Source organism: Podarcis filfolensis (genome assembly GCF_964270895.1).
Source record: "Podarcis filfolensis genome assembly, chromosome: 2".
Taxonomy (NCBI): Eukaryota; Metazoa; Chordata; class Lepidosauria; order Squamata; family Lacertidae; genus Podarcis; species Podarcis filfolensis.
Window position 1 is genome coordinate 117,438,140 of NC_139605.1, and position 143,216 is coordinate 117,581,355.

The following is a 143,216-nucleotide window of genomic DNA, read 5'->3' on the forward strand; positions in this document are numbered from 1 at the left end:
AAATTATCGAGAAGCTGGATGGCTTTCCATATGAGAACCAAAGTACTGGTGGATTTTTAGCTTTAAAGAAACGTAACTGGATGGGACAGGCATGATAGAGGTTTGCAAAACCATGAATGGTGCACAGAGAGTTGGTACATAACACCCCCCGCCCTATATCTCATAATGGTAGATGACTGGCAGTAAGCCCAGGACAGATAAAAAAAGAAAGTACATTTTCACACAATACATAATTAACTGATGGAATTCACCACCACAAGAAGTGGCGATGGCTCCTAGCTTAAAAAATAAGAATTATCACAGAACATAATCTGCAAGTTGTTATGAACTGCGTTTGTACAAGGAGGTTACACTTAGCTAACTCAGTACACCTCTGAATTCCAGACCCTGGAAAAAAGCAATAGGTTAAGGCTATTACTTGTGAACTTCCCAGAGGCACCTAGCTTGCTGCATTTATTTTAAATAATAAGAATAAGAATAGTGTTACGTGTTTCCTGAAAGAATTCTGTAAGACTATCAGTGTGGGTATATCTGTACAGGCTTATGGGATGCCCTATACAGTGTTAAGTACTTAATTTGTTCCGGAGGTCCGTTCTTAACCTGAAACTGTTCTTAACCTGAAGCACCACTTTAGCTAATGGGGCCTCTCGCTGCCGCAGCACCGCCGGAGCACAATTTCTGTTCTCATCCTGAAGCAAAGTTCTTAACCTGAAGCACTTAATCTTAGCAGTCTGTAACCTGAAGTGTATGTAACCTGAGGTACCACTGTACACTCAAAGCACATCTTCCCCCGCTCCCCAAATCCTAGGACTGTTGTTTACTCCACAGAGAGCCAGAATTCCCATGACCCTTAACATACTACAGTTCCTGGGATTTTTTGAGAGAATTCGTGTTCTTTAAATGCGTGGTGGGTACACGGCTCAAATGCATATTGTGACAATCTGCCGGTGCATTTCCAGCTGTTCTTCAACCTATGTTTACTTATGCTTATATTATATTGCTAACTCTTTTAAATTGTACTATTACACTGCTTAGGGATTCTTTCATTTAAGTGGCTAGTAAATGATTCTAAATAAACACACACACACCACAGAACAACAATAAGCTTCCAGTGACCTCCTGGCAGAGGAACACAAACTTGGGGGTAAGCACTACGACCCTAGAACTTTTCACTGCTCGGAGATGTGTTGCGAGTGTAATAATACTGTAAACAGCGCAAGACATCTCTCCCTCTCTCTCTCTTCCACTCCCCTGGGATCAACTTTTGAATTAGGCTTGGAATGGCAGCAAGCGCTGGAGAGGCAAAGAACAGCCCCTTTTCTGATAGTTGATGGAGGAGGGAATTGCAGAAATGAATACAATGCAGAGGCCCCTCTCCTCCCTTCCCCCACCCACCCTCTCTTATTTCGCCTTTCCCGCCTTGCTCCCGTTTGCTTTGCTTTCCTCTCTTTCTGAATGAATCTCTCCCTCCTTTCCGCCCCCTCATCAGGCCCCAATGCTGGTGCCTCTTTCTTGAAACTCTTGCTGCATGCCAGTTGGAGGCCAGAGTGGGGATGAGAAGCTGGGAGGGGGCAGAGGGAGCTTTCCTGAAAATCACATGATTACCCAGCTTATATAAATCACAGCTTGTTTTTCTCAATTTGCAAGGGATTTAAAGGTACAGAGTTCCTTTAAAGAAACACCCAAAAAAACTAGGAATACGTTCCTTGGGCCTTTTCAAACTAGAGACCTGATTTGATGTACCCTAAAGGTGCCAATTCCTGATATATTTTTTAACAAAAATCAATTGAAAACACTTGATGACGCTTTCATTTACCAAGCAGGGATATAGCAATCACATTGTATCAGCATTTTACTATCCTTTTCATTCTGTGATGCATTAGAATGTCTACCAGAGTACTTGCAAAGGTGGCTACATCTGCTGTTCTTGGTTTATAAAGTGAGGTACACACTACACAGAAAGCTTAGCAGTATGTCTACACTGTCCTCTAAATATGGGTGAACAAAGGGATGTTCTCCTGTAGCAAGCATTTTGTGTGGCTATGCCCATGGGCAAATTATTTACTGCTCTTAGCCATAAATACAAAAACTTCCGTCCAAAGATAAGGAGGAAAATCTTGTAATTATTCTCTGGAAGTTGTTTCTTACATTCTGTAAGGAAACTGAGCCGTTTTGTGATACCATTTCCACCATCCTATTAACACTGGCCACATTCCCTTATTTCCCTCTTTCATGATGGGAAACACTGCCATGAGAATTGAAACCATTTTGAGTTGCCAGGCTTTTTCTTTTCTTTTTAAACCAACCTCTGTTCCTGTGATTTTAAAAGTAGCTTGATCTGCCATTGGTAGGGGTGTTTTTCATCATGCTTGGAAAGCATCACCTGTTGATTTCAGTAGATTAAATTGCAGTTATGGCTACAGGAACAGAGCAAACCAGTTTTTACTGGTCAGCTTGCAACCCAAACAAATACCACTTATTGCAAAGTATATTGAGTAGATATGCTTTGGTTTTCCCAGTAGTGATGTATGGAAGTGAGAGCTGGACCATAAAGAAGGCTGATCACCAAAGAATTGATGCTTTTGAATTATGGTGCTGGAGGAGACTCTTGAGAGTCCCATGGACTGCAAGAAGATCAAACCTCTCCATTCTGAAGGAAATCAGCCCTGAGTGCTCACTGGAAGGACAGATCGTGAAGCTGAGGCTCCAATACTTTGGCCACCTCATGAGAAGAGAAGACTCCCTGGAAAAGACCCTGATGTTGGGAAAGATGGAGGGCACAAGGAGAAGGGGACGACAGAGGACGAGATGGTTGGATGGTGTTCTTGAAGCTACCAGCATGAGTTTGATCAAACTGCGGGAGGCAGTGGAGGACAGAAGTGCCTGGCCTGCTCTGGTCCATGGGGTCACGAAGAGTCGGACACGACTAAACAACAACAACAACATATCGAGTAGAACCTGTCAGGGAACTGCCATCAGAACAGGGGCGGGAAACAGAGGGGCAGTTGTGTTACAGGGAGCCTCTGAAAATCCTGTGAAGCAGTTCCTCTTCCGGTGATGAGGCAAACTCCACCTCCAGTGGGAAAGAGGTGAAAGGACCAGAGGATGCTGGTAGGAGCCTCAGCACCACTTCTGGCAAAGCCAGCCAGGAGGGAAGCACGCCCCATCCGTCGCCCACCCTGCACAGAAGTCTAAAGCGCAAAAAGGGAAGGAAAAGGCTGGGCGTGTCAGGGAACTGCCATAGGAACTAGAGGAGGAGGCGAGGCCCCACAATGATGCTGGAGAGGGGCCAAGCAGGGAGAGAGGCAAGTCTCCTTTTGGGGAAGAAAATCAGCGCTACACCAGGGATAGAGGGGGGCCAATGGGGGAAGCAGAGAGCAGGCTCCGGGACTCTTCACTGGACACCAGCGGGGAGAGCACAGGTCCTCCGCTACCCACGCCCTCCCTGCGCAGAAGACTTCCGCGCAGGGAGAGTAGGAGGAGACTGGGCGTCAAACAACTTTTATGTTGGAAAAGGTTTAAGAAACGCCCACTGATGGATTCTGCCAGCGACTGAACAGCCACGGAGTGGATGGCTGTCCAGCGAGAAATGGTTTAACCAGCCAACCTAGCCCAGAGCGGCGGCTATTTACGCACAAGCAACCCCTAAAGCCATTACAGGGCGTAACGAGGCTTTTATGCTAGAGGAGGTCCAGGAAACAGGCACTCCCAGATTCTGCTAGCGATTGAGGCAGACATGAACTTTGGGGTTCTGCACTGTAAATAGTTTGCACCTAAATAAAACCTGTAAAAGACAGGTCGGAGTCCTGCCTGGTTACTCGTGAGCAGCCACCCTTGCCATCTGACAAGAACCCATACCGGTAAATGTTTTATGGAAACAGGGAAGCATGAAGAAACAATGTAACTCTTCCAGAGGAGACTTGGGACTGGATCATACATTCATTTTCATCACTTGATGTCTTGCAGGGAAAAGTGATGAATCCAAAGGCCACAGCCTCATCTAACATTTAAAGCACTATTATGAGGGGATTAGGGGTTTCCTAACAGCAGAATGTTTCATATTAAACACAATTGCCTTTGAAGTCAGGTAACATGCAATTACAGTTATTCTGCCTGTAGTGTTGTATTTTTGATAGTCCATTCACTCTTTGGCCATATTCACACCATCTACAGTGGTACCTTGGGTTAAGTACTTAATTCGTTCCGGAGGTCCGTACTTAACCTGAAACTGTTCTTAACCTGAAGCACCACTTTAGCTAATAGGGCCTCCTGCTGCTGCCACGCCGCCGGAGCACGATTTCTGTTCTCATCCTGAAGCAAAGTTCTTAACCTGAAGCACTATTTCTGGGTTAGCGGAGTCTGTAACCTGAAGTGTATGTAACCTGAAGCGTATGTAACCCGAGGTACCACAATTACAATACTTTAATAGTCATGGCTTCCTCCAGAGCATCCTAGGAACTGCAGTTTGTTTAGGGTTCTGAGAGCTGGTAAGAGACCCCTGTTTCGCTCAAAGAGTTACAATTCCCAGAGTTCTCGGGGAAGAGGGATGGACTATTAAACCATCTGAAAATTATAGTTCTGTGAAGGGAACAGGGGTCTCCTAACAACTCTCAGCATTCTGAACCAACTGCAGTTTCCATGATGCTTTGGTGGAAGCAATGACTGTTTAAGAGTGCTTTAAATGTCTAGTGCTGATGTGGTCAATGAGTGGGCTATCAAAGATACAACACCAGAGAACTGTAATTTCATCTCACCTCACTTCAAATGCAATGGCTTAAATAATAAACATTCTACACATTCCAGTGCCACTCTTAAAGTACAGAAAAATCTTGGTTTATACAAGCATATGTGAACTACCCCCTGGAAGTTTGTGTGCACTGCTTTGCAGGACGTGCAAGCGACATCACCTTTCATATTTGACAGTCTACTTTCAAAGCAGTTTCCAAATTACAGAGACCCCATGTTTATGTAGCAATGGGCTAAACCTGCACTATAATAGCTGGCTCTGTTGGTGTGGTTTTCTTTCCCAATGCTGCTGGCAAAGATTTTGTTTTATCTGCCACCCCCTCAAATGGAAAATGGTCAAGATTTGTACATTATCCTCTTCTGGGCCAACAGGAATAGGGGGGAACTAAGAGGAACCAAAAGGACAGACCAACTTTATGAAAACATACCAACAACAAGGGCAGAGACCATTTGTCTGTCTGGAAAAATGGACCTTAAGTAGTACATCTTGGCTTGGACAATGACAACATACAGTGGTGCCCACATAAATTTTCTTATGTTTCTAGCAAAGCCACAGCTTGTAATATCAACTTCAGTCCAACACTGACCTTTCACAACTGAGACAAGCTCTAAGTATTAATCCAGAACCAGCTCAGATCTTCTAAACCATTTACTTGGTAAAGTAATGGCCACCTGTCATCTCAGAACCTGAGCAAAAATTAAAGCATGTGTCAACTAGAAAACCAAATAGTTATGCCATGGGAAGGGTTGGCATGATAAAAACAACTTTTTATAGATGTGGAAATATATACAGGTGTCCCCCCACTTATGTGACGGTTATGCTCTGGACCCCTGCGCACGTAAAGAGGGGAACACCCTCTAAAAGCCTATTTCCCCCTGCTCTCCAGCACGCTCTCGCACTCTCTCCCCAATCCAGACCAAAATAACTAGAGTTGAAGCTCTGGAAGCAGCTGGAGGTTGGAGGACATGTGGCAAAGTGGCTGAGCTACCCTGCATATCAGCTGTTTGGTGGGGAGGTTGAGCAGCCTAAACAAAGCCCTGCTGCGCCTCAGATCTCTTTGGGATTTCCACTGCCCATATGTCCTCTTTGGGCTCCGAGGAGGGTTTCCTTGTGAGCCACAAGGACTCTCCATCTCTCTCTCGCCATTTCCTGATATGATAGATAATTTATTGATCTATTTCCCGGTGCTGTGCATACACACAGTCACACATGAGTAGCATGTGCATAAAGTGGAAGGATGCCTATATGAGAAATATATGTAAAGGGACCCCTGACCATTAGGTCCAGTCATGACTGACTCTGGGGTTGCAGCGCTCATCTCGCTTTATTGGCCGAGGGAGCCGGCGTACAGCTTCCGGGTCATGTGGCCAGCATGACTAAGCCGCTTCTGGCGAACCAGAGCAGCGCATGGAAACACCGTTTACCTTCCCGCCGGAGCGGTACCTATTTATCTGCTTGCACTTTGACGTGCTTTTGAACTGCTAGGTGGGCAGGAGCAGGGACTGAGCAACGCGGGGATTCGAACCGCTGACCTTCTGATTGGCAAGTCCTAGGCTCTGTGGTTTAACCCACAGCGCCACCCGTGATGTGGAATGTAGTCACCCTCTAAATTACAACAGCAGCTTTAACTGTGATAGTATATCCCCCTAAATAATCTGTCACTGTCCCATAGTTGATATTCTTATACTCCAAAGAACCACCTGTTCCTATAATTTGAAATCAGTATAACAGCTAGCATCAGCTTAATGGAAGTTGTAGCCATGCATGCTTCCAGGGGGAGAGTTCAGCATCTGGGACATCACTACCAAGGAAGTGCTACCAGAGCAAGCAACACCCACCAGCAGCTCCCTCCCCACTGCCAATCTCAGGGTCAGTTGATAAAGGAAATGTGCTCTGACAAATACTTGGATTCCAGGTCCTGTGCAGTTTTAAATAACATATCCAAAGACTTTTTTAGGTGTTGCTGTCTGCAGAATCTAGCCAGATGACAAATGGAGACAGGGTATTTTCTGTGGAACCATCCCCTGCAATAGATATTCTTCTTGTACCTATTCTATTAAATGTTCAAAGGTGGGTTAAAATGGTTTAATATGCTTGGGCTTTTAATAAATAAACTGCAATGTTAATTTAACTGCTTCTTTTACAACTGGATTGCTATTTGCTGCTGTTTCTTCTGCCATTTTAATGATTGTGTAACAATTCAGTGATGTTTTATCATTTTTTATTTTTTACTGGAAGCAGTCTTGTAAATTTCTCAAATTTAAAACACCCACTTTAAAGTAAGTAATTAAATAATCCAAAACCTGTATTTATGTTTCCAGTCTTTGCTCATACATACTGCTTTGGGTTCTGGTGGTGTGGGAGCACCTGCACTCTGGATCTCCCTCCCTCTTGAGATCAAGCTTTCACTGTACAGTGGTACCTCGAGTTAAGAACTTAATTCGTTCTGGAGGTGTGTTCTTAACGTGAAACTGTTAACCTGAAGCACCACTTTAGCTAATGGGGCCTCCTGCTGCTGCCGCGCCGCTGGAGCACGATTTCTGTTCTCATCCTGAAGCAAAGTTCTTAATCCAAGGTAATATTTCTGGGTTAGCGGAGTCTGTAATCTGAAGCGTATGTAACCCGAGGTACCACTGTACTCTTTCTGGCACCTGCTAAAAACATTCTTGTTTAGACAAGCCTACCCAGATGCTTAGAAAGTTGAGGAAATTTTACTTTGTTTTAGAATTTTATCTTTAAAACATACAATAGTTTATATGTTTGTGATTTTTTCCTCAATTTTATTGTTTAATCTTTTTGTAACCTGCTTTGAGGGTGTATTTTTTTACAATCAAGTAGGGTATGAATTTAATGAAACAAACAAACAAACAAACAAACGAAACAAATATGGTATGTGAATGAGTGTTTGACATGCACAGAATATGGCATGTGGTAACAAGAGTATAGTGACATTCTTTCTCTGTAGATGTGCCCCTTTCATAAGGCAGTAAAGCATAGAAAGTCTTGGCAAAATCAGTCCCAAGACTTGACACAGGCCTTCTTGCACAATCAGGTCCAGGAGGACCCAAATGTAGGATAACAACTAACATGTGTGCCCAGCTCATGCCAAAACCAAGTCAGGCCAGAGAAACGAAGTCAATGCTGGCAGTGAGCAAAGGTACAAAATTGGAAGTCTGAGTGGAGTCCACTAGGCTTAAAGATCACCAGCAAAGGATGGTGGATCTGGAATGAAAGACGCTGAGCGGGTATAAAATCAACAACACGGGTAGTTGTCGAAGACAAGGCCTGGGGATCTTAGAATAACAACAACAACAATAACAACGTTTTTATTTATACCCCGCCCATCCGGCTGGGTTGCCCCAGAAATAAGAGACAAGATGCAGAACATGCAAAACAAATGTAGAATTCAGTGTTCAAGTTCTATAGCAGTACAGAGCAACAACTGGACTCCTAGGGTGTTGGTCTAACCATATACAACAATGGCTTGCTCTTAGTGCAGCCCACACATTACACTGCTCTAGTGTAGGTTATGTGGCCACTTATACATTGCCAAAAAAGAGAAATTGCATCAAAAAGGAAGACAAGGGGGGTACTGGTTTGCATTTGCTAATTATTATTATTATTATTAATAATAATAATCCCTGCCCTCCTGGCTGGGTTTCCCCAGCCACTTTACATGTATAGATACAAATTTGGGGGAAATATATATAATTTGAATATATCTATATGAGTGGCCAGCACTGTGTGTGATAGTGCTGCTGCTCACCTGGCTGATGCAAGCGGTGGGGTGAGGTTGGAGCTCTGTGGCAAGAGCACCAGATCAGTCATGTAGTCCTGACCTCATGCTGCTTTATTGATTACACCCGTCAACAAAAGGATTAAAGTCATCTAGCAACCGTAACAACTTTAAACAAGAGTAAAGCATTAAACTGATCAAATCACACAAACAAAATAGCAAGGAAGCCTTAACACCAATAAGACCAGCCAGTCAAATGCTTTCCTAAATGAAGATGCTATCTGCTTTCTAAATAAACACAAGAAAGCTGGTCATTCAGTATAAATGTCTTTAGACAATGAATTCCAGAGAGGATGCCTCCCCACAACCCCCTTGAACTTTAGGTTCACTTTAGGTGACAGATTTTTTTAGTATCATTGAATAGCAATGAATTGGTAATTGCCTAGTTTATGGTAATCTTACCACCCTGGGAGCACTATATGAATTTTCTCCCTCAGACACCAAAACACTTGACTATCTCTAGCACCATCACAAAAAAAGGCTCTGCTTCTCACATTTGTAAGCCCTTAACTCTAAAGGTAAAATTATCTCTATCTAACATTTTTTTATTTTCCATTTAATGCTTCTCTTCACAGGTTGTTAGGGCTAGGGAAGATTTCTGGACTCCACTGCAATATTATTATCTACATATAGGTGTTTTTTCATTGTCACATTTCTAAGCCCATTTTATATTTTATTCCAATCATGCTATGCACGTTTTCTCTCTCTCATAATAAAGCAGCAAATAGTATGTAATTAAGTATGACAGCAAGGTTTACAACCTTTTCTCAAACCTTCCCAGCTCCATTTAATCTACTTTTAAAAAACTGTTTTAATTTCAGAGATCTGGGAACAATAGGCTTGTCAGTGAATTGTGAACAGCCAGAAAGCAATGTAATTTAGGATGCTTTGCCTCCATTTCTTTCCTTGTGACATTTCCATTCTTCCCAAACTGGATCTCAAGCATGAAGACGCTGCCAGCTTTAGCAAATTAATTGTTAATGTTCCAAGAGAAATAAGAGCTCAAAGGGTCACCATTTGGAACCTATTATGTTTTCAGTTCCAATGATTTTGACCACTGGACCTGGTGTGGAACAGTCCCATTGCACAACTTCATGTGGGTCAAGGGCATCCACACAAATGCCCAGTTCCTCTGCTCACACAATTTATCTCTCTTTCTTTTAAAGTAGAGAATTCAGATGAACAGAGCTTCTAGACAATCAGGCTTTGGTATTAACATGGTTTCCCACATAGCTGTGGTGATGGTGTCACTCTATGGCCATGTTTGCTTGTAACAGTAAGGCAAGAACCATGGTTTAATAAACTGTAATGTGCATGAGTGGCCATTTTGCTTCTTCCCCAGTGGGGGAAGTAAACAAACCAGGAAGGAAAGAGCTTAGCATTACATCCAAACTGTGGGTCGTGGTTTGTTGTTGACTTCCTGCACGATCCTAAGCATGATTTCAGTGGGATGTACTCCCTCAGTAAAGAATGCCAGCACCAGATCAGAAGATCTCAAATGCACTCTCTCTCCTTCAGCAGGGGAACAGCTCTTTCCCCACCAAAAGCACACCAGTCGCTCACTTCTGTAAATCATAATTGAGATCTGTTCCCCTGCTGTTCTCCAAGGCAATGGAAGAGCAACAAGGAGGGCAGATTAGAAATCAGGTTGGGTATGGTTTCACAGTCCAAGCACTTGCCTCACTTTACTGGATTGTGGTACCAGTCGTGCTAGTAAATCTGTGCCCTATTTCTTTCAGCAGCAACTTGAAGATGAAAAACTACCATCTTTTTATTGTATAGTTAATTAGGCCACAAAGAGAATTACATAAAGTATCTAACAGATAAGTGTATTTGTAGAAATACTTCTGATGATCAATAATGTCACTTCTGAGAGGATAGTGACATCTGCTGGATGAAAGTGCACATTGTTATAAAATTATCTCCATCCAATAATCAACCCTCCCTTGTGGTCATACCCCACTAAGAGCAGCTTCACAACATAAGATAAACAAAGCAAATATAAAAAAACAAGCACATTAAAACATAATTTTAATTTGTGTCACACTATTTACTGAATACAGTGATGAGGAGCATTGGATGCGACTGCTGGTGGTCTCTGTAGATTCACCATAGAATCATAGAATTGTAGAGTTGGAAGACCCTGAGGGTCATCTAGTCCAACCCCTTACAATGCAGGAATCTCAACTAAAACATCCATGACAGATGGCCATCCAGCCTCTGCTTAGAAGCACCCAATGAAGGAGAGTCATATTCCTTTTTACTCTCTGCTGTGGCAGCTTCTGCTGGAATGGCTAATAAATGTAGTTGTAAACCAAGAGGAGGAGCTACTGTAACAGATTATATTGGAGATACATTTCAAGAGAAGAACAGGGAACAAGTGGTACCACCAGGCAGGCATAGCTGGAAATACCAGCTGCTTGTGGTATTATTCCGGCTGCTTGTGATATTATTCCGAGTCTAACATTTCTAAAGCGGCATCTGAAAAGGAGATGTGTTGCTGCTAGGCATGAGGTAAGGTAAAGGTAAAGGGGACCCCTGACCATTAGGTCCAGTCGTAACCGACTCTGGGGTTGAGGCGCTCATCTCGCTTTATTGGCCGAGGGAGCCGGCATACAGCTTCCAGGTCATGTGGCCAGCATTATTAAGCTGCTTCTGGGGAACCAGAGCAGCGCACAGAAACGCCGTTTGCCTTCCTGCCGGAGCGGTACCTATTTATCTACTTGCACTTTGACGTGCTTTCGAACTGCTAGGTTGGCAGGAGCAGGGACCGAGCAACGGGAGCTCACCCCGTCACAGGGATTCGAACCGCTGACCTTCTGATCGGCAAGCCCTAGGCTCTGTGGCTTAACCCACAGTGCCACCAGCGTCCCCAAGCACAAGATAGTAAGCCGCAATAAGCTCTGTGACCATGCCTTTTATTTGGAAATGTCAGTGTGCCCCCAATGTGCTCACAAAGGCTTTCCTGGTGACTACGGGGTACCCTTCATCGGAAATTAGGCATTAAAAATATTCTGTTGTAGCCAATAAATTTGAAGGGTGTGTGGTTTGAGGGGTGTGTGTTTCTCTAGTTTGCAGTGATGGCCATTGGCCCAAAAAGGCTGGGGATCCCTAAGAGCCAGACCACAGGAGCCACCACAAGATCACTAAATGTTTTAATTGAATTGAATTGAATCGTTCTGCCCGGACACTGAGGTCCAGCGCCGAGGGCCTTCTGGCGGTTCCCTCGCTGCGAGAAGTCAAGTTACAGGGAACCAGGCCTTCTCAGTAGTGGCACCTGCCCTGTGGAACGCCCTCCCACCAGATGTCAAAGAAAAAATAACTACCAAACTTTTAGAAGACATCTGAAGGCAGCCCTGTTTAGGGAAGCTTTTAATGTTTTAATAGGTTATTGTATTTTAGTGTTTTGTTGGAGGCCGCCCAGAGTGGCTGGGGAGACCCAGCCAGATGGGTGGGGTATAAATAATAAATTATTATTATTATTATTACTTAAAAGCTTCTGTGTGGCAGCACCATGGCCCAAATTTGGTTGGAGTTGCGGCATTATGGGAAGGGTTTAAACCCCTCCAGCCAATTCCCCTGATCTAAATTATCCTCCCTGGCTGCTGTACACACGTCAGAGAGAAATCCAACAAGGACTCGCATCCTCTCCACCTGCTGAATTTCTGCCTGTCAGAAAAATGAGGAATGCAGAAACCTTTGCCTCCAGCAGCCTAACAGGGTTCCCATGTTTTGACGTTGTTCTTTGTTTACAAATATACTTATATACCTCGTTCTAGCATGCCCCTTCATGGATCACTGCCTTGCCGTGGCGAAGGGGCTTGAAGAACTCAAAGAAGCTATGAACTATGCCAAGCAGGGCACCCAAGATGAACAGGTCATAGTGGAGAGTTTTGACCAAACGTGATCCACCTGGAGGAGGAACCGGCAAGCCACTCCAGTATCCCTGCCAAGAAAACTCCATGGACAAAGACAACAGGCATATAAAAGTTATGACGCTGGAAGATGAGCCCCTCAGGTCGGAAGGCGTCCAACATGCTACTGGGGAAGAGCGGAGGACAAGTACAAGTAGATCCAGAGCTGATGAAGCGGCTGGGCTAAAGCCGAAAGGACGTTCAGTTGCGGATATGCCTGGAAGCGAAAGGAAAGTCCAATGCTGTAAAGAAAAATATTGCATAGGAACCTGGAATGTAAGAACCATGAACCTGGGTAAGTTGGATGTGGTCAAAAATGAGATGGCAAGAATAAATATTGACATCCTGGGCATCAGTGAACTAAAATGGACGGGAATGGGCGAATTCAGTTCGAATGACCATCATATCTACTACTGTGGGCAAGAAACCCGCAAAAGAAATGGAGTGGCCCTCATAGTCAACAAAAGAGTGGCGAAAGCAGTACTGGGATGCAATCTCAAAAATGATAGAATGATCTCGATACGAATCCAAGGCAGACCTTTTAACATAACAGTAATCCAAGTTTATGCACCAACTACTGGTGCTGAAGAAACTGAAATTGACCAATTCTATGAGGACTTACAAGACCTTATAGAAGTGACACCAAAGAAGGATGTTCTTCTCATTATAGGGGATTGGAATGCTAAAGTAGGGAGTCAAGAGATAAAAGGAACAACTGGCAAGTTTGGCCTTGGAGAGCAAAATGAAGCAGGGCAAAGGCTAATAGAGTTCTGTCAAGAGAACAAGCTGGTCATCACAAACACGCTTTTCCAACAACACAAGAGACGACTCTACACGTGGACATCACCAGATGGGCAGCATCGAAATCAGATTGATTATATTCTCTGCAGCCAAAGATGGAGAAGCTCAATACAGTCAGCAAAAACAAGACCTGGAGCTGACTGTGGCTCAGATCATCAGCTTCTTATAGCAAAATTCAAGCTTAAACTGAAGAAAGTAGGAAAAACCATTGGGCCGGTAAGATACAATCTAAATCAAATCCCTTATGAATACACAGTGGAAGTGAGGAACAGGTTTAAGGATTTAGATTTGCTAGACAGAATGCCTGAAGAACTATGGATGGAGGCTCGCAACATTATACAGCAGGCAGCAACGAAAACCATCCCAATGAAAAGGAAATGCAAGAAAGCAAAGTGGCTGTCCAATGAGGCCTTACAAATAGCGGGGGAGAGAAGGCAAGCAAAGTTCGAGGGAGATAGAGAAAGATACAGGAAATTGAATGCAGATTTCCAAAAAATAGCAAGGAGAGACAAGAAGGCCTACTTAAACGAGCAATGCAAAGAAATAAAGGAAAACAACAGAATGGGAAGAACCAGAGATCTGTTCAAGAAAATTGGAGATATGAAAGGAACATTTCGTTCAAAGATTGCCATAATAAAGGACAAAAGTGGTAAGGACCTAACAGAAGCAGAAGACATCAAGAAGAGGTGGCAAGAATACACAGAGGAATTATACCAGAAAGATATGGATGTCTCGTACACCCCAGGTAGTGGGGTTGCTGAGCTTGAGCCAGACATCCTGGAGAGTGAAGTCAAATGGGCCTTAGAAAGCACTGCAAATAACAAGGCCAGTGGAAGTGATGGTATTCCAGCTGAACTATTTAAAATTTTAAAAGATGATGCTGTTAAGGTGCTACACTCAATATGCCAGCAAGTTTGGAAAACTCAGCAGTGGCCAGAGGATTGGAGAAGATCAGTCTACATCCCAATCCCAAAGAAGGGCAGTGCTAAAGAATGCTCCAACTACCGCACAATTGCACTCATTTCACACGCTAGCAAGGTTATGCTTAAAATTCTACAAGGAAGGCTCAAGCAGTATGTGGACCGAGAACTCCCAGAAGTGCAAGCTGGATTTAGAAGAGGCAGAGGAACCAGAGACCAAATTGCAAACATGCGCTGGATTATGGAGAAAGCTAGAGAGTTCCAGAAAGACATCTACTTCTGCTTCATTGACTATGCAAAAGCCTTTGACTGTGTCGACCACAGCAAACTATGGCAAGTTCTTAAAGAAATGGGAGTGCCTGATCACCTCATCTGTCTCCTGAGAAATCTCTATGTGGGACAAGAAGCTACAGTTAGAACTGGATATGGAACAACTGATTGGTTCAAAATTGGGAAAGGAGTACGACAAGGCTGTATACTGTCTCCCTGGTTATTTAACTTATATGCAGAATTCATCATGCGAAAGGCTGGGCTGGATGAATCCCTAGCCGGAATTAAGATTGCTGGAAGAAATATCAACAACCTCAGATATGCAGATGACACAACCTTGATGGCAGAAAGTGAGGAGGAATTAAAGAACCTCTTAATGAGGGTGAAAAAGGAGAGCGCAAAATATGGTCTGAAGCTCAACATCAAAAAAACGAAGATCATGACCACTGGTCCCATCACCTCCTGGCAAATAGAAGGAGAAGAAATGGAGGCAGTGAGAGATTTTACTTTCTTGGGCTCCATGATCACTGCAGATGGTGACAGCAGCCACAAAATTAAGAGACGCCTGCTCCTTGGGAGAAAGGCGATGGCAAACCTAGACAGCATCTTAAAAAGCAGAGACATCACCTTGCCAACAAAGGTCCGTATAGTAAAAGCTATGGTTTTCCCAGTAGTGATGTATGGAAGTGAGAGCTGGACCATAAAGAAGGCTGATCGCCGAAGAATTGATGCTTTTGAATTCTGGTGCTGGAGGAGACTCTTGAGAGTCCCATGGACTGCAAGAAGATCAGACCTATCCATTCTGAAGGAAATCAGCCCTGAGTGCTCACTGGAAGGACAGATCCTGAAGCTGAGGCTCCAATACTTTGGCCACCTCATGAGAAGAGAAGACTCCCTGGAAAAGACCCTGATGTTGGGAAAGATGGAGGGCACAAGGAGAAGGGGATGACAGAGGATGAGATGGTTGGACAGTGTTCTCGAAGCTACCAGCATGAGTTTGACCAAACTGCGGGAGGCAGTGGAGGACAGAAGTGCCTGGCGTGCTCTGGTCCAGGGGGTCACGAAGAGTCGGACACGACTAAACGACTAAACAACAACAACAACAGCATGCCAAGTCGCAGCCGCCACCCCAGGCACCTCTACGAGGCAGCAAAACCCCAACCTAGATCACCTCAACGATTCAGTCCTGAGGGAGCACGTTTCAGACGGACGCCTTTCCCGCCTTTGACGGGCGGTAGGCGGGGCTTGAGCCCTCACACAAGAACATCCGGGCCTTTCCGCTCCCGGCGTTAACCGCCGCTCGAAGCCACCCACGCAGCAAACCCCCTTTCCCGATTGGTGGCTTGGGCGTGGCGTCACGAGCGGGGGGGGGTGCGGGAGAGAGGGAGCAGGTTCGTAACGCCCGCGACTCCATCGCGGCCCTGCACTCTGCTCCGTCCCAGCGCAACTTGGTTTCTCCTCTCGGCAGGTCGGCCTAAGCTGCAGGGGATGATGGGAAACCGAGGGGTGTGCCAGGCCCTCGTACTCTCGCGCTCTCCCTCACACGCACGCGCAGACCTAGGCGGAGAATTGGGCGGGATTTGTTTTCTGCTTTCTGAGGAGAGAAGATGTGAGGGGAGGAGGACGAGGACGAAAGAAGGATGACGAACTCAGATTATTATTATCATCATCATTATTATTTTGTATTATTTCCCCAGGTTGCTAGGAAATAATTATATAATAATGATGTGTGGTAACAATTATATCAGCATCATTAAAAAACATTTAAGAAAACAAGCAACAAACACGCCATTGCTGAGGGCAACTTCTATCTAGGACTTCCCAGCTACGACTCAAATATGCCCAGTATCCAATTCCCGTTGCAATACCATCATTAGCTCACTTGATGCTTTTAAGTTGAAAAAATAGCTCTTTTAAGCATTTAGCCCCAGAAATCGTTTACACTGTCAGGGCTCTGAGGCAATTGATTTGAACATGCAGAGACACTCTCCTCCTGCTCCTCCAATGTATATTATGTGGATAGAACTACCAGGTTACATGACAAGTGCAACTAAGCAATCTTCCATTTTATAATAAATAATAAAATAAAAACACGAGATAGTGTATTGGGCAGTATGCCCCCATAGGGCTTAGAAATCTGCTTTATATAAAAGTCAGACCATGAATGGGGGTGTGTGGTTCAGATAGGAGATGATGAGGGCTGAAGGATGGGCTTTTTGCATGCAAAGTATGCACTCTGCCATTATTATTATTGTTATTTTATTTCTAACTGCCCTTCATCCAAAGATCACAGGGCGGTTTACAATATAAAAACACAGAAATACGTAACATAGTAACCAACAAAAACAGCACCCTTCCTGAGTATTTAAAAGGCCTTAGGTAGTTTAATTAGCCAAAGACCTGGGAGAAGAGGAATGTTTTTGCCTGATACTAACCATACGGAAACTGTTGTAAAACGAATGTAACACACCTGATTCCTGAAAGCCAGAGAGCCCTCTTGTATCCCTCAAATGCTGGTGCAATCCAGTTGCAGTTGTGGGCAGGGTTCAGTGTCTTTTAACAGTTGGACTCAGGAAATTTCAGCACCTGCCAAAATACTGTCTTCTACAGGATGTCTGTTCTATACTACATCATTATGCAAGGGGGTGATGCTCTGGTTGTTCTTGCCACCCATGCCACAGTGCATCAGGTTTTCTGGTAGGCAGAAGTTGCTATATGGAGATGCTGAGATGTGGATTCAAGAATACACTACTCATTTGTGCATAAATAAGCTAAAGAAGAAATTACTTGTAGGACCTGGTGTCAAAAATGGGAGCTACTGTATTTATATTTGACATATTGATAAAACAAAGAATTGGTGGAACTTGTTCTTCATTCTAATTACAGTGGTACCTCAGGTTACGGACGCTTCAGGTCCAGAAATATTACCTCAGGTTAGGAACTTTGCTTCAGGATGAGAACAGAAATTGTGCAGCGGCAGCAGGAGTGGTGCTAAAGTGGTGCTTCAGGTTAAGAACAGTTTCAGGTTAAGAACGGACCTCCCAAACGAATTACGTTCTTAACCCGAGGTACCACTGTACTGTGTGGACACCTACACCAGGCAGAAATGGAGTGTAAACACAGGCTTTCTCTCTCAGCTGAGACAGGCAGATCCTATGCATGTTCACTCAAAAGGAATAAAAGTGATATTTGAGCAAGTGGATGTTCTGAGATTAATATTGTTATGTTTGCATAATCATTTACCCAAAGTACTCTACTGATTCAGCATGTCTGTTCCTCAATAATCACAAGCTTGTCCTATGTGAATATTAACTAGATATGCTGGTTTTACAATACAGAAGACAGTAACTGTAAAGCACTCACATACACTGGATCTTATTTGCTGATCTGATTGTCGGATCTATAAAAGTAACAGCATGCTGTACAGTCAACAAAGTAAGAAAGAAGGTGGCATTTTATAATTGTAATCTTTACAGGCAGACTGTTAAGCATGTGAAATTAGAGGAAATTGGTAATTTTCGTAGTATGCAATAAAAGTTGATAAAACACATCACTACCCCAATTCCAGGTGTTTCGACAGTTGTTTTTAAAATTACAAATATCATTGATTTAGCAAAGAACTGTTCACTTGGGGAATAATAAAAAGACTAGTCTTTAAAAGCTTCCATGTTGCTTCATTTGGAAACAGTTCCAATATAATGCAGGCTCTTGGAAATCTGAGAAACTTCTGATGTTTTTCCCCATAGTAGAATTATACCCATAAATGATTTGATGAAATGTTATGGCCTACTTCATGCATAAAGAGAACTTCTGCTCATTAAACCAACGACAGTAGATATTTTCTGCCCTTGTGCCTGCTTCCAGGAACAATTATGAAACTAACAAAGCTTACAGAACCTGGGAGAAGAACCGTATTAGAACAGAGTTTTACCAGATGTTGCCTTCAAACGATCTATAATTGTATTTGTCTCTCATTACCGACAGCAGCCTCAGCCTGCCATAGAAAGATCCTATTTCTCTCTTTTTGAGATCACAGAGTAGATGGACAGTTAATGCATCAGCAGCAAAGGTAACTCAACAACTTGAATTCTTGTTTATTTTCTGTATTTCTAACAAAAATCAAGATAGATGGCTGTATCTCAGGTAAAACTATTGGCATTAGTTAAAAATATGGGAAGTCCTCATAGAGCACCCAGTTTAACTGGATCCTATTTGAACAATGGATTCATTTTTAAAATGATATGGATGAAGGCTTCACTACTGAAGTATTTTATCTTCATGTAGGTATGAAATACATTTTATATATACTCTTTCCAGCTTTTGGATGAGACCGAAAGACTGCAAACAACTTCAGAGAAGGGCAATAGGACAGGATTTAATTTGGAAAAAGGAAACAAATTTTTAAGGAACTCTGTGTGCTCTGTTTAGATTATGGAAGCTAAAAGATCGTGGGATTTTAGTAGGCAGGAAAAGGTTTCTGAGATTCAGTTGCTCTTGAACCTTGCAGAAAAGGTATAGAAGCTGGCAAAGAACTAAAGTTATATGAATTCACTCTTGAGAACCAAGGATAATAGTAAGGGTTGATAAATTAGCAAAGCTGCTATTTGTAGATCAATTATGTTGGGTAGCCTTTACACTGAGATTAAGCGTCTACCTGAAATGAAAAATGTATTCTATACCTTTGTATGGTTATGCAGAGTGTTGCATATAACACTATACCATGTATATGAAACTATTAGCTAGTGGATTAAGAAAGTCAGAGGAGTGTTGTGTTCAGAGACTAAGAGCAGATTCAAATCCCTGCTGAGTGATAAGGCTAATTGGGTGACCATTGTCCAGGAACTCTCTCTTAGCCTGATCTACTTCATAGGATGATTTTGAGAATAATGTAGGTGGGGGAGCTACCCTGAGCTCCTTGGGGGAAGCATAGCATAAACATGTAATAAAAAGAACAGCTAAACTACAGTCACTGTTTATGACACTGCTAAAATATTATGCATTGTGCTATGGATCAACTGGCTTTCATTTTTAAGAAAAATAAGAGCCAGTTTGGAGATAGGAAAAGTGGCTGCTGATGGAAAAAACATATACTGCTTTTTTGTTTTGTTTTTTAATAATATTTATTAGGTTAAATTACACACATATACACAAAATTTTACAAAGAATTTACACCCATATTGCAGAAAGAAATTTTTTTCTCCCTTTTCCTTTCCTTTTCCCCCTTTTCCCCCCTTTCTCTTTAAAACATACTGCTGTTGATGAGAATTTTTTTCCTACAACACTCCAAATGTTCCACAAAATGGTACCAATATTTAACCATCAGTGTTGTACAGGTTGCAGAGTTATTCTGCAGAAACATACATCCAATAAGACCTACATAAAAAAGTAACTGACAGGTTATTTAGTTCACCCATATAAGAGAGGCACAGAAGAAAAGAGGAAAGGGGGGAAAATAATAAAAGGGTTTATTATCAGATTATTACTAAAAGAACACGTGGCTAACTTTCATCCTGTACCTTATCATTCTAGTACTGGATGTACAAGCTCAATTTCTGCATGAATAAATCATTTTATTGTTGAACCTCTTTAGTTCTTACAATATTGGTGGGTTTGACTATATAAGCCAGGTCCCCGAATCATTAAGATTCAACAGATAGCATGAATGAATGGGCCATATGACCTCATGTGACCTCCTAAGGCCTCATCCTGCATGGTAACTCAAAAACACACCGCTCACATATAGGTTCATTGTCTAAGAACCGTTCAGTAATAAGATAGCACCAGGAAGCCAGCACAGGTCAGGGAGCATGGAGAGAAGGAGCTTGGTTGGCCTACGGAATGAAATACTACTAGAGTATAAAAAAAGTTTTATTTGAAATAAAATGCACCACAGCCAGTCCTTCAGTGTGCTTCCTTTCAGCTGCCATAACCAGAACATCTCTAATCAGTAATGCTTTCCCAAGAAATGTTCTATTTCCCTGCACTTATTTTTGTATTCAGACGTGAGAAATGTCTCCTGATGAGTCCTGGTCGCCAGCTGAAGATGACAGCCAAGCATCAAAACTAGCAAGGAAATCCAGAGATGCCCCCTTTGTTCCCATAGGTGAGTTGAACCCTTCAGCACTTTCTAGTCCATGTGGTACAGTGGGTAGAGTGTTTGGACTTGCTGCGGAGAGACCAGTCAGAGTTTGAGTCTCCCTGGGTGATCACACAAATTCAGCCTAATTTACCTTGCAGCCTTGTTGTGAGGGTAAAGGTAAAGGTAAAGGTAAAGGGACCCCTGACCATTAGGTCCAGTCGTGGCAGACTCTGGGGTTGCGGCGCTCATCTCGCTTTATTGGCTGAGGGAGCCGGCGTACAGCTGCCGGGTCATGTGGCCAGCATGACTAAGCTGCTTCTGGCGAACCAGAGCAGTGCACGGAAATGCCGTTTACCTTCCCGCCGGAGAGGTACCAATTTATCTACTTGCACTTTGACGTGCTTTCGAACTGCTAGGTTGGCAAGAGCAGGGACTGAGCAACGGGAGCTCACCCCGTTGCGGGGATTTGAACCACCGACCTTCTGATCAGCAAGCCCTAGGCTCTGAGGGTATATACACCCTAATATATGCCATCTGCAGCTCTGTAGAATAAGGGTGGGATATAACCGCTCCGGTGGGAAGGTAAATAGCGTTTCCGTACGCTGCTCTGGTTTGCCGGAAGCAGCTTAGTCATGCTGGCCACATGACCCGGAAGCTGTCTGCGGACAAATGCCGGCTCCCTCGGCCAGTAAAGAGAGATGAGCGCCGCAACCCCAGAGTTGTCCACGACTGGACTTAATGGTCAAGGGTCCCCTTACCTTTACCTTTTATAACTCTGAGAACTCAATAAATTGGTGGTGGTGGTCAGTCTCTGGGTTATGGCTTCAGATGCCAATAATAACGATATAGCTAAGAGGGAAATGGAGATAGTCACTCCAGTCAGTGACTAAATTCCATCTGCTATATCTGTTTCCTATATCAGTTGAGTTGCTAACTCTTGCTCTGTTTTACTGCATTGTTTTTTATTATATTACTGCTTTTTGCAGTTTCTTTTTTTTTTTTTGTATTTTAACCTGTTTTTATTGTAGCTTATGATGTTCTGATTGCAAATTCTTATTTTTTTTTTTTTTAAATATTTTTATTTTTCCATATAAACACAATACAACAAACATAAACATACAAAAACAAAAACAAAACAAGAAACATGTATCATTTCATGTCCTAATTTCATATCCTATCTTCCCCGACTTCCTCATGCTTCCCCTTTCTGTATTCCAAATTCTTATCGATTGTTCAGCAAATCTTCCCTTATTTTAATTTAAATTTAGACTATTCTTCCTTGTTTTCCTTGTCTTAACCATTGCTAATAGTAACCATTTACTTTCCAGTCCAACATCATTCTAACTTTCATTAACTTTATGATATTTCTTTAAATAGTCCTTGAATTTTTTCCATTCTTCTTGCGCTGCTTCTCTTCCCTGGTTTCGGATTCTGCTCGTCATTTCTGCCAAGCCCATATAGTCTATCACCTTCATCTGCCATTCTTCCAGTGTGGGTAGTTCTTGCGTCTTCCAGTACTTCGCAATGAGTATTCTAGCTGCTGTTGTAGCATACATAAAGAAAGTTATATCCGTCTTTAACACCCCTTGGCCGACAATACCCAAGAGAAAGGCCTCTGGTTTCTTGGGGAAAGTATATTTAAATACCTTTTTAAGTTCATTATAGATCATTTCCCAGAATGCCTTAATCTTCGGGCAGGTCCACCAAAGATGAAAAAATGTACCTTCAGTTTCTTTACATTTCCAACATTTGTTGTCAGGCACATGGTAAATCTTTGCAAGCTTGACTGGGGTTATGTACCACCTATATATCATTTTCATAATGTTTTCTCTTAAGGCATTACATGCCGTAAATTTTATCCCGGTGGTCCACAACTTTTCCCAATCAGCAAACAAAATATTATGACCAATGTCCTGAGCCCATTTAATCATGACCGATTTAACCGTTTCATCTTGTGTATTCCATTTCAGCAGCAAATTGTACATTTTGGACAAATTCTTAGTACTGGGTTCTAACAGTTCTGTCTCCAATTTTGATTTTTCCACCTGGAAGCCAATTTTACTGTCCAGTTTAAACGCTTCATTAATTTGATGGTAGTGAAACCAATCTCTCACCTTCCCTTTTAATTTCTCAAAACTGCTTTTTGCAGTTTCATGGAAATGTGGGATACCCCGCTCTGTGTTTGCATAAATGGTTTTCTTCCAGTTTTGCTGTATCTTATGTACAGATTAGTCTGTTTTGCTGGAGCAGAAGTTCATGTTCAAGAACAGAGTGGTGTAGGTAGAATGCCATAGGAATGTCCAGGCTTGTGTGTGAGGCAGTGTGTGTTCAGAGTCACATGCATATAGCTCTCTGCTGCCTTGGTGACCATCCATAAGGTGGCACAGCTCAGATTGGAAACTGGAGAACTGAGTGGTCTTCAAGAATATAGAAGTTGGATGCTCCTGGTATAAGAAACAGGCAGGAAACACATCGTGGCTCCATATTCCGTGCCATAGACTTAATACCATCCTTTTTAAAAAGTCTGTATTTTAAACAGACAAGTGAATGACATTTCTTTTTTTGCTAGTAGGATTTCCTTTAAAAAATGCGCCCACATTGAGAGAGGTAAGCATAAGCCTTGCAAACTGTCACAGTTTCACCCATCAACCTTCATTAGTCTTCCTTCCCATTTATCAGCTCCAGCTGAACTGCATCAGACCAGGTGCCTTTCTAGAATTTAAAGTGATTTGTACATGCAATGCCCACGAACACAGGCTAATTTGTATGCACTGTTGCCAATTAAGCTGGCTGCAAGGACAGTGCTTGCCTCCCGCAGACCAGGTTTGCAGTTAAAAGATAAAAAAGAAATGCCATTATATTGGATTTACGCATCAAACACTAAGAAACAAAAAGAAAAATTACATCACCTGACAAAACCAAACTGTTCAGGAGATCAAGCTTAACACATCTGGATGTCGCTTCAGAGCAATATTTTTAATTGTTATTTTTGATTCAGGGAGAGTTGTTATGGTTACAGTGAATGGACCTGGGAATCGAAATCCTAGCTTTCACCCCAGAAAATGAAACATCCTGTTGGAACAAAATGAGCTGCCACTTACCAATCATTGCTTTAAACAACATTTTGATTCAGAAGGGGGTCTGTTTTTAAAATGTGTACACAACATGGTTTGTTTACCACATCTGCACCCAATTCTTGATCCAAGGAGCTGAGGGTGGCATACATGGGCTTCATATTCACAACCTTTCAAGCTGGGTAGGATGAGAACTAGTGACTAACTCACTTAGCTTATAGGGACATGAACCCAGCAGCCCACAGTCTGGGTTGAGCACTCCACCAGTTCATCAGGGAGGAACCCAGGAAAGCGAACGGGCCATGCAAAATGACTATGCGTGTGTGATTTCAACTGACAAAGTAGGAAGGGTATACCTCCTCTTTTGGTTCCTTGAGATGGTCCATTGCATCATCATCATTTTTTTTTAAAAAAAGTATTAAAACCCAATATGGTGACAACCATTGCTTTAGATGCCTTTAAGGGAGAGATTCCTGCATGAATAGGAATTGTTGAGACAATGGGCGGGGCTGTTGGCTTCATGTTCTGCTTGTATCCTCCCCAAATCATCTGGCTGGTCTCTGTTAGGAAGAGAATATTGAATTACATGGAGCCTTAACCTGATCCAGCAAGGCAATGTTGGTGCTCAGTGCTGAACTACACCCCTCTCTTTAATATCCAGGTCTGGCAGGCTGCTTTGCTGTAGTAGGCTATGGGCTTTACAAGCTGAAACACAGAGGAAGCCAAAAAATGTCAGTCCACCTCATCCACATGAGAGTTGCAGCCCAAAGCTTTGTTGTAGGTGCAATAACAGTAGGTAAGAGAACATGTTGTTGTGATCAGTGCCGTTTTGTTAAGTAATCTCCCCGCTGTCCAGTTTAGCTTCTGAGGCCATCTCTCTCTCCTCCCCCCCAAAAAAACCCCACACCAAGCCAAGAGTCAGAGGTTCCCCACCACACCCACCTGTCAATCAGCTGGTAGGTGAGGTTCAATCCTGCTGGGTGCTGCTTTTCTAGTGTTTCCTGCAGGGAATGTGCTAGGAAAGCAGAACTCTTCCCCCTTGCTCCTGTTGGGCACAGCCACCCATCTATTAATCACCTAATTGCCATCATGGTGTCAGATGATTGACAGATGGGTCGGCCCACTCGCCTGTCAACATTGGCCGATGGGGTGAGTAAAGATCTGGCTCATGGGGCCGAAAACGTTCCCCAGCAGGCTGTAGTGAGTAAACAGGCAGCCCTGTAGTTTTTGATTCAAAGCCCAAAGCTTTTGTTCTTGAGTCATCACCAGGCAACAGATCCATTTACCTGTGCTAAGATGGCAAACGTGACCTTATTTCTGTTCAATGCAACAGTTGCTGGATGATATTGAAGCAGCCATTGCTAACTAATATATCTGTTTTCTTTTGTTAGGAGTTTTATATTCCATGTACACAGATTACATGAAACGTTCGGGCACCAGTGGACCGAACAAATGATCATCATCATCAAAGCAAAGAGGAAGACCAAAGCATTTGATTCAGTATTATTTTATAAAAACTTTTATGTATAAGTGTTTTTAGAATGTATTCCAAGTATGCCGCCAGGATTCCCACCGCCACCCTCCCCATTTATTAAAGCAGCTTCTATATGCTGAAGACAAGCTCTGCATTGGGCATCCAGATCTTTAGTCAACTTTGCAGCTTTTTCCTGGTTTGAGTTGAACATTCTTTCTCAAGGTTCAGAGTTGTGTCCAGTTTTTAGAAACACCAGCAGCTAAGCCCCCTAGGGGAGTCTTAATGTGGCTAATGTCTGGGCATAGGAAGCTGCGTGATACAGAGTCAGACCGCTGGTTTGTCTTCCCAGCCTCTACTCTGGCAGCTGCTCTCTAAGGCATCGGCCAGTGGGCTCCCTCCTACCTGAGTTCTTTTTGATAATGTCTGGAACTGAGCTTGCAATTTCACTTTCACCATGCATGCGGCTTTGCCATTGAGTTGAGAGGCCTTCCAACATCCATGCCAGTGCACCCACCAAAACAACACCAGAATAAAGCCTGCCACACATTTTTAGGATATACACATGAACACGTGAAGCATAAATGAGGCAAATATTTGTTGGCAAACGTTATCACACACATACACATTTCAGGTAGCTGGGATCATCCATAGCTTCTTGTCAAATGCACATGTAATGGCAAACCCAGACAACCTCAGTGCAGTTAAATGCAAGCTGGGCTCATTCAGACCACCCCAATTACCCTGGGATGAGTTCTTTCACTCGGTTTGATCATCTGAATCATCTTGCCAAGTGATAAGAGGGATTCTACTGCTCATCAGGTGATAAGGTGTGGCAAAATGTGTAGCAGGAAGTGTGATAAAATGGTCACCTATTTGAGCTCACTGGTTTTTCCATATTGCCTACGATAGCATTTTGTATAAATTAGGCCTTGCTCGTTTTTTTTTCCTTCCAAAGTAGCAACATTCCTTAAGCAGCCTCAACAGAATTATTTTACTTCTACTTCCCCCCACTGTAATTATTCCTCCAGCAGTGTCTCCTTGTGTTCTAAGTCAGAAGACAAAGAAAGGCTGATGAAATCAGGTAACAAGATTAGAAACCAGAAAGGTAGTGTAGAGTTGACATATTTATTTGAAAACCTGGACCTCTGTTGAAACAAATAATGATCAGTACATTTAATATAAATTAGTGCCAAATATAAAACATGAATACCAAATATACTTCTGAATTCCTCTTGCTTAGGAAGCACAAGTAGTGAAAGTACTGTTGTACTCAAGTCCTACTTGTGGCTTCCCATAGGCACCTGGCTGAGAATAGGATGCTGAACTAGATGGGCCTTTGACCTGAGCCAGCAGGGCTAGTCTTGAAACCTGAATGGGTTTTGTAACAGAGCACAGATTGCATATATACCATTCAGCAGAAACCGGCCTTGTCTTGTAACACAACTGCAGATATTTAGTGCATCCTGAGTGGAAGATACATGTGACGTTTTTAGAAAAGAGCGGCTGCCCTGGAAGCCTTCTCACTATGTTTGGTTCAAACATATCTATTTTGGCCAAGTTCAGCGGGACACACTTCTTGTGCCCAAGTTTGTGCGTGTGAATGTGGCATGTTTTTTGATGCACACAAATCATCCAATTTAAGGTAGGAAGCAAAGCAACACCTGATTCTATGCATGCTTACTCAGAATCAAGCCCCACTGAGTTGAATGCGGCTTACTAGCAAGTTGATTATGAACAGAACTCAAGCCTTAGGCTGTCCGCAATAAGTTACAGAATGGGTGACTCTCCTTATGCAATGAAGAAATGCAATTTGTAGAGCAAAGGAGCTATTAGTATGATGGTGTCTATACTGTTTCAAGTGCAATGGCAGTACCAAGTTGTCTCGCATCACAGAGAACATTCAGACAACTCTAATATATGTGGCCAACTTTGCAAACTAGAACAGCTGCAAACTTGATTAAATACTGGCATTTTCTGCAGATACTGCATGTACACGGCCATATGTGTCTGTTTCTGTGAGCACGAGGGCTAGAAACTTGGGGAAAGTTTCAGGGATAAAACTTAAGCAACAGGTAGGTACCATCTTCTGTTCATACAATGAACAACTCTACTCAAATATCGAGGATTGGCTGAAACCTTGACAGAGCACCGCAAGGCCTAAACTAAATTTGCATCACTTCTATATTGGCTTTGGATTACAATGTAAGCTGCGATTGAATGTGTTGTTAAATTAACCGGGTAAAATGTCACACTAACACAGGAAAAAAGGACCCTTACTTTGCTGTAAATTGAAAACACACATTTACCAGCAGCAGAGTAAATGACGCAAGCTGCAACTCTTTATGAAACTGTTATTTCAAGTTTTACCTAATAAATCAGATGTGACATATTAAGCACAAAGTATGTGCAGTGTGAGCTAAAGGAGTCAGCTGATGTGAGATTTTGCCAGCCATGTCATTTTAACAACTCTGTACCAAATTGAGCAGTAGTCAAAAGGAAATAAAGGGGCTCTTGTTACGCTTTATGGCACCCTGTACGATGATGGTGCTGTAAAAAATATATAAAAATATTAATAGGGTCAGTAGAAGAAGCAGGAGTTGCAGGCTAGAGTTCTTTTGCTTCTCGAAAAAAAGAAAAGCTGTAATCTCATGGACTTAGTCTTGCAATCGCAGCTCTGCACATAGAACAAGTTTCCTCAGCCACGAGGAAAATTCAATTATGTTAGTTTCCTAATCTGAAGGACCACGGGGATAGCCAGGCTGGGTGCACTCTGTGTCAAACAAAAACCCAAATTCTCCATCTGGAATAGTGAACCTGCTGGATTCCATCTGGAATAGTAACCCTGCTGGACTCCTTGATAACAGGATAGTATTGAGGATAAAATGCCAAGAAGGATATTTCTCAACTTTCAGAAAAGACGCTTGTCAGTTTTCCAGAAATTGAGGGGTGTGTGATCATTTCTCCCTTAGACAGGAAAGACAGTGATCTGCATCAAGAGGAAATCAAATCACCAGTACCTTCACTATAGTTATGTGTGTCAAGTATGGGTCAGTGTCAAATACCTGTAAAGCGAGTAAAGGGCTTTCAAAAGTGAAAATGACAGACAAAACAGGGGTATGGAACTCTCCGTCTGCTATTGCTAGACCCTGCCTCCAAATAAACAAGTTTGCCCCTGGCACGTTTCTCCCAATTTGAGGCCAGAAATGAGATCCAACTAGCAGTAAAACGCTGGGGGTACGGGGAGAGGTAGCTGGGTAGAGAGGGAGGCCAGCGGTTGAATGAAGAGTTCAGCACCCACCTCCCGCTAATTGCTTTTCAAATTTTAGTACCCACACCTCCAGTATTTTGAAGATGTTTGGTGGCAGCCCAAATTTCAAGATATGTGCCTGTCCATCACTATTACATACAATCTCAGCTTCACAATGATTTAACCCAGGCTCTCTGTCAGTCCTTTTGTAACTTTTCTAGGTGACCTTAGGCACAGCTTCTAAAGAAGTCTATTTTCCAGTGTACCAGACGATCCTTAATAGCATACAGTAATTCCTTTCCCCTTGTGCTTCTCTCTCTCTCGAAGTTGCAAATTATTGGATGTTTGCAGTAACATATCAGAACCAATCAAACTTGGCTTAGGGCAGCATAGGAGGGCTCTATGTTCTTTGTCTTTAAAGTCACACCCTTACTAGTTCGGAGGGGATTCATCTAATTGAGGCTTGGTCGGCGTCAATGTTGTTGAGGAGGAAGAGTTCTGGATGACCAGTGAGTCCCAGGTGATACTAGAGAAGGAAGAAAAGGAGGTGGCAGTTAGGAATGCTGTCTAGGAGAAATGAAAACGTAGTTGAAATCAGGTACGATCAGATCTCCCAAGGTTTTCTAAGTGGGAGACCAAACTCTAAAGAGCGGCAGCCATTGTTAGGAAAGCTGTTGGCTTGTGGGTGGGGAACCTTGCTAGCAGTCAAAACATCTGGATGCACCCAGTTCCCCTACCCCATGGTAGCTCCTTTCCCCACACTTCATTATTTCAGGAGGCCAGCTCACCAGCGAAGCCTTTCCCAGGAGCCCTTCTTTAGATAAATTAAACCAAAATTCCAGAAGTGTAGCCATGACTGAGAGAACCACCACCACCATTAGCACTCTCAAGGCTTGTTAAAAGCTAACAGATCTATTGTGTTGCAAGTAGGTCACAGCTCACGTCACCAGATGTGCAAGCGCCCGAGTGGGTAGGTATATATATATATATATTCCCTGAATACAGAAGGGAGTGGGGAAGTGGTTTACTAAGTGAAGCCAAAAAGTCAAGCAAAGCAAGAGGCAGCAGTTGGGTATGTCACACAACTGTGCAGATCACAAAGGAATAGTGCATGAAGTTAATTCAAGATCCAGTCAAATGAACAAAAGACCCGATCACAGCACTCTGGATCAGTGACCCCAGGCGAAGATCAGGGATGGCAAGATTTAACGTGTAAATGCACACTTAAAGAGTTCCAATCTCTATTACAATTTATTTAGGCAGAGGGCCTTCTCGGTAGTGGCACCCCCCCTGTGGAACGACCTCCCATCAGATGTCAAAGAAATGAACAACTATCTGACTTTCAGAAGATATCTGAAGGCAACCCTGTTCAGGGAAGTTTTTGATGTTTGACGTTTTATCGTGGTTTTCATATTCTGTTGGGAGCCGCCCAGAATGGGGCATATCTGGAGTATGACAACCTTTCCGATCTGCTACAGAACGCCCTGGGGGATAAGACTGACACCGCCACACCTCCATATTGGTTTCAGAGTCTGATTAGCATCCATTTATTTCTCTTGAGCAGAAACTGACTTGTTGGCCTATATTTATGGCAGGTGATGCCATTAGTTCACCTTAGAAGATATGTCGATGAATGGACCCTTGATAACAGAGCTGATGTTGTTTGATTGCAAAACAGACTTGCTCCAGGACATATGGAGACTGTTGGGTTTGTTGCAGGGTTTGTATCTCTGTTTCGTGGCTCATGATTGTTAGTAAGCGGCTTCCATAAGTTGTGGGGTTGTTTCTAAGCAGGGGCAAGTCTTCAGCCCAAGGCCAATGAGTAGGGAGGATAATTATCTGTGTTGATGAGATTATAGCTGAGAACTGAAGATAACAAGAGAAGTTCTACTGCTGTGTCTGATGGGCCTGTTCTGTAGCAAGTGACTCATTGGGAACCTACCCAACTTTACAGAGTGGTTTCCTCACTTTGCTAAACAAATATTGTAGTCTTTCAAAGGATGCCTGATGCAACTGTTTGGGGCAATTGTTTGTCTTTGCCCAAAAGATTGGGAGCAGATGTGACTATACCATAATCTTAGGTAAAGATAAAGGGACCCCTGACCGTTAAGTCCAGTTGTGGATGACTCTGGGGTTGCGGCGCTCATCTCGCTTTACTGGCCGAGGGAGCCACTGTTTGTCTGCAGACAGCTTCCGCGTCATGTGGTCAGCGTGACTAAGCCGCTTCTGGCAAACCAGAGCAGCACATGGAAATGCCATTTACCTTCCCACTGGAGTGGTACCTATTTATCTACTTGCACTCCGAACTGCTAGGTTGGCAGGAGCTGGGACCAAGCAATGGGAACTCAACCCGTCGCGGGGATTTGAACCACCGACCTTCCGATCGGCAAGCCCTAGGCTCTGTAGTTTAGACCACAGTTCCACCCATGTCCCACCATAATCTTAGCTGTATGCAATTGTGTGGGGGATGCACTCTGGATAGTAGCTGCAGGTAGGTGTGGTTTTCAGTTGCTTTATGGGATATGGTGCAGTTTATATGGATGAAATCACGTTACATGGAGTGACTCAAATTTAGATTAATAGGATGTTGTTACTGATAAAAGATCTGGTTGGATTTCTCAAGAGCTCTCCGTCTCACGAGTCTCAATGCTGAAGACGTCATTAAAGTACCACCACTTAAGAGGCGTGTAGTGATTGGAGAAAGCAATGTTCAAAGCCAGCCATTGTGTTTCTTCATACCACTGATGCATATCCCATTACAGTAGTACCTCGGGTTGCAGACGCTTCAGGTTACAGACTCCGCCAACCCAGAAATAGTACCTCGGGTTAAGAACTTTGCTCAGGATGAGAACAGAAATTGCATGGCAGCGGCGCAGCGGGAGGCCCCATTAGCTAAAGCGGTGCTTCAGGTTAAGAACAGTTTCAGGTTAAGAACGGACCTCCGGAACGAATTAAGTACTTAACCTGAGGTACCACTGTACCAGGGACTGTTAGCTGGGCATCATTATACCCATACTACCTGGATCTTTGAGCATCTGAATGTATGTTGTGCAAGTGAGGGATCTGCGTGTGGCAATCCTACTGCTCTCTCTTCCATCGCTTGGCCTTCTGGCATCACTTTGTATTAAAAGAACTGCTCAGCTCCTTCTCTTTGTCCTTGGAGTATACTTATCCTCTTTGCTAATCTCACAGAGTAGGGATTGGCTCATGAAAGCTCATACTGCACTACAATTCTTTAGGACTTCTTTAAGGTAACTCCAAACCCTTTGTTGTTTAATGTCATTGAGCCTTCTGTGCCCCCATGTCAGCACCAGAATGGTGGTCCCCGTTTTCCCTTCGCTAAGTTACACTCAGAGACCCTTTCTTTTCAGTTTATTCAGAGAGGGTGTGTTTAAGGACGACGACAATTTGGGGGAGTGACCAGTTGGTGCTTATACTTTGCTTCTCTTTGCTTTTCCTTTCCCTGGGTGATGATTACACTAATTCAGCGAGTGATATGGGAAGAGTTGTGTTTCCCCCATTAATTTCAATGGAAGATCTGTGGGGTGCATTTTCTTTGGGGCACGTGTCTCTACTCTCTCCAGTGAAGAACTAGGAGGTTCTTTTGGGGGCAGGCTGGCTAGGTCAGGACAGAGCATGTTTCATGGGGTTTTTAGACTCATGGAACTGAACTGGGGTCTCGAGATGTAATATTCCAGCCAGTTACAGATCCAATAGTGCCACAAAAAGCCAAACAACCCCCTCCCCCACAATCTTACTAATTTCTTACATGGCATCACCTGTGTTCTGGAGAAATATAGGGCTGTATTTTGAGCGTGCATGGGGTAAGTTCCATTGCATGGATAGAATGGAAACACTGGATACAACCATAGGTTTCTGAAGGTAGATGCTGTAGTGTAGGGAGTCAAAAGGGGCCTACATGCGGCAGAACAGTCGTGCACTTCTAAGGCGACTACGTTCATATGTGGTACATGTAACTGCCTAGACAGAAGCAGTATCGCTAGGAATTCCATGTGGCATCAGGTGGTTCCTGCCAACTGGAAGTTGTGCAGTTTCAGTGAAAGTTGACATTGCGATTTGCTGTTGGAGCCACAACAATAATGACTGAAACCTTGTCAGCATTTCTTCTAGAAAACACGTTTGGATCTTGGTGGTTCTATGTTGTGTCTTGAGGTGTGTGAATTTCCTGGTTCAGCTGATCACATCTCGGCTTAGTAAGCTCAGTTATGAATGAACCTCTTGCATTCATATGAACATGCAGCCTCTTCTGGCTAGCCACTATTAGACCAGCAAGTCCAATATACTATTATTTCCCATTTTAATCAAACTGGGAAAGTATCATTGCCAGCTTCATAAGCAGTCAGGGAATTAAAGCAACTTCAAACACTGGCTGAAAATGCTGGCTTGCTCCAGAGCTAGTAATCACAGTTTCTCAGGCTGGATGAAATGGGAAACTCTAGCTGATTAGAAATTTCATGGATCACACAAAGGGGCTTTGTGAACAGGCAAAAGGCTTGGCCATATCTCAGCCTATTAAGCAGAGATGTGATTGTCCAAAGATTGCCTTTGGGTTCATTTTGGCTTCCTGACTTTAATGATACTGAAAAAGATGCATGTGCATTATTTACATGTCTTAAATACATGTATTGTATTTTTATGTTGTGAACCACCCTGAGACCTAAGGATGAAGGACAATGTACAAATTTAATAAATAAACAAAAATTAAAAAGTAACACTTCATGGAGGGCAACTGGTATCTTCTGTAACAGGCATCCCCAAACTCAGCCCTCTAGATGTTTTGGGACTACAATTCCCATCATCCCTGACCACTGGTCCTGTTAGCTAGGGATGATGGGAGTTGTAGTCCCAAAACATCTGGAGGGCCGAGTTTGGGGATGCCTGGTCTGCAAGTGGCACAAAAAACAATCCAGGCAATTGTTCTGGTTTTTACTAATGATGTTTTGTATCTAACTTGCCAAAACTACACAAGACTGATAAAGTGTCACTAATTTGATTTTGAAGCCCACTGACTTTTAAAAGCCATTTCACGCGAATACACACTGTAAAAATCTCTACATGCGAATTCTGCTACTCCCATTAAGACTTTGAGAATAGTTTAAACTGTTTATATAGAGGTATGAATCAAAAGGATAGGATGACCAACACTTTCCAACAGACTGAAACCTACCGTATAGCGTCTCAAGAGTTTACATAAAAATATATTGCTTGTTTTAAACATTGTAGGACATTTAAACTGCAAGTTTCTTAGCAAAGTAAAATTACTTACACCTTCCACTTCCCTTAAAGCTGGTAAGGAGAGCTTGTAATAAAAGGGGGAAAGATAACATTTCTATAGCGTGTCAGAATTGAATCTGTTTTATCCAAAAGCTTTAATCTGCAGGTAATGTTGGCCCACAGAGCACCTGAAAGGATTTTGCCAACTCAGCAGTACTCATTTGAAGGCAGCTCCACTGACCATGGATCAGTTGACATTTGATTTGTTGTGTTAAAAGGAAACTGCTACTAGATATATTTTTAATAGCTAATTTGCACTGTGGATTGTGACATACACAGATGATGCAGGAAACACCAACAGAAATAAATGATCTAAAATATAAAAATTGTGAGCAGAGGACTCAACCAGGCCTTAATCTGACCCAGAATTCCCCCTCTCCTTTGTTAATAAGCTGCTTTCGACTCATAAATATGAAACCTGAGCAAATGACTCATGTTTTATGAACTGCAGAAGTCTCTGCAGAGCAGTTCTTGGCGTTTTGGGGGGGGGGGCGGGTGTCACAGAACCCTTTGAGAACAGACCCCATAACTTTCCCTATAACATAACAGCTCAGCTGTTTTTCAAAAATGTATTTGACCTATCCTTCCCAAACTTGCCGACAACAGCTATTAGCCAGGAAAGCTACATGGAACTTAAAACCTGACCTGGTTAGGAAATAGTTATGCTATTCAGGTTTAATTATATCCATCATTCCTGGCCACTGCCATTATTTCTTGCAGCCAGCCAACAGGAGTGTTCCTACCATCAGCTCCTCAATGGCTTGCCACTTTGAATCTTTACCTCTCCCAAAGCGGCAAACTGAACATTGCCTTGTGCCAGAATCACCGATTGCAGCCTATAATGTCAATGCAAAGCTTCACAAAGGTTTTGATGTCTGAATGGATCTCTATGCAAGACAGCTGGGTATTCCATTCAACGGCAAGGTGTGCTTTGCAGATGTGGGTGCAGAATCCGTCAAAGCTCAAATGAACTGGGGGACAGGGGCAGGAAGAGAGAACAGTGCCCACATTCCACATCTGGGCGCATTTTACAAATAATAATAATCATTGTGTGCTTGATATATCAAATAATACCCGAATAAGACAACCTTCGTGAGGTTAATTTAAGCAGAAAATAAAGACACCCAAGTTGGAAAATGTTCCATTCTTTTAATTTAAATTATCATTTATACAGACTGATTTATACTAGAAAAAATAGACATTTGTTTCATAGATTTTACAACCCAAACTGTGTAGCACGGATGCTTTACGACTGCTACATAGCTACGATTTTCAGAATCTTGTACCATGTTCAAAACAGTGTCAGACAGAAACTGACATCCCAAGAGGCAGGCTTGTCTATCTTCTGAGAATTTACAATGTTAAAGTGCACCGAAGAAAAAATTATAGATGCGGAAGGCCGCCGGCCATTTATTAACCATGCAACTCCCCAATAGTGTAAACTAGTCTGCTACTGAAAAACCTGGAAAGCAATTTGCCCATGGCAACGCATTTCAAGTAATTATGCAAAGTCCACATAGAAAATGCCAGACGCACTCTCCGAGTTTGCAAAAAAGAACTGTTAAAATAATGCCTGCTTCTGAGCTGGGGAAATGTTCACCAAGTTTATTGAAATACAGCAAAAACGAGCAAGTCAGATAGGACAAGCTAGTACAAATAAAACCGGGAGACTTGAGATGGTCAGATAAAATAGCAATTCAAAATTTAGCAGCTTTGTTGCAGCAAAAAGGAATGATCAGAGCCCCTCTGTAGTGAATGAAGATATAACAGCAGCACGGCCCAACAGGAACCACACCTCTCAAGTGTATGGCCAACTTGAACCCTGTATTTCAGAGGGTTCAGAGGTCCTTCTCTACTGCAGGTAAGGATGTCTTTTCTTAAGGAAAACTACACATACCAAACACCAACTGGCCTTGAGTGCAGCCTTTCCCCATCCCATGCTGGTTGAGGATCCTGGGTGTTGTAGTTCAAAAGTATTGCAGTGTATCAGGCTATGTTAGTGTTGAGTGGGGGAAAGCTAGGTACCCTCTTGGCATCACGCCATGCCTATGATGCAATGTCTTTTTGTCACCTTTATGGCACTACATACAGTTGTAGGCAGAAGGAAAGATTCTAGCCAACTTGAAAGTCTCAAAACACATGCAATGTCACCTTCTCTTAAGGAAAAGATCCTCACAGCTGCCATTAATTTTTTCCCACATGTGCACATGAGACAAAAATGTACTGTCTAGTTCTTGAGCAGAACTGGCTGCTCCCACACTAACTGAAAATAGTTTAATTGTATTTTTCTCTGCATTTGAAATTTAGGTGCACCTTGAAGCAGCAATAGAAAGTCCGTCCGTCCATACCCCATCGTATGTGGGCCAGTAGGCTATTATAGCCTTGGATTAATGCTCCAACACAGACCCAAGCGTCTGTTAGGCTGACCAGTTTTAAAAGGATTTGAGCATGTTTAACTACGCCCTGGAATGCAACCTTTGACATTTGTCAAAAACAGGGCATAGGTTAACGCTGATATAAAGTTATTATTCAACCCGTTAAATCTTATCAATACCCAGGGAGCAAAACGATAATGATCACGTTAAAAATGGTACGGGAAAAATTGGAGGATGAATCCTGAAGACAGACAGTCTGGCTTTTGGTGACGATTGGAAAAATTAGGGCATTTCAAGTCAAGATGTACCGTTAGTGTTTTTAAAAGAGAAACGCACATGAAGGAATGTGTGAGAATGTCAAATGTCTTTGTGGGGTGGGGACATTGGTCAAGTTATGACCAGTTCTGATTCCTACCTTCTAGTGATTTTGGGTACCCCTCTTCAAGCCAAGTGGGTGGTTAGCCTCACAATACGTGCAAGAAAAGTATTAAAATTGGAATCCATCCAAAGCTGTTTTGGTTTTGGACCTGAAACACAGCTGATGAAGTAGATGCAACAAAGCCCGAATTCTAGTCCAGCGAAATCAGTATTCTTATCAGTTTCACAAGATAAGGGTAACATTTGAGACCAGTGACAATATTTGCGAGCAAGTCTTGCTTGAGGCAAATCTCAAGGACTCCCTCAGGTTCTTCTTTTAAGAACAGAAATATATTTGGGAATCTAAATGTTTACCATTTCCCAAATGAAACAGAATATGGAGGTAGTGGAATTGTCTCTGTGCAGCTTGTTTCACAATGTGCTACTATGTTCCGTATTGGGCCTTTTCAGACCACGCTGCAACCTTAGGAAGTCCCTCTGAATTCTATTTAACAGATGACAGACACATGCATCTCTGAACGATATTCCAGGAGGAATATATGAAACATATTCCATGAGGTAAAAACCATTCATCATTATACCCAGTACCCTACACATAGCTCAGTGATGTAATTATTAACGTTATTAATACTATAGTTAGTCCTTTCTTAGTATCTATCTCAATGTTGTAATGCCAAAAGGGGAGGATTTTGCAATGCTACCCTGAAGACTGTTAAAAGGAAATGAAGCAACAAAAAGAAATACAGAAAAACCATTTAAGATGACGGAAGGAGTAACTGGAATAATTACACCAGCTTAACTATGTTTTGTTTTTTAAAATATGTTTGTGATAGTATGTGTAGTAGGAGACTCCTGGCTAGAAAGAGGATTCAAGTATTCATACTTAAGTATTTTCCTCCAACGGATGCCGAAACCTTCATTTTAACCCTAACATTCCCGACACAAAGAGTTACAGGAAATATGGACATCACTTCACTGTATTAATAACAATTAGTCACAAAACAAACAGTAAAAACTTGTAAACATTGAATGCAAAATTATTTCCCCATTGCTGACCACCAGAATTGCACACCAAGCAAGTCAATTAACACTTTTTAACGTATGGGCCCAGTTTTAATTTTTAGCAGTTGTTCTTTTGGTTCAGAATTGACAGTTCTCTAATGGAGAACTCCAGTGGAGACAGGAAAAGGAGAAATCTATACAAAAATTGTGGATTTCCTCTTTTTAACTGTGATCTTGCTTTTACACTGAAGAGTACAGTTGCTTAAGAGAAATAAAGCTCCAGAGCACATGATACATGTGCCCATCTCTTGAGGGGGATAGCAAGCCATTCCTCTAGTGAAGACCAACAATTAAATGACCAAGCAAAGCACTCTTTCTACCTGCTTCTCAGCCAAAATGTGCAGCCACAACCATTTGTGTAATTTTTTGGACAGTAGTCCTGCAGAAGATGATTCTCTGGCCATGTGGCAGGCACCAGTACTCTCACTAATATTGAAACTAGCAATTGTACTTTCAGAAGTGGCTTGTACTCCTCCCAAAATAAGTTCTCAGCTTGGCAAGGCTCTCTTTGATAAAGGATTCAGAAACAGCCTCAGCACCACTAACTTACGCCTGCCTTTAATCGTTATCAGAAGGAGTGGTCAGCCGACATTAATCAACTGGACAGGAGACTGACTCGCTTGCCAGCTTCTACATTTAGCAGAATTCATGGACAATACTTTAATCAAACTGCATTATTTTGGGTTCCAAATGGAGGGCCTGAATGCTCAGCTGTGGGGACGCTGCGTGCCTGCAAAAAGCCAGCTTCACAGGAAACAAGATTCAGCATAACGCTTCTTATGCTATTTCCCAACATGCAGGGAGATTCTCTCCTGCTTCCTGCCCATGGGGATTTACCTGCATCCTCAAGAATACAGCCCAGAATAATGATGCATTCCTTAGCACTGAATAATGTTAGCCTTTACCTTGCGTTCCAGCTGCCGACACTAGCAAGACTCATTAGGGTCTATTCTATTCAAGTGCAATCACGTCATTTAATTTTATGCCTTTAAAACACGGGTTTTTTAAAGACACGATTGCGATTAATTGAACGAATCCCAGTTAGAATATAGTATTAGTCCCTTGGTTAAAGTCGAAAGCATTTTAGTGTTTGCATTCTCACACTGAGAATCTAATGCTACAAACGGAAGCAACGAGAATTTTTGTTCGTTTGTTCTTTAGAGTGTGATTGTAGGGGGACAGCAAGGAAAAGAACCGGAGTATTTATCAATATGTACAACCACAATTATTGTTTTTTAACACCATTACCACAATCTTAACTTTGTGCAAAAGCGCACATACATTTGGATATGTTCACAGAGTAAACCATAGAAACACACTGGCCCTGATGGCTCCCTGTTGCGTACAGACAGACCCAGTATTTAATTAATTGGAGACGAAGCCGGCTCTTCAATAAGCAACGTTCTCGTGACTCTTACCGTGCGACCACAGGCCAGGAAGGAGGCTCCGAGAGCTATTAGGCACAGCCAAGTCTGGAGGAAGGGGGAGAGAAGCAGAATCCCAAATCAATTGTAGGTTTACTTAAAAAGACAGTCCCACCACAAAGTATTTTAGCCACTACAAAGAAAACAGTGCACTGTTCCCGTGAGATCAGAGGTCTCAGGTCTATTAATTTCACTGGGAGAGGAGGCCCATTGAAATAAATGGACCTGAATTATATCTATTAATCTGAAATGGTCTGCTCTGAGTAGGACCAGTGTTGGATATAACCCAGAGTGGGTCATTTCATTTATTGAATTTATATACCGCCCTATACCCGGAAAGGGACATGGGTGGCGCTGTGGGTAAACCACAAAGCCAAGAACTTGCCGATCAGAAGGTCGGCGGTTCGAATCCCCGCGACGGGGTGAGCTCCCGTTGCTCGGTCCCAGCTCCTGCCAACCTAGCAGTTCGAAAGCACGTCAAAGTGCAAGTAGATAAATAGGTACCACTCTGGCGGGAAGGTAAACGGCGTTTCCGTGCGCTGCTCTGGTTTGCCAGAAGCAGCTTAGTCATGCTGGCCACGTGACCCGGAAGCTGTAAGCCGGCTCCCTCAGCCAATAAAGCGAGAGGAGCGCTGCAACCCCAGAGTCGGCCACGACTGGACCTAATGGTCAGGGGTCCCTTTACCTATACCCGGAGGTCTCAGGATGGTTCACAAACAAAAATCACAATATATAAAATAAAATAAAAATAATCCAACACGCCCCCCCCCCCAAAAGTGTCACATTTTAAAGGGTATAGGATCTTGATTATGTCAGCCAAAGGCCTGGTTAAAGAGGAAGGTTTTTGCCTGGCACTGAAAGGTGTATAATGAAGGCGCCAGGCAAACTTCCCTGGGGAGAGCATTCCACAGACAGGGAGCCACTGCAGAGAAGGCCCTGTTCTCATGTTGCCACCCTTCAGACCTCTCGGGGAGGAGGTACACAAAGGAGGGCCTCAGAAGATGATCTCAGGGTCCAGCCTAGCTGAGTCACTACTCTGAGTAAACTTTAGTTGAAAACCACCTAGGGTCACACCCCTGCCCCAACTTCCCAATGCCTCAGCAAAACAACAGCATTGTACCAGGTTTCAAAATGTGAAGGGGGCTGTGCAATTCCACCCTAAGAAACACATTGTGAGGGGAGCCAAGAGAAAAAAGTGTCACACAGCAGTTGCTGCCATTGCATGCCAAGAGGCAGATCTAGTTAACCCGACTAAAGAAATCTTAGCTGAGTGATTGTAGGAGTTTTAATCCAATTAAATGTGCATCACTGCAAGTCAGAAGAATACTTCAGAAGAACAACAAACAATTCCTTTTAACATGATGCACATATGCGCCAGGGCCGGCAGCTCCTTAAAAGAGGTCGTGCCCTCTCTTATAAGCAAGATGAAATGCTTTTGCTAAAATGGTGCCTATGTTCAGAGCCACTAAGAAGGAGTTATGGCTGAACTAGGCTCAGAGAGCAACAACTGTAAGCTTTCATATATATATTTTTTGTTTTAAGTCTCTAGCCCCTTTAGAGTGAAAGTTGTGAAGCAAAATGTGCAGGCAATATGCTATGGAGAAATTCAGAGTTTCATTCTGGAGAAGGCATTTCAAAGACATAGCTTCAAAATGACATAAAGGGCAGATTTATGTTGTTTAAAAGGGGCCAAATTTCCCCTGCCATCTGGTACGTGAGAGGAGACTGTGTAGGGCGACATTCAAAAGATATGGGTATGCACCCACGCTTGCTTTAAATATGTAAAATAAGAGTGAGGAGAGATTGCTCTCAGTCAGCCCATAACATTTGCAAAAGGACACAGAGAAAAGTAGACCATCCCCGAGCCCAAGTATTTTAGGCTGCTGACTCAGGGGGAAACTGAGTAGGAAAAGGTGCAAGTGCAAGGAGGAATTGTATTTACAAGGGTAGTAGTAGTAGTAATAGTAGTAATACTACTACTACTGGTTTCCTCAGCCAATCTGGGCAGCTCCCAACAGAATAACAAAACATCAAACATTTAAAACTTCCCTAAACAGAGCTGCCTTCAGATGTCTTCTAAAAGTCAGATAGTTGTTTATTTCCTTGACATCTGAAGTGAGGGCGTTCCACAGGGCGGGCGCCACTACCGAGAAGGCCCTCTGCCTGGTTCCCTGCAACTTCCCTTCTCGCAGTGAGGGAACCGCCAGAAGGCCCTCAGACTGGACCTCAGTGTCCAGGCTGAACGATGGAGGTGGAGATGCTCCTTCAGGTCTACTGGGCTGAGTCCGTTTAGGGCTTTAAAGGTCAGCACCAACACTTTGAATTGTGTATCTTCTAGGGATGCAGCGAAACCTGTGCACAGACACACACTTGGTGCATGCCAGGATCACCATCAAGGAGGGTCAGGCTAGCCTGCAACACAGTTTTAATGCCTCAGGATCCAATCACATATATGGGAGAAAGTTAAAGTGTAGATTCTGAAATGCCATGTTGGGAGCTAAACCAGCTCCTTGTCACCCGTGACCCCAGTGTCTGAGGCAGGAGACAAATCTCTTCCCTCCTTGATAAACTGCAGCCAGTGTCAATCTTTTCTATAAACCTTGTGGGAGCCATTTAGAACTGGGTTTAGTGCTATCTGCATAGGCCCTCCCCTTCATTTGCATAGTCACATCCTGGGATTCAATGATGGGAGCTGGTTTTTAAAGAGATAAATTTTGGGACACACACACACAAGGTTGTTGTTTTGTTCTGGGAAGAACAACCATTTCTGAAAATACACCCGCTGTTTTCGAAGTAAGTCAGTGAGAACACTATCATGTAGCCTCAGGTACAAACTTCTAATTTACTGGGCAATCCATCTCATTTTCCCTAGATAAGGTTATTTTTAAGTGGGAAATGATGCAGATACAGAAACTGCTATGTGCTGGGATGGCTGAGGGAAGAACTCTGCATTAAGACACCTACAGTGAGGGGGGGAAAGTATTCTGGCAGTTTCCCAATGTGCTGGAATAGTATTGCCTGGCAAACGCCATAGATTTTTAAAAAAAACATCTCTGGACCAGGTGGGGGAAGAAAGTCATGCTTCCTAGTAAGGTGTTGTTGTTTTCCTTTTTGAAGACTTACAACAACAACAAACAACACTACAAACCCACCATTAACTTACCAAATATGCCACGAAGGCTAGGTAGACAATGCTGAGAAGTGAAGCAATCACATAATAGAGGGTTTGTCCCAGGCCAGTTACATACGACACCACAAAGTACATGTTGATGGCGCAGATGATAAGAATGAGAATTCCCCCAGCGATCTTCCAGGCCCTAAAAGTCAAATTAAGAAACGATTATTATAGCGGGAGGAGATTAATTGGGAATGACTTGCAGCTATGCGGAATGGTTGAGAAGTGCAACAGAATAGGCTTAATACTCAACCCCTCCCCCACCCAAAAAACAGCTCCCAAAAATAAAGTCATGTGACCACATTTACAGAAACCACCTAATACCCTAGAAGCCTACAGGATGGGACTCTGCAGTGTGGGGGCAGGGGAAACTGATGTGGAAGAGCAACCAAAAGTGTGTTCATGTGTACTGTAAATACATACAGGGTGAGTCTTTTAAAAGAGGCCCCGTGGAACATGTGTACTCTGTATCCACGGAACCTCTTTTAAAGGACTCACCCTGTGTGTGTGTGTGTGTGTGTGTGTGTGTGAGAGAGAGAGAGAGAGAGAGAGAGAGAGAGGTGTGTGTGTGTGTGTGTGTGTGTGTGTGTGTGTATGTAAATATATATATGTTGTTATTGTTGTTTAGTCGTGTCTGCCTCTTCGTGACCCCATGGACCAGAGCACGTCAGGCACTCCTGTCTTCCACTGCCTCCCGCAGTTTGATCAAACTCATGTTTGTAGCTTCGAGAACACTGTCCTCTGTCGTCCCCTTCTCCTTGTGCCCTCCATCTTTCCCAACATCAGGGTCTTTTCCAGGGAGTCTTCTCTTCTCATGAGGTGGCCAAAGTATTGGAGCCTCAGCTTCAGGATCTGTCCTTCCAGTGAGCACTCAGGGCTGATTTCCTTAAGAATGGATACGTTTGATCTTCTTGCAGTCCATGGGACTCTCAAGAGTCTCCTCCAGCACCATAACTCAAAAGCATCAATTCTTCGGCGATCAGCCTTCTTTATGGTCCAGCTCTCACTTCCATACATCACTACTGGGAAAACCATGGCTTTAACTATATGGACCTTCGTTGGCAAGGTGATGTCTCTACTTTTTAAGATGCTGTCTAGGTTTGTCATTTTCTCCCAAGAAGCAGCTGTCTTTTAATTTCGTGGCTGCTGTCACCATCTGCAGTGATGAGGTAGGGTGTGTGTGTATATATAAAAGTGTGTGTGTGTATATATGTGTGTGTGTGTGTGTGTGTGTACACACAAACACGCACGCACGAGTGGTATTCTACTAAGTTTTACGGCAGGGTAAAAGGTTCGGCAGCTGGCAAGTCACTCCATGTATTGCTTTTCAAGTATTTATGCAACATGCTGGAAGTTGATTTTTTTTGTTACCCGTGGCAGCAGTGGTTGCACACAGCAGCCTGGCGAAACACATCGAGAAAGATGTTGCCCAGGAGTACGGCAAACTAAAATGGACACGTGGTCCTGGCATCCCACAGAAAAGCTGCAAAGCTATAGGTTCCACTGGTCATACTGACTATAAAACACATCCCACACATTTTGGGGGGGGGGTCCCCTGTCCTTTCTTTATTTAAAAGGTGGGGAGAGAAATACTGTGTGCATGCATGCACACGCACACAGTCCTATGCTCTTGTGAAGAGTGTCCCTTCAAAGTAATAAAGTGAAGCCTCAACTTGCTGCGGAATTACATACAGGTGCAGAGATTTAAAGTGGCTTGCTCAAGTGACAATAGTTCCCAGATACAGTGGCACCTTGGTTTAAGAACAGCTTAGTTTTTGAACAGCTTGGATTAAGAACGCTGGTTTGTGAACTTTGCCTTGGAAGCAGAAAATGTTCTGCTTCCTGTTGAGTGTGTTCCATTTGTAAATTGAGTCCCCCGCTGCTATGGGAAAGCACGCTTTGGTTTAAGAATGGACTTCTGGAATGGATTAAATTCGTAAACCAAGGTACCACTGTACAGTCATACCTCGGGTTACAGACGCTTCAGGTTGCGGCTGTGCCGAAACCTGCAAGTACCGGAATGGGTTACTTCAGTGTTTCGGCGGTCGCACATGCACAGAAGCGCTAAATCACGCTTTGTGCATGCACAGAAGCACCAAATTGCAACCCGCGCGTGCGCGGACATTATGCATCTCAGTTTTTACCCTTCTCAGGTCCCTCAAGGATGTGCTACGCATGCAATCCTTCATACTTACAGGCCATTGGCGAAGTCATTCATCACAGGACGCAAACTGGTGAATGTGAGGACTGGAATTAATGCAAAAGGAAGCTGGAAAGGAAGAAAAAAAGGGGAGAGGGAGATATTGCTCAAGAAGGTATCCTAAACTTGGGCTTCCAGCTCTGGATTTCCTCCTAGCTGGCCTTACAAAACTAACCCTCAAGTCTATGATATTTCCCTGGAGGGTGATGGCTTGTCCCCTTTAGCATACGAAATAACCTGCATTGCACAGGTCTGACTTTCCACGTAGAAAACAAATGGGCCCTAGACTGCTAAACCAACTCAGTATGTGCTGAGTTTCCTTTCATTGGACTGCTAGGTTTTATTATTTCAAATCCCTGCTTTTGAAAACCAGTGCGTTGAACCTGGATTCCGTCATCCCTCCCAAGCCTTTCCGAGGGCAAATTTCGCTGCGGCCAGTAAATGTTCCCCCACAACTATTCTTCAGGACTCTCACCTGCAGGCTCATAAGAACATTGAGGAAGTCGTTCATGCCAGTCAGGCGTTCCACATCTTGGAAAATGGCAACCAGGAGGGTGGGCGTGATGGCAATGGAGCGAGTCAAAACCACTCGAGCAAAGCGCGACCACTTCAGATTGAGGAACCCCTGAAACAAGCAAAGGGGAGGCAAATGACCCGAATAGCCAGCAGAGCTCAAATGTCATCAAACAACAGTTTGTAGGGTGGGATACGGGTACAAGGAAGACATTCTCAGGTTAACTAGCTAGTTTTCAGCTTAATGCTCAGAACCTTCACAAAGATACGCTTGCAACCTTCCAGTATTCTCTCACTTGATCATCGTTTACCTTTGTGTGTCTTTCATTTTCATAAACATCACTCCATGGTGATTTTTTTAAATAAAAAAATAATCATTTTTATTTATATAATCATAAATGGAAAACCATGGGACGTGGGTGGCACTGTGGGTTAAACAACTGAGCCTCTTGGGCTTGCCGACGAGAAGGTCAGTGGTTCAAATCCCTGCAATGGGGTGAGCTTCCGTTGCTCGGTCCCAGCTCCTGCCAACCTAACAGTTCGAAAGCACGTCAAAGTGCAAGTAGATAAATAGGTACCACTCCGGCAGGAAGGTAAACGGCATTTCCATGCGCTGCTCTGGTTTGCCAGAAGCGACTTAGTCATGTTGGCCACATGACCCGGAATCTGTATGTATGACCCGGAATCTGTATGTAAGTTATACACCGGCTCCCTCGGCCAATAAAGCGAGATGAGCGCCGCAACCCCAGAGTCGTCCACGACTGGACCTAATGGTCAGGGGTCCCTTTACCTTTAAATGGAAAGCCATGCAAAGTCTGATTTTTTAAAAAAGGTATTAAAAAATGCCATTAAGACAAGTTTTGTTGTTTGTTTTCTTAGTCCCAGCATCTGCTCTGAAGATGCTACACGGCAGCCTAAGTTATTGCACACTGCTTTTCTTGCATACACCAGAAAGCATACACCCACAGGTAACTGAACTGTTTAGACCAGGTTGCGACATCTCCATCATCTCATCCTCACTCAAGTAAGGAAAAAGGTTCCTGGTTGACAAACATAAGCCAACGTGGCCGAAGAGAGATGAAATACCTCCATTACAAATTGTCCAGAGTATGTTCCCGTCATTGTCGAACTCTGACCTGCAGCAAGAATCCCGATAGCCCAGATGTAGAGAGCAGCCGGGCCAAAAGAACAACCCAGAACAACACCCTAGAACACAGAAGGATTCTTGTCAGTGATGTGTAAACGTAAAATTCTGAGGGGGGAGGGCAAATAAAGACTTACAATTTAGAGCTGCCAAGGCAGCGATCTAATGCAAGGGGGCCATTTTATTAAAATCACTATTTAGATGAGGTTGGCCAATTTACTCAAACAGAACATGAACTTAAAGGTCAGGGCTACTGCACACATACATTAATTTTCATAAATACACCAGTGCCAAATGACAGTTACGTTGTCAACTTTCCATTTTCCCAAGAGCAATGAGCTTGCACTGTTCCTCTGGATGGTAGCAGAAATTAAAAAAAACCTCCATGAAGTTGTTTGCAGAACACTAGACCCAACAGCATTCTAAATCCGGCCCGCAGACAGTCCGGGATTCAATGTGTTTTTACATGAGTAGAATGTGTCCTCCTATTTAAAATGCATCTCTGGGTTATTTGTGGGGCATAGGAATTCGTTCATTTCCCCCCCTCCAAAATATAGTCCGGCCCCCCCCAAGGTCTGAGGGACAGTGGACCGGCCCCTTGCTGAAAAAGTTTGCTGGCCCCTGCACTAGAGCAATGAAGGGGAGACCCAAACTTGTCTAATATTTGCACCTCCTCTCTTGTCCTTCCCTGCTAAGTCCAGAGAAAAAACAACGGCTGAAACATTGAAATCAAAACTTTTGCAGGGTGGTTTTTTGTTTTTTGTTTACAGACGACATATGGACTGTTGCCCTAATGCCCGATAAAGCATTGTCTCCAGTTTGAAGTGGGGTAAGTCAGCATGTACTCCACCAAGTTCCCCAAGATCTTTGATAGCTCCTCTTTAACTTCCTTCTGGAAGCTTGTTAAACCTTCCTTTTTAAGGCAAATATGTTCACTGTCCTCAAAACAGAACATTTTACAACTTTGCATATTAGTGTTTTTCAGAGGTAGGTTATGATGGTTTTTAATTTGGACTATGATGGTTTTTAATTTGATGCGGGTGGCGCTGTGGTCTAAACCACTGAGCCTAGGGCTTGCTGATCGGAAGGTCGGCGGTTCGAATCCCTGCAACAGGGCGAGCTCCCGTTGCTCAGTCCCTGCTCCTGCCCACCTAGCAGTTCAAAAGCACATCAAAGTGCAAGTAGATAAATAGATACCACTCTGGCAGGAAGGCAAACGGCGTTTCTGTGTGCTGCTCTGGTTTCGCCAGAAGTGGCTTAGTCATGCTGATCACATGACCCAGAAGCTGTCTGCGGACAAACGCCGGCTCCCTCGGCCAGTAAAGCGAGATGAGCGCTGCAACCCCAGAGCCATCAGCGACTGGACCCAATGGTCAGGGGTACTTTACCTCTTTAATTTGGACTTTTAGGCAGCATTCTTATAGAGCTGTGTTTATCATTGCTCTTTTAAAAAGTGGTATTAAAAGGAGATAAAAGAGAATCTAGACATTATACAAGCTAAATGTTAAGAGTGTTCTGCTATTCCAATGGGACCTCCCGCACCCCCCAAAATCTGCTCCAGGGGGTCTCTCTGGAAGATTTGAAATGTGTGCTTTGGGGCAGCAAGGGGGAAGAGGAGGGAAAGTCCCAATGTACCAGTGGAAGTCTGCTTGCATAACATTAAATTCAACCTTTCCTTGGCTACACAAAGGTTCTTCATGAATTTTAAATGCAGTCAACTTTGTTTGAGGGAGCAAGGGCTGAAACGATCAAAGACGGTTCTGAGCCAAGTCCAATCTTCCTTTGCTGCCTCAAAAAAAATGCATATTGCCATTCAAATACCTACTCACCCCTTTATAGATATCGACATCCAGGGTCCCATTTGATTGAAACAATGAAGGTGGAGCAAAGGTTTTATTTGCACACATTTCTTGCTGCAAAGACAAATGTTGACATGTTTCAAAAACTACGTTTTCACAAGGTCGATCCAAGTATGAGGAAAGGAACATATTGCTATAATATAATATAATTAATATAATATAATATAATATAATATAATATAATATAATTAAATATAATAGCTGGGAGATTCCATCAAGATGCAGCAGGAGAAATGGGATGTAAAATAATAATAATAATAATAATAATAATAATAATAATAATAATAATAATAATAATTATTTATTTATACCCTGCCCTCCCTGGCCAATATACACCAAATATATAATACATTAAAAACACAAAATCAAACAATTGATTAAAACACAGCTCAAAAGCAGAATAAAATCAGAATCGAATTAAAGTGGCCAACCCACGAATCACAGCCATGAAGGTAGGAATATTAAATATTTGCCAGGCTCGGTCACCTGTGCTGGTCCCATATGTACGGTAGCTCTATTGATGATTTTGAGATCCAAGCAACTCCCCTTTTCCTTGAACTGTTTCCAACAGGTCTTATAGGTATTTTGTAATCAAGAATCAGTGCCTGGGCTTGGCTTCCCGCCTTCCTTCCCCTCCAATCGCATTTGCTTTTGTGTGATCCTCTTTCGGGCTGCAAATGTGTGGGCGGGGCCTGCCTTATTACTGATCTTCACATCCACTCAAAGGACGCTTTTTGACAGACGAGTACGACATAAATGCTTCAAATATTGGTTTGGTTTGGATCACGCCAAGTTACTGGCATGTTCATCCTGTTCCCTTCTGGGAATGCCTTAAAATTATGGAAGTGTACCAGAATACAAATAAGAGAATAGGGACTCACCAAGTCTTTGTTTGTTTTTCCAAAGAAGGCTTGGGCAAAGACCGAAACGACAAAGACGTTTATAATAAAGGAGATGAAGAGGGCAATGCAGGATTCTATGAAGAAATATTTGTTGGCCTCACTGACCTCCTTCTTGTTGGCCCGATTCACCTGTCGAGACTGGACGGAAAGAGAACAGGTTAGCACAGCCTGTAAGAAGAGGTTTATTCAAGGCTGTGTCCAAGCCAACAGGTGGCATTGTCTGCAAATTCTGAATATTCACCCATCTTCTGAAGGTCAATAGTTAGGTGGGCTAGGCTGTGTACACAGGGTCTCAGATACATACAGTATGATAATGCAACTGTGACGACACCAGCCTTTCGGAACAGAAAGTTCATGTACGGGAATTTGCACCTTGGCCTACCCAACATACTGTATTTTTCGCTCCTTAAGATGCAATTTTTCCCTCCTAAAAAGTAAGGGGAAACGTGTGTGCGTCTTATGGAGCGAATGCAGGGGGGAGGCAGGCAGGAAAAGCCCCCAAGAGCACACAAGCTCCGCGTGGCTCTTGCGGGCTTTTCCCCAGGAGGGAGAAGGGACTGACGCGGCCAGTCAGTCCCTTCTCCTTCCTCATAGAAAAGCCCACAGGAGCCGCGCGCTCCTTAAAGGGTGCACGGCTCCTGTGGGTTTTTGCAGGAGGTGGGGGAATTGCCATAGCCGCACGCAGCCTCTCCTGGCTGGAGAGGCTGCGCAGGGCTAAAGAGGAAGCCAAGAAAGCGAGTGGGATGGATGCCACTCACTGTCTTGGCTTCTTTGCTCTTTGGGGCTGGGAGGGAAATAATATTTTTTTCCTTGATTTCCCCCTCTAAAAACTAGGTGCGCCTTATGGTCAGGTGCGCCTTATGGAGCGAAAAATACAGTAATACTAGAACCTGGGTTCGTCTAAGAAAGCTGAATCCTGGAAGATTCGGAACAGGGGAAAAAGAAAGCGCTTCTTAATGCAGCCCATATGCATCTGCTTGGCCACCATGAGAACAAGGACGCTGGACTACTGATGTGGTCCTTTTTTAGTTCAAGATGGGAACCACAACACATTTTATACAGGAACGTGAATTTAAAGGGAAAACACACACCACTGAAAATTATAAAGGTTATAAAGCTGTAAAATATCCCAAAGAGGGATGTTAACTCTGTTCACTCTTCTCAAAAGAGTGACTGGATTTTAGAAACCTATCATGGGCTGCAACAATCCCTGTGGTGTCCTGCCAACATAACAGGCAACCAAGACTAGGGTTAAGGTAAGGTAAAAGGTAAAGGACCCCTGGACGGTTAAGTCCAGTCAAAGGCGACCCTGAGGGTGCGGCACTCATCTCCCTTTTTAGGCCGAGGGAGCAGGCATTTGTCCACAGACAGCTTTCCGGGTCATGTGGCCAGCATGACTAAACCGCTTCTGGCGCAACAGGACACCATGATGGAAGCCGGGGCGCATGGAAACGCTGTTTACCTTCCCGCTGTAGCGGTACCTATTTATCTACTTGCACTGGTGTGCTTTTGAACTGCTAGGTTGGCAGGAGCTGGGACAGAGCAACGGGAGCTCACCGCGTCGTGGAGATTCGAACCGCCGACCTTCTGATCGGCAAGCCCAAGAGGCTCGGTGGTTTAGACCACAGCGCCACCCACGTCCCTCTAACTAGGGTTACGGTAACAAGCCACAACTGCTGTCTTCCTGGCCGCTGAGCTAGGGGGGCCTGTGCCATGAGAGAAGCTGTGGCTTCTTCCCAACAGCCTGCACGGTTGTTGTGGTGCATGGATGAATGCCTTTCATGGAATGCTGATTTGAAGGCATCAGTGGTAGGCACAATTTGACTGCTGGGTGGCGAGAGTATCTTTGGCCTCTTCTCCGCTCCCCCAGCATTATTACCGTATTTTTCGCCCCATAGGACGCACCAGCCCATAGGACGCACCTAGTTTTTTGGGGGGGAAATAAAGAAAAAAAAATTATTTCCCCCCCAGGTGCGGGGCTGGGGCGGGGGAAGCCTGAGCTTCCCCCGACCCCAGCCCCCAGAACAGGCTGTTATCCGCAAGCCGTGGGAGAGCTGCACGACTTCGCGCTGAGCTCAGCGCGCCCCAAGCTTCTGGGTGCAGGCAAGGACTTCGCTAGCCGTGGGAGAGCTGCGTCTCCCACGGCTAGTGGATAGCTTCCTGAAGCCTGGAGAGCGAGAGGGGTCGGTGCGCACCGACCCCCCTCGCTCTCCAGGCTTCAGCGAAAGCCTGCATTCGCCCCATAGGACACACATTTCCCCTTCATTTTTGCAGGGGAAAAAGTGCGTCCTATAGGGCGAAAAATACGGTATTTTAACACAGCGAGCAGTATAGCAAAGGCAGCCATTTTAACTAGGATTGATTTCCCAGTGTGTGTGTGTGTACACAGACATGTGAGACAGAAGCAACAGTGGTGCCACTGTGTGACAGAACAGGCGGCCGCTTCAGAAGCCAAGTGTGTGAAGGTTCACAAGTGTGACTTCGTTGTGTGGCATTCGTGAGTGTATGGTTATTTGATTATTATTTTTTCCAATGAATCCAGGGAGACTTTTTTTCCTTTTTCTTTTTTGAAGCTGAGTAGCAACAGGGAGTCAGTAGTGGGGGTGTTGAGGCAAAAGACCCTGGGCCCAAGCACACATGCATATTGTATAAAGGTGCAAAGCCCTTCTTGCGCAGCCTGTGAAACTTAAATGCGCAGAGTTTTTGAAAAACTGGGCAACAGTGCGCCACCTGCCCGTGACTCTTGAGCCTCCCCCGATCTCCTGCCCCCTTCCTCCTTTGTTTTGACTGATCGGGGGAGGCTCGGGAGTCACGGGCAGGTGGCGCACTGTTGCCCAGTTTTTTTAAAAACTCTGCACATTTATGTTTCACAGGGTGCAAAATAAGGGCTTTGCACCTTGCCTGGCAGAGAAACCATGTGTCTTGAGCCCCTCCTGGGCAGCGCCCACCCGCCCGCCCATGACTCCTGAGCCTCCCCCGATCTGTCAAAACAAAGGGGGCAGGAGATCTGCACCGCTGGACATCCCTGGTTCCCCTTCAACAGTGGCGGCGGCACCGAGCAGCTCCTGAAGCCAGCCAGAGCCAACTGCGCTACCAGGCTGGCTCTGGGCTGCTGAGGCTGCCACTGCCACGTTTCCTGGGGAAAGATTTGCAAATCTGGGGACATTCTGGGGACGGAATTTCTCCGGGGACAGATTTGCAAATCCGGGGACTGTCCCCGGGAACGTCTGGTAATCCTATTGTGAGGGGAAAGACTGAAGTGAAAATCGGCAAAAAACAACGATGTCCCAAGCTTACCTTGACCAGCGCAGAATGCAAGTACATGTTGTGTGGCATGATGACAGCACCCACGATCCCGACGGCTTGCTCTAGCTGAGGGATGCCGCAGCCTTCACAGTATGGCATGAACATCCCTTTCAGCAACTGGCCCTGGTCTGGTCCCACCCTAAAATACTGTAGGGACATAGAGGATGGCCATTAGCACAGCTGGAATCGCAAGCGGCCTTGGGCAAGACACAGGTGTCTACTTTTAGACCAATGCAGCAATGCCCTCATGAGGTACTTGCCCCTCCTCATACAGTGCAGCCTTCCACAGACATTTACTGAACTACAACTCCCACTAACCCTGACCAACGGCCACGCTTGCTGTGGCTGATGGGAGTTGTAGTCCAAAACACCTGGAGGTCACTGGTTTGGGGAAGACCAAGGCAGCAAATCTCTCTTTTCAGCCCACTTTTAAATGGCCATGTTGATACAGAGCTACGGTCGCATTAGATCTATTCATCTGTACCCTTGGGGTGTAACAGATTTTGCTGACTGCACAGTTGCTGTTTTATTTTCATATCTGGCTCTGATGAGAAGTTCTAACAACATTTTATTGCTAATATTTTATATTTTTAGCCACCCCGTGCTTCCATTGAGAGGAAGGAGGGGATATAAGCATGATAAAATAAAAATAAATATGAAGGAAGGTGTGAATGCATCACCACCACAAAACTGCAAATTTCACCCTTATGGGAAATCACAAGCTCATCCCAAACAATATGAAGACCACTTCTATGGCCAGTCAGACTATGTACCAACACTTACGTGAAACCACTAGGAGGGGTTACACAGACTCATCTAGTTCAACATGTTTTGCTACATCCTAAATGGGAAAAGTCACTTTTTAATCTCTAATGCAAAAACCCCACATATTAAAAAGCAATGTTACCTCATATCCAAATGTAACGGCCATAATGGTAATCAGGAACCCGAAAAAAGCTTCCAGTTTCCTCAAGCCTGAAAAAGACACAGATGCACCTTTTAAGAGAGCCAAAAGTCCTCCCGTACAGTCCAGAATAGTGAAAGCATTTCCTCAGTGCCACACCTCATCACACCGGGCATCAGGGCAAGCAGCACCGTGCGCATTTACACACCGCACAAGTTGATCTCCCGGGGCGGCATTCAACAAAATGACATGCATACCTTGAATGTCCAGCACAGTGTGAGGCCCTTGCACTGATGGAACAAGCGACTTAAGTGGTGCATTGAATACAACTGTTAGGATGCAACTAGATCAGCAGTCAAAATATATTTTCAATCTCGTTCCAGCACCCAGGACAACTATATTCTTTTGCTAGAACAGAAGATCAGCCGTACTATAGGGACAGAGCGGTTCGCAATTGAAGCATGCCCACACATGGACGGGTACTCTAATTCAGGAGAGAGGGGGGTGGACAGTCTTCAAATAATTTTAAAGAAGCAAAAGAGTCCATCGAGTGGTCTGGCACCGGGGGAAGAAGAGGAGAACCATGCTGGCGTTTCATTTCTAAAGACCCCCCTGTGCTTCAGAGGTGCAACGGAAACAATTTCGAATTCTAGCATGGGCAAACGCTCCCCTTAAGTCTTTCAAAATTTAACAAGTTTGAAAAAAGAAAAAGGAAAACAGGCAATTGAAGAGGTGGGGGCAGGGCAGGTAGGAAAGGCTGAATTGCAGCGTCTCCAGCAATGAAGAGACCAGCAATTTTCATAAGCCAAGTACAGAACATTTTCCACACAACACACACACAGAGACTTGGGTTGGTGTGGGAAGAGCACTCAGCAAAAGAATTGCGGCTTCTCTCTCAGACAGGAAGGATTCCATAATACTGAGTGACAGGTGCACACCTGCATCACAAAATGGAAACTCTTCCCAGCACAATCCCATGACATTTACTTAAAAGGAAAGTTTACCATGGGCCTTCTTTCCATGAAAAGTGTACACAGGGATACAAAGCCCACCAGCCCATATAACATTAGAGGCCATGTACAAAGGCTGGTTCTTTGGCGGAAGGTGAGGCAGGGAAGAGCGAATGGTAATACCAAACCAGGAAGTTTATTACTGTAGAACAAGGAAAGCCACATGAGAAGCAATTACCGTATTTTTCGCTCTATAAGAAGCACCAGACCTAGTTTTTGGAGGAGGAAAACAAGAAAAAAAATATTCTGAATCTCAGAAGCCAGAACAGCAAGAGGGATCGCTGCGCAGCGAAAGCAGTGATCCCTCTTGCTGTTCTGGCTTCTGGGATAGCTGCGCAGCCTGCATTCGCTCCATAAGACGCACACATGTTTCCCCTTACTTTTTAGGAGGGAAAAAGTGAGTCTTATAGAGCAAAAAATACGGTAATCATTTTGAATCAGTAGCCATTTCCCATGCAAGACATCATGCCGCTGGAATCCACAGCTTTTGCAAAGTGGATTGCAAGACTTCACCTACAATCTGGAGAGCACTATGAGCTCTAATCCTCATTCCCAGCAGGGCCTCCAATGTGGAGTCTGTGTTTGCAAAGCAAATCACAAGCAAAAGCCCTCTTCCAGGATTTCGCAAGCGTGCCCCAATGAATAGCAGGGCCTACTCAGAGTTGATTGCGAAAGTGCTCTTGCTCCACTTGTCAGATTACCAAGGACAGGAGGAGGAGCACTTATATAAGAAAGGAGCTTACCGTACTTGTCCAGGAAGAGAAACATAAAGGTGTCAGCAATTGTGATGAGAACGCCGCCCCACAAAGGGATTCTGCAGGAAGACAAAACAGGTGGAGGAGGTTTCAGGGTGTTCTAAGTTCATCGGCTGAAAACCAAGTGGGTCCAACCCCCCTTTACGTTCACAGTCTGTTTAAAAATGGTGGGAAAGGTGGACCAAATACTTGCCTATTGAGAGGCAAAGAACCTGGGAATCCTCATTCAACCGTGGAAGGGGAGGGAATCAGATAAGGGAAAGTCACAAGGAACGCTAAGCATGTTTGTTGAAAGTTTATGGGGTGAAACGCTGCGTTTTCCCAGTGATGAAAAAAAGATGGGCAACTTAGCAGCAGCCTGGTTGCTACAACTGGCTATGCCCAGCTGAGCTCTGAACCCTGCGGGCATTTTAGAAAACCAGCTGCCCTTTCAGGATGGGAAAGAGAGTGGGGGCCAGGATGACATTGCCATGCCTTTCGAACAAGGGTTGTATCTTCCCTCCACAGTAGCCATTGTTTTTAAAAAAGCAATTAAATATTGCCTTGCAATTCTTAACAATGACACGAAAATTCAGTGTTAAGAAGTATTCAGAAAGGAACTGGAAGAAATACGGCAGCTATCAGAATGCTGTGGTAGCCCTTCCTTTATAGAGAGTCAAACCAATTTGTCCCTGTAGCTCAGTATTGTCCACACTGGCTGGAAGCAGCTGCTCAGGGTTTCAGGCAGGGGACATTCCCAGTCCCAGGGATTGAACCTGCGACCGTCAGTATGGAAAGTCTTTGCTCTACCCATTGAGCTCTGGTGCTTTCTTCAGATGCAATCATATAAAATAAGGGGCACACAGTTCCATTTAATTTATAGCTGCTGCATCCTGCCCTTCAGGATGGAAGGCTTCCAGAACAACGGAAGAATATCAACCGTAAAACATTTAGAACCCAGTATACAGTTGTGACTATTTTTCTTTTTGAGAGGTGGCAACCAGCATAGGAAAAGTGCTCAGAAAAAAAGGTGAATAATATCACGTCAAGAAGTTTGAACATTCCTACAGGGGAAAGGTTTGAGATTTATTTATTTTTCAGTTTGCCAGTGGAGATTTGTCACATAAAGACTAGAAATCATTAAGATAAAATGCGTAATAGATTATAAACATGTTCTCGCAACAGACGGTATTGTGTCAAAACACCCCTTATGTGGGACTGTGCAAAGCTAGGTTTCCCAGCAGACAAGGGCTCTCTTGGCAATGGAATTCCCAGTCTAGGGTACTGAATTCCTTTGCCTGGGGAATTCCGGGCCTTGCTGAGCAATCCTGATGCATCGCTCAGCTTGCCAGAGGACAGCTTTGCTCCGTTACTGTTGGCAAATATCAAGGCTTGTTTATTTTTCAAAAGCTCTGCCAAAAAACCTGAGTGGATCTCATTTCTAACTGCCCATATCTGCAGTGTATTTACTTACTCAATGTTTAAAGTAAAATTAGGAGGGCAAGGCAGTGGTGAAGCGGGAGGACGAGGGTTTGCAGCAGGGGTGGGGAACCTGGGGGAATCGAGAACTCGTTGGATCCCCATTCCCATCAGCCCCGGCCAAGTTGGCTAGTGGTTAGGGATGATGGGAGCTGTAGTCCAGCAACATCTGGAGGGCCAAAGATTCCCTAAGGTAAAGGTAAAGGGACCCCTGACCATTAGGTCCAGTCGTGACCGACTCTGGGGTTGCGGCGCTCATCTCACTTTATTGGCCGAGGGAGCCGGTGTATGGCATACAGTCATGTGGCCAGCATGACTAAGCCGCTTCTGGCGAACCAGAGCAGCACACGGAAACACCGTTTACCTTCCCGCCAGAGCGGTTCCTAATTATCTACTTGCACTTTGACGTGCTTTCAAACTGCTAGGTTGGCAGGAGCAGGGACCGAGCAACGAGAGCTCACCCCATCGCAGGGATTCGAACTGCCAACCTTCTGATCAGCAAGTCCTAGGCTCTGTGGTTTAACCCACAGCGCCACCCGCGTCCCCAAAGATTCCCTACCCCTGGTTTATTCTACGTAAGGGGGGTGCATTATGGGAGAGCTGGTGGCAGCAAAGAGGAGACAGCATATGGGAGGAATGGCTTTGCACTACCAGAGCCTCCCTCCTGCAGAAATCAGTGAGCTGAATTGCAAATGTTTAGAAATGTTGTGTGGACATAGCCGGCCAAAGCCTAAGCTGATTCAATAATGCATTTGTGGAATCCTATGCTTGAAGGTTCTCCAGGATCCAAGGAAAAGACACATCCCCAAACCATTTGCATCATCCCTGAATATGGAAAACGAGAAAGTTAGGATGAATGGTTCCAGCCTGAGTTTCTCAATGATGTAATCCTGCAGCCAAGCTCGGCTTTCCTTTGGACCACATCAGTGAGACCGAGAGGGGGGTCTTGTTGTCTTTGCAACCCAGGACCTCCATACACACTGCCCAAGCTTGCACCCCAGAGAGGTGATGTTAATGCAGTGGTTTGACTTCACCCTTAGAGGCGCACTCCATTGTCTCTCAAGACAAATGGGTGCCAACAACCAGGTTTCTACATGAAGGGAGTTTATTTTTCACAAGGAGGTACATTCAAGCATCTGGACTTTCCCAACTGCATTCTGAAATTTTGACAGTGCTAGAAGGGTTGTGCCATGATTATTATTTTTCCATATATAGACCAGCCATCAGACGTTCCACTTTACACACAGAGCACTGCAAGAAAACAAACCATGTTTTCCCTCGTTCAGAATGCGAACTGGTGACACCACTCCAGACGCAGAGGACAAAAAGGCAACTTACATCCCAACAGACAGGAGGTGAATGGCAATTGCTGATCCGATGACTTCTTGCATATCTGAGCCAACAATGGCCAGCTCCACCATCAACCACAAGATAATCCGAGGGACCTAAAGCACAATCAAGAATTTTGTTTTATACACACACACAAAATTTGAAAGAAGCAAATAGGGAAAACAAGGATATACACCCATAATTTTGTAAAAAAACAAACACAACTTCCATTGTTAGTTTGTTAATATGAACAACCTTCCTACTATGAGGTATCCTAATGGTACACAAACAACCATATTTCCACAAGCAATTAGTGACTTTCTTCCCCACCAAATCTTAACCCCTTTTCTCTTCAAATATACTACTTTTTGCCCATCAATCTCATGTGCCCCAGGGCTCTGTCCTAGAGCATCCGCCACCTTGCTGAAAGAAAGTAAGCATCTCTGAGTGTCTGGATGGAAGACTGACTGGGAACCACAAGGATCCCACCTTGAATTCCATGATGATGATGATGATGATGATGATGATGATGATAATTTTATTGTTTGTACCCCGCCCATCTGATTGGGTTGATGGCTGAAAGGTGTTGCTAAATAAATAAATAAACAACTTTTCTTTTTCCAAATCTTTCTTGAGCAACTGAGGTGCACACCAGAAAGATTTGCCCACTTCTACTTGATAGGGTTGGACGTAGGTGGCACTGTGGGTTAAACCACAGAGCCTAGGACTTGCTGATCAGAAGGTCGGCGGTTCAAATCCCCGTGACGGGGTGAGCTCCCTTTGCTCTGTCCCAGCTACTGCCAACCTAGCAGTTCAAAAGCACGTCAAAGTGCAAGTAGATAAATAGGTACCGGTCCGGCGGGAAGGTAAATGCCGTTTCTGTGCGCTGCTCTGATTCACCAGAAGCGGCTAGTCATGCTGGCCACAAGACCATATACGCTGGCTCCCTCAGCCAATAAAGCGAGATGAGCGCCGCAACCCCAGAGTCGGCCACGAATGGACCTAATGGTAAGGGGTCCCTTTACCTTTTTACTTGATAGGGTGGAGAGAAGGAAAAGGAACCCTTCCTGGGCCTCCGTTTCATTTCTACATAGCAAAACCTGATGGTCAAAAAACCCCGCAGAGGCAGCATACGTACTTATTCACATGAAGCAGGTAAGCTTGAAAGCTTGCTAATAATGTTATCTATAAAAAGGTAAAGGTACCCCTGACTGTTAGGTCCAGTTGCGGACGACTCTGGGGTTCCGGTGCTCATCTCACTCTATAGGCCGAGGAGCCACTGTTTGTCCGCAGACAGCGTCCGGGTCATGCGGCCATCATGATTAAGCCGCTTCTGGTGAACCAGAGCAGCACACGGAAACGCCGTTTGCCTTCCCGCCGGAGCGGTACCTATTTATCTACTTGCACTTTGACCTGCTTTCAAACTGCTAGATTGTCAGGAGCAGGGACTGAGCAACGGGAACTCACCCTGTCGCGGGGATTCAAACTGCCGACCTTCTGATCGGCAAGTCCTAGGCTCTGTGGTTTAGACCACAGCGCCACCCACGTCCCTAATGTTATCTATATTTGACAGCTAATATTAGGCCCTAATATTATCAAGTGTTAAGGTTGTTTAAGCAACAGGAGCACCACAGCTTCTGCCAAGGCTCCTAACTGTCCTTTTGCAGTCACAGATCTACCTGTCATGTGTGTGGCATCAGGTATTAGATTTAATAGTTGTACACCACTTCCCTAAAACAATATTGAGCTCAAAGCGGCTCACGGCAATAAAGCCTCACGGAAAAATTAGCAAACAACACCTCCATCAATATAATTGTGTGGAAACACAACAGCACGGAGTTTTAAAAGAAGTAAACAATGGATGCAGCTCAATCGAAACTCAGAATGATTAAAAAGTAATTGATTAGAAATGGCTGCTGAGCTCAATGCAATTCGACATGATCCCTTTGGGGAAGGGAGGAGCATAATCACAGGCAGAAAGTTCTTCTAGCACAAGGTGGGTGGGGAAACTGGTCTTGTTCTGCCCTAGACGGAAGACACACTCGTTTGCCATGGCATCAGGTGAGTGGAAACTGATGAGCCAAAAAAACAGCCTTGCGGCCAAAATTGTGAGGCCTGGTGGACCTAACTGAGCGAATGGGCCAGAGGGATCCCACTATATTAGGGTCTAATTCCTGTGGATCAAACCAGACGCAGCGACAGAAGCAGATTGAAAGGGGGCGCAAGATCCCCAGTTACCACAGGCACTGAGCAATAAAAATAACAGCCGCTGCGGTCTGTTTTTAGAAATCAAACACTTCTGATGAAGGAAGGATTCTGCATCTGCTGACCGGCAACCACCTACGTGGATTACGCTGCCTGGAATTTGGCAAGTCCTGAGCCAACAGACACTAACAAGATTTGTAAAGCCAACTTTCAGCTACAAGGGAAGCTCAGTGTGAAGATACATGCTTTTAAGTAAAAAAAAATTTAAATCCTTCTGCAGAGAGCCACAATGAGCTTTCGGAAGGCACTGCCCATTAGAGCCACGAACAACAGTGAAAGGAAACTTTTCAGCATTTTACCGTATTTTTCGCTCTATAAGACGCACTAGACCATAAGATGCACCTAGTTTTTGGAGGAGAAAAACAAGAAAAAAAATATTCTGAATCCCAGAAGCCAGAACAGCAAGAGCGATCGCTGCGCAGCGAAAGCAGCGATCCCTCTTGCTGTTCTGGCTTCTGGGATAGCTGCGCAGCCTGCATTCGCTCCATAAGATGCACACACATTTCCCCTTACTTTTTATGAGGGAAAAAGGGAGTCTTATAGAGCAAAAAATACGGTAGTTTGCAAAATTGTCCCTCCTTGCATTAGCTTCCTGCCTGGTGCTACCAAGAGGAAGAAGAGCAGAAGTACAAGGCCGGCGGGACAAGCCTACATTTGCAGCTCTTTCTTTGACAGTATCGGCCCTCCCAGAAACTGGCCCCTCCCACATGGTTTTTGGAGGCTGTTTTGAAGAAGCTGTGCTGGAGCCGTTTCCACACCACCTCAGTCCCAGGAGATCTCAGAACACAGCTTCCTCCTCCTTCAGTTCAGGGAAAATAGTTACTTGGAATTGCCTGGCTTGGCCTGGGACTCAACTCAAACCCAACTTCCTATTTACTGAGGATGTTTTAATGCAACCCCCGGGGGAGAGGAAGCAAATAGATGTGTCAAGTTCTGAATACCCCAAGAGGAAACTGAGTCCCGGGTTAGCTATAAGCACACACATGACCACCCAGAGACACGTCACCAGAAATAAGATGGGAGCAGACAAGGAGGGTTTGCTAATCCTGGTGTTTTGCAGCTGGGATCCACATTCCTAGGCAACTGTGTCTTGCCGAAACAAGCCTCAAAAAAATTCCACAGCCAACAAAATACTCCAATGTGCTTGTTTAAATCCAAGCTTTTAAACAGACTGGCTTCTTCAAAGACCAGCAATTAAAGTGATTATGGAGAGGCAACACAAAGCAAATATTGCACGAGCGTAGCAGAAAACGAGGAGGAAGGAAGAGGCTAAGTTGCAAGCCTGCCTGGAAGCCACAATCCCAGCCCCGCAATTCAAAATGCATTCAATTTACTCTGTGCTGAGAGAAGTGCTCTCTGCACACATTCATAAGACATTCAAACACTCACTTAAGAAAAAAAGGAAAGTAAGCCCTGGGTTCAAGGTAAGAGCTGTATGGGAAAGTCGGGGCAAGCAGCAAATTCTCCTCCAGGTAACGGAGGTGGTGATGATCTTAAAAGAGGGGCACACTCAGATTCACCCAGTTTCCCCTGACAGGGCACCCCTGATTTAAAGGGCTGGCAGAGATGCAGTTTTGCCTATTTAGGGTAAGGGGGTGCAGCCGGGGCTTGCTTTATATGCAGAAATAGTGCAAAAGCCATAGGATCTGGAGGCTGGTGTAGTCTTTCCAACTTCACTTCTAGGTCTCATTAACTCCACTGCATGTTGCTCTTTGGCACAACGCATCTGCCTTCCTCCCATCTGCTTCTTTTTGCCTTTCTGGATCTGCTTCTGTCCCTTGTATGCATCAAGTTCCCTTATACTCTTTGGCTACAGACCTACGACTTTGAGAACAGCCTGGCATCTTCAGGCGCCTCTTGGGACTTCCCACAATTCCTGCCCCCCCCCTTCCAGGCCTGTTCAATCCTGCCTCTGCTCAACCCCCCATTACCAGTTATCACCTATATTCCAATCCTGTCTAGCTGCTCTTAACACACGGGGAGATCTGATCCTACAACAAGGTGCATTCCTCTGCTCGCATCAAAAGCACAAGATAAATTTCCAAATGAATGGCTCAATTCACTCACCTTGGGATACTGCCGGTTGCATACTTCTGCCAGATGAAGCCCTGTTACCACTCCTAGCCTCGCTGCCAGACGCTGCAAGAGCAAGCCAATGATCGTGGCTAGCAAGAGAACCCAGAGCAGCTGAAAGGCACAAAAGCACAGCAAGGTCAAGAGCAGCCAAGATATGAGAACTCTGGGAGCCAGCCAGCCAGCCTAAGGATTCTGTTTCCTAAAGTGTGCCTGCAATTCTTCATGAATTAAATACAGACGCAGCCTCAAACCCCTCTCACAACCAGAAACAGGGCATGGAGGACAACACAGCTTTCAATTGCACGTGTTTTATCAAGAAATAACTGCTGAAGCAGAATATCCAGACATGTCCAGGCTACGTGACACATCCACTGGCATGTGAACTGTAGTCCAGAGACTTCTCTGTTGGATATTCTTACCCATCTATGCAAAAGAATTACAACCCCCAGCTTCCTTGGAGAGTACCATTTGGCAGGACTGCTGAAACCGGACAGGCAGGAATGTCTTCTGGAAAATATACTACTAGATTTCAATCTAGCTTTTTATGAACGAGGAAACCAGCACATTCCTCCTCCGGTAATGTAAGCAATCAAGCTTAAGCCTCTCTTACCTGCTAAGGGCAAAGTAGTTAAATAAAACATCTCTCTAGCTGAGTTGCTTAAAACTTAAGTTTTCAGCTGCAGAAGAATATATTGTAAGTTTGAAGGTTGTTCCAGAATAGCTTACTTTGCCACCAACAGCTTCACCACTTGATCTTACATTATCAGTAGACCTTCAGGTTTCTGCTCTTACAGAGAAACAAGGGAATAGCTGAACCCCTGATTTAAAGGTAGGCAGAGATGCAGCTTTGCCTATTTATGATATGGGGGCGACATCCACATCTGGGTGATTTGGGAAGAAAGAGCGCTCTTGCCAGACCAGCCTGGTCCCACTGCAATTCATCTTCATGTCAGGAGGACTCAAGCATTAAAATAAAGACATGTTCACCCCAAGAAGGCTGCGGAGTCCCCTATTGGAACATGGTTATGGTAAATATCTTCTGGTTAGAATTAATATTGGTACATGGAGTAGGAGTAAGCTCTCTTTCAGCTCTCAAAACTCTATGGATGGCTTTTATTTTATGTTAATTTTATTAACAATTTCAATGTAAAAATTATCGAAACATATCATCTTCATTATTTCCCTCCATTCTTCCCCACCTCCCCAATGAACCCTCCCCCCCCCAGACTTCCCTCAGCTCCTCTCTCTGATTTTTCAACACATATTGTTCTCTGCATACTATAAAATTATATAGATCCTTATATTATCTCTCTACTATATTAAGCATCAATAAATTTGTGCATGTTTATTCAAAACCTGCCAAGGAGTCCAGTTCATTTTGTTGTCTTTTTAGATAATGTGTAAAAAGTTCCCATTCTTCATAATAATAATAATAATAATAATAATAATAATAATAATAATAATAATTTATTATTTATACTCCGCCCATCTGGCTCGGCTTCCCCAGCCACTCTGGGCGGCTTCCAAAAAAAATATTAAAATACTGTAATACATCAAACATTAAAAGCTTCCCTAAACACTGGTTTGGCTTTTAGATGCTCAGGAGCAAATGTTTTGTAGCAAGAGGCTACTTACCTTAAAGCCTGCAATGGCGCCAGACTGCAGATCCGATTCTATGTTCCCTGGATCCAAGTAGGCTATGCTCATGAGAAACCCAGGCCCAGTGAAGGCCCAGAGTTTTCGAAAACTGAACCACGGATGCTTAAAAGGAAAAAAAAGGGGGGGGGTTAAGAGTGGGGAGATATTTTTCGACAGAAGGGAAGGAGTTATCCGAATGATTATTAATATCACAATCAATCAACACAGAAAGTTGCTTTGTTGTTGCTTTCTTTCTTTTTTAACCGATGCTTTAATTCCAGAAGGACCATCACACTAGGAGCAGAAAAGCAGCAAACCCACCCAACGATACAGCATCGCGCGAAGTCTACATCACACCAGAAACGTTTATCTTAACAATGGCCTAAATTTAGAGCATTTACTTTGAACTGTGCTCTGGGAAGGTTCCTTAAAGCTTATCAGGGCTTGCTCAAGCAGAAGACCAGTGATGGCAGAAAAGCTTCTCTGAAAGACAGCTCCCATCCAACACTACCAACCTCAGACTGCAAGGGAATGTTGGCTGCACTCTAGGAAGGCTTAGTTGATGTGGGGCGGCCATAGACCCAAATAAGCCTGAGCAGTGGCCTGCATACGTTCTGTGTGCCCTAGAATGGGGAGAAGCAAAGTTTGGATCTACTTATCAATCTTTGGGTGATCTGCAGCAGAACAGCAAGGGTTTCTGACTCCCAAATGTTATGGTCTGGTTTTGGATAATGCCTCTCCTTGTTGCAGATGCTTATTTTGAACCTCAACATTCCTTCGGTTAGGAAGCCTCTGTGGTCATCATTAGCTGCAGAGGTGATCCACAAGAAGCTAAATTTATGTCCATGCTTTACTTATAGAGGGACTGCCAACACATGCAGCTTGCAGGGAAAGGTCTGTGCTGCTGTGACATTTCAAAAGTTAACATCAGTAGCTGTCCACAGAGCACCATTGTTCCTCTTCGCTCAACCATTACACTGGCTAGGTCAGCAAGGAAAATGACTGTTTCATTTCTGCTCCCTGGAAAGTAATAGGTAGGTACAGAGAGGCCCATCTCTCACTATAATCATCTTCAAATAGTATTACACGTCCAACATATGGCCTGGAACTTGGGATTTGTTTAATAAAAAGAAAACCTAAGCGGAAGAAAACCCACTGAAAGCCATTTTATAGTTGAATATCTGAAACTTTGTATTTCTAACAGCAAAAACATGCATCCCTTTCAAATTAAACATTGGAGACAGAGAGCTTTAGATCATATAGTGATGATGATGATGATGATGATGATGATGATGATGATGATAATAATAATAATAATAATATTTGTATCCCACCCATCTGGCTGGGTTTCCTCAGCCATTCTGGGTGGCTTTCAGCATATATAAACATAATAAAACATCAAACATTAAAAAAGCAGGATACAGTGGTACCTCTGGTTATGAACGGGATCTGTTCCGGAGGCCCGGCCGTATCCCAAAAACTTCGTAACCAGAGGCGCCTTTCTGAGCATGTGCCATAACCCAGATTCGGCCGTAACCCTAAGATTCTGTAACCTGGAGGTTACGCAACACGAGGTACCACTGTATCTTATACAGACTAAAACCAATAAATCAACAGAAATGAAGAGGAGGAGGAGGAGGAGGAAGAAGTTATACCCAAATTAAAATAATTGCCAACCCCAACTAAACATTTAACCAACCCCAATCCAACTTAAACAAAACAAAGGAACAAAATACCCAGAACCGCCTATTTCTGCATGAGTTTAGTGTTGGCCTCAACTGGAAAGAGGGAAGCTCAGAGGAGCAACTCATGCAGCCTCATAGGATAATGGATTAATTCTGTTTTATATGGCACCTTGTGCAGAATTACACCCCTTCCCAGAAGAAGCTGCCTGGAAGGGAGCCTGGTCAAGGCAGGGACACAGTGGGCCATCTCTTCCACAGGTTGTCCCTTGGGGCTCAGGTAGGTTATTTCTCCCTCTGTGTAAGCAGTTCTTCCGTGGCGTAATAGTAGTTCCCCAACACAGCATTTGGCAATTGCTGCCCTGCACACACCTCTATTTCCCCTGAAAGAGAGGTGGCCAAACGCACTTGCTTACCTTTTCATCTTCAGGTACAGGTATTTTCTGATCAAAGTAGGTGGTAAATTCATCTGTAGAGTCGGAAAGGTGAGATGGTAGTGTGGTGTTGCAAATGGTGCTCACGCCGTCCCCCGAGGAATCTTCTGCAAATCGACAATGGAAATTTTGATAAGCAGAGTGCAGCTTAAAGGAGAAAAATTCAATGCCAACCTTCACGTCAAGTGAAGTCAAAGACACGGTGCCTGTCAAATGTTGCTAGACTAGTTTCTATCAGTGCCAGGCACCATGGGCAATCATCAGAGATGGGCAGAGGCTTGTCGTCCAAGAGCATCGTGAGGAAAGTTTATTGGCTACCTCAGTTTTACACAAGATTGTATGCTATGGCACTCTCTCTGTGTCTGGCTTAGCAGATAGGGGTGGATGGGTCAAAGGATTATCCTCTAGAGACCTGATTTTGCTGGACCTCTCAGCCCTCATGTCCAAAAGCAGTGACTACAGTAGACAGAAGGGACGCAGGTGGCACTGTGGGTTAAACCACAGAGCCTAGGACTTGCCAATCAGAAGGTCAGCGGTTCGAATCCCTGTGATGGGGTGAGCTCCCGTCGCTCCGTCCCTGCTTCTGCCAACCTAGCAGTTCGAAAGCACATCAAAGTGCAAATAGATAAATAGGTACCGCTCTGGTGGGAAGGTAAACAGCGTTTCGGTGCGCTGCTCTGGTTCGCCAGAAGTGGCTTAGTCATGCTGGCCACATGACCCGGAAGCTGTACGCCAGCTCCCTCGGCCAATAAAGCGAGATGAGCGCCGCAACCCCAGAGTCGGTCACGACTGGACCTAATGGTCAGGGGTCCCTTTACCTTTACCTTACAGTAGACAGAATGACTGTAGACAGAGATAAAGCAAACATGGTAAATTGCTTTGCATATTAGAAACTTAATTCATGCACATTGACATTGTCTTCATTATCACAGGCCCATTTTCTTAAAAGGGGGAATAAAATTAACGTTAAAACGTGATGCCCACTGACCTGGGATTACAGAAGCAAGTCCCACTGAATTAAAAGTAGTCATGTTTAGGATCTCACTATCCGCCAGTCAGGTTACATAGAATTTTAGGAACTGCATGAGGTCATCTGTCCCTCAACAATGAAGCCACGGTTAATCGCTCTTAAAACTATCCATATTTTGCATGTGTTTAGTTTGTGTATGTGCCCTGTCATTTGTAAGAAGAAACTTATTCTGCATTTTCAAAGCTGCAAGGTTGTTTCTGGTGTACAAAGATGAAATTTGGTACAATCACTCTAAAACACTGACTGCAAGAAAAATTCTTTTAAGAAGTATCTCCCTCAAAACGCATGATGTGATGTCTTCCTCATACTAGTGGCCAGCCGTTGCTGAAGAAGAAAACAAGCTAAGCCCCACAAATTTAAGACAAGAAGGATGCAAGAGAACACACTTCACACAATTCAACAATTCTGCCAATGGCAAAAGGAACAGGCAGAAGATAAGAGAGCATTTATAGTGTTGTCTAATAATCTACACACAACATATACAAATAATAAGAATAGTACCAACAACTTGCACACAGTTAACTTGTGCACGTTCAGATTTACATACATAGCAAAAAATTAAAAATGGGGCAGAAAAGGGTGGGTTTTCAGGAAAAATGACTTTAGCAATCCCACCTGCCATTGAACCCAATGGATTTTGACTTTACAGAATTTATGTTTTAGGTGCAATTTCCAGGACGTAACCCCCAAGTAAGTTGCAGGCCTACTGCAATACTTTCCCAGAACACAATTTGATGGTTCCAACATGTTGGGTCCCTGCAATCAGGTTGGGTGGGTGTCAACAGACAGGGATCCAGTTTAGCTGTGCAGCCTATATATGACTGGCTCCCAGCAGAGACCACAGGGCTGCCCTTTGATGGAAGTGAAGAGGTACCTTCTCGAGGACATGCCTTCCCCTACCTGCACTTGCAGGTCCTGTCAAGCCCAGAGCCCAAGAGGCTGACCAGCTACTCCTTCCTTACAGCCAGATCGATTCCAGTCCTTCCCTTGTTACCGATACCTTTCTAGAACGAGAAGCCATTTCCTCCTGTTTTCCAAACCAGGTGATCATTTGCTCTCTCCCTTCAACATAACTACTAGTCGGCAAAGCATCTCTCTTCCTCCATCATCTTCCCTCTCCTTATCAGTCTGTTTAGATTGTAAGCCCGTAGGCAGGTTTTAATGCTATGTACTATACAGCATCCTTTGGCGCTCAAGAAATCCCAGCAAAAGTCTGTTATTACTGACATGCTTTTTTTTTGCTCTAGACATAAAAACATATCCTTCATCTGAAAGTCCAAGCTCGTTCTGCCCATTGACTGAAGTGCAGAGGCTCCATTCTGCACATACCAAATTTCTATAAAGTATTCAAGTGTTCCTTATCTTGATGGAATGGCTTTTGCCTTGTGAGTTTCCCAAAGGCATTTGAGAGGTCACAGGAGGCTAGATTAGACAGACCCTTTGGGTCCAGTCCAGAAGGGCTGAAAATAATGTTCACCCTTTAACACATCTTGCAGCTTTATTCAAGATAAAAATGTGGCTAACGCACAGAATTCAGGTGCAAAGCACAACTTCTTTTTTTTTAACCATAGGGAAGTTGTGGATTAAACTGACTCTCCCATCAGCAAACAAGAATTGCATCAAAGAGTGCTACGTAGACACAGATCTACAGAAGGCATCTAACAAGGGTTTCCCCCAAAACAGCCCTCCACTCTCTGCAAAAGGGAAAAGTTACAAGACACTGGAAAAAGTTTTACATCAAGTCCTGAAATGTTATTCTACCCCCTCCCACTTGCCCCAACGCTCCGGTTCTACTCACTCTTATACTCTAATTTGTATTCCCCACGTGGCATTTTGCTTCTGCTTCCAGGGACCAAGAAAGCTGAGCTCCACTTACACCAGCCTTCTTGGAAGCGTAGAAGAGACCAATATATAGTCGAGAAGCAGGAACAGTAAGGATGCACATAACACACGGTTTTCTGTTGCAGCTGTGAAGTCAGTTTCTCCTCCTACACCTCTGCCTTCCCCGCCTCCCAAATTAAAGAGGCGATGCCACTCAGCAGATCTGTTGACATGGTGGCTTTAAAACAACAGTTGTGTAATGAAAACCACCATTGCAGGAAGAATTCCACCCCCAGATGAGCCAAACTCACCTTGCCTAGCTAGTTAAACAAAGACGAGAAAGTGTAAGGAACAAGATGTAGCACACAGATGCAGCCTGTTGTCGACTTCCCTGAAGTTGCGTACTGAAAAACTGGCCACTTGACAAAAAGCGTAAGCTGTCGCAAGGCCTTGGCAGAGAGAAAGAATCTGGAATGTCCTCTTTGAAAAGGTGTGTAAGGCTGCCTGGCAAATATAGGTCAGCAAAAGGAGAGAGGTTCTGTTTTAGGGGCATGCTGAATGATTTCGGTCTTTACAGGGTTGCTTGCTTCAGTCTTGCACAGGGATTTCAAATGGGAAGGGGAATTTCAACCTGGTGCCTAGGGATTTCACTAGATAGTGAATTTTCTGCTTTGTTCTAGTGAGAGCAAAAAGCTGTCATTTAAGCCCCAGGTTTCACTGTTTATCCAAATATTTGGCCATGACAAAAATGGTTTCAAAACTCCACACTCCTAGAAAATAACACCACCGTCGTGTCAAAACCAGAAGCCATCAAAGTGGCATATTATTTTTTAGTTTCTGACCTGCCCATAGCATCACAGATATGGAAGATAACTAGCCAGGTCATCTAGTTCAACCTCTGGCCAATGCAGGAGACTTTGTGCAATGGCAAGGAGTGGGACAAGAAGACCTCTGGAGTATGATGCTATCAACAAGTAAGCTATTAGAACTCTTAAAGTAGCTTTTTAGCAATACATGGGGAAGAAGGTAGAGAAGTCTTTAGGGAAATCCACAGTCCCCATGCAGAATTCTCCAGTTTTAGCCAAATTACCCCCACCCAAAGCCTCCTAAAAACAGTTGCCATGATGGTCAACCATGAACAGATTATCCCTCTCTGGTCCTTTGAAATTCAAGCAGTGATTCAGCTCATCTAATCATTACTCAGCTAATGTTCCATTGCTAGTTTGGACATTTTCAAGACTAGGCAGTTTAAAGAGAAGAAAAATTAGACATTAGTGCAGGAATTCCTAATACCACACCTAAGCAAGGAACATGAAAAGCATATGGAGATATTTTCCGTTGGTTGTTTCAGAGAGTTGTGAATGTACCTTTCCTGTAAGACCTGGGGAGATTTGATTTCCTTCTTCAGATCTGAAAAAGCCTAAAGACTGCGTGCAAAAATCAGGGACTGTTCCTTAGAAGCTGAGCATTTCAGGAGTTCTGAAAAACCACTCCGTGGAGGAAAATCACCTTGTGTTTTCTTGCCTCTTCTCTCCTGAGGAAATATTGTTTAAAAGCCTGCTTCCGCAGAATGATAAAACTGCTGAACAAGACACCAATTTGCTATTCAGTAGTGAAGTGCAATTGAATTACACACATTTAAAATATGTTGATTTTTATAGCTGTGACCACATCTATTAAAATCAACATATTTAACAGCACAAAACCAGCGAGTCATTATTTCAAGAATATTGGCCAAGAATCGTCCTTACCTATGCATACCACTGAGCAACATTTTAACTGGCGCATTCAGAACTGTAACTGGCATTTGGTCATCGTTTATATTATGGTTTTAAGAAGACAGAGAAAGAGAGGCTTGTTCATGAGCTACTCAATTTCCTCTACGTCAGGGAACGGGAACCCATATCATGTATAAACAGTTACGTTACATTCCTTAAATCCCATCAGAAAATCAGCTCTTAGAAAATTCAGTTATCCAACCAGAGGCTAAAAGTAATGGGTTAACTGAGTCAGTTTCAGCTCAGATGGACACGAGTATTTTCTTTTAGAAAAACTGCATGCCCAGCCCCAAAAGAAAATAACTCGTGGATAGTTGGTGCAATTCCCCCATTACTGGCAAATTCTACCTTTACAGTAGAATGTACATGGGTGGCGCTGTGGGTTAAACCACAGAGCCTAGGGCTTGACGATCGGAAGGTCGGTGGTTCAAATCCCTGCAACGGCGTGAGCTCCCGTTGCTCGGTCCCAGCTCCTGCCAACCTAGCAGTTCGAAAGCACATCAAAGTGCAAGTAGATAAATAGGTACCGCTCTGGCGGGAAGGTAAACGGCGTTTCCGTGCGCTGCTCTGGTTCGCCAGAAGTGGCTTAGTCCTGCTGGCCACATGACCTGGAAGCTGTATGCCGGCTCCCTCGGCCAGTAAATCGAGATGAGCGCCGCAACTCCAGAGTTGGTCACGACTGGACCTAATGGTCAGGGGTCCCTTTACCTTTACCTTTGCACATTTACTCAACAAACCCTATTCCATTACACGGGGCTCGCTTCCATGTATAGCGGACCCGCCATTTACGCGAGGGTTCGGTTCTAAGGGGTCTGAGCACAAAGGCAAAATTGTGCAAAGGCAGGGACCCCCGGAACTACCCTCTGCGAGGTGGAAGGCTGCTTACTGGGGCCTGGGAAGGTTGTAGGGGGCCCTGAGAGTTTCCCAGGGTCCTCCGTCACCTTCCTAGAGGTGCCTTTAAGCGAGGAGATGCCTTTCTTACTAGCCTCTGGGATGCCTGGGAAGGTACACAAGGGCTCTGGGACGCTGCTCTGTTAACTGGCTTTGGGATGGCAATGAGAGGGCTCTGGCAGCGTCCCAGAGCCATCGCACCTCCTTCCCAAAGCCCGTCCCTTCGCTTACTGGGCTTTGAGAAATAAAAGGAGAGCAGAGAATGGCGTAAGGTTGCGATGGTGTGAGTAAAACAAGCTCAAGTTGTGGGGTCGCTGCATGTAAACAGAGGACTGCAGCAGTAGAGGGGGCCCACAATCCACGATTCACACATGACTCATTTCTGCCTGACAGGAAAGCAGGAAAGGAAGACGCTTGATGTGGTGACCAAGCCAATACCAGTAAACATTAATGCTGAAGTTTCTGGGGTATAACTTTCTTTTACAGAATTCTCTCTGCAAGTCAGGAGTCGCATGCAGAACAGTTACACCAGTGTTGGCCTTTGCATTGAAAAGTGAAGTTTCCATTCCCTTCCTGTGCCAATAGGCATCTGATAAGATGCAGCCCTTTTTAAAAATTGAAATATTTATTACATTTTTCACCTCAGGAAGAAAGCAATGCAAGTTTAGGCTAAACAGCCACCTCTCTAAACCGATGTATGCAAAGTTTTATATGTTTTATATGTGCATTTTATATTTGACTTCACTTGGTAATGTTTTCTTTTGAAATGTTTAAGGGTTTTTTTTTTGGTTAACTTTGTTTGTGTTGAATATGTATTTTGTAGTTGACCTCCTTTGTAATCTTTTATTTTGAAATCTTTAAGATAGTATTTTAGTTTCCTGTTAACTATGTTGCTTTGACTGTATATTTTATATTTGCCTTTCTTTAGAAATGTTTGATTTTGGATTGTTTTATTGATGTTTTAATATGCTGTAAACAGGTTTGAGATTTTTCTTAAAAATATAAAGCAATATAGAAATGAAATGAAAATTAATAATAATAATAATATAAGCTGGGTAACAAATACATATGCTTTCAACTTGGCAAATCCACCAAAACTGTTAGCTTTTGACACGTAAGATGTGCATTTTTAGGACACCCCACCCTCACCCCAGGTTTTTGCGACTTCATGTTGTTTTTAACATTGCATTTTAATTGCTGCAACCCGTCCTGGGACCTTAGGGTGAAGGGAGAGTCATAAATTGGAAATTATTAATAATAATATACAGACAAGTGGTCAGACTTGGAAAAAGGCAGTGTCTTATGTTCCTATGAAAGTGATGTAGATTTGTGAAAATGATCTCAAGACTGAAGCTACTCAGGAAGCAGGCAAAGAGTGCTAAGCTATGTCCACATCTGGTGAAAGGGGCTCAGTGGAATTATTTCTCTTTCAGAGGGCCTGGAGGCAACAGAGGGTTTTGGAAGATATTTTGGGGGTTTCATGATCACAGGGAACTGTAGCCCATTAAAGCCAAAGCTGTCGCTAGCTGCACGGAGGGTCTACGTTTACAAAAGATAAAAATCATCTCAGAGGTCCATCTGGTTTGACCTTCCCCACCACTGAAATTCAGACAGAACCAACTCCTTAAAGGGCCTTGAGAACACAGACTTATATAGCAGTGTTTTCTAGCTGCACAAGCCCATAGGAGTAATTCAAGACAAACTAAAAAGCCTCCATTACAATGGCTGGGAGGTGGTGATAACGTGAATATAGAGCCCGTAAAAATTATCTTGTGCAACACTGCTGGGTGGATTTAACAAGCCGGCAGTTAAAGGATTTCCTAGAATGTGTCTCCCAGTTCCACAGAGTTTGCTTACAGTTCGCTTGGACAAATGATATTCAGTCGCAGGGGCTTGCTCCCATTTCTTATCCAGTCCTAAAAGCAGGGATGGGGGCAAAGAGAACGGGACCTTCCAGATCAGGGTTAGTTATCCCCGGACACACTGAACAGATGCTTGGAAGCTGTGGCTGGATGGTTTCGTGGGAGCCGATTGAAACTAAATCCTTCAAAGACAGAGGTCCTATGGCTGGGTCGGGATGGCATGGGGATGAGGGACCAACTCCCTTCTCTTGCGGGGGCCCAATTAGTGCCATTGCCTTCCGTTAAGAGTTTGGGTGTAATCCTTGACGCCTCCCTTTCCACGGAGGCGCAGGTTACAGCAACAGCCAAGGTGACATTTTTCCACCTTTGCCGCATCAAACAGTTGGTCCCTTACCTTTCCCGCCCCGACCTGGCCACAGTGATCCATGCAATGGTCATCTCCAGTCTTGACTACTGTAATTCGCTCTACACGGGGCTGCCCTTGAAGATGTCCCAGAAAACTCCAGCGGGTGCAGAATGCTGCAGCGAGGCTCCTCACGGGGTCTCTGCCATGGGAGCATATTCATCCAGTGCTTTTCCAGCTGAACTGGCTCCCGATGGAGTACAGGGTCAGATTTAAGGTGCTGGTTTTGACCTTTAAAGCCCTTCACGGCCTAGGACCCTCGTACCTACGGGACCGCCTCTCCCGGTATGCCCCACGGACAGCCTCAAGGTCCATAAATAGCAACACCCTAGAGGTCCCAGGCCCTAAGGAGGTTAGATTGGCTTCAACCAGAGCCAGGGCCTTTTCAACTCTGGCTCCGTCCTGGTGGAACGCTCTGCCTCATGAGACCAGGGCCCTGCAGGATCAGATTTCTTTCCGCAGGGCCTGTAAGACAGAGTTGTTCCGCCTGGCCTTTGGCTTGGAGCCAATTTGATTCCCTCCCCCTCTTTCTTTTTTCTTTTTCCTTTCTCCTCCCGTGATGAGGCTGCATTTTAATATTTTAATGTTTCAATATTTTAATATTGTATTTTAATCTTGTTTTTAAGTTGTATTCATTCAACTTGTTTTTATTATTGCTTGTTAGCTGCCCTGAGCCCGGCCTTGGCTGGGGAGGGCAGGGTATAAATAACAATTATTATTATTATTATTATTATTATTATTATTATTATTATTATTATATTGTTATGAGTTTGGGAGGGAAGACTCAGCCCCACACTGTGCCCCTTTCCAAAACATCTGTTTCTGCATGTGTGGAGTGGAACATATAAGAGAACGAATATCCCCACTGTGATATATTTTTATGATGCAGCGGTACATAACAATTTTAATAAAGAAATAAGATCAAGCTTGCCAAACCAGTTCCTTTGTCTAGCTTTGGCTGACTAGTTAAGTACGCGATTTACAAATCCGAAGAAGTTGCTATAGAAGCAAATAGGTGGGCATTTGCCCTCACCACCGCTTGGCTGGTAGGTAGAACAACAAAAGCCAGCGCTGGTGGGTGAGCTGAAAAGCTGAATGCTAGAAGAGGCAAAGACAGAAACCTGTTTGCTCTGTGCTGGAAACCTAATGAAGGAGGAAGATCTGCTGGAGGAAGATCTCCTGTGAGCCTCTCCATCCTATATGCACAGGTTGTATATATGTGTAAATAAAACCATATACATTAAAGACATCACAGACCTTCCTTTCAAGGAAACCATATGATCCAAACCGGACCCTGCGATCATCACCTGAGGCCCTTCTTCGTGTGCCTCCTCCACGAGAGGTCCAGAGGGTGGCAACATGAGAACGGGCTTTTTCTGCAGTAGCTCCCCGCTTGTAGGAGGCTCTCCACAGGGAGACTCGTCTGGCCCCTTCATTGCATATCTTTAGTCACTAGGCAAAAATATTCCTCCTCTCCCAGGCCTTTGGCTAATTTAACAATCTGCGGCCTTTTAAACTGCCGGGGTGTTTGTGTGTGTGAATTTTTTATTACTAAGGTATGTCTTTTTGCGTTCTTATATTGTAAACTGCCCTGTGATCCTCAGATGAAGGACAGTATAGAAATTTAACAGTTTCAGGTTAAGACTGGACCTCCGGAACGAATTAAGTACTTAACCCGAGTTACCACTGTATAGAAATTTAATAATGATGATTTCTTAAAAACCCAAACACTGTCCCGAATTAACACCTCGCACTGGTACATAAGACAGAGAAAACAGTAGACATTCAATTAAAGACAGGATTATTTTTTTTGGATTTTCTGTCCGTTGGGTCTGAAAAGTTTCATCAAGTTCCTTACAACAACAACGAATGAAATAGCAAATTTACCATATAATGCCTCATGCTCCTTCCCCGGTGTCATGGTGGGAGCTTTCTCTGTAGAGCCAGGCTCTTTAGAAGAGGTCACATTCACTAGGAGAGAGCACAAAGAAGTAAAAATCATTAGGACATGGCTGCATGGGGAGCCCGAAGTTTAATGAGACTCTGCAACAGTCCGAGTCTGTTATTTTCACCTCTTCCAGGGAAGATGGGGCTGGAGATGCAAATGTAAGAGAACACATAGATCTGTGATGATGGAAGGAAAAATGGTGGAGAAGTGGAGCACACATGGAACCACACAGCCAAAGTGTGGTTCATGTCCTTTTGAGCACAGCATTTACAGTGGAGGATGTGGGTGCATTGACGAGATGGTCGAGAAGGTCTAAAAAAGACACAGTGTTGCTGCATTCAAGATGCATCGACCTTAAACAACTCAGAATCGCAATACTTCAAAGACCACCTCTTTCTATATGAAGCTACCCAGACCCTGAGATCGTCTTCTGAGGCCCTTCTTCGTGTGCCTCCTCCTTGAGAGGTGTGGAGGGTGGCAACACAATAACAGGGCCTTCTCTGCAGTGGCTCCCCGTCTGTGGAATGCTCTCCCCAGGGAAGTTCGCCTGGTGCCTTCATTACACACCTTTCGGCGCCAGGCAAAAGCGTTCCTCTTTAACCAGGCCTTTGGCTGACCTAATCAACATCCTATACCCTTTTAAAATGGGACTCTTTTCAGGGGGGAGTGTTATTGGGTTGTTGTTTTCATTTTGATTATATACGTTGTGATCTTTTCTGTGAACTGCCCTGAGACCTCCAGGTATAGGGCGGTATATAAACTCAATAAAAAATAATTAAAAAATGCTGCACCCCCAGCAAATCAGCCTGTGGACACACCAACACATCATCTAGCTCAGTAAATTCATGTTGAAGAGACTATAAAGCAGGGTTTCCTAGACCACCATTGAGCCCAACCCAAATGCCTTGTAAATTTCTATCCCACCCCAGGCACTTTTCAACCTATTCACAGTCCCATCAATCACAGGTGGTCACTACCAACCACTGCTGTAAAGGATGTAAGAGCCCAATTCTGTGTCATGTGGATGGACCCGTCATATGACAGACCTCATCCACTCATAACACGATATACAACCAGAAGGCAGGTGTGGATATGAAGAGAAGGGAATTCCTCAAGGAACATTTTCCTTATTTTATAATTAGTGTCTTGGCTCACTTGCTTGATTCGTTTGGAACCAGGGATCATTTTTTGTTTGATGCATTTGGAACTGGGATGTTTTTCATGCATTTATTTTTCCTCTTGGTTTTATTGTACAGTGGTACCTCGGGATGCGAACAGGATCCATTCCGGAGCGCCGTCTGCATCCTAAATAGAACATAAGACGCAACGGTGCATCTGCGCGTGCACAGGTCGAGTTTTGCCGATTCCGCGCATGATGTCACTCTGCGCATCTGCGCATGCGCAAGCAGCGAAACCCGGAAGTAACGCGTTCCGTTACTTCCGGTTGCCACGGAGTGCAACCCGAAAAGCGCTCAACCTGAAGCACATTCAACCTGAGGTATGACTGTATCTACGGAGGGTTTTCTATCTGTCTGTTTGGATACAAGTCACTTTGGGCTGCCCTGGGCAAGATAACAAATTAAACAAACGATCTACCAAGCAACTCCAGCCAAAAGGCCAGTGTTGCTAGAATTTACACACAGTACTTTTCAACCTGTGGAGTATTTTTATTTCAATACTACATTGAGAACAGAAGTGCCATTTCTTGAACTTGACTGACAGGTGCCCACTAGAAAGAGACACAAAAAAGAGGGGAATGTGGCTGCAAGCAAAGGGTGATTAACATTACAGTGGACTCTCGGGTTACGTACCGCTCTGGATATGAAATCTTCGGGTTGCGAAAGCGGCAAACCCAGAAGCGTATTCTTCCAGGTTTCGCCACTCGCGCATGCGCAGAAGCGCTCTGCACATGTGCACAGAAGGGCTCTATTGTGCCGTGTGCGTGCGCAGAAGTGACACCTCTGGTTATAGCTTTTTCAGGGTGAACATGGACCCCCAAAATGAATTAAATTCGTAATCAGAGGGCCTACTGTAGTTAGCATTTTTACTCGGGGTAGGCAAGTTTGGTTCTGCCAAAACTGGCAGAAGAGTGTCTCTTTGCCAGTGTGGTGCAGTGGTTAGAGTGTCAGAGTAGGACCTGGGGGACCTGTGTTCGAATCCCCACTTGGCCATGAAGTTTGCTGGGTGACCTCGGGACAGTCACTGCCTTTCAGCCTATCCTACCTCACAGGGTTGTTGTTTGGGATTAAATGAGCAGAGGGAGAACCATGTATGTCACCTCAAGCTCCTTGGAGAAAAAGGTGGGATATAAATGCAAGAAAACAACAAACCTTAAGGTGAACATACAAAGTTCCTGAGTTTCTGTCTGCAGTTCCACATTCCCCCTTATTCCCACTGTGCAGGAATAGACAGCTTTCAGTGATACCAAAGTCCAACTGCAGTTCAGTCTATATAGCAGAGACAGCTCTCCCAAGATGTGTCTGAAATAGTTTGTTCTTGTAATCTTTCCCCAGAACAAACAAGCTCTTTCTTTCCTAATAAACACTAAACTCTCTCATGCCTCTTACAAAGGAGGTTGCTTGAGCCAGAACTTTGATATGGCAGTTTACTACTCTCAGTCTAACAAGGGTGCAGGCTTGAGATAAGGAGGGTTTAATGGGGAGCCCAGATCATCCCTTTTACATGCTAGTTGTCTCCTTCAGGGATTAGAAATCTTTGGCCCTCCAGATGTTGCCAGAATGCATTGCCCAACATCCCTGACTACAGGCTATGCTGGCTGAGGATGATAGGAGTTGGAGTCCACCAACATCTGGAGGACCACAGGCTCCTCATCCCAGCTTCAGGTTCTATCGGCTGGTCCCATCACTGCAACATTTTTCAAAACTGCTTAACATACAAATATTCCACACCGCTTTCCACAACCTTGAAGTTCTGCCCTAGGAAAGCTCAAATCTCAGTGGTCAGACTAAATGCGTAAAGTTTTTTAATACAGTGGTACCTCGGGTTAAGAATTTAATTCATTCTGGAGGTCCGTTCTTAACCTGAAACTGTTCTTAACCTGAGGTACCACTTTAGCTAATGGGGCCTCCCGCTGCCGCCGCGTGATTTCTGTTCTAATCCTGAAGCAAAGTTCTTAACCCGAGGTACTATTTCTGGGTTAGCGGAGTCTGTAACCTGAAGCGTTTGTAACCTGAAGCGTCTATAACCCAAGGTACCACTGTATATGTTATGCTCAACAAAGGGAACAAGTAGAGGAAAGGACAAGGAATACAAGAGAAAAAAAGCTGGGAAAGGCAGCCATAAAAGAAAGGAATACAAAGGACTTAATTTGTCAGCCAGTCCTAGGAAGCTCTAAGCAAGTTGAAAGGGAAACTAACCAAAGCAAATATCATTTTGAATACTTAAATGGCTGCTCATTTTTTAAAATATGAATCAGGAGCACTAATTGCAGAGAAGCAGATGTGGGTGGCAGGAGTCAGAACTAGGTCAATTTTAGCATTGCTTTCACTTCAAGGAAAAATACATGAAAAAACTTGTTATACAGAAATATGGATTAGCAAGCAGCTTGAGAGCAAAAGCAAATAGGATCCTAGTCTGCTTGTGGAGTTTTCCATTACAATTAAAATATTTAACAATCAAGTTCACCTCCATGATATAATACAGATAATATTTATTTAGCTGAAGCCATTGCACGGATATGCTTCCATCAAAGAGTGTGGCGGAAGCATCCTGCCAAAATTGTCCCATTCAGAATTACACGGGTGGCGCTGTGGGTTAAACCACAGAGCCTAGGACTTGCCGATCAGAAGGTCGGCGGTTCGAATCCCCGTGACGGGGTGAGCTCCCGTTGCTTGGTCCCAGCTCCTGCCAACCTAGCAGTTCAAAAGCACATCAAAGTGCAAGTAGATAAATAGGTACCGCTCTGGCGGGAAGGTGAAAGGCATTTCCGTGCGCTGCTCTGGTTCGCCAGAAGCGGCTTAGTCATGCTGGCCACATGACCCGGAAGCTGTACGCCGGCTCCCTTGGCCAATAAAGCAAGATGAGCGCTGCAACCCCAGAGTCGGCCACAACTGGACCTAATGGTCAGGGGTCCCTTTACCTTTAACCTCCTGCAAATGACTGGTGCTGGTGGTAACTGAAGTCCAAAGGTTGGGGAAGACTGGACTTGTGGTTTCCACATTTCTTCCCAAGAATCTTCCCAACGAATAATAAGGATGCAAAAGCAGGACACTCTCTTTCAGAAGGGCCAAAAGACTGAGGGAAGCACGTCCTCTGGAGGCTAGGGCCAGTGCATTCCAACAAGTCAGGAAAGAACTGTGCCCTCATTCAATCAAGGTCTTCGGCTTGATTAAACAGCACACTCTACTACTTGATGCATTTCCCCCAGAGGCATAGCTGAAGCTTTCGGCTTGCGGTAAACGGATTCCCCTAGCTACAGGGAACAAGAGATGCCCAGAAATTTCAAATCGCACCTCCATTTCAGAATGCAGAAGCAACCCTACTGGAAGTGGCGCTTCTGTTTTACGGCTAATAATGACCGATGGACTTCTCCTCCATGAATGAGCCAATCCTCCCGTTTAAGCCCTGAAAGTCGGAAGACATTTCCACATCTCACGACAGTGAATTCCATAAATTAACTGCATGTTGTGTGTAAGAGTGACTTCCTTTCGCGTATCCTGAACTTAAGGCCAATTAATTCCACTGCACAACCCCAAGTTATGGGACAGAGACATCTCTACCACACCACCTATTTTTCTTAGCTAAAAAGTACCAAGTTTTTTTTTTATTATTCTTTTTATTAATTTTCGTTTAAGTAACCAAAAGTAAACAAATCAATAATACCAAAACACCAATAAACAACAAAAAGGTAACATAAATTTCCATTACAATCTTTCATCTTATTTATATCCCTCCTCTATGTACCTATTGACTTCCTTCCCTCCCGATTTCGAGCTTCTTAATAAAGGTTCTTATTTTTTGCAGTTTCATTGTTAATATTTTACACACCGTAAGATTTATGTCAAACCTGCTGTGGTTTTTAAACTTCTATAATTTCCTTCAATGTATGTTATAAATTTATTCCAGTCACTAATAAACTTTGTACCATTTTGGTATCTAATTTTTTGCGTCATTTTTGCTAGTTCCACATATTCGAATAATTTTATTTGCCAATCTTTAACAGTTGGAATGTCTGGGTTCTTCCATTTGAAAAAAAAAAAGTCCCAAGTTTTGTAACCGTCCCTCATAGAGTCATTGCTCCAGCCCTCTAATAAATTTGGATGTACTTTCCTGCACCTTTTCCATCTCTACAACATTTTTTTTTTACAGGTGGGACAAGAACTGTACACAATGCTCAGTACTGCAGGCTTGTGCCCCAGCAAGGCATGTACGCAAGCAGTACCCTCTCTGCGACGTGCCATATCACACATTTTCCTGGCACAAGTGCCTCTCTGCTCTTCTATAATCCTCCTATAAAGCCGGGTTCAAGTCTAGAAGCGGAAAATTATGGGCAGTAAAGGTGTCTGGAAGTTTACTATCCTTTAAATCTGCTACATCTGACTTTCGGCAGCAAGGTGTGCAAAGGGGCACGTCCGAGAGGCTGCTTTTGCGTGCGTGCAAAGGATGCGCAGCTGCATGGAGTGTCACAAACCTGGACATGCACACAACACGTGAAGTCACCTTAAAGGAAAAGGTAAAGTGACCCTGACCATTAGGTCCAGTCGTGACCGACTCTGGGGTTGCGGCGCTCATCTCGCTCTATTGGCCAAGGAAGCCAGTGTTTGTCCGCAGACAGCTTCCGGGTCATGTGGCCAGCATGACTAAGCCGCTTCTGGCGAACCAGAGCAGCGCACGGAAACGCCGTTTACCTTCCTGCAGGAGCGGTACCTATTTATCTACTTGCACTTTGACATGCTTTCGAACTGCTAGGTTGGCAGGAGCAGGGACCGAGCAACGGGAGCTCACCCCGTCGTGGGGATTCGAACCGCCGACCTTCTGATCGGCAAGTCCTAGGCTCAGTGGTTTAGACCACAGCGCCACCCGCGTCCTTACGTGGAGGCAAACTAGCCTAGCACTCTCAGATGACAGGCAGTGGCTCTTCACTGAGGTCTTTAGCAGCCCCGCTAGCAAAATTCCTTTAATGGGAGATCCTTGAAGGGCAGGCAAGGCATGTGAGCTGCTGCAGAGCTATGGCACCCTTGCTGATGCCCATTTCACGTACGCACTACAATTGAAAATGAAGAACAAGCATGCATATATAGGGGGGAGCAGCTGAGTGCGAGATCAGCTCTCTCCAGCAACTTGATTTAAAGTTGATTTCTCTAACTCACATACGCTTCAGGCTCACCTTGTTTAAAAAAACCGCAAAACACAGGACACACATGGATTCAACTGAATGCCCAATCCTTGCCTTATTTCAGCAGCTGGCCTTGCACGGGGCAGAAAGGGAGAAAATGGGCTTCCTGACAAAACACACAGAGAGGTGGTTGCTAATATGGAAAGAAATGAACAGGAGAGGATAAGCCCAACCGTAGAGTTCAAAATGGTTCACATCCAGTATTCCTATTGGGGGAGCTCAGGCAAACCCTTTGACAACAAGCTGGAATGGGTGATCCCTGGAGCAGATTTTGGGGGTGCGTGCTAAGCTGCAGAGTGGGGAGGAAAGTGAAGTTTCATTTCTGCATGCAAAGGTCTGTTCCACTCAGACTATGCACAGCCCTGGATACAACCCAAGAGTGGGTCATGTCTATGCTTTTATAGTTTCCCTGGTGGAAGCGTTAAACCATTTCAAAGCCCTTACTGGTTCCCTTGGACCTAGTAACAGGAGATGCTCAACGACTAATATTTCAACTGGCCGGCTTTTATACATCGAACTGGGTGGCGGCGGAGGTCATCTTCCTTTGCCCGAGACAGCAGAATGTCTTTGGTTGGCTCAGATGACAAGACTGCTGGTACCTGTTCAAACCGCCTACTTCTCCAAGACCACCCAGGAAGTTTCATGGCTAAGCCATTCTTCCCCAGAAGCTAATTATACGTTATGCACAAAGACTCATTTGAGTCAATGATGACAACAGGAAAGCAAAAAGCAGCTGGTGCGATGAGACTCTGACCCATGGATGTAGTTAGCCCTAGAAGAGGTCCTACTGTGACCCACAAGGGCATTTCTGCCAAGACACACACAACTGTCCCCCTAAATTTTAAGTGGCACCAGGTATGGGGCAGGCAAGGTGTGACCGCCATCACTTTGGCATACATTTGCAAGCAGTTTGTGCTTGCAGACAGGGTTCAGAGGCAAGTCCTTTTCCAGAGGTGGCTTTTTAAAGAGAATGGTGCTATGTGACCTACACACACATGTAATATACAATACCTAAAGTGCAGTGGCTTTGGTCAACCTTTGTGACAGGACGGCTGTGAGCATAGAAGGGACTAGCCTGTTTACCCAGCCAGTGGCGTAGCGTGGGTTGTCAGCATCCGGGGCAAGGCAAGTAATTTGCGCCCCCTAACCCGTGGATTTGCGCCCCTAACCCGTGGATTTGCGCCCCCTAGCCAGTGGATTTGCCCTAACCCCCAGATGTTGCGCCCGGCCCCCCCTGCACCCCCCACGCTACGCCACTGTACCCAGCTGCTCCCTTGATCTCTCCACTCAAGTCACCTGTTTTAATTGCTGTCCTATTTTAATGGGAGTTTTTTATTGTGTACTTTAATTATGTCTGCTTATATTTTAAATGTTTATGTAACTGGTTTTGTATTGTTTATGTAACTGGTTTTGTGAACCACTGGGAAGCCTACTTTGGCATTAACTGTTAAGTATGTGTGTGTATCTGTATCTCTGCGTATCATAACGTACACCTCCCCAAGTTTCCAGGAAAAAGGGCAGAATATTCTCAAGCCAAACCACGGAAACAGTCTGATGAGAAGAGATAAAGGAGGGGAGGGGAAAACCATATCTGTTAGAATCACTGGCACTTATGCCGGTTTGAACAGGGATCAGTTGCCTACAACACACCATCCGAATTCAACCGCTTCTCCCCACTTCTTGATCCAAAACTGCAACCGATTTGGAATTAGGACTGACTCCAGCTTCCCCCAGCAAGAAGAGAAGAAATATAGTTTCGCAGCTCAAGTAACAGTGCAAGCCTAACTATGTCTACTCAGAAGGACTTTGCGTTGAATTTAATGGGGCTTACTCCCAGGTAAGTTGGGTCAGGCCTTCAACCTTAAGCATTATTAAACGAGTATGAGAGAATACATATGCATAAGGTGCAACAGTTTAGCGATTAATGCAGACCTGAAATCTGAACCTTACTACTCCATCCTTCCAATTATTTGCCTCGAAGTAAATGAAACAGAAGGGGACATGGGTGGCACTGTGGGTTAAACCACAGAGCCTAGGACTTGCTGATCAGAAGGTCAGCGGTTCGAATCCCCGCGACGGGGTGAGCTCCCGTTGCTTGGTCCCTGCTCCTGCCAACCTAGCAGTTCGAAAGCACGTCAAAAGTGCAAGTAGATAAATAGGTACCACTCCGGCGGGAAGGTAAACGGCGTTTCCGTGCGCTGCTCTGGTTTGCCAGAAGCAGCTTAGTCATGCTGGCCACATGACCCGGAAGCTGTACGCCGGCTCCCTTTGCCAATAAAGCGAGATGAGTGCCGCAACCCCAGAGTTGTCCGCAACTGGACCGAATTGTCAGGGGTCCCTTTACCTTTACTTTAATGCAACAGACTGTTTTTAGTTCCTGCTAACTTGGACTCTTCCTTACATGGGACCAATAGGTATTTAAGAGGAGTAACCACACGTGGTTAGCAGCCCTGAAAACAAAGAAATGCTGTTAAACTAGAGGGCCTTTATCTGAGCAAGCTTTTGTGAAAAGCAGTTTTTCACTGTCTGTGTCACAAGACACACAGTGCATCATGAAGCCTGACATCTACCAGTCTTCACCCGCAAGTCTGAGTTTAAGAACAAAACTCAGCAGTGGTGCTGTTGTTGAATCACATCCTGTTCACTCACCCAGTTTTAGACTGTGCATGATTATTCCTCAGGACAACGTATGTCTGGCCAACTCATTTATACTATATTGCCAGAAACAACCGAATCCCCCTGCTTTAAAAATAAATGGCTGAGCCCGTGTCAATATTAACTGACTTGTGTCAACAATACTGGCTGGCCTGTGTCTTCGTTGTAATAACTCTGTGTTTCCCAAACTTGGGTTTCTAGCTGTTTTGGGACTACAGCTCCCATCATCTCCAGCTACCAGGACCAGTGGTCAGGAATGATGGGAGTTGTAGTCCAAAAACAGGTGGAGACCCAAATTTGGGAGACTCTGTGGTAACTATTTAAAAACAATTCTCTGTTTTCTATTGGCAATGCAATAATGCAATCCTTGCTGTAAGGATGGCATTCAAGTTACAGTGGTACCTCGGGTTAAGAACTTAATTCGTTCTGGAGGTCCGTTCTTAACCTGAAACTGTTCTTAACCTGAAGCACCACTTTAGCTAATGGGGCCTCCCGCTGCTGCTGCGCCGCCAGAGCACAATTTCTGTTCTCATCCTGAAGCAAAGTTCTTAACCCAAAGTACTATTTCTGGGTTAGCGGAGTCTGTAACCTGAAGCGTATGTAACCCGAGGTACCACTGTATTTGCTAGAAAATCTGAGTAACCTTCTCACACAAACATTTTGCAAGATGATAACTGGAGAAGAGAAATACAGCACATGCACTGGGATTAGTTTTTAGTTCCTATTCATGAAGCATTACTATATATATATCTCCTTCACACAGAATGCAACATAACAAGGCCCAGATGGAAAAGAAAACACTGAAATGGGCAGATTTATGCTCCACAACACACAGGCTCCCTCCTAGGTCAGAACAAAGGTTAATCTAGCTCCTCAGGGTTTCCCAAACTTGGGTCTGCAGATGTTGTTGGACTACAATTCCCATCACCCCTAGCTAGCAGGACCAGTGGTCAGGGATGATGGGAATTGTAGTCCAAAAACAGCTGGAGAAATCCTGATCTAGCCCAATATTGTTTCCAACAGAACACCCCTGGGGAAATCACAGGCAACCTACGAAAATTACGACTCTTGCCTGTTTCTCCCTGGCACGTGGCATTCAGAAGTACACTGCTCCTGTATTTCAGACGCGGGGTGAGAGTCCTGTACACCTGGAGGCCTAGAAATAAGGCACAGCCTTGTTGCTTAAAGTGTTGAAACAGAAGACAGGATTTAGCCTTGTTGCTTAAAGTGTTGAAACAGAAGACAGGATTTAGGCTTCCATTCTAAACGCACTTACCTGGAAATAAAACCCCACTGGTAACACCTGGCCTTGTAAAGTCCAAGTAAACATGCTTTAGACTGGGTTGCAAGTGTCACATGCTAAACAAGAGTCATCCCTAGCTCTTTGCTTTTCCCAGAGTGCCCTCTTCTGCCTCCCCAGACCAGAATAAAAACCTGGGATGGACTCCAAGGCAAGGCTTGGTGTATTATTCAAGAATACAATCTTTAGGAGTATCTGCTGGGGGAAGGAGAGGAAGGGGTGGAAAGGATCAGGCCACTTAGAACTGGAAAGGAACATGCCCTCCGGTCACGCTGACTTGCAACTCTGTTTGGTTTGGAAAGAGATGCTCCTCTTGTCTCCTGCTTTCCCTTCCTCCACTGATTTCACTTGAGATAACGACCCACGTGAAAACGCAACCTTGCAATCGTATCAGCAACCTTCCACCCCCCAAACCAGGCGCCTGAGGATGTTTGGATAGCAGGAAAGCTCCTATTTTCAGAGCAAACCACCAGAAAAAAAAAACATGCCGGGTTTCATGCAAAACCTACAGTTTTCTGGAAGAGAGTAAGGGCGAGGGAGTTGTGCAAATGATTTCAGAAGCAAATGGAGGCCAGCAGCAAGCAAGCGCTTCCCCGAAATGCACGGCAGCTCCGGAGGGCAAAGCATTTCAAAAGACACGCGAAAAGTTGGAGACTCGGCAAGAATTAAACCTCTTCCTTTGAAAACCACGTTCAGACGAGGCCAGTTCCCCGGGTCTTCCTCTAAAGCAAGTTTGGTGGCTCGCCTGATAATCCTTGCATTTATTCAGAAAAACACCCAAGGGGTGGGAGAAAAAATAAAAATAAAACCTCAACTGAGCTTCTTTTTTTCCATCAAAAAAGCAGCGCCTCCTCCAAACCTCGGGCTGGACAATTAGGTTAAGTAATCTTATTTTCCCTCCCCTCTTTGTCTCATTCCCACGACCGGCTTGACCCCTGGGATAGCAAGACGCAGCAGAAGGTGACACGTGTGCAAACCTTGGCGGACAACGGCGCCCAGCTCCCCCCCCCCGCGCTGCTGAAATGAGCCCCCCCCCCTTTCAGCAGCTGCATGCATGCCAGGGCGCCCCGCGCCCCAACTTGGCCGCCCCCAAGCCTTACCTTCGCCGGCAGCACAGCCGCCTCCAGCCGCCTCCTGGCTCCATGGCTCAGCTCCATCAAGAGCCTTGGCCCCGCCCTCCGCCGGGCCCCGCTGCCCTCATTGGCTCGCCGTGTGGCCGAGAGGCGGGAACGGAGGGAGAAGGCGCCTCCCGGTGCAGCTAGACGCGCGGAGCTAGGAAAATGCAGAGTAGTCCGCCCCGACGCGGCGCCTGCACTCTTTAGATTAGAGCTAGACGGGGGGATTCACACACAAGCCTGAACACAAGAGAGTTATTAAGATGGGCGTAAAGCGCGGTGGGTTAAACCACAGAGCCTAGGACTTGCTGATCAGAAGGTCGGCGGTTCGAATCCCTGCCACGGGGTGAGCTCCCGTTGCTGGGTCCCTGCTCCTGCCAACCTAGCAGTTCAAAAGCACACCAGTGCAAGTAGATAAATAGGTACCACTCCGGTGGGGAGGTAAATGGCGTTTCCGTGCGCTGCTCTGGTTCGCTAGAAGCGGCTTAGTCATGCCGGCCACATGACCCGGAAGCTGTACGCCGGCTCCCTCAGCCAATAAAGCGAGATGAGCGCCGCAACTCCAGAGTCGGTCACGACTGGACCTAATGATCAGGAGTCCCTTTACCTTTACCTAAAGCCTACAAAGGTCCACATAGTTAAAGCTATGGTTTTCCCAGTAGTGATGTATGGAAGTGAGAGCTGGACCATAAAGAAGGCTGAGTGGAGTGTGTTTTATAGTCAGTACGACCTGTGGAACCTGTAGCTTTGCAGCTTTTCTGTGGGATGCCAGGACCACGTGTCCATTTTAGTTTGCTGTACTCTTGGGCAACATCTTTCTCTGTGTTTCGCCGGGCAGCTGTGTGCAACCACTGCTGCCACAGGTAACAAAAAAAAATATCAACTTCCAGCACGTCGCCATAAATGCTTGAAAAGCAATACATGCAGTGACTTGCCAGCTGCTGAACCTTTTACACTGCCATAAAACTTAGTAGAATACTATATTTGTGTGTGTGTGTGTGTGTGTGTGTGTGTACACACACACTTTTACAAACACACACACACACACACACACGTATACATATAAATATATACCTCATCACTGCAAATGGTGACAGCAGTCATGAAATTAAAAGACGCCTGCTTCTTAGGAGAAAAGCAATGACAAACCTGGACAGCATCTTAAAAAGCAGAGAAATCACCTTGCCAACAAAGGTCCGTATAGTTAAAACTATGGTTTTCCCAGTAGTGATGTATGGAAGTGAGAGCTGGACCATAAAGAAGGCTGATCGCTGAAGAATTGATGCTTTCGAATTATGGTGCTGGAGGAGACTCTTGAGAGTCCTATGGACTGCAAGAAGATCAAACCGATCCATTCTTAGGGAAATCAGCCCTGAGTGCTCACTGGAAGGACAGTTCCTGAAGCTGAGACTCCAATACTTTGGCCACCTCATGAGAAGAGAAGACTCCCTGGAAAAGACCCTGATGTTGGGAAAAATGGAGGGCACAAGGAGAAGGGGACGACAGAGGATGAGATGGTTGGACAGTGTTCTCAAAGCTACCAGCATGAGTTTGACCAAACTGCGGGAGGCCGTGGAAGACAGGAGTGCCTGGTGTGCTCTGGTCCATGGGGTCACAAAGAGTCAGACACGACTAAACAATAAAAAACAATCTTGTGCATAGATGTTGGCTGCTTTGACTGTATGTGCGCAGCATGCATGCAGGTGTTGCAGCAGCTGCTACTTATTACCATACTCCCAGATTGATGGGCACTGATCAAAGAGAGTCAGAAGGTTTGTCTGCCTTTTCTTCTGTCTGTCTTTGCAATTTTCTAACTGCCCCCCTCCAGTACTGAGCATACAATGAAGGTTGTGACTCTCACCAAACTGAGAGGGGTAGCTAATGCCGCAGAAGACAGAATCAGAATTCAAAGTAACCTTAGAAGATTGGAGAACTGGGCCCAAGCTAACAAAATGAATTTCAATAGGGACAAATGTAAGGTTCTGCACTTAGGCAGGAAGAACCAGATGCACAAATACAAATAGGGGACACCTATCTTATGCTCGCAGTACATGCAAAAAGGATCTCAGGGTCTTGGTGGACCACAAGCTGAACATGAGTCACCCATGTGACGCAGCAGCTAAAAAAGCTAATGCTATTCCAGGCTGCATCAACAGAAGTATAGTGTCCAGGTCAAGGGAAGTAATAGTACCACACCTGGAATACTGTGTCCAGTGCTGGGCACCACAATTTAAGAAGGATGTTGACAAGCTGGGACGTGTGCAGAGGAGGGCAACCAAGATGATCAAGGGTCTGGAAACTAAGCCTTATGAGGAGCGCTTGAAGGAGCTGGGTATGTTTAGCCTGGAAAGGAAGAGACAGAGAGGAGATATGATGGCCATCTTCAAATATCTCAAGGGCTGTTACACAGAAGGGGGAACAAGCTTGTTTTCTTCTGCTCTGGAGACTAGGACCCTAACCAGTGGCTTCAAGTTACAATAAAAAAGAGTCCAACTAAACATCAGGAAAAACTTTCTGACAGGAAAAGGTGCTTGACAGTACAACAGTCTCCCTCTAGAGGTTGTGGACTCTCCTTCTTTGGAAGTTTTAAAGCAGAGGTTGGATGACCAACCATCATGGATGCTTGAGCTGAGATTCCTGCATTGCAGAGGGTTGGACTAGATAATAATAATAATAATAATAATAATAATAATAATAATAATAATATAATACCCTGCCCATCTGACTGGGTTTCCCCAGCCACACTGGGCGGCTTCCAACAGAATATTAAAATACAATAACCTATTAAACCTTAAAAGCTTCCCTAAAAAGCCTTCAGATGTCTTCTAAATAAAATCTCTATGATTTTATTATTCCTTGGGCCAGCCCTAAAGGGAGGACACAATTGCTCTGACACTCACTTGTTGGAGTGTAAGTTGCATTGAAAGCAATAGAAATTACTTAGTTGATAGGTGCTGCTTGCATACTTCGCTCATGTTGAATTATGGTCCACATGCCCAGGACCGCAGGGCTAGCTTCTTTCCAGCACCAGCAATTAATATTTGATCTATAAACTTGGCGGCTCATCAGCATATCAAGATCTACATACAAGGTATTTGCTATTGTTGATTTACAAGCACATTACCATTTACTCCGGCTCCCATGCGCTCCCACCGCTGGTGTTTGAATGCAGAGTGCAGTTCCTTGAGAAATAGTGCCATTTGGTCCTATTTCTTCTCTCAACTCCTCTTACATCCAAGAGGACAACGTAAGCCACATTCACATTACAGTTAAACTGAGATGTGTAAATTTGAGGCAGCTGTTGGGCATGTGCAGAAGACAGTGCATGCTTGCACAGACGACGTCTTCATTGAACAGGAGTTGGGGAGGTGGAGGGAAACATATTAGGCAATGTACATCAGGTGTGTACAGCAATATGCAGATTAAGCTTGAAACACAGTTGGAAGAAAACAGCCTTGCTGCCTTTTAATTCACCAATGTGAACATTGCTGAAGTCCTTAAAAATAAAACAGCTAAGAGAAACAGCTCTAAGTTGCTTTAAACCAAATCAGACATATTTGTCTATCTAATCCAGCGTTGTCTCCTCTTAACTGCCAGCAGTTCTGCCGTGTCCCAGGAGACATAGAGGTCTTTGCTACTTACCATGGTCCTTTTAACTGGATATTCTGTCTTTTGCAGCATTTTGTAGAAACCAAAACAGGGGTGAAGAGGGTTTTAAAGCGTTATGAGAATTATAAGGTCTAAGCTATAAAATAAATGTACCAAGCAAACACACACATAAATATATAAACCACATGTCTGAAATAGTACAGGGGGAAAAAATCCTGTAACCATTTTGCCTCTCCCAAATCGACCTCAAATGTTTCTCTAGAAGGAGGGAGGAAATGGGAAAAACCTCCCCATTGCCTCTTTGCTCACAAATCCTGCCTTAAGGGCACATATAAGATATGAATAGGGCGAGCCTGTGACCTGGACTCAGGAATTAAGTATTTATCATCACAGAAGACTAGCCAGGCTGCCCAGGTAAATCCATTAACAGCCAGGTAAACCCATCAACAGGTTTTGTGTCAGACAGGATTCTGTTCTAGACAGCCCCTTCTCTGATGTATATATGATGTATGGGGGGTAGTCTTGGGCTCAAGGGTGGGCAATTCCAAATGTCTATATAAGGGCAGGCACACCTTTGTTCGGGGTCCCTCCTGCCTCCTGCGTGTGGTTGTGAGCACCGTTGCAACAGTTAATAAAGATCAGGCTTACTAGCTGCTTTGCTTCTCAATATTCTCTGGTTGGCCTCTTGTTATTTTCTCCTACTGATAGAGAACCTACATAAGGACTCTATATGGGCTCTTGGGTACCCCATAAGGGACAGGGAGCAGTTTTTTTCTTATAACAAAAGCAACCCTTGACCTTAGACATTAAAAGTCACATGAATGTACGGGGGCTAAGATTAAAGGGAGGAAATTAAGACTCGCCAGAGCCATTGGGCTATTTCAGCCCTTGCTTAGTGCTTATACAAATGTTTTATGGCCACTTTTTCTTTCAAGGATGTCCCAGCAGCTGATGCCCTAGCTAGGAACCAGATCACCAAGACACATTGCTGCCAAAATGCATGTTACAGTTGCTCACTGAAAGTCATCTATCTGCTTTTCTTTTTGCAAACTCACAGGATTCTTTTAATGAAGGGCAGTCAATAAATACTTTAGATAAATATTTGTAGACTGCTATTATCTTGTCTGTCCAGGACCGCAGATTCTTTGAATGGCAGCCAGGAGGACCTTCTGGCAGGGGTGGGTAAGATACAAAGGAGGATAGGGCTGTTTTAAATAAAAACAGCAACAGATTTGTAAATGCAATTTTTCAATTAATCACATACTGTACAAGGAAAAATGGAGGGAGGGGGACCTCTTAAATGCCTATACAAATAAAATAATATTTGTTCAAAGCTGGGGAGCAACCTAAACAATAGAAGAAAGAAAGTTGTGTTATTTCAGGTTCAGGTACCTATACCTTTAACAGCTATGTGTATAAAAGAGGGGGTTTCAGGCTGTGTAGCTGACCATGGAAGGATGCAACAGCATCTGCTACAATTGGCTTCTGCGGGCACCCCGTCCTCCTTTGCCTTTGGTTACCTTGCACGACCAAAAGCCCATCACTTCCAGTCCCTCCACAAGGAGACTGCATCATCCACAAATTAGACCAGCAAATGCAATCCAAATCACATTTCCAGAGAATGCAGGAAAGGGGACCATCAAAGCCTTATCTGAGTCACAGCACAAGCCCTATGCATGTCTACTAAGTAGTAAGTCCCATTGAGCTTGATGGGGAAAGTAGACACAGGATTGCACCCATCTGAATGCAGTCCCTCCAAGTGTCCCTATTTTCCAGGGACAGTCCCGGATTTACAGAAGCTGTCCCGGTTTCTGATTTGACCCCGGAATCGCCCACTTTTCCTTAGGACGTCCCTATTTTCTTAGGAGAATTGTTGGAGGGTATGGAATTATCCAGCCCTCTGAGCCAAGGAGATACATAACTATACAACCTTTAGAATACATCTGTATAGGGAAGTTTTTAAAATGTTTTATTATGTTTTTATATATGTCAGAAGCTCCCCAGAGTGGCTGGAGCAACCCAGTCAGATGGGTGGGGTATAAATAGAATAAGAATAGAATAGGATGTCCCTATTTTAATTTGAGAAATGTTGGAGGGTATGTGAATGCTACAGGGAAAACCTAAACTACCCAGCAGAACAGAAACCTCATCTCCACTTGCAGCCTAAATAATAAGCAATGCTAATACTTACCCATCTCACAGTTGGGCTGTGAGAGGTGTTTTTTAGTCATTTTATGTTGATGGTGTTGGCTTCTCACACTGCAGATTCCTCAACAAGGAAAAACCCCACACCTATATAAGTGTCTCCAGCTGATAAGAATTCTTCAACCAGACTTTGCCTTTCCCAGGCTAGTAATGGACAGGGTTGTTTTAAATAGCCTGGCAAAACCAATTATGTGGTTGCTTGCTTTTTTTTAAAGACATACACCCAATTATGTATAGTGGGGCAGAGTGCTCTGAAAATAATAATATAACTGACACACCAATAATTAATGGAGAATTAATTGGGCACAATAAACTTTGATCCTAGTTCTGTTCGCTGGTGCAATTGATCATTCTGGACTTGGTCACAGCGGGCTTATATTGGGCAAATGTTACTGATATGGGGGAAAGAGTTTAAAAAGCCATTTGGTGAAAATGAAGGAAGCATTCCAATGATTTGTGCATAAAATATAATGAAATCTGGAAGAGTTTGTTTTGGGAGGGGTTTCTTTTGTCATTTAGGAACAGAACTTGGCACAACTGCACATTTTCCACCTATGATAAGTGCAGCCCTGATAAGTCTCATTAGATAAATCAATACAATACAAAGTCTATCACTGATCCACTGATTCAAATGCTCCATCAAGACTGAATTTATCAGCCAGTAGACCTGAAGACTTTCGGTAGCCTTTCTGGCTTCTATGTGGTTTTTCTTCTGATAAGAAAGAGCTGAACACACAAGACCTCAGAGACCTCCACACACCCACAAGAGCAGACGTATCATTGACTCGGGGGCAGAGGGGAATATGACTGCATGGCTATCTTTAAAGAACCCTAGCTGGACCAGTTAACAAGTGCCTTATGCCACGATAAGGCTCCCAGTACATTTCCGAGCACAATTCAAAGTGTTGGTGCTGACCTTTAAAGCCCTAAACGGCCTTGGTCCTGTATACCTGAAGGAGCGTCTCCACACCCATCATCCAGCCCGGAAACAGAGATCCAGCACCGAGGGCCTTCTGGCGGTTCCCTCGCTGCAAGAAGTGAGATTACAGGGAACCACTCAGAGGGCCTTCTCAGTAGTGGCGCCTGCCCTGTGGAACACCCTCCCAGCAGATGTCAAGGCAATGAACAACTATTTTACTTTTAAAAGACACCTGAAGGCAGCCCTGTTTAGGGAAGTTTTTAGTGTCTGACGCTGTATTGTTTTTGATATTTGGTTGGAAGCCGCCCAGAGTGGCTGGGGAGACCCAGTCAGATGGGAGGGGTGTTGTTTTTTAGTCGTGTCCGACTCTTCGTGATCCCATGGACCAGAGCATGCCAGGCACTCCTGTCTTCCACTGCTTCCCGCAGTCTGGTCAAACCCATGCTGGTAGCCTCGAGAACACCGTCCAACCATCTCATCCTCTGTTGTCCCCTTCTCCTTGTGCCCTCAATCTTTCCCAACATCAGGGTCTTTTCCAGGGAGTCTTCTCTTCTCATGAGGTGGCCAGAGTATTGGAGCCTCAGCTTCAGGACCTGTCCTTCCAGTGAGCACTCAGGGCTGATTTCCTTCAGAATGGATCGGTTTGATCTTCTGGCAGTCCATGGGACTCTCAAGAGTCTCCTCCAGCACCATAATTCAAAAGCATCAATTCTTCGGTGATCAGCCTTCTTTATGGTCCAGCTCTCACTTCCATGCATCACTACTGGGAAAACCATAGCTTTAACTGTACGGGCCTTTGTTGGCAATGTGATGTCTCTGCTTTTTAAGATGCTGTCTAGCTTTGTCATTGCTTTTCTCCTAAGAAGCAGGCGTCTTTTAATTTCGTGACTGCTGTCACCATCTGCAGTGATCATGGAGCCCAAGAAAGTAAAATCTCTCACTGCCTCCATTTCTTCCCCTTCTACTTGCCAGGAGGTGATGGGACCAGTGGCCATGATTTTGGTTTTTTTGATGTTGATCTTCAGACCATATTTTGAGCTCTCCTCTTTCACCCTCATTAAAAGGCTCTTTAATTCCTCCTCACTTTCTGCCATCAAGGTTGTGATGGGTGGGGTATAAATTATTATTATTATTATTATTATTATTATTATTATTATTATTATTATGACATTGTGTCCCTGTGGGGAGATGACATATGAGTCAGGACATGTACCTGTATCATCCCATTCTGAGTACAGTCGTACCTTGGAAGTCGAACAGAACCCGTTCCAGTAGTGCGTTCGACTTCCGAAATGTTCAACTTCCAAAGCGCAGCTTCTGATTGGCTGCAAGAAGCCATGAAAATTTGTGTCCCAGCCTTTTTAGAGTTGTCTACCCATGTACTATCTGAAACCCAAGGGCACATTGGTTGCTGGATGCGATTTTTAAAAAAAATCTCTCCTAGACCACTTGAGTCCATTGCTACACAGGATTTAGGAGATGGTTTGGACAACTTCACCAAATTAGAAAACATTGGTGTCATTTTTTTTAAAATAAAAAAGATTGACTTAGTAATCTTCCTTTTTCAGCTTTGGCCCTCAGTCATGAATATTTCACCCACAGGCTGGGTTATTTTAAAGCAGTCTGTGTGAGGGTGGTTTCTGCTTTCCCCCCTTTTAACTAACCTTGTTGATCCGAGTAAACGATAGCCCTCAAAAAATAAAACGTAGGAGCAGAAAGAAAACAGAAGTTACTCAAGGAAAAGGGAACTTTTAAAACAAGCAGGCAAATAAGAATTTCCTTCAGACTTTCCTTAACTCAGTAGCTGTTTCTGCCAGATCAGCAGAGGGGAGCACTATACACCCTTCTGAGGACGTGACACTCTCCACACTTGCGATGGCGGGACTAAAGGTCAACACCAAATATACTGCGTTCTTTGCTCAGAGGAATGCAACCGGATTCTGATCACGTGAAGCAATGCATAAATTATTATCACTTGGAACCACCTTTGTATCCTGCGCTTCATCCAAGGGCCTCAGGGTAGAATAGGTGGGGCAGTTCTCTTTCATTCTCACAACTTTCTGAGGCAGGCAAGGCTGCAAGTCACTCAGTGAAACTGATGGATGAGCAGGGACTTGAACTCAGGTGTGTCTACAGTCCAGGTCCAGCACTCTGCAGTCACTAAGCTCTCATTTCATTTGGTCACCCAGAGATAAAAGGACAGCAGGCTATTGGGGATACCTTACAGAACACATTAATTTTTATTCTTTTTGCAAACTATGCAAGAAAACGTATCTGGCGGGTGTACTGAGAAGTTATCAGTCGTTATTCTTGGATCTGCTTCTGTTAAGTTGTGGGTTGACATAGCAGACGACACAGCGATTTCTCCAAAGCAGCTCTTTATTTTGTAAGCTGGAACAGAACTGAACTGAGGAGCTCAGTCAGCCTGCTTATATAGAGCTCCAGAACAATGTAACTGTTGCCATTTTCTAAAACTATCCAATCACTGAACGTCACTTTTCGATCCTTCATTTGCTTACAAAACTATCCAATCACTGAACGTCACTTTTCGATCCTTCATTTGCATAACTATCTACAGTATCCCCCTGCTGGCCCAGGGTGAGAACTTCAGTACATAACAGCTTCTGAGGCTTGTTAAAAAGGAGGGTTAGACTTGGTTTATTTCATGCTAAAGATATGCATCCTAAGGCCGTTTAAACAAATCCCTTCCACTGTTTCCATAATCTCTTCCACATCAGATTCACATTTCTAGCCCTTACCCCTGTAGTAGTAGGAGAAGTAGGAGCAGTAATAGTAGTAGTGATAATAATAATAATAATAATAATAATAATAATAATAATAATAATTTATTATTTATTCCCCTCCCATCTGGCTGGGTTTCCCCAGCCACTCTGGGCGGCTTCCAACAGGAGATTAAAACATCAGTCATTAAAAAACTTCCCTGAACAGGGCTGCCTTCAGATGTCTTCTAAACGTCAGATAGTTGTTTATTCCTTTGACATCTGACAGGAGGGCGTTCCACAGGGCGGGAGCCACTACCGAGAAGGCCACTACCTTTGAAGCACCTTCTATATTTCCATCCTTTTCTTCTCTGCATAAAATGATATTATGTGCTTCCCCCACCCGCTGCTTTTCCTTCCCCTCTCTCATGCTTTGTATTGGTGTCTTTACTTCCCTTATGCTGGAAACACTGCTGTCACGAGTGCCACAGAGGTCAGGGAGAAGGTGGGGAGGGACAGGAGGAGAGTAGAGAGTTGGAGGGGTCTGACTCTTGCGAAGGTCTTTGCAGGATGGGGAATAGGAATCTAGGGCATCAGGAGCAGTCTGACCCAAGAGAGGGCCCCAGTGGTTTGGGTGGTGGAGACCTGGATCTGGAAAAAGAAGAAGAGGAGTTTGGATTTGATATCCCGCTTTATCACTACCCTAAGGAGTCTCAAAGCGGCTAACATTCTCCTTTCCCTTCCTCCCCCACAACAAACACTCTGTGAGGTGAGTGGGGCTGAGAGACTTCAGAGAAGTGTGACTGGCCCAAGGTCACCCAGCAACTGCATATGGAGGAGCGGGGAAGCGAACCCAGTTCACCAGATTACGAGTCTACCGTTCTTAACCACTACACCACACTGGCTCACCAAAAAGAGATCAGTTCCCAGGATTCTCTGGGGGAAGTCAAATGCTTTAAATGGATGGTGTGTACACAGCCTGAGACTTCACCATGCAGGTGTACAGTTACAGGTGTCAGTGTGATAAAGGCAGCGGGACAAACCCTAGACTTGTGGTAGCAAATCTGGTGTCTTTCAGAAGTTGCTTAACCACAAGTCCCATCATCAGCTGGGGTTGATGGGAGCTGGGAGTCCAACAACATCTGAGGGTACCACATTGGCTCCCCCAGCTCTAGCATGTTGCTAGCAAATAAAAAAAAACCTTACTGGGAATGTGTGCTGCCTTCCTGCTACCACTTGTCTCTAGCAGAAGGAAATATGGAACTTGGGTCTCTCTCCCGTATGAACTCACACATTGGCAATGCTCTCTTCTTCCCTGTTGCATACGTGGAAGTATCTGTATAAAACAACAGAGTCCCGGGGCACTTTTCAAGAAGTTAACAAGTATACATTTGATGGTACAGGATACAGCATTCTCTGTGCCAGTGCCCCATTTGTGCAGTACCTTCCCCTTATGCCAAGAGGTACATTGGTGACATTGAGGTGGGTGCCAAATGAAGACCTACCTGTTCACTTGCACTTTTCAGATTTTTAACAAACATTTTAGCTCACGGATAGAGGGCCTGATACTCTAAAAATGTTGATAGTGGTCCACTAACTCCCATCAGCCCCAACCAGCATGGCTAATGGTCAAGGATGAGGGGACGTGTATTCCTGTAATATGTGGAGGACTGCAGGTTCCCCACTTGTTTTAGTCTTTTCCTCTGCTTTTAGTTTTCTTTGTATTTCCAATCACTTTATTATTGTTGTTGTTTTTATCTTTCATTTCCTTAGAGACCTCAAAAATACATTATATTCCTGTACATACATACACCACGACTAATATCAGTGTGCATCTGTAAAACATGTTCTTAAAGGATCTACAAGTTGGTTAAACCTTTGGAACTGGTGTTTGGATTTCTGGAGCGTTTTGAAATGAAATGAAGTTCCACTATTCTCCCACAGTTATCTTTGTTCCTGTTGCTGGCCTTAACTGGTGAGAAAATTCTGCTGTAAGGGCAATATGCCATACTCTCTTGTACCCAGGCATTCACCTTTTAAGTCCTTCCAGAGTGTGGCTATAGTCATACATGCAACCACCAAGAGAAATCAAATTAGTACTGTGGTTTATATCCACCAAGCCCTGATTCCCCTTGAAATAATTCAGTTATGCAAGTGAATCTGGGAACTGTGGTGGTCCAGCCACGCCTGGAGGCCCACAGCTGCCCGACCCCCACCCATTCCTGCAATGCAAGCGATTGGACCCCTGCCCAACCCTACCATTCCAGACCCTCCAAGTCCCTATTTTCCAGGGACATAGCTGATTTACAGAAGCCACCCCAGTTTTGGATTTGATCCCAGAATGTCCCGCTTTTCCTTATAACACGCCTATTTTCATCAGAGAAATGTTGGGAGGGTATGGAGTTATGTGACCCCCCCCCCAAGCCAAGTTGATTGGAAGACTTCTGAAGGCAACCTTGTATATGATTTATTATGTCATTATACAGTGGTACCTTGGGTTACATACACTCCAAGTTACAGACTTCGCTAACCCAGAAATAGTACCTCGGGTTAAGAACTTTGCTTCAGGATGAGAACAGAAATTGTGCTTCGGGGGCGCAGCGGCAGCAAGAGGCCCTATTAGCTAAAGTGGTGCTTCGGGTTAAGAACAGTTTCAGGTTAAGAACGGACCTCCAGAATGAATTAAGTACTTAACCCGAGGTACCACTGTATATACAGTATATGCTGGAAGCTGCTCAGAGTAGCTGGGGCAACCCAGACAGATGGACGGGGTAGAAACTATATATGGGAAAGCCTGGAACCCCCCCCCGAAAAACCAGGTTTTTTCCCGTTTTTCCCCAAAGCCGTGCCCCCCCCGTAATTTTTTTTTTAAAAACCCAGTTTGATATAGTTTGAATATTCCACACACTCCCAATTTTCCCGGGGAAAAAAAGCTTTGGGGGAAAAACGGAAAAAAACTTGTCCCCCCCCCAATTTTTCCAGACCTTCCCATCTCTATTAGAAACAGTAAAAAATATCATTATGGAATGGGACGCCCTATTTGTTGGAGGGTATGCGAAACTCAAAACTCCCAACTTAGAGCTCAGTCCCATTCAACCAAACGCCCAAGCAAACCGCCCCCCCCCCCGTAGAAAAGCCCCAACATCCGGGTCCCGAGGTTCTCACGCCGGAGAGGGGAAAGAAGTTCCTCTTTCCGTGCGACCCATTTCCGCCTATGGTCACGTGTACCTAAGGAGGCGGGGAAAGGAGGAGAGTTCCGCTTGCTTTCCTTCCGCCGAGCCTCCTTCCGCCCGTAGTAATCACGTGGCCCGTTTCCCGGGGTCGTCGTCGCTTTCTTGGCTTCCTGCCCGGACCTCCGCGCTCTTTCCGCGCCCTCCTGCTTCTCCTCAGGCGCCCTGGCAGGATGGCGCTGGTGCTGCGGCTGGTGCTGCGCGGGCGCTGCAGGGCCGGCGGAGTCCCTGCGCCCGCCGCCTCGCTCTACCTGGCTCTGCGCCCGGCGGAGCCTCCCCCGTGGCCGGGGCTGAGGTGAGTCCTGGGGGGGGGGCCGGGAAGGGGGAGCGCAGAGCCCCGACTCAGGGGGCGCCGCCCTCCCGCCTGCAGCGGGGTCAGGGGAAGGCAGGGCAGGTTCCTGCAACCTCCAGCGGGGGGGGGGGCGGTGTCCCCAGGTGAGCTGCTGTCATTTCCTTGTTGTTGTTTAGTCGTGTCCGACTCTTCGTGACCCCCTGGACCAGAGCACGCCAGGCACTCTTGTCTTCCGTTGCCTCCCGCACTTTGGTCAAACTCATGCTGGTAGCTTCAAGAACACCGTCCAACCATCTCGTCCTCTGTCGTCCCCTTCTCCTTGTGCCCTCCATCTTTCTCAACATCAGGGTCTTTTCCAGGGAGTCTTCTCTTCTCATGAGGTGGCCAAAGTATTGGATCCTCAGCTTCAGCATCTGTCCTTCCAGTGAGCACTCAGGGCTGATTTCCTTCAGAATGGATAGGTTTGATCTTCTTGCAGTCCATGGGGCTCTCAAGAGTCTCCTCCAGCACCAGAATTCAAAAGCATCAATTCTTCAGTGATAAGCCTTCTTTATGGTCCAGCTCTCACTTCCGTACATCACTACTGGGAAAATCATAGCTTTAACTATACGGATCTTTGTTGGCAAGGTGATGTCTCTACTTTTTAAGCTGCTGTCTAGGTTTGTCATTGCTTTTCTCCCAAGAAGCAGGCATATTTTAATTTCGTGGCTGCTTTCACCATTTCCTTATCATGTATTAAATTTGCATACCGATCCCAAGGCACAACAGAAAAAGCTCAAAACCTTTCTCAACCTTTGGCCCCCGGGGGTGTTAAAATTGCAGAGTTGGAAGGGACCGCAGCGGCCACATTTCCAAAACTTGGGTCTTGTTTTTGGACTACAGTTCCCAGCGCTGAGGGTCTTGGCGGTTCCCTCACTGTGAGAAGCCAACTTACAGGGAACCAGGCAGAGGGCCTTACCTGTGGACGCCCTCCCATCAGATGTTAAAGAAATAAACAACTATCTGACTTTTAGAAGACATCTGAAGGCAGCCCTGTTTAGGGAAGTTTTTAATGTTTGACAGGCTACTGTATTTTAATATTTTGTTGGAAGCTGCCCAGAGTGGCTGGGAAAACCCAGCCAGATGGGTGGGGTATAAATAATAAATTATTATTATTATTATTATCATCCCTAACCACTGGTCTTGGTAGCTAGTGATGATGGGAGATGTAGTCCAAAAACAGCTAGAAACCCAAGTTTGGGAAACCCTGAATTACAGTTGTACCTTGGGTTACATACGCTTCAGGTTACATACGCTTCAGGTTACAGACTCCGCTAACCCAGAAATAGTACGTCGGGTTAAGAACTTTGCCTCAGGATGAGAACAGAAATCGTGTAGTGGCGGCGTGTCAGGCCCCATTAGCTAAAGTGGTGCTTCAGGTTAAGAACAGTTTCAGGTTAAGAATGGACCTCCGGAATGAATTAAGTACTTAACCCGAGGTACCACTGTACCACAACACAGGCCAGCCATTATTATTGACACAGGTCAGTTAGTATTATTGACACTAGTCAGTCAGTTATTTTTGAAGCAAGGGGATTCAGTTGTTTCTAGCAACAAAACCTGGGTCTCCAGCTGTTTTTGGAATGCAGTTCCCATCATCCCTCACCACTGGCCCTGATAGCAAGAGATGATGGGAGTTGTGGTCCAAAAAACGTCTGGAGACACAAGTTTGGGAAACACTGATCTGCTCCAACCCACTGTGATGAGGGAATCTTTCGACCAAAGCCGCAGTCCTGGAGTTAAGAGTCTCCTGCTCTACCAACTGAGCTATTCCCTCAGTGGTTGCTGGACTACATCTCCCATTATCCTTGACCGCTGGTCCTGCTAGCTAGGGATGAGGGGAGTGACTGGGGGGAGGGGCAAGTTTGAGAAAGGCTACCAACCTTCTGGTGTGTCTCCCCTCCCATGTTGTATTCCCATGAGGTCCAGCCATGGTGGCCAGTTGTTCGTTGGGGGTGGGGGAGGTGAGGGGAGCTGTGCTTCAACAGCATATGGAGGGCCACACATTTTGCACCTCTGAAGCAAGTAAGCACACAAGCAACAATTGCACCATGGCAGTTTCCAGGGAGGCAAAAACAAGGAGTCGTCGTATCTCATTATGGTATACGGGATTCTAAACGACACCTGCTTCTTCCTAGTCACCCCACTCCAGAGTTTCGTGAGGGAGCACGAAAAATCCCCTGCCACCTGAAACATTGTCAGGCTGTAAGCTGTTCTTGAGTTTTCCACCATGTAAAACGTAAGAGCCCTCCTGGATCAGGCTAAAGGCTCAGCTTCCTGTTCACACAGCAGCCAGCCAGACGCATTTGGGAACCCCAAAAGCAAGACTCTGAGTGCAACAGCACTCCCCTCCTGCGATTTCCAACAACTGGTATCCAAAGGCATACTGATCCCGACAGTGGAGACAGAATATAGTATAACCATTTTAACTAGTAGCCACTGACAGCTTTACCCTAGATAAATTTGTCCTAATCCTCTTTTAAAGCCATTTGGGTTGGTGGCTATTGCAGCCTCTTGTGCAAGTGAATTCCGTAGTTCCAGCTGTGTGAAGAAGTACTTTTTTTTTTGCCTGTCTTGAATCTTCCAACATTCAGCTTCTTTGACTGAATGTTACAACGAGAGGAGGAAAACATCTTATCTACTTTCTTCATGCCATGTATAATTTTATGCTCACCTTTTGTCTTAACTTAAAAGCCCCAAATGTTGTAACATTTCCTCACCGGGGAGTTGCTCCATCCCTGTCACAATTCTGGTTGCTATGCATTTTAGAGAGCACACAGACTGCTTGCATTAAAAAACCAAAACAAACGCCCAATCATTTCAGTTCAAAGTAACGGTAGCGCCATGCAACACTAATCTATTTGCAGAGATGCTTGGATTTATGTATTTTCACTTTTAATGCAGCAAAATCTTGTAGAATGGCTGGTACTATTGCATACAGCAGGAAGAAGGAATACTATTTTTTAAAATGCACAATTTTTCTTCATCTTAATTCAGCAAGGAGGCTGTATGTGAACCTGCTTTCTCCCTACTGTGCCCTAGATTTAAAACTGTACTCCATGTGCGGTTTGAAGTCGTGCAGACCATCTCCTTCTGAACCATGTGTAAAACAGCTCAAAATGTTCCTGCAGATTGGCTTTGGGAAGACCACATTTGAACTGGGTGATATCTGCTCTTCCTTCCAAGATCGCTTAAAATGGAAACCTACTGTATTTTTTGCAAGTTGGTTAGTGAAAGGTGGTTTGGTTTGGGCAGCCACTTTTTGTGGTATGGCTCATATGCCATGAACTCAGGAATGCCGAGTAAGATAAGTTCCTGTTGATTATGTAGCAGTTAAAGACACAGGTTACACACACAAACACACAAAATTGAAAACTAATAATTTATTATTGGGCTAACTGAGCTTGGTAGAAGTGTATTTTCTTGCCTTGGATGGTTCCTTCACAACATTCAGAAGGGCATCTATGGTAACCTCCCTCGAGACCTCCCAGGGTGTTCTAATTCTGGAGGTGATGTTGCTTTCACTTTATCTGAGATGTTTACTGGCCACTGTAACGTTGACTCAGGCAGGCAGCATAAAAATATTTCTACAGTATACCACTATTTCATATGAATTATCAAAGCAGTTTACAACAAAAATACATAAAACAATACATCATCATCATCATCATCATCATCATTATTATTATTATTATTATTATTATTATTATTATTATTATTTCCCCAGCCACTCTGGGTGGCTTACAGTACATGTAAAAACATAGTAAGACCTCAAACATTAAAAACCTCCTGATACAAGGCTGCCTTCTGATGTTTTCTAAAAGTCAGGTCCTTAACATCTGATGGGAGGACCATATAAAGAAAGATATGATGTTTGTATGGATTAGCATCAGGAGAGGGACTATGAATTATGTTTAATTGATAGGTAGAATGGATAGGCTCCTGCCAACCTAGCAGTTCTAAAGCACATCAAAGTGCAAGTAGATAAATAGGTACCGCTCCTGCGGGAAGGTAAACGGCGTTTCCGTGCGCTGCTCTGGTTTGCCAGAAGCGGCTTAGTCATGCTGGCCACATGCTGGCTGTACGCGGGCTCCCTCGGCCAATAAAACGAGATGAGCGCCGCAACCCCAGAGTCGGTCACGACTGGACCTAATGGTCAGGGGTCCCTTTACCTTTACCTAGAATGGATAGGATTGTCTTCCTCTGAGACAAAGCCCCATTGATTTCCTTCCAAGTAGACGTGGTTAAGATTGTCCTGTAAAGCTTTAGCAGATCAACAAGGGTGGGCAACTTTTATTTGTAGGGTTCAGACTAAATGTCACACCTTTTATCTTTCAGTGCTGCTGTTTGGGTTCTGATTTTCTGCTGTAATAAAGAATGACAAAATTTTAGGTTGCCTTGCCAATCAGCCCTTAACCTCAGTTTGTAGAACTCTTTCACTAGGAGGAAAATAGAGTGAAGCCCCTGGTTATGAAATTGATGGTGTCCTTTTGGCATTCTGATTTTGAACTATTCTGATGCTTTGGTAAAATGTAGTTGATTAATAAGCCGTCTAAATTGATTAATCGGTTAATTAAAAGTTATTTAATCGTTTGGCAGCCCTAATTGATAAATTTTAATGAGCACCTAGAACTGCACTTCATGTATGCATTTTGTGACTGCAAGACATATTAATGTATAAAACAAAAGCAAATTCTTCCCTGCAATAATGTAATTCCAGGAATCAAGACTATAAAATATATACTTGCCCTTTGCATTTGTGTGTCTTCCTACAGAAAACAAGTTTCATTTTTATTCTCCTGACAGCCGACTTTTAATATGATAGTCTCATGTTTTAATCAAGAACAGCATCTGTTTAAGAAGGTATTTATTGCTATTCTTATTCATAGGTGTAAACCCCACAATACATGACCCCTAGGTTAATGTGTACTTTGGTAGCAATTAGACAAAATTAGCAATTGGACAAAATTATGCACATAACCTCACCTTCATTTATCCCTGAAATAGCCTATGGATTTCCCCCCCCCCCCATCTTTTGCATTGTGGTCTTAACAGGCTAGTTTATTGCTAAGCTCTTAGACTGTGCATCAGTCAGGTGCAGCTGCTCACCACATACCCGTTTATTAGCTATTGTAGTTGTGACTTCCTTTTTGTATTCTAAAGGGCTTGAAATACGTGGCAATAGAACGCAAGACTTGCATTCACTTTCCTTTGTTTCAGACCTCCAGTGTGCCAATTCTCTGCAAACGCAAATTCCAAAAAACCACTCTCTGCTTTGGTTTCAAAAGTCAAATACCTGAATGAGAAGTATGAAAGGTTTTTGGAAAGAACATTCCCACGTTTCTACCAGCTATATTCAACCTTCTTGAAAGGTGGGTTTTCATTAAAAAAACACCTTTGTGCACGTTTCATGATTCTGGGAGGAATGTGATACCTTAAGAACAAATCGCTTTTGCATCTGTCAGTGTAAAGTAGTTTCTTTACTTCTAGCCCATCCCTAGGTGGGGGCTCCTTATCTTCTGGGTGCTGTTTCTTGTGTTGCAACAGGAATGGCGGAGGCTCATGTAACAATGAGAATGAAGAAACAAGTTCTTGTATCAATAATAGATGACATTTGTAGCATCATGTTTGTGTGTTTGCACAGACCCATTTCAGGTGTAATGGGAAACTGGTGTCCTGCTATGAGGACAAGCTGCAGGAAGCCTAAACCACACATGCTCACACACCCTCCTGTCTTGTTCTTTTTCGAGCCAATAAATAGGAGATTGAAAGCTTCCTTTTTTATTTTAAATAAATTGTGGTTTCCCGTGAGGTCCAATTTTGGAGAACTGTGCTTTTAAAAACACACACTATGGTTTGTGATGCCAGGATTGCAAACCATGGCTTTATCCTATTTCTTCTCGTAAACCCTAGTCTTACGAAGCATAATTCTTATGAGTTTGGAATTCAAAAGGAATTGTGTTTGTTTAGAGTTTGGAACAAAAATTTCCATTTCAGCCTGAAGAGCTCAGAATGAGAAAGGAGAGCATGGTAGCTTTCCATTGCTTGTTCCTGCTGGGAAAAAAAATCTGCAAAAAAAACAGTCCATGGTGTAATTTTTGGCGTGGGGAATAACATGTTAAGATTCTGAGTGAAGGCAGTTCCGTGTACATCTAACAAAATTATAGCTGTAGTAAGGAAAGGCAGGAGCGAGAAGAATTTAAGACCCTCTGTAGAAGAAGGCAGTGGATTCTGCAGGATTAGAGAGAAGGAAGTAGTAATGTGTTAGCAGCTCATGTGTAAGAGGCATCGCAAGAGAGAGAAGACAAAACCTGTTTTAGAGCTTAGGAAACATTATCCCATTATCTCCTGCTTCTGAGAAGCTCTGAATGGCGTGGAAGGGACATGTCCTTTTACCCTCATGGCGACCTTAGACAGAGGTTAGGCTGTGAAAAACCTAACCTAGCCAAGGCATTTGGGCTTTCCCTATAATGTCCTGACACTATTAAAGCAAAGAAAACAATTTAGCTGGCTGGAGTTTTACAAAGAGGATGGGATTAAGAAGTGTCAGAAGAACCATTCAAGTCATTCAAGGCAAGGGAGAGACCGAGACGTAATATTCATGTATGTGTTACTTTATGCCAGTTGTGGGAATCCTTGGTCCTCCAGATTTTGCTGAACTACAATGCCCATCTTCTGTGGCCACTTGCCATGCATGCTGGGAGCTGTGTTGTAGTTCAGCAGCATCTGGAGGGGCAGAGCTTCCCTAGCCCTGTTCTTTATGCAGTGATACTCTATTCTTAGGTAAAAGGCTTGGGAAGGACTTTGGCGTGAGGTTGAACATTCAGGGAGAACAGTTCCAGATCTGAAAATATTTCTGTATTTTCCACAGGATTTCGGATATTCTTTACAGAAATGAAAGAAATAAGAAGAATAAAGGCAAACATGTCATATAGAAAGATCCAGTTCCATCAACTTCCATACAGGGAGATGGAGAGACTAAGACAGGTAGGCTTTTACTTTTGTCTGCAACTATGATAGTCAACAAGTCAAACTGATTTCAAGCGACACTTGGTAGTTTCCACTGTTGTGCAGCTGCCCTTCTTCCTATGTGAGGGGCCCACCTAAGATGCTCTAGCTGTCTAGCAACTTCCCATCTCGTACACTGAGGAGTTTCACAAGATAATCAAGTAGGGTTGACAAGAAAAATGTTCAGTTCGGGGACATACCTGCATTGGAAGCATGTTTGCTTCTGTTTGATGCGATGTTGATTTTCTAAACTCGGTTTCATTCTGAAATGGCAAGAATGAATGACTACTCCCTTGTCTCAAATCTTGCAGTTTCCTCTTTATGAATTGTGAGTTAACACTGGGTTATTTTGCTGGCCTCTCTCCCCGTCTGCTAAAAAGCAACCCATCCTCTGGTCAGAATGTACAATTGCACATTCCATTTGCTTTCTGGATTTAATTCTTTTTTTGCAGGAGGGTATTACTGTAAAATTTGTACAGATGAAAAATATAACTTCATAGATAGAATTGGTTTGTTTTTTCATGAAAGAATACAGAAATAAATCCACAGTAACAGAGTAACTAACTACTACCTGCCTTCTCCCCACCCATCAATTGGGATTTATTTCTCCTACGCGGGTGGCGCTGTGGGTTAAACCACAGAGCCTAGGACTTGCCGATCAGAAGGTTGGTGGTTCGAATCCCCGCGACGAAGTGAGCTCCTGTTGCTCGGTCCCAGCTCCTGCAAACCTAGCAGTTCCAAAGCACGTAGATAAATAGATACCGCTCCAGTGGGAAGGTAAACGGCGTTTCAGTGCGCTGCTCTGGTTTACCAGAAACGGCTTAGTCTTGCTGGCCACATGACCCAAAAGCTGTACGCCGGCTCCCTCGGCCAGTAAAGCGAGATGAGCGCCACAACCCCAGAGTCAGTCATGACTGGACCTAATGGTCAGGGGTCCCTTTACCTTTTATCTTATCCTGACTTTCCTTCAAGGAGCATAGGGCAATATGCATGGTCCCTCTCCCTTTCTATCACCACATCTTTTAAGAAAGACAGGTGCTGTGTGGGTGTCATTGTAGAGAGAGTCCCCAAGGTCACCCAACAAACTTAAGAGCGGAAGGGGAATTTGAAGCCAGGTCTCCCCTGTCCCACTACACTATGTAAACACACTGAGAGCTTCTGAATCAATAAGCAAGAACCACATGCAACTTTTGTGAGGATCCACTATACTAATACAAATAGGTGGACTAATATTTACTGCATCTAGGGTAGATTAATTAAGAGGTTTCTGTACTTCAGCAAAAGCAAATAAACAGTCTGCTTGATTTCTGCCAACCTTCACCCGATTATTTCTTCCTTGCCTGAACATTTATCATATTGTTGGGCTGAGTTAGAGTAAAAATGTTTCTGTGTAGAGAAGAAGGGCTGAAATTTGGGTTCTTATTCTTGAAAGATTCCATCTAAACACTTTTATTCAAACAAAGGAAAGCTGAGGTAGGGGAGGTTTTCTCCTTTTTCAAACGCAATGTGTTGTGTTGTGTTGCAACATGGAGCTAAGTGACATTTACATAAAGGTTGTCAGTCTAACATCATCACCATGGACAGCTGTATAACAGATATAGACATAGCGGACTGGATGTAGGTCACAGGTCAATAAAGTGTTGCTGATGTGTGTGTGGAGGTCCACATATGGAAAATAACCAATAGAAAAAGCAGGTGTAAAGAAAGACACACTATTGCATGGCATTGTCCGTTGGCTGCAGCATAATTATTTCATATAGAAGACCTATTTTTCTCCCATCCCAGTCAGGTGATGGGCAGTAAAATTGTAGCCTATTTTCCATTGCCAATGCACAATCTGGAGCACATTTTAAGGTTCCTGGTTGTGCCTTCACAGCCGTGTCTCTAGCTTGCCTCATACCTGATACCACATATGAATAGTGTTTTCTCGCTGCAAAAAAAATGCTACCACTTTAATAAGAAGCTGCCAAATGGCATCCATATAGCACAGGGGTCAGCAAACTTTTTCAGCAGGGGGCAGGTCCACTGTCCCTCAGACCTTGGGGGGGGGGCGGACTATATTTTGAAAAACAGCAACGAATTCCTATGCCCCACAAATAACCCAGAGATGCATTTTAAATAAAAGCACACATTCTACTCATGTAAAAACACCAGGCAGGCCCCATAAATACCCCAGAGATGCATTTTAAATAAAAGGACACATTTTATTCATGTAAAAACACGCTGATTCCCGGACCGTTCGCAGGCCGGATTTACAAGGTGATTGGACCAGATCTGGCCCCCAGGCCTTAGTTTGCCTACCCATGATATAGCATCCATAGTTACTAAGTTTGCGAGAGACAAAAATAGGCACAGCCTTGGGGCATATAAAATGCCAGAGTATGCTGCAGTGGTACCTTGCACGACACTGCTCCATCAGTCCCTTTATACAGGTGAAACTCGGAAAATTAGAATATCGTGGAAAAGTTCATTTATTTCAGTAATTCAACTTAAAAGGTGAAACTAATATATGAGATAGACTCATAACATGCAAAGTGAGATATGTCAAGCCTTTGTTATAATTGGGATATTATAGCGTACAGCTGATGAACAAATTAACAATCTCAGAAAATTAGAATATTAAATGAAATCAGCAAAACAAGGATTGCAAATAGAGCAATATTGGACCTCTGAGAAGTAGAAGCATGCATATGTACTCAGTACTTGGTTTGGGCCCTTTTGCATCAATTACTGCCTCAATGCGGCGTGGCATGGATGCTATCAGCCTGTGGCACTGCTGATGTGTTATGGAAGACCAGGAAGCTTCAATAGCAGCCTTCAGCTCTTCTGCATTGCTCGGTCTCATGTCTCTCAGCTTTCTCTTGGCAATGCCCCATAAATTCTCTATGGGGTTCAGGTCACGCCAGGCGAGTTTTCCACGATATTCTAATTTTCTGAGTTTCACCTGTATGTGCATTTTCCTCACAGTTGCAGTAGTTTTGGGTGTGTGCATGGCAGCTCTACTGACTAAGCATTTTTGAAGTTTCGCAGAGATCTGATCAAGGCCATTCCAGTTGGGATTCTTTCTCTTCCTCCCTTTGCCAACTACCTGGTTCTTTTGCTCATGTAAGTACAACTGTACGCCTCTTCAGATGAAAGGTCCTTGCGCTTAACTGTGAGAGGGTGAATGCTTGGCAACAGTAGTGGGGGTTTTCTGTCCCTCTCATCACTTACCTGCACTGCTCTTTGATGAAGAGCTTGTTAGAGTACAGCTGTGTGTTTTAGCAGGTACCAAAATAGACTGCAAAAGCACATTCATATCTTATTAACCACTGGGGGTGGGATCAAGCCCTGACTCTTTTGAGCCTTTGCTTCCCTAGTCACAACTCCACATTATATTCTCTCCCCATGCGTAGGCTCAGTCTAAAGGGATTATTTTTGGTGAATTTCTCTGGGTGGCAATTCATCATGCAGCAACCATGCACCCTCCCACATTTTTTCTGAAAATTTACCATCTCTGTTATCTTCCCAACAGAACTGCTTTAAACTCCCCAGAACTTTTTTTAAAGGGGGGGGGTTCACCTTTAAGCAGCTCCCCCACCCCTTCCTTGGTCTGTTCCAAATAGGTGTTTTCAGCTTGGGAGTTAAAAACAGTTAAAGATAACATCATTTATGTTTGAGGCTTGCTCTCAACAGCCCCGGATCACAGCCTAGCATGCCATATAGCAGGCATCCCCAAACTCGGCCCTCCAGATGTTTTGGGAGTACAATTCCCATCATCCCTGACCACTGGTCCTGTTAGCTAGGGATGATGGGAGTTGTAGTCCCAAAACATCTGGAGGGCCGATTTTGGGGATGCCTGCCGTATAGGCTTAATAATATCTTAATGTGAACTTTAACAAGAAACATTATATCACAACTGACAAAAGTAGCTCTAAAATCCTGCATTGCCTGTTTTTTTTTTGAAGGCAGAAGAATTTAGAGAAAGGCATCAGGAGATTATTTCAAGTTGCCAGGTAGATTTCATGAGGGAGAAAATGGTCTACTAGGCATTCTGAAAACATTGGGTTTTTTTAAAATTAAAATATTTCATTTTAAAATAAATGAAGGTAACTTGAAAGTCTGTGGACAAGGTCTGGTTAAACTTGCAGAAGCAAAGTTCAGTAGGGTTTCTGTTTGTCGGGGGCTGTGGTTTCAGCCATCACATAACTGGTTGCTCCTTGTCTTGGGTGGAAGCAGCAGTCAAATTTGTAGAAAAGAGGCAAAAGCTGCAAAATGCAGAATTTGGGTTCCTGTGGCCCAGATTTGAATGTTCTTTGATACAAGCTGTATCTTGGTTTCGAAATGTATATCTTCTTGACAATCTTTCCTTCCCAAGGTATCTGTTCCCAAGACAACTTTTGATACGCCACTTCTGGACTTCCAAACAACAAGCTGAATTTCTGGACACCTACCACAATATGAGAAAGGAGGCATACCCAGAAGTGGTTGATGGTCTAATGAACCTCTCTCGCTCGCTAGCTGATTCCCAGCTTCGGAAACAGATGCTAGATCTCTGCAAAAAGGTATCTAATTACCACCCAATCCCAGCTGATAGAGAGGCAGTCTTTGGACATGTCTTGCTTTGCAGAAATAAGGCTTTTGTATATTGAGAGTTGGCCCATCACTACCAGCTTCATAATGTTTAGATTCTACTTTCCTGTTGTCATGTGAGCAACACACTGCAAGCTTCTGAAACCTTAATTATACGATTTTAAAGTCATTCCAGAGATTTATTTATTTTTTATAAAAAACAACAACCCTAACCTGAATATGAACATGTATAGAAAAGTCATTTAAGTAAGAGACCAGACTGTATTGTTGGCTTAGCAGATGCTGGCAAGGAAAAGAATGCTCTGATACTTGTGTCTACTGATTTGTCACTTATGTAGTGGCTTTCTGGCAATGGACTCTTGAGTACTTGTCAGTTTATATTAATGGCTTGCAATTTTAGTAGAGGATGACGAGAAAAAGAAGTAAATTCAGGCCTTTATTATTCTTTATGGGACAATTTTTGGAAGGGAGGAACCAAACAACAGTGGGTCTTAGCTGCACTGGTGGAGGGTCCCCCCCCCCGCTCAGTCAGATTTTATTGTTTGTAACAAATGACCACGTGAGCCAGTGTGGTGTAGTGGTTAAGAGCGGTAGACTCGTAATCTGGTGAACCGGGTTCGCTTCCCTGCTCTTCCACATGCAGCTGCTGGGTGACCTTGGGCTGGTCACACTTCTCTGAAGTCTCTCAGCCCCACTCACCTCAGAGTGTTTGTTGTGGGGGAAGAAGGGAAAGGAGAATGTTTACCGATTTAAGACTCCTTTGGGTAGTGATAAAGCGGGATATCAAATCCAAATCCACTACAATGTGGCTCAAAAAGGATAATCCAAGATTAAGTTAATCATACATTTCTCCCAAAATAACCAAAAAACCCCCAAACAAAACCCAAATAGCCCTTGGGCAGTCAGCACTATTTTAGGTCAAAAAAATAGCATACAACTGTCAGCTAGTGTGTATAAAGCTACCCTAAAGGCAACCAAACAAATTCCACATCAGCCAGCAGCCGTCTAGTTTTGAAACCACCTGATTGAACTTTTAGAAAACCTATTGCAAAGTGAGTTGTATAAAGGATAAGAGGATATAATTCAATTTGGCCTGATCTGCATGCATACAGTCAGTCAGTCAATTTGTTGGCCTAATAAAGTATTTACTGGTCAGATACTCTGTGTGCCTAGTTTTCCATCCAAGCCGAAGAAATGCCTATCTAACAAGAAAAAAGGTTAATTCTGTTGCACCTATCCCATTAATGCAACTAGGTGATATGGCATAGCAACTTTCCTCATGGTAATGGTGAAGCAGAGCATTGTTAAGGGTTAGTGCTGACCTTTGAAGCCCTAAACAGCCTTGGCTCTGTATACCTGAAGGAGCATCTCCACCCCCATCATTCAGCCCAGTTACTTGAGGTCCACCTCTCAGGGCCCAGCCGGTGGTTCCCTCACTGCAAAAAGTGAAGCTACAGGGAACCAGGCAGAGGGCCTTCTCGACAGTGGAGTGGAATGCCCTCTCCAAACCAGATGCCAAGGAGATAAATAACTATACAACTTTTAGAACACATCTGAAGGCAGCCCTGTATCAGGAAGTTTTAAATATTTGATGTTTTATTATGTTTTTATGTGTGTTGGAAGCCACCCAGGGTGGCTGGGGCAACCCAGCTGGATGGGTGGGGTATTATTATTAACAACAACAACAACAACAACAACAACTTATTTGGGAAGGATGTAATGACTACAGCAAATAGGAACTTCTCATTTGTTCCAGGAATTAAAATGTGCTCAGCTGCTATAGGTTATAGCAGGATTGGTTTTCAGGTTTTTACAAGATTCCCATCCTCCTTTATTCTTGGAAAGCAGTATGGTCCTTTCCTTTCCTTTCCTTTCCTTTCCTTTCCTTTCCTTTCCCTTTCCCTTTCCCTTTCCCTTTCCTTTCTCCTTTCCTTTTTCCTTTCCTTTCCTTTCTACCAATGATATATCTTAATCTTCAAGGTGCAGGCAGGATGCCACCCAGATGTAAGAGAACTTACAGCTGTGAGGACCTTATTTGTGGGACATCTTTTTGGCATCCAGCAACTCAGGGTTCAGCAACTGGTAAGTGCCATTCCAGAAATTAAATGGGATTATACTGACGACCCGGCTAAATCCATTGCCACCAACTGCAGCACCCCTAGGCTTTGACTGAGTTTTTAAAATAAGACTATCAATCTTTCCAGCTATAAATCCTTAAGGTGCAATAGACAGTTGCTTCTCCTTAAATTGAAACCTACTACATATGATTTGTTGCTGATCTATGCTGCCTTATGTGCTTGCCTTTTTGGAGGGGAATGATCATAACCTCCTGTTAGCCATATTTTGATCTGGGGAAGCAGGGCAGCTCTGAAAAGCTTTGCTGACTACCATCGTGCAGTTTAATCCCACCGTCTTCTGTTCTCCCCCCAGAAAGTCCTAAGCCGTGTTTTGTTCCTAACTCCTCGCTTGCCATCTCTCTTCCTGAGATACCGCTTGCAGAGCCACATAAAAGAGCTGCACCATCTGGACCAAGCGATGCTGAAACTGGGTGTGGGGCAGCTAACCGACGAGGAAGTGCAAGCGGTGAGATGAAGTTTTGTATACTGTAGCAAACTGAGGTGCAGCGTTGCTGGCTAGGAACTGACCATGGCTGTGCCAGTTCTCACATGCTAGGGTTAGAATCATAGCTGGGACCATGAGAGCCATCTAGTCCAACCCGCTGCAGTGCAGGAACCTTTTTGCCCGGTGTGGGGCTCAAACCCATGACCTGAGATCAGGAGTCTTGTGCTCTACTGACTGAGCTGTGTTGTACCTTTAAAGGTAAAGGGACCCCTGACCATTAGGTCCAGTCATGACCGACTCTGGGGTTGAGGCGCTCATCTCGCTTTACTGGCTGAGGGAGCTGGTGTACAGCTTCCGGGTCATGTAGCCAGCATGACTAAGCCGCTTCTGGCGAACCAGAGCAATGCACGGAAACGCCGTTTACCTTCCCACCGGAGTGGTACCTATTTATCTACTTGCACTTTGACGTGCTTTTGAACTGCTAGGTTGGCAGGAGCAGGGACCGAGCAACGGGAGCTCACCCCGTCACGGGGATTCGAACCGCCGACCTTCTGATCGGCAAGTCCTAGGCTCTGTGGTTTAACCCACAGTGCCACCTGCGTCGTACCTTTAGGGTAACCTTAAAAGACTATTTATTGTGGCTTAAAAGCTGTCGTGGACCACATTCCACAAGCTGTGCTATACTGCACAGTAACACTGTCACCCTTTTCAGAAATAGTAATGTCAGTCTTATGTCAAATGAGGACAGCTTGAATGGCTTAAAAAAACACACACACCAGCCCAGCTTTTAATGTCAGAATTTAGCAGTGAATGTCCTTGCATTTAGCCGTTGCTTTTCAAATGAAAGTCTCTCTGATCCAACATAATGCCTCTCTTCTCTGCAGGCTTGTTATACCCGTGGCTTGAATTCTGTTCACCTCAGCCCACTGGCATGCAGGCTGTGGCTGGCTCACTGGCTCACACTCTCCTGTTCGCTGAAAGGTAAGCCTGCCTGAATTTGGCCACGTGGGGCTTCCCTTAGAGCCCTTATGGAATCTCACACACACAACTAGAAGCAGCTGCTCTTCTGACCCATCCTTAATGTTGCAGTGTTAACCTGAAGAGAGGTACCTGTTGCCCCTGTACTGTCCTGGCTGCAAAGGAGATGACCTAGCAAAGTTTGGAAGGCAATAATTCAGAACAGGGCCTTCTTAGTGGCAGCATCATAGAATTATAGAGTTGGAAGGGACCCTGAGGATCATCTAGTCCAACTCCCTGCAATGGAGGAATATGCCCTCCCAGCTATGGACCAGTCTAAACACAAACACCAAGATTAGGCTGGTGCAGACACTTATTAGCTCTTGATACCAGGCAAAAACAACTTTTCTTTAAAAAACTTTCCTGTGACAGATCCTGTTACTTTCAGCTATGATTTGGTTCTGTTTAGAAGCACTGGCTTGTTTTATGAGCCCTGTGAGAGTTTACAATGAAGGGTTGGCACATATCGCAAATAGACACAAATGCAATGCATACTTTTCTCTTTCCAGACGCTGAGACTTCTCTCTTGGCACATGGCATGGTCTTGCTTTCTATCAACTTCCCTTCTTCTTCCAAGGGCTGACTAAGGGCATCCCTCACTGGTGGACCACTTCTGAAGAGATGCTGCGACAGTGACTCTTGGCTGAAGCAGAGGGAGATAAGGGGTTTTGCTTATACTAAAATACAACGAGCAGGAGCCCTGCAGAAGCATCTCCCACTGAATTATTAGCCTTGAGAGGAAGGTAGAGGAAACACTGTATTATGCTGAATATTCCTCCTCCTGCCGTAGAGGGAGACAAGAGAATTGCCAGTATGGCCCTGGACAAAATGCCTGTACTGTAGAAGACCACAATATTTCTGTTTAGATCTGGCTCCAGAATGTCCTCGTGGGCCCAGCATGATTCCGTACTTCTTTTCACCGCTTAAGTCTCTTGTAAAAACATCTGCTGAAGAAGGTATTGGCGTTAGCCTGTATTGACTTCCTTGTAACTTGGAAGGGTAACAAAGCTGTCAGGAACTTTCCCAGGCTGTTTCCCTCCCCCTTTTAAACTTCATTTTTACAATCAACAAGGCTGCATGGAGCTCAGTGCCTTTTGCTGGGCATTTGCAGTGTGCTGCAAGACTTTGAATATAGGACCCCGTTTTTCAGAGCTGCAACTTTTGTTTGAAATCTAGTGGCATGCTCTTCTGCAGGAAAGATACAGCTGTGCTCTCACATGGGCATTATGGAAGGTGCATTTCATGTTGGCAGATGTGGTAAGAGCCTAAAGAATTCAACAGGGTAATTCCACAAGTTAATTGGAGTATCTCTACCCAAAGCACTTAATATCCATTTCTGTGCCTCCAAGTCTTAAGTACTACTGCCACAATACTTAAAAGCTAAGTGGGGGAAAAAGAAAAAAGCCATGACTTGCACTCCAGAAGCTGGAATTCTGGCCAGATAGTATATAAATTGTGTGTGGTAGACTAGTAATTGAGTCAGTCATTATAAAATGCATGAGAAGTGCGTAAAAGTAAATGAACGTTCAGCTGTACCTGATGTGAATGTTTCGTTAAAGATAGCTAATAAAGGACAATCTCACATTTTACCTGGATTGTTTAGAACACTGCTTGTCTTCTATATTATAGTTTGGTAATAGCTTAGGCAGGCAGACTGCTGGGATCATAAAGCCAAGGGTCTCCAAGCTTTCCTTGCCTCGGGCCGGTGTCTTGAGCAACGATCGCACAGAGGGCGGGGGATCATGCGCCATACATGCACACACAATTTCTGGTGTTCCTCCGACCCGGAAGTGGGTCCCCGCGCTGGTAAGAGCGGGTGGCGGCAGTTGCCACGGGCTGGTTAAACAAGTCCCTCGGGTCTTATCCGGCCCCCGGGCTGTAGGTTGGTGACCCCTGATCAAAGCTATTCACCTTGTCATTTCCCCAATCAGTCCTGCAGTTTATGCAGGACCATAAGTTTATGCAGCATACAGGCAAGGGCCATGGCCAACACACACTGTACCCCAGTTGTTCTTTGCAACGAGTTTACTTCCCCTGCCAAGAAATGAAACGGCTGGCTCTGCTTGCCAGGGATCAGCTGCGGCAGAACCAGATTGTGCTTCTATTAACTATATTCCAAGCTGTACTCTACAGGTGAGTAAGCCACAGCCTCTCTGAAAGGCCCCACTGATATTTCACTATGAATGAAGTAAACAGATGCCACATGATGCAAAAACAAGGGTAAGCCCAGTTCTTCAAGTTGCATGAACTGCCTTAGAACAGGTACTGCTATCCTCTGTGGTCTCGATGCTGTTTCTGAACCAACCATATATTGTGTGTGCATAGTTACAAGGCAGATTCTGCTCCAAGACTGAAATTATAGGGCCAATTAAACTCAGTAATCGCACTAGTGGAAGTCAGCGCAACAGGACTTCTTCCCCTCCCAGAATGATGTGCAGGGCGAGGAGAGGGGAGCTCGTGTCAGCGCATGTGGCATGAACAAGCATCAGCACTGAACTGAATACACCCCATAGTTTATAAACCCTAGATTAGTGGTTTTGCAGACAATATGCACCATGGAAGAGCAGCGGGAGCACATGAGCTGGTGGCATGATCTTGGCTCTAGTCAGGATTATGCAAGGTTGCATGTCCCTTGCACAATTAAGTGAGCAGCAATAACCTAAACCACTATTGCCAACTTTTGCATTGAGGACGGAAGCTGCTTTGCAAGTTCAAGCATTTCTTTATTTTTACACTTAAATATCCTCTTTAAATACAGCATTATCACAATGAAAATAACATAAAAGGCAAAACAAAATGTAGAGGACCTGACAAGCTTTGGATTCACATTGAAAATGCCACCTGTATACCATGTGAGGCAGGAGGGCTGAGAGCAAGTTATAAAGTTATCGGAGTCACGGCTGATGAAGGGAGCAGGGCTTGTACCAAATGTCTCAAACTGGGGCCGAGTTAAAGAGTCTCCCAAACAGGTAGTAAAAGGGCCATTCCCATGTAAACAGTTCACTAGCACCAAAAAAGAGCAGGGGGCAGGGAGAGGAGAAAGGAGGAGTGTGTGTGTGTTTGATCGCTTTGCGACAACACTAGCTCATTTCATTATGGGTATGCTGTACCAGCGTTTTAAAAAGTCTTTTTTAAAAAAAGCCAAGTGAAGGAAAACCAGATCCATTTCCTAACATGATTTGGAGTTGAGGATTTATATTTTTTTCACTTGCAACCAGGTCATCCCACCCAAAAGCCATTTTACTTTGTCCTTCCATCAAGGCAACACACTGCTTTGTTTTTCCAAGGTCACGGGCACAAAAGGTCAGATCAGCTCTGCTGGCTCATGGACACAATTAGAGCATAGGGCCAGGACAACAGAGATGGAGCAATTCAGATGCTGCCTGGGTATGTGTCCACGATGCCAGTTTTATCCAGATGGGTTTCTATCAACCTATTTCAACATCCTCTGCTTCTTTGAATGTCAGTCATAATAATTCCTTTTTCAGTTTCAAAAAGCAGATATTTAAGTGCGAAGTTGTTTCCATTTGCAGAGCAGGCCACCTGTCATTCATGGGCTGCAGCAGCTTAAAAGCACTCAAAAGAACAAAGTTCTTAAATTGTGAGAATTTGCCAGCGGCTGAGGTGTGTCCCATTTGCACCTCTTCCTTTAGAGCCGATCACAGCCAATCCCCAAAGAAAGGAACGTGCAGTGTGGAGTTTAAAGGCTACAAATATAAGGGGCTGGTGGTGAGGCATTTTAACCGTTTCCTTTAGGACACAACTGCACCACAGTTGCCCATGGCTCCTAGGCCAGTGTTGGAGTGGCCAGCTGGAAGTGTTTAAGTGTTCTGGCGGGGTGGGGGAGTCCTTTTTGCCTTGCACGCATCAGCAGGAAGCCAGAGATACAAATGGTGCACCCTGTGAGTGTACACTGCTAGTCGCGCCACAATGCAGGGAACGGTGGGGACTGGACACACACCATAAAGGCTACAGTGTTACGATGAACTTGGGGAGGTTTATATGATGGGGGCATTTCAACCCTACTTCCTTTGCACCTTTGGCCTAGGACGACAGACGGCGCAACTTTGTAGAGGGAGCGCATCCCTTGCTCCTCTGTTAGAACTCTTCTGCTCTGTGAATCTCCAAGCACAACAGACACATACGCTACAGAGAGGGTTGCATCTGGAAATGACTGCCTTTGAGACTAAAGCCAGCTTTTTAATAGCACCTTTTATTTTGTAAACGTCTAGTATGGGGCCGGGGGTGTGTGTGTGATACCTAGCAATGTCACCAGTGCCCCTTTTCAAGCCCTGGTTGTAGAGAAGCATGGGAGAAAACCCCCCAATATTAGCAGCAGAACTCCTAGCAACGAGGCCAGTGACACCCGTTTGTGTGCCTTCGCAAGGCAGCAAATGGGACTGTGATAGACATTTTAAGGCTTTTCTCGTTCCGATGCTTCTAGGTCCTCTTCTCCCTTCCCTGCCCCATTTCAAAAGTCATTGCACAAAGAAGCCTGGCTCCTGCACGCACTGGTGCTGTTTCCAAACCGTTCACTGCAGCAGGAGGTGGCGAGGCAGCAATTAAGTACTTATTTGTGAGACGAAGCGCAGGAAGCTCAGGTGTGCGGTATTGACGCTAAGCAGCAGATGGAAAGCTTGGGAGTTAAAAGGAAGATCGGGGAGGAGTTATAAAGTACCGAAGCCTTTTTATATACTTAAATACTCACCATCTGGTCGGAAGTCTCATCAACCCAGCAGTGTGAAGTTTCCATGGGCTGCAATATTACTGTGAGGTCAGGAGCTGTTCCGGAAGAAAGGGAAGAAAAACCTCTCTCCCTGTTGCTGTCATTTCCAGGACTGCATTGCTTCTGTTCACCTTATCTCCCTGGGAGCTAGTGCCATTTCAGAAGGATGGGCTTTTCCAGATGGGTTGGCAAAGGTGCTTAGTTACTAGAGATGTGGAGGTCCAGAAAAAAACAAACACAACTGGAAACTTTCTAGAAAAAAACAGGGTGGGGGTTGCCCTAGAATCTACTTTCTGATGGGAAAAAATGGAAATTTGAAGCATTTTCTTTTTTGGAATGACTTAAATGCTTTAAGGCAAGTTTTTGCTCACTCAAAATGTGTACTATGAACACAGTAGAAGTGGATATTCTACACCTATCCTTTTGACTGGGTCCTTCCCTTGTGGTCAACCTTTTCCCCTCTCCCCTCAAGTGACAGTGACACAGACACCCTGTTATAACATAGCATGATCCTTTGCAGCCTGACCGCTCAGAATCAAGTCTCATTGGTTTGGCGTAACTGACTCACTCCCAGGTAAGTGCGTAGAGGGGATGGCAGCCTACAGCAATTCCACGTGCGCTTATCTCTGGAACACTAAACAGAAAAGGTATTAGTCCTGGGTAAACATGCATAGAATTGCTCTGGAAATTCCAGAGTAAAATTTTATAAGCCAAGTTATAATTTATGCCTTTTGGGTTATTAAAAGCAATAAAATAAATGTAGGTTTGGTAAGAATTGCATATTATCTGGTTGGCCGCTGTGAGAAGAGGATGCTAGACTAGACGGGACATTGGCACGATCCAGAAAGCTGCTCTTACGTTCTTATTTCAATTCCCCCAAAAACTTCAATTTCTCCCCCCCCCATGGAAAAAAAAGGAACCAGTTTCCATCACCAAGGCTTCAAAATTTCTGCAATTTTTACATCTCTATTAGCCATCATTTATCATTGTGATAAAGGTGGAGGCAAAGAAGTGAGTTAGATGCAGCTGCTGGTAACATGGTTTTGTTCTCTGTTCACCACCAAGCACCTTTATGGTTTAAGAGGGATCACGGGCTTGGGGTTCTTGTCAACCAGCCCCTCTTTCCCCAACCAGTATCCAAAACACCGGCCAGATGCTCAGCGGTCAGTTTCAGGTAGTCCTGTTTAGGAAGAAGCTGCCTTCTGAAAAGACGGCACGCATTTCATACAGCTTAAGGTTACGCACGTGTTAGCTCCCAGATAGAATTAAGTGATGAAGGAAGAATGCTTCTCGCATGGGCTGCTTAGATTCCACCCTCCCTTCTAAATATATATAAGTACAGCAGCCTTGTACTCCCTAGGGAATCCTCCAGGCAGCCTCCCCCAAGCTGGTGCCCTCTAGACAGGACTACAACTCCCACCTGTCCTTGCCAGCTTGGCCAATGGTAAGGGATGATGGGAGTTGTAGTCAGGGCTTTTCCCCCAGCTGGAACTTGGTGGAACTCTATTCCGGCACTTCCCAGGTGGGCGCCATTGCTGTTATAACAAGGGAGGCGTTCATGGTGAGTTCCGGCACCTCTTTTTCTAGAAAAATAGCACTGGTTGTAGTCCAAAAACATCCAGAGTGCAATGGAATGGGGAAGGCTGCAATGAATGGCAGGAAATTAAATATCCCAAAGGGCTTATGCAAGTAACGGAGGTCATGATCAGTCTGGGGAAGGAAGGAGATTATAAAGTGGGGAAAGTTCAGTGCTGGTTTCGAGCTAACCTGGTGTATTTAGAGCAGTGTTCTTCAACCTTGGGTCTCAGATGCCGCTGGGACTACCATTCCCATCATTTACAGTGAGCTTAGTCAATGGTCAGGGAGGATGGGAGTTGGAGTCCAGCAACATCTGGAATGCCATTAAGTAAGCCACTCCTGATTTAAAGGCACACCACACGGAAGCCATGGTGACAGCCAAGCTGGCCCAGAACAGTGAACTGCAGAGGAAGGCATTAATCTGTTACTACAAAAAAACTAGGGGAGAAGAATGCCAAAGAGGGCGGATGCAGAAAGTGCTTTTGTTATCTTGCAGTGAGAGAACCATCAGTAGGACAAGGGGGAACGTGGCAGCTCTAAGGACACCCCCACCTCGTCCCTTTCATTCTAAGACTAATAAGAACAGCTAATTGCACCCCTTCCTTGCAATGCAGATCTCAGGAGATGCCTACAAGCTTGGAATTCTTCTCCACTGCCACCCTATTGCACCCTAACCCCTTGTGCTTGCAACCCAGCCGGCTACAGTTGCATTGCATATTCAGATTCATCCAGAAGGCTAGGGTGCTAGCAAGTAGCAAGGGAGTATATAAAGCTCTCAGATCCACCTCCAAACTAGCGTGCAATTAGAATGGAACGTCTTGAAACAGCTGATGGGAAGGAGGGAAAAAAATTAGTGGAACGACAGGGCAGAAGGATAATTACTCTGCTGGACCTCCCTGTGCACCCAAAAGGTCAGATCTTTACCTCCACTGAGAAGATCAAACCGCCCCCCGCTCCAAGTGCATTGAGTGTTCAAGAATCAGATAACAGAAGGGATTAACATCATAGAGGCAGAAAACCCCAGCTCAGAATGGACATTGGAGTGTCATAGGAAGTCCCAGTAAACATTCAGCACATTTTGTTTGTTAGTTAAGAAACAAACAACGGAACTTGATCGATCTCACCGGACCCCATTCAGAGCCAGCAAGACAGAGAGTAAGCCTGTTTGGGGTGAAGCCACTGGGCAAGGAGGATCCCAGAGGCCAATGGTTCTGCATGGACAGTTGCATGCCAAACTGCAGGTGTAACCAGTCACGGTCAGCATTAATCCATATGGAATATAAAATGGAGGGGAAAAGAAGAAAAGTTCTCCTAGGGAAGGAAGGGTGGCAAAAATGTCACATAAATAAGAGTTTGTAAGAGCCTAAAGCTGTGCAACTGGCCAGAGCAGTTCAAGCGGATTAAAGGAGGTCACAGTTCCAAGAAGACAGAGCACTGAAAGATGACAAAATGGTACAGGTGGAGGCAGCTGCACTGGGGGCCAGAGAGAGAGATTCCACAGCATGTATGGATTTGTGATATTCCGTAGCAGTAGCAACGTCCTCTTCTACCCCCTTCCCCCCCCAAAAAAACTCCATTGAGCGCTCTGGGAGAAAAGGCAGCTCCACTCTATTGCTTCCATGACACACATTCACGTTTGGTCCTTGCAGGGTGGGGGATAAGGTGCCTGCCCTGCAGCAGCTCCAATTGGACCGTTTCCTGTCCGTGGTCCAGGCGCTTCCGTGTTAAGAGGCCGCCCAATCCGCAGAAGACACCCCTGACCCCCTGGGTGTAGTTCGTTTCATAGTGAGCCTGTACAAAGCAGTCCCTCTTTCAACGCTCCCCCCTCCCAACGCCCCACGTTAAATAATCCCCCGGGGGCCTGCGGCCGTTAGATAAATTCTCTGCCAATAAATAGACATCCAAGATTAAGAGCTACAGTGGGTCGGGGTGGGTCACACGGCCAGAGCAGGTCCCAGGGAGCACTCCTCCGACGAGGGCAGCTCACAGGCCCTCTCCGGAGACTGCCCCAAACTCTGGGGCCGCAAACTGTCCTGCGGCACGTTTGTGTGGAATGAGAGGCTTGGCGGAGGAGGAACCTCAGGCAGGCAGCTTTCCGAAGCGAGGGGCTCCGGGGACAGGGCCGCTTTGCCCCCTTCCGCCCTGCCGGAGACGGCGGCTCTGGCACAAGGCACCAGCGAGGTCACTGGGACGGAGTAGACGCTCAGCTCCTTCTCGTCTGGGTAGCGAGGGGGAATGTCGGGCTCCTCGGCGCTGCTCTCGCCCTTCACGCCCAGCATCGACCTTTGGTCGACCTGATAGTACACAACCGGTCCATTGTTCAAGTAGGCCTGGCCTCCCTCGGCAGAGCTGGCTTGCTCAGAGCTGTCCGTAAAGCACAGAACGGAGGAGCCCAGGGGCAGCTGGGCTTGGATGAGGATGGGCGTGGCCAGGCTCGGGCACAACCCGTCGGGGACTGCCAGGGGCTCTTCCAAAATGCACACCCCCAGGCTCTCCATGCTGGAGCCGCTGCTGGAGTCTTCCTCGGCCTTCAGCCGCTCCAGCTCCTCGGCAGTCTGCAGGTGCATGACCGCCGTTTCGTTCTCCGCCATGAACTCCTGGAAGTCCTGCGTCTCGGGGGTCTGGGCCCCCAGCCAATCGCCGCTGGAGCTGGGAGGGGCGGCGGCCTCCTCCTCCAGAGTCTGGGGGCGGCTCACCTGCCGCTTATTCTCCAGCTCCAGTTTCATAATGGTGTGGAGGTAATGAGTCCGCACCCGGATGGGATTGAATTCAATGCGCCCCGCCATGTTCCCACAGCCATCTCTGGAACAGCCGCACGGGAAGGACATTCGGTCCACCTGGGTGGGGGAAGTTGAGGGACAGTGAAACTGGGCCCAGCGGGAGAGCACTGCGGCAGGGAGCGGATGATGCAAGCCCAGCCAAGGTTTTTTTTTTTGGGGGGGGGGAGGCTGGGAGGAAACAGAAGCCAAGTTCCTGTTGGGAGGAGCATGCAAAATTCATGCAGGCTACTGCTGATAAGCAATAGGACAGCCAGGTCTGCATGCAGCCCCATCCTGCAGCCCCTTCCCCAAGCCAATCTCTAGATGCTAAAAGAAAAAAACAGGTCTGCTGGCCAAGACAAGTGATCAAATGCTGCAGCTTTAGTGCTTGGGAATTACTATCCTTCCATTGGAAGCACATCACTGAGTGGAAAATATCTGAGACCTCCCCCCGGACCAAAACTGCACATTTATCACATAAAAAGCTGCCAGCAGCAGCAGAAGAAAAGGATGCACATGTGGGGGGAAATATTAAGGAAGGGACAGAATGCACACAATCTGAAGGACTGTGTTAGAACAGAAGGACAACATGCAAGACCAATTCTACACAGTGAAAACATAGAATTTGGTACTGGGTGAGGAGGTCAGCATCCTGAAAATCTCAGCAAATATAAAAATTAGAACGCAAGTTTGTAGCTCTAACGGATGCAAAGACAGTGTAAAAGAGCACAGGCAATACTACGAGTTTCTGAAGGTGGATGGGGTGGAAACAGAGCCAAGATTTCTGGTGGATCCTGAATAGTTCTCCCTGAGGCTCCCCACAGGAATAGGAGGAGCAGAATAATGGAAAACAGCGAAACGTGAACATGTGCTTAGAATTGCACAAATGCTGCAAATTTATGGAGAAAGTGTTTTTCTTAATCTGTTCATTTCAGAAGGCAGCCAGTAGAGGGGAGCAGAGGGACAGCAGACCTCGCATGCAGAGTAAGTAACTAATGAGGATACCATGCAGACTGCAAGGACAGAGTTATCGCTCAATAGCAACCAGGGCTGCTCACCCAAGGAACCCTTTCAGCTCCCCTACAACAAAGATCCACCTCATCTTGCTGTCCCCCTCCCCTCTCTCCCCAAAACCCAAACAGAGTCTGAAACAATTACCTTCTATTTGGGGAAATTATTCCTGAGATAATGGGGGACTGCCTCTCTCTCTGCCTCAGAGATGCGAAGGCCCAAGTGTCACCAACGGATCCCACAGGACCTTCCAGTGTGTTAATTTACAGACTTACTAGGGAGCGCAACTGTTTCTCCTTGCAAGCTCAGGGCGAACGCAGCCACAAAGACCTTAAATGGACACGCTTCAACACCAAAGGGACAGACAGACAGACAGACAAAGACTGCGTGGTATAATTCAGCCCAAAGCCTAGCGGTTTCCCCACTGACCTGGCATTTAATTCCAGCCTGGCTACAGGCACAGGCCTCAGGGTCACAGTACAGCCGGCAGTCACAGCCGCACTCCTCCCGCGACAGGCGGATGGCACGGAGCTCTTGCTTCTCCTCCGCATCAATGCGATGAACCCCCGAAGCTCGGAGGAGGGCGCGGCGCCTCTTGGTGGGCAGGGGCTGCAGGAAGAAGTAGTCGTCCACCTCCACGTTCTCTACATCTATGTCGTCGTCGGAGACGTCCTCGAGAGTCAGCCCATCCGCCTCCTCCGACTCCACGGTGCCGTTCTTGGTCAGCTTTGGGTGGGGTGGGGGAGAAGAGAGAAGACACACACACACACCAGCAAAGTTAATCTTCAACACTCTCTAAGCCGCATCCCGCTTTGCAATCTGCGGAGAGACAAGCAATTTCCTTGGGTTGAAATTTGAAAATGTATTCCACACATCTTTGTGTCAGAGCAAAATCTTGGTACGCAGCACAGAATGCAAGGGTCCCAAGAATTTTAGGCTTAAAAAAAATGAAAAATTGCCCAGGTCTCACTCAGAGTGAAGCTGGGAAACCTGGCCAGGTCTAGTGAGGGATTGGGAGGCATTCTGGCAGTTAAGTGCTAGGCCATCCATCACCTGTACAGTCCTTTATCCCTCTTCCACAGCAATCGTTCATTAGTCCCCAAGACACACCTGTCTTCCATTTCCATGCCCTTCTTTTTAGTCCCCCGTCCCCCCCGCAACTGCTACTCAATAATTTAAGAGCGGCCCTGCTAGATCACACCAAAAAGACCCATCTGGCCCAGCATCCTCTTCTCAGTGGCCAGCCAAACACCTTTGGAAGCTGACCACTGAGATACAAGTGCAACAGAGCACTCTACCCTTGTGGTTCTTTGCAAGTCACATTCAGTGGAGGGGAAAACTCAGCCACTCAGGCTAGTAGCCAAAGAAAGCCCCACTCCTTAAAGTAAATACATTCCAAACGCTTTGAAAACCTGCACATTCAAGGCGCAATTTGATATGCAAGATGAATGCTTAGATTGAGCAATTTAGGGTTTCTTGGAAAGTAGATGGGGGCAGAGACTTTGGAAGATATTTCTCTGCGAGTTATTCCTCTTCTCTATCTAGGTCCAAAAGACCAGCTCAGATTAATATAGGGATAATAATTAAGGGAGAAGACACTATCATCCTTCCTGGGCATTCTTGCATGGCATAGGAGAAAACCAGGGCTTGCCACAAAGGGCACCCCTGGACAGAGAGCCACATCAAATTCCAGCTCCCTGTAACCCGCGGGAAAGAGTCACAGCTCAGTGGCACAGCACACATTTGGCACACAGAAGGTCCCAGGGATGGGAAAGATTTATGCCTGAAACCCCAGAGAGCTCCTTTTCTCAGGGGAGACAATATTGGTCCAGTAGGCTGGTTCAGAAGGCAGTTTCCTATGCCACTGTCACATGTCCTTGTGATAGCTGGTGATCTGTTTTAATTTTTGTGTAGTTTTTATTGTAGTACAGTAACTGGTGTAAGCAGCTTTGATTTTTAAAAAATGAAATAGCAGCATACAAATATTTCAATACATTAAAAAAAATCTATCTAGACATCCATTCATCTATCCACCTATGAATTAATGTTTAGCTTAATGCATGAAACGGCCCATATTCTACTACAGGCCAGAGTGATGGCGGGCGGCAAAACAAGGGACAAAACAGAACTAGAGCATATGAACTGGGAGTGCTTAGTCAGCAGAGCATGAGACTCTTAACCTCAGGGCCACGGGTCCGAGCCCATATTGGCTGAAAGATTCGTGCCTTGCAGGGGGCTGAACTAGAAGACTCTCATAAAGGTAAAGGGACCCCTGACAATTAAGTCCAGTTGCAAACGACTCTGTAGTTGCAGCACTCATCTGGCTTTACTGGCCGAGGGACCATACGTTGGTCCGCAGACAGTTTTTCCAGGTCATGTGGCCAGCATGACTAAGCCGCTTCTGGCGAACCAGAGCAGCGCACGGAAACGCCATTTACTTTCCCACCGGAGCGGTACCTATTTATCTACTGGTACTTTGATGTGCTTTCGAACTGCTAGGTGGGCAGGAGCTGGGACCGAACAATGGGAGCTCACCCCATCGTGGGGATTCGAACCGCCAACCTTCTGATCGGCAAGCCCTAGGCTCTGTGGTTTAGATCACAGCGCCACCCACGTCCCTTTGATGACTCTTATAGTATCTTCCAACTCCAAAATTCCATGTTTTATTGTGGCACCCTGGCGCATCCATGCACATCACCCTTTCAGCTTTGGGTTATTTATATAATGCTTTCAACGTACAATGCATTTTACACAGTAATATAAACCAAGGCAGAAAGTCCCTGCCTGCAGGAGCTTACAATCTGATCTGTAGGTGGGAGACAGAAGGTGCCGAAATCGCGAGTGAACACCAAGCAGGTGCTTGCATTTTTCAAGGGAATGAAGCGAGGTAGAGAACAGGAAAGTGCAGCATGTGTTGCATTCTACAGAATCCTAAGGGAGAATGTTTCTAGCCTTCATGTTTGCAAGGTTAAGTTCTAAAAAGACAACTTAACCAAAATGATTGGGGGAAGGCAGCACAATTCGTTTTGCACTCCATTTTCTGTTCTCCGAGTTCAGTGCTGCTTGAAGTACCACATCTCTTTTTTCTGCTCCATTTACACCTAATAAGACGCCACTTTCCCGCAAATGTATCTGCAATCACAACTTCCACCATATAATTCGTCTTTTCTGGCACAAGCATAATAAGGACACCATGCCGACAAGACACAAAGGGGAAGGGGGAAAGAAAGAAGGCAATTGTATTACAATGGGACAGAGGGAAGAGGATTTTTGCCATTTTTATTTTATGAACTTTCTTGGGAAATGCAACCAAATCTCCAAGTATTAGAAGCAGCGGGGTTCCTAAGCATGTTCTTCTACTTATGCATGGTTTTGAAGAGTGACCATTGAATTCCTACGCTCTTTCCGTGAGGACAATGAGCACACAGAAAGCCTAACTACTGCTAGTTCCAGAGCTGTGAACATCAGTTCAGTTAGGGAGCTCCACAGAGGACAGCTGCTCTCCCTCAACTTGTATAGAGCAGAGCGAATTTTGTTCTCTACCCACCCCAAAATCCCACACCTGTGCTCACAGCCAGAAGTATTGCCAATGGCAAAGAGACCTGCCTGCACAAAACAAAGCAAGTGGAAGTGATTTCATCAGACCGGCCACAGGTTGACAGAGGGACTATTCCTCAGAGACATGATGCAACAAAGCCTCATCGCAGGAGTGACTGAGGTTGCAGCAACGTTACTTGGCTTCACTGCTCACGCTCAATGGGAAGCAGCAGCGAGAGCCAGTGTGATGCAACGGCTGCAGCTTGGTTTTGGAAAGCCCACTTTCCCCGCTGAGGGCGCCGAAACGTGGGTGACCTTAGGTCATTTTACAACACAAGATTGCCGCGATATTAAAACGCACCCATTAACTGTGATTCTTGGAAGAAGGAGATGAAAGCAACAAGGCTGGCGACATGCACACTCTCTCCCCTCTCTCTACTTGCTATGTGGAAATCAGTCAGAGTCTATCCTCAAGGCAGGGTGTTTGAAGACAATGCAGAAACCGTAGGCTGGGGGTCCGCTGGGTCTGCACCGAGAAGGGAGCTGTTATCTTGCTTCTGAAATTTAGAGCTTTGAAGGCGTTGGTAGTTTCTTCTCTTTTTTCACACAGATGTGGTAGACACAGGGAGAGAGGAGGGCATGGGCATTTGTACAAGAATGCTGCAGGGGTGGTGGGGTTGGGGAGGGGGGAGGCTGGAGGGACAGACCCAGGAATAGGCGGCAAGAAGGTGGTCACGTGAAACTAGTTCTCTGGCCGCTGGAAATCTCTGCGTTAACTTCCACTCCCACAATCCACACTTTCAGGTATAGCCCATACTTTTCTAAGCCTCTCTCAGCTGCCTGCCAAACACGTATGGAAAAGCCAAGGTCTTCTGGAAGCTCGATTCTGTGTGGAGTGTACAGATGCAGTCCTGGCTTGAGGAGAGTGCACTTCAAACAGAGTACAGTGGTGCCCCGCAAGATGAATGCCTCGCTAAACGAAAAACCCGCAAGACGAAAGGGTTTTCCAATTTTTTAGCGGCTTCGCAAGACGAATTTCCCTATGGGCTTGCTTCGCAAGACGAAAGCCCACAGGGAAATCTCCGGGGACAGCGGGGAAGCGCAGCGCGCCTTCTCCTCTGTTCCCGGACCTGTCCTGAAGACTTGCGGTGGGAGGAAGGTTTTCCTCCCCACCGCCAACATTCAGAAGGCTGTTCTGAAGGCTGGCGGTGGGAAGAAAAGCCCTTCTCCCGCCGCCAGCCTTCAGAAGAGTTCCCCCAGGGCTGCCTAGGTTGCGGATAGCAGCCTGCTGCCCCGCGCGAGAGCGCCACTCGCGCGGGGCAGCAGGCTGCTATCCGCAGCTTGGAGAGCCCTGCGGGGAACTCCTGCAGGGCTCCCCAAGCTGCGAATGTCTGCCCCGCGCGAGGGACGCTCTGCTTAAGAGCGCCCCTCGCGCGGGGCAGCAGGCTGCTATCCGCAGCTTGGAGAGCCCTGCAGGGAACTCCTGCAGAGCTCCCCAAGCTGCGAATGTCTGCCCCGCGCGAGGGGCGCTCTGAAGCAGAGCGCCCCTCGCGCGGGGCAGCAGGCTGCTATCCGCAGCCTAGGCAGCCCTGGGGGAACTCTTCTGAAGGCTGGCGGCGGGAGAAGGGCTTTTCTTCCCACCGCCAGCCTTCAGAAGGCTGTTCTGAAGGCTGGCGGTGGGGAGAAAAGTTCTTCTCCCCCCGCCAGCCTTCAGAAGAGGTCCGGGGACAGACTGTCGCAGACCTGGTCTGAAGGCGGTCTCCATAGGAACGCATTAATTGATTTTCAATGCATTCCTATGGGAAACCGTGCTTCGCAAGACGAAAAACTCGCAAGAAGAAAAAACCTTCAGAACGAATTAATTTCGTCTTGCGAGGCACCACTGTATTTCCCACAGAATTCAGGAACCACAGATTGGTATTTTTGTAGAACTACTTTCCATTTCATTTGTGTTTGCTTCCTATAACTACAGCCATGTATTTGATCAACTGCCTTGGCACTACCCCTACTGATCTGTCCTAACCAAATGCTCCTTAGTTTCCAATGCAGGGACTGGAGTTCTGTATAGCATAGGCAAAGTTCTCATGGATGAGTGTGCAAGCCTGTTTCTGGAATGTGCCATGAGGCTGCAGGTGCGGGGAGATGCTCAAATGCAATTAAATAAGTAAATCCACACCCACGGAAAACTAACACACGAGGGCAAAGGGTTCTAGGCTAGCCCCTGTCTCCCCAAGGTGTGTGTTTTCTACATGCAAATATTATTAATACTTTTAAAAAAGAATAATTAAAAATAATTTAGTGATTGGTATTCAGCAAAATACTAGCGCTTGCCCAACACTCCTTTTCCCCTGTACATCATCCCCAGATCTGCTCTGGAGGGTTGAGAGAACCCCTCGAAGAGACTTTGGGGGCGCACAGGGGCAGGAGAGGAGAAGAACATTCCAATGCACAAGGAGAAATCCTTGCGCGGATGATGGAACATTCTCCTTAGCGCTACGCTGAATGCAATCTAATGAGCATTAGTATGAACATTTCATCACGAGAGCCCACCCCTGCACCCTGAAATAGTGCAGCCCCAAAACAGGTTCACCTCCTCATGACTGGAAGTATGCGCAGCACAAGGAAGGAATCAGGGGAAGGACTATAAGAAAGGGTATTTGTCTCTTTCGCTCAGCTGGTTGTCATGGCAGCCAGAGACTGATTGGAAATTCTAGGTTTGTAGACAGAAGCATCCAGTCTGGTAAGGGAAACCCAGTTGCTAGGCAACCCCAGGGACACACAGGCCAGACAGCCAGGAGGCATGATATGGAGAAGGCTGGAACAAGGCGCTTGCTTCCAGGGGGCAAGGCCAAGACCCAGAATCTTTCACCGCAGCTCCTCAGCCTCCTCATGAATCAGCTTGACAGAAAGCAGAAGGGGCTGTGCAAAAGCTGGTGCCAGGTCACTAGGGGAGAATTGGCTGGAGTCACTCACAGACCCCTCCTGGCTGTGCTGCCCTGATGCCGCATTCACAAGAAGCTGGGGAATCCCTCCACTTCTTTCACTGGCAAGCAACTTTCTGCTAAAATGACCCTCTCTCCACACGCCCTTGTTGGGAAAGCTCTTGGCAAGCTGAGGCTCTTTTCCCCTGGGGGAAAAGCCTCATATGCTCCCATTTTTGCATTAGCAACTGCACCTAGCTGTGTCCCAACATCGTGTGGAGGGCCTGTGTATATCTACGGGGGATGGACGGGCACGGAATTTAGTTTGGGGAACAGAGCTAGCATGGATTAGCAGAATCAGGCAAATAAAAAATAACCAGAGAAGCAGATTTCTTTATCTTTTTCTGACGCAGAACAGTAGCAGATCTGCAAATGCGCCAAGGGGCGTAAGGGGCCACTTGGTCTTTAATGCTTCTTAGAGATGGGTCCTACAGGTTAATACAGCTAATGTTACAGACTGCATGAACAGATATGGGCACACAAAGCGAATTTCCCACGGCTGCTGTGCTAATGGCCCCCATTATATGTGCTGAAATCTACATGGAGTTATAGCCACACGCTAAAACCTTCTGCAAGCCAGTGGGAGAGATGCTTATGGCCACAAAAAAGTACCTTCATTTTCTTGGCGTGGAGCTTCTCCTCCTTAAGGTGCTCTCTGAGAATCTCCCGGTGGTTCACTTCTTGCTCCTGGGCAAATTCACCAAGGGTGTACCTGCGGACGGAGTTGTGGCGCTGCGCCATGCCCAAGGAGCTGCCCCCTTGGCTGGGCACGCTGGTAAATCCCTGGCGCCTTGCAAAATAGTACACCGTCACCTGGTCGAAGCGCACATTCTTCCTGCGCAACTGTTTCTGCCTTTTCAGGATGGAAGTTGCTGGGAGGAGAGAAAGAAGGGTACGGATACAGCAAGTGACGAGTATACCTTTGCTCCCTTGTCATCAGGGTTCCCAAAGTCCCAACTGGCCTATCATTCACATAATAGGCACTTTACCCTCAGGCAGAAGATATAGAAGCATAATTAGTCGCACCAACAGGGTAAAGAACAGCTTCTATCCGTGCGCTGTTAGGCTGCTGAATGAAAAGATAACAACAGGGCAACTTACTTTCGGGTTTGGTGGGTGTGCATCAGTAAACGTGGGGAATTAAGACTAAGAGAGCTGAGTGGGGGGTGCTCGTGTAATCTCACTGTATACAAGTTGTACAAGTGACAATAAAGTATTTCAATTTACCACAGCAGCTTTCAAAACATGATGGAATCCCTGGGCACTATAGATCTGTGCCTGTTCCCAAACCTGGTGCTCTCCAGATGTTTCCTACAATCATCACCAGCCCCAGGGCTGATGGGAACTGTATTTCAGCAACATCTGGAGGGCACCAGATTGGGGAAGACTGTCATGCACACAGACCATGAAGGGCACTGGTCAGGCCCACTGGACTAGATCAAGTGTGCAATCTGCAGCATACTCAGTCTACCGTGGCTGTGCATTGCAGAGGAATGTCAGCGGTGGTGTAGAAGCTGTCATCCTGGGGTCATCTCGCTGAGAAATCCCTGATAAGCTTCCATGGAAGGAAGCCATGGGTCCCCCGAAGCCGCTGTACTGCAATAGCACAGTTTAGTTAAATAAACGAGCAAGTTACAATAAACAAGTGTGAGAGGGTGTTTCCCCATCTTAGCATTCTTTTATAAAAGCACCTTTCAGACAAGTAAATGCAGAGGAAGTCAGCGTAGAATTCCTTTACTCAGAAGTTCTCTCTCCCTTGCCCCCCATGGTTGCCAACCCCCAATTCTTGTCTCCTGAACCATCCCTTAAAACTCTGACTCCTCCCTTGAAGCAAACCGCCTCTAAAAATACGCCTCCCCACAAATACACCAGACAACAGCAACCCTTAAGTTAAGAAAAAGTATCTAAACCTATCAGAGTAGCAGGACAGAATTTGACTCCCATTTGCAGTTAATTCTGAACAAAACTCCTCTATCTACCACCCTGGTGGAGACAAACCCAGAGACTTAAGTTCTGGTGTACAAGACTGTGTGCTCACTGAACAGTTCTCCTTAACGTTATGAAAAAAGAGCAAAGTGAGGGCAAAAGTCAATGACTATATTCTGGACTGCACAACTACACTGGAGTACCTTAAAACTCCTTAGGGAATTCATTTGTGCAAGGCCCAGTACAGGATAAGCAGGCAGCACCCTGGATACATACTCCCTCAGGATCATGTTGGGGACAAGAAACCTATTATGCATTCCAAAGTGTTATTAAAACCACCAGTCTCCCAAGACCCAACGATTGCAAGACGGTCGGTTTCATTTGGTTATATAAACAAGCTGATGGGAGTTTAGGAACGATGACTAGCCACAGGCCAAAGGCACAGGAAGGGTGCTGCTTTTGAAAAGGTTTTCAAAGGAGAAGTAGTTGCTCAGAGCTTCAAACCCACCACCCTCCTGGTCCACCTTGGGATGCTCATTTTTCTCAGGGTAGAAGTTTGATGCAACAATGAGGGCACTGCTGATGAAGTAAGACTTCTACGGCTAAGTGCTAAATTAAAGGCAAGCAAATTATTCCGAAGATACCATCAAGCTGAAACAAAACTCCTGGGCAGGGTGTGCCACACATTCTGAAGAATGACGGGCCCAACCACTTACGTATGAAGCCGGTGGAGTTGGGTGGATTGACGCTGTCACAGCTGTCTGCGCTGTCGCTGTTAGAGATCTCATCATCAGAGTTGGAGATGGGCGATCCCACGTCCACCTCATCAAACTTCCTCTTGAGGCTGGCACTTGCGATTGCATCCATTTGTCCCTGGCTCGCATGGAGAGCCACAGAACAGAAAGGGGACTAGTGTCAACTGAAGATCTCCAACTCCAGGCCAATCTGTGGGGTGTACCGGGTACCTGGTAACATAACAAAGAGGGGAGGGGATGGTTGGAATCAGCAACCACACAACTGAATCGCATACAGATTTCACAAAGCGCAGCACACAAACTCATACTAGTACCATAAATTCCTCAAGCTCTGCTCCCCTCCTGTTTCCCATTACTTTCCCTGTGCTGAGCTAAACAGCTTCTATAAAGAGCTGCCTTACATCATACCAGCTCCCAAGTATGCGCTGCAGACACAGTCCACTTTCCCTTCAGCTGTTTGTGCTGCTTCAAGCAGACCACCCACCCAAAGCTACCTACTACCCCCACTGGTTGCCCCCAGAGGCAGTTGGCATGCTGGGAAGGAAGGCATGAAGCAACCACATAACTCTGCAGCCTCAGCTCTAGCAGCTTCTTCATCCAACACCAGTTCCACCCGCAAGCCGAATGGCATGGGACAGGTCTTCAGCAGACCAACCTGCGGCTCACTCTGCCCCTTCAGGCTGCCGTACTGGCGGCTCCCTTCCCATTTGCCACAATAAATTCTGGAGAGATTGGGTATGTGCCTGTCCAGGATGCTGGCCCTTCCCTTCTGTGCGTGTTAGCTTGTTTTACATGCATCAATATGCACAGTCATACATTACTGCCTGGTGCCAACAGAAAACATAAATTACAATGCCATTTACTGGTGCACAAAGCATACCCAACAACACATTCTTTTGCACAAAAGAATGTGAGATGGGGTAACTCAGAGTTAAGAGTGGTTAAGGCAAAGCTAAGTGGCTCAGGTCTTCCTCACTAGGAAAACAATTCTCTGCATACCTGCACTACTTTTGTGAGCTCCGTAGGAGGGATGGGGAAGCTGTGGCCCCCCCAGACGTTGCTGGACTGCAATTCCCAACATCCCTGACCTTCGTCATGCAGGCTGCAGCTGCTGGAAATTGGGGAGTTGCTGAACATTTGGAGGCTTTCCCACCTCTGCCTGACAGGGCACTCAATGGGACCAAAGTCTCTCCAGCTGATTACTCTTTTCACCCCAACGCATCCTGCCACAAAACACACAACTTCCTTTTTGTAAGGTATTCAAGTGTTTTTCACCCATCCTGAGAAAGGTTAGCCGCTCCTGGCCTATGAGGCTCCCAAAAGAATTCTGCCAGCCCCACCTTTATAGCCTGCATACACCCGAGTTTCTACATCCGTCTACTATGCGCACGTTTCAAACACATCGAGTGTTGAATTTTGAGTGTTCTGCTCCCCCTGCCACTATCCCCCCCTTCCTTTTTGAAAGGGAAGAATTCTAGACACTCTGCATCCAACCTATTCTTAGGTGCACAAAGCTGGACTACAAGCAGTCAGTATGAAACCCTTGCTATTTTGGTTATGGGTTTTAAAAAGCAAACACAAAAACCACACACTCACAGAGAGATGGAATTCTATGGCGGACTGAAGCAACCGAGAGTTCTGAAGATACCATTTGCTTTCCTATTTCTGACCATGTTTACAAGTCAGACATGTGTGGTATGCATGCAGCTGGCTCCGAGTGGTTAAATCTGCTCTTGCGTTTTGTGCAGTTAGCAGACACCAAGGGAGCAAGAGTCATGTGTGCACTCACATTCCGAGAGAAGGCAGACAGGAATCTTGAGCAAACTAAGCCTTACAGCACGACAGAAGCCAATTGGGAAATTGCAACCATTTTACCACACAATGCACGCAGGAATACATTTGTTTATGCCAATTATTCACAGAGGAAAGATACTTGGCTATTACACAATATAAATATCTGCATGAATATCTTTTTAATGTCATCACTGAGTAACTACAAAAATGCATGACCTTAGGTCAGATCCATTTTGGTGTCATCTGGGATCTGCCTCAAATCGGGGCCAGCAACAGATGTTCCAGAGTCCAGACGAAGGTGCATCAGGAGCCCAGCATTTGGCAGGGATGGGATAATCCTGCCCCAAGGCAGTCAGATCATAATCTCCAATAGCAAAAGACTAGGTTAAGCCTTTTGGAAGGAACACTGACTTGCACTACAGGGTGTAAGCGAACACAGCAGACCTGATGACCCAGTTCTGCGGGCCATGGCTCTCCGACTCAATGCAGCTCCTATGCCAATATCTTCTTATCCCTCCCCCACCCCACCCCCTGTTGCTACCCACAGTACTCTAGGAAGAGTCAGCCAATAGTCTTGCTGATCTCACAGCGGTGTGGAAGCCACAGACAATGACAACAACAAAAACACAATAGAAAATTCTGCCATCACATGTTATTGACGGAAGGGCAGATGGATGTGAAACACATGCCTGCATCCCTCCAGCAGAGACACACAAGACCACGCATTGGATGGAAGACCAGAAGGTAAGAGGAGACCTGGCACATGCAAGAGCATGGCTGCTGTTCAGTAAATGCCAGCAGGGTGGTGGCAAAGGTGTTTAGTATGGGAAATCATGACCCAGCAATTGTCCTAAGGACCATCCTTTGCCCTACCTATGTAACAAGGGAGGAAAATAAAAAGTTCAGTCTTCAGAAAGCCAAAAGGGGCTCCACATTAGCGAAGTAGTATGCAGCCTCAACACTTTCCACTCTTGTGGTGAACGTGTTCACCCTTGGGGAACATTTTGAGACAGAAGTGGTACCTCCTTCTTGACTTTCCGGGAAGCTGTGCCAGATGTTGTGCCAGGGGTTGATGATTCTTACCTGAGAATGAAATGTGAATACCCAAGAAACCCTAACATAACCCCAACAAAAGCACTCCCTGTTTTTGGTCAGACTTGCAGCACAAAGCAGATGCAATCTCTGCTATTACCTTCCCCTCTGCCATACACAATTTGCTTGTGTGGTTGCCCTTGCACAATCAAGCACAACTCTATTTAAAGCACACACAAAAACCACGAGGTCTCGGATCCCACAAAGAAAACCCCTCAAACTAACTACTCATAGAAGACAAAGTGGTCGCATACAGTTTGAGCTAAAATGTACCCACTGTCGTATGCAGGAAATACAGACGGGTGCAATGGACTTTGTCAATACAGGGAATTGATATTCATAGAATCATAGAATCATAGAATCATAGAGTTGGAAGAGACCACAAGGGCCATCGAGTCCAACCCCCTGCCAAGCAGGAAACACCATCAGAGCACTCCTGACATATGGTTGTCAAGCCTCTGCTTAAAGACCTCCAAAGAAGGAGACTCCACCACACTCCTTGGCAGCAAGTTCCACTGTCGAACAGCTCTTACTGTCAGGAAGTTCTTCCTAATGTTTAGGTGGAATCTTCTTTCTTGTAGTTTGGAACCATTGCTCCGTGTCCGCTTCTCTGGAGCAGCAGAAAACAACCTTTCTCCCTCCTCTATGTGACATCCTTTTATATATTTTATATATTTTATATATATATTTTATATATTCCTTGCTGATGCCAAGCTCTTTCCAATATTTAAGCCCAACCTTCTCCGATACTGAGCACATATCCAAAGAGGGGCAAGCTCTTGCTGGAATTTTAGGTGACTTTCCAATTTTCTCTCCACCTTGGTTTTTTTTTGGTTTTTTTTTTGTTTCATTGAACATCCCAAGGGCTTTCTAGGTATACAAACAGCACCTCAGATTCTATCCTATTTGTGAATTAGAAACAAATAAATAAGGCAGAAAAGGACAGAATACAGTCTCCCCAGTGGCAGAGTCATGCACACACTCCAAGGTCCCCTTTTAGACAGATATTAGAAGCTTAACTCTTCCACTCTTGTCCTTTGTGGTTTAAGCCCTGAATGGCTTACTAGAGAGGGGAGTGGAACAAACTCTCCTTATTACAGGGAGCTGCTAGACTTGTGCCCTCCTACACAGGTCTGTCCCCTTACCCATCACAAAAGCTGCTTGCTTTGCAACCAAAAAAAGAAAGGGGGGCAGGCCAGGCAGCCCCCAAATGCTACCAGAGCTCCTGTCCCTGCATTGAGGTATGGCCTAAAACCATGCAGACGCAAACATTACTGTTACGGGGATGGGAGCAGGCTTTGTGCGCTACAAACATGCTCTGCAAGTCCTGATTTAGCATTAGGCTCTATTTAAAAAACATGAAGCACTGCCATTATTTTCTCTGCATCCTGGATTTTGCCAGATAGCATAGCTTTATGCAGAAACGTGATGGGGGGGGGGTCCCCTCTGTAGGCCATGCAATGCCTTTTCCCAGTAGGAGGAAGCTAGCAGCAGCCAGAGGCAAAAGACAATGAGACCTATTAGACCAACACTCAGGCAGCCTTTGAGCTAGGAGAGCATCTGGGTTACATTACAGAGAGGGGGAGGAAGGGGGATGCCAGGTGGCTCTCTTTTTTCCAAAGCATCTCATCCTTTACACCAAGGCTGCTCTTGACAGGGTAACAGCCAATAGCTGGTACTGATGAGTGCCTCTCTTGGAGGTTAGCTTGTGGTTGTCAGTTGGCAGAGGGCCTGTTTGAAAGCCAGAAGAAAAATCAATTAATTAGGGGCAAACTGCTCTGCCTTCCTGTAGAAGCTCCTTTGCTAAAAATCTAAGCGGCAGAACCCAGGACAAAGTCTAATCTCCATCACCTTAGCTCAGGGATAAGGAAACTGTGCCCCACCCATCAGACACTGCTGGACTCCAACTCCCATCAGCCCCAGCTAGCATGGCCAATGGCCAGGGATGATGGGAACTGCAGTTCAGCAATGTCTGGAGCACCAAAGGCTCCACACCCCTGCCTTAGCTAAACTACCACCAAAACAAATCCCAATTTCTGTGGCAGGAGAGGGAGACAAGAGAAAGGAGAGATGTCACTGCACTTCATAGCTGAAGGACAAAGTAGAAGAAGTCTCAAATAAACTCAGTAACTGTAGTGCCTTATTTATGTATTTTTCTTCTAGGAGCTCAAGGCAGCATACATGGTCCTCCACATATAATCCCCCCAACAACCCAGTGAGGTAGGCAGTGACTGACTCAAGTCATCCAGTGAGCTTCATCGTGGAGCAGGGATTTGAACCCGGGTCTCCCAGGTCCTAGTCCAGAACTTAAACCACTACACCACACTGGCTCTCCATGTGTTACTCCCCTGCCCATTGCCATCTCAAAACACACATGCACACACTGTATTTTACCTCCAATTTTTAGTCCCCCCCCCAATGTTTCAGAACATCTTCCTCACATTCCCCCAAAACCAACTGAACCATTTAGTCCAGGCATGGCCAAACTTCAACTTCCAGATGTTTTGGGACTACAACTCCCATCATCACTAGCTAACAGGACCGTTAGCTCAGGGATGATGGGAATTGTAGTCCCAAAACATCTGGAGGGCCGAGTTTGGCCATCCATTTGGTCTGTGTCATTTGAAAGACTCAGGCTGGATGGCATGCATGCACAGAGCAAAAGAGACAAAATCTTAACAGAACACACTCTACAGCAGCTTAGCACCCCAATACCCAAATGCCCAGTACTTTTACACCATTTAAAAGAGGGGGAAAAACTTGTATAGAGAAATAAGGGAGGGAGGAAGCTCAAATCATGCTGACAATTCTTTTTCCTATCTCCACTTTCATGCAACAAGACATTCATTATAAAACAATGACCTTTACTCCACTAGGAGACAGAAGATCTCCATGAACACAGGCCCGTCGTTTGCTGTTGCGCCCTGCATTTCTAAGAGAGAAATAACATTTTTTTAAACCGCCTTTTCTCCCCACGAAATGCAAAAGCTAGAGGCAGGGCCGAGGAGAAGCATGAAAGAAAGACTCTGCCCTTTTAAAAAGACAGGCGCACATGTTGACGGGAAGCACGAAGGGTGGGTGATGGGCGGATTTTTAACCGTTCTCTGTAATAATAAAAGGCGGTAGTAAGTGTCGGAGAGGTTTCTCAACCTTCACAGCCGGAATCTGATGGGAAAGAAGGCCCAAAGACAAAGGGAACACAATAAAAGCCTTGCCAAAAGCTGAAACTGCATCCTCTGAAGTCACAGCTGAGAAAGTGCCACTCAACACCTCTCCCCGCAAACCCCGCTTTCCTAAAATAGAACACAAGAACCAGGAAGCCTCTATGTTAAAGTTTGTTGGAGGGAGGGGGAAACAACCCTGAATTCTCTCTTGCGGTTGCCCCTCCCCCAGAATAGGCCTCTGCTTCTGCTGGTTGATGCAAGCCCACCACCACCCAGCCCTGCCCAGCCCAGTCCGCTTCTTCCTTGCACTTGTCTGTTCCCATCAATGTCCTAGCAACCGTTCCCATGGCAACAAAGCTGAACAAATGGGCTTGAAAGAAACATGCCAGCCAGCTGTGGCAGACGGCAGCAAGAAGATCCTGACTGCGCGGCTCAGCTTCTCCGGGAGCAAAAAAGAAGAGAGAGTTCTTCATGCTGCTAACAAAACGCGAGCAGCCATCCTATTCACTTGCGCAGTGTGCCCCACACCCCACCTGGGAGCATTCCTGGGGCCTCGCCCCCTGCACCTCAAAAATGTTTTCCAAAAGGCAGGATGAAGCATGGCTGCTTGGCTTCTGCCAAAGGACACAGACCGATCCAAATCAGCTGAGGCACAGGGAGTGAAAAGTCAAGCACACAGTTCCACTTTGCAAGCCACCAACTCACTACCCGCCAATGCGGTACCCACCCTTGGGCTGGACACCCAACCCTAGTTTTATATGCGAAAGAACTGAGGCAGCGTTCAGTTTTGGGAGGAACTGGCTCTGCATGCAAGTGCCTCCGCAGCAGCTGAGCCAAATCCCAAGGTGTTTACTGGTTGCCTTGGGTGCTGGATGCAAAGCTACAGGTGAGGGAAAGGGCTTCTGGACCCGCCTACTTTTCCTGAGCTAGGCCAGACGCCACGGAGCTGGTGTGTTTCTGCACATTTCTGCCTTGGCACACGCAACACAAGGGTGCTATAAAGATGGTGCCTTTGGGGTGAGCTGGGGGGAGAACAACACTGCAACTTCCCCTGAAATAGGGTCTTGGTTCAGAAGCGGCACATGTGACTGCCAGAAGAACTTTAATAATAACAATACAGTGGTACCTTGGGTTAAGTACTTAATTCGTTCCGGAGGTCCGTTCTTAACCTGAAACTGTTCTTAACCTGAAGCACCACTTTAGCTAATGGGGCCTCCTGCTGCTGCCGCACGATTTCTGTTCTCATCCTGAAACAAAGTTCTTAACCTGAAGCACTATTTCTGGGTTAGCAGAGTCTGTAACCTGAAGCGTATGTAACCTGAGGTACCACTGTAATAATAAATTTTATTTATACCCCACCCTCCCCGGGCTCAGGGCGGCTAACACCAGTAAAAATTACAGTAAAAACATAATAGGGAGGGGGGGGGACCCAATTTAAAATACAGGTTAAAATACAATTTAAAATGCAGCCTCATTTTAAAAGTAGCCTATAGATCACATAAAGGGAGGGAAACATAAGGGTCAGACTGAGTCCAAACCAAAGGCCAGGTGGAATAGCTCTGTCTTGCAGGCCCTGCGGAAAGAAATCAGATCCCACAGGGCCCTGGTCTCATGAGACAGAGCGTTCCACCAGGCCGGAGCCAGTGTTGAAAAGGCCCTGGCCCTGGTTGAGGCTAATCTGACTTCCTTAGGGCCCGGGACCTCTAGAGTGTTGCTATTTATGGACCTTAAGGTCCTCCGCGGGGCACACCAGGAGAGGCGGTCTCTGCCTCTTCTATGCCACACGTCACAGGATGCCCTTTCCCCATACAGTTCTGGCACCACTTGCCTGTCTCCCCTTCTCACACGGGGTTTGCTCTCCCTTCTCCCAGATATCTTCCCCATCCCATCACTCAAGCAATTAACAAGTGGGAAGGGAGACAGCGCACAGATAGCACTTGCATGCTTCAAGGAAGCTACTTAGCTAATTGAGTGCCCAGCCTGAATAATGAGAGATCTTATTAAATGAAAAAAATTGAGACAAGAACTGTCACACTCAACTTTCTCCTTCTCCCTCTGTGGGCAACCTTCTTTCGGTACGTAAAACTCATTATAGTTCGGTACGTAAAATTCATTATAGCCGGTAGGAAAGCAATTTGGAACACAGTGATGATACATCTGTGCCTTTTAAGATTTCTCAACAGATTTGTTAAGCGCAGGGAGCAAGTTGCTGTCGATTTCTTTCATGGCTTGGAGGGACCATTGTGGCGGACGAGCCCAATAGGCAACAGCATGTCACAGGATTGAACCAATTCATGGAGGTTAAGACTTGCCAATGGCTACTCGGCACAATGGCTCTACTACCACTGTATCCAAGTACCAGTAGCTGGGGATCACAAATGGGGAAAGTGCTGATGCTTTCAGACTTCCCATAGGCACCTGGCTGGCCACTGGGAGAACAAGATGTAGGATTATGTGGGCCTTTGGCCTGATCCAGCAGGGCTCTGACGTTCTTATGGCAGAGTTTCAGAATGACTGCTTTGGAGTAACGATCTTGTAGAACCACCTTTTCTACTCAGCAGGTGAGGGACGCGGGTGGCACTGTAGGTTAAACCACAGAGCCTAGGGCTTGCCGATCAGAAGGTCGGCAGTTCGAATCCCTGCAACGGGGTGAGCTCCTGTTGCTCGGTCCCTGCTCTTGCCAACCTAGCAGTTCAAAAGCATGTCAAAGTGCAAGTAGATGACTAGGTACCATTCCGGTGGGAAGGTAAACGGCGTTTCCGTGCGCTTCCGTGGTTCGCCAGAAGTGGCTTGGTCATGCTGGCCACATGACCCGGAAGCTGTATGCTGGCTCTCTCGGCCAGTAAAGCGAGATGAGCGCCGCAAGCCCAGAGCTGGGCACGACTGGACCTAATGGTCAGGGGTCCCTTTACCTTTTTACTCAGCAGGTGAATCTAGTTTTCCTTAAATATCCTTTAGGGAAGTTGATGTGAATCCATCTTACTGATTCCCACAATTAAGTTTTAAGTAACCCAAAATGTGAGAAGGCTGCCTCTGGTTTCTGGGTTGGTTCTGCT

At 45.2% G+C, this 143,216-nt stretch overlaps 4 protein-coding genes across 13 annotated transcripts in view; 2 read left to right on the forward strand and 2 right to left on the reverse strand.

Moving 5' to 3' along the window:
- Window positions 1-15,763: 15,763 nt before the first annotated feature.
- Window positions 15,764-25,221, forward strand: HIGD1C (HIG1 hypoxia inducible domain family member 1C). Of its 4 annotated transcripts, XM_083599557.1 has the most exons (6): window positions 15,899-15,916; window positions 17,765-17,883; window positions 18,433-18,517; window positions 20,449-20,551; window positions 24,263-24,397; window positions 24,993-25,221. In XM_083599557.1, the coding sequence occupies exons 4-6, from the start codon at window positions 20,458-20,460 to the stop codon at window positions 25,055-25,057; spliced, it is 294 nt and encodes a 97-aa protein (XP_083455683.1). In that variant the 5' UTR covers window positions 15,899-15,916; window positions 17,765-17,883; window positions 18,433-18,517; window positions 20,449-20,457; the 3' UTR covers window positions 25,058-25,221. The 4 variants fall into 4 exon arrangements, with proteins under 4 accessions (XP_083455681.1, XP_083455682.1, XP_083455683.1 ...); XM_083599555.1 differs by lacking the exon at window positions 17,765-17,883 and having other exon boundaries at window positions 15,764-15,916; XM_083599556.1 differs by lacking the exon at window positions 17,765-17,883 and having other exon boundaries at window positions 15,779-15,916; window positions 18,436-18,517.
- Window positions 25,222-26,189: 968 nt separating this feature from the next.
- On the reverse strand, window positions 26,190-92,568 carry SLC11A2 (solute carrier family 11 member 2). Of its 6 annotated transcripts, XM_083599277.1 has the most exons (19): window positions 85,464-85,525; window positions 85,322-85,423; window positions 81,586-81,727; window positions 75,179-75,262; window positions 65,489-65,613; window positions 63,388-63,513; window positions 61,744-61,863; window positions 57,421-57,527; window positions 54,613-54,683; window positions 52,863-52,930; window positions 51,947-52,102; window positions 48,629-48,787; window positions 47,718-47,801; window positions 45,831-45,950; window positions 44,707-44,856; window positions 44,227-44,300; window positions 42,020-42,173; window positions 38,851-38,904; window positions 26,190-28,848 (listed from the first exon to the last, which is right to left on the reverse strand). In XM_083599277.1, exons 4-19 carry the CDS (start codon window positions 75,210-75,212, stop codon window positions 28,771-28,773), a joined length of 1,680 nt encoding a protein of 559 aa, XP_083455403.1. In that variant the 5' UTR covers window positions 75,213-75,262; window positions 81,586-81,727; window positions 85,322-85,423; window positions 85,464-85,525; the 3' UTR covers window positions 26,190-28,770. The 6 variants fall into 6 exon arrangements, with proteins under 6 accessions (XP_083455403.1, XP_083455400.1, XP_083455401.1 ...); XM_083599274.1 differs by lacking the exons at window positions 81,586-81,727; window positions 85,322-85,423; window positions 85,464-85,525 and adding an exon at window positions 92,465-92,568; XM_083599275.1 differs by lacking the exons at window positions 81,586-81,727; window positions 85,322-85,423; window positions 85,464-85,525 and adding an exon at window positions 86,650-86,760.
- Window positions 92,569-99,400: 6,832 nt separating this feature from the next.
- Window positions 99,401-116,426, forward strand: LETMD1 (LETM1 domain containing 1). The gene is made up of 9 exons (XM_083599519.1): window positions 99,401-99,642; window positions 104,899-105,050; window positions 106,550-106,665; window positions 109,709-109,791; window positions 111,044-111,230; window positions 113,239-113,340; window positions 113,689-113,841; window positions 114,705-114,801; window positions 115,347-116,426. Exons 1-9 carry the CDS (start codon window positions 99,521-99,523, stop codon window positions 115,418-115,420), a joined length of 1,086 nt encoding a protein of 361 aa, XP_083455645.1. The 5' UTR covers window positions 99,401-99,520; the 3' UTR covers window positions 115,421-116,426.
- A 1,113-nt stretch (window positions 116,427-117,539) lies between these two features.
- CSRNP2 (cysteine and serine rich nuclear protein 2) overlaps window positions 117,540-143,216 on the reverse strand; it is a 40,074-nt gene continuing 14,397 nt past the window's right edge. The window contains exons 1-5 of one of the 2 annotated variants that reach the window (XM_083599287.1): window positions 135,707-135,824; window positions 134,072-134,320; window positions 132,042-132,301; window positions 125,341-125,637; window positions 117,540-123,978 (exon numbers count right to left, since the gene is read on the reverse strand). In XM_083599287.1, coding sequence (XP_083455413.1) covers window positions 123,076-123,978; window positions 125,341-125,637; window positions 132,042-132,301; window positions 134,072-134,222 — 1,611 coding nt within the window. In that variant the 5' untranslated portion in view covers window positions 134,223-134,320; window positions 135,707-135,824 and the 3' untranslated portion in view covers window positions 117,540-123,075. Of the gene's footprint in view, window positions 123,979-125,340; window positions 125,638-132,041; window positions 132,302-134,071; window positions 134,321-135,706; window positions 135,825-143,216 lie in introns of those variants that run through there. The other variant, XM_083599286.1, reaches the window with a different exon arrangement.

Bases quoted from the DNA above. Each gene is read 5' to 3' on its own strand.
- HIGD1C (XM_083599555.1), top strand. From the start codon at position 20,458: ATGTCTCCTGATGAGTCCTGGTCGCCAGCTGAAGATGACAGCCAAGCA. The intron at 20,552-24,262 runs GTGAGTTGAACC...TTTAATATCCAG, and splicing joins TGCCCCCTTTGTTCCCATAG to GTCTGGCAGGCTGCTTTGCT. The intron at 24,398-24,992 runs GTAAGAGAACAT...TTCTTTTGTTAG, and splicing joins TGTAGGTGCAATAACAGTAG to GAGTTTTATATTCCATGTAC.
- SLC11A2 (XM_083599274.1), bottom strand. From the start codon at position 92,504: ATGACTAAAAAACACCTCTCACAGCCCAACTGTGAGATGG. The intron at 52,931-54,612 runs GTAAGCTCCTTT...TGTCTTTTTCAG, and splicing joins TCTCTTCCTGGACAAGTACG to GCTTGAGGAAACTGGAAGCT. The intron at 44,301-44,706 runs GTGAGAGTCCTG...CTTCCTTTCCAG, and splicing joins ATGTTCTTATGAGCCTGCAG to CTTCCTTTTGCATTAATTCC.
- LETMD1 (XM_083599519.1), top strand. From the start codon at position 99,521: ATGGCGCTGGTGCTGCGGCTGGTGCTGCGCGGGCGCTGCAGGGCCGGC. The intron at 105,051-106,549 runs GTGGGTTTTCAT...TATTTTCCACAG, and splicing joins ATATTCAACCTTCTTGAAAG to GATTTCGGATATTCTTTACA. The intron at 111,231-113,238 runs GTATCTAATTAC...TTAATCTTCAAG, and splicing joins TGCTAGATCTCTGCAAAAAG to GTGCAGGCAGGATGCCACCC.